Genomic DNA, 144,179 nt, shown 5'->3' with positions numbered 1-144,179 from the left:
AAAGCAGGAAACCCACCTGTCCCAGATCCTTCACCAACAGCAGGCTGTTAGGGAAAAAATATAGGCAAGAAACCCACACATCCAAAACCCTGCACTGATACAAGGCAGGACTCCTCTGCCCCTGTGGAGACTTGCCTATACTCCAGGTAAGGTAAAGAATGCTTGTTATTAGGGAGGATCAGGAATTTTGAAAAAGTCTTATCCCTGAGATTCAGGCACAGAGGGCCTCCCAAAGACTTGGGCTGGAGCAGGAAAACCAAGAAATCTTCCTCTCCCCACTATAAGTCTTACACCGAATACCAAAGAATAGTCATCTACTATTATCAGACAGCATGAGAGAGACCCAATTCATGGCACAGTCACGCAAGAGCTGCTGAAATGTGAGGATAGAACAAAGATATGGAGAGGAAGTCTGGTGCTCCAGGTCTCATCCTAGGTACAAGACAGAGGCACAACCCCACTAAAGGAAGGTAAAGACTGTTGCACTAAAGCACTAATAAAGCCCAAACCCAGCTCAGTTACAGTCTGTATTGACTCACTTTCTCCCATACATGCACACTAATGGCTTTGTGCCATTTCTGGACATAAAAATCATTTGCCTCCATCTCTACTGTTCTTTTCCACAGTATGATCAGCATTCAATAATGAAATTATACAACATCCAAAAGAACAAGAAAAAAAAATGACCCATTGTCAAGGTATAAAACAGTGACTTTGTCAAAAGATAAAAAGGTAACAGAATCAGATCCAAAAATGGCCTAAGTTGTTGGCATTGTCAGACTGAGACTTTAAAATAATTATCATTAATATTTTAAATGATCTAGTGGGAAAAGTGGACAATATGTGTAAAGAGATGATAACTTTCAGCAGGAAGATGTTAACTCTAAAATAAAAAAAAGAGTCAAGTGGTAATGCAACAAGTGAAAAACGCCATTCCTAAGATGAAGAATTCCTTCAATGAATATAGTAGAGGAAAAGGAAATGAACTTGAAGATAAGTCAGTAAAATTATTCAAATTGAAACAAAATGAAGAAAAGGGGAAAATTAAAAGGAAGAGATCATCTAAGGTTTGCTAGACGATATTATAGAACAGGTCATTAGAGTCCCAGAAGAGGAAGAGAGAAAATTGGAGCAGAAGAATTATTTGAAAATATAATGGCCAAAAATTTTCCAAGATTAATAAAAGACAATAGGCCACAGAAGAAGCTCAAAGAACTCCAAGAAAGAAAATATAAAGAAAATCTCTATTAAAAGAGATAGTAAACACTGCTCTCTTTCTCTCATAGGTTTGTTTTAAAACTTAATAACATCTGTAAATACATTGCAAAACTTTCAGTGATTTATGGAAATTGTTGGGATTACAACCAAAGCTAACTTTTCACGTGTGGTTAAAGACTGTTTCAGAATCACTCTGAACATTAGAGCAAGAAAACTAGTAATTCAAGTGAGTGAAACCGAGAATGAATGAGTTAAAATCTTCCCGAGGGCAAAAAATTTGAGATCAGCTTTGCTAACTGCAGCTGTGCATACCCCACTAAAACTAACCAGATCCTTCTGTCTGAGTTGTTTTTCCCAGGAAGTCAAGGTCCAGACAGTCAAGAAGAAAGGAGATTCAGCCTCACAAGGCCAAAAGCAGGCCAGATGCAAATTAACCAGAAAAGACCAAAGGGTCAAGGAAAAAAGAGATTTGGTCTTCAAGGCCAAACACAGGCTGAAGAGACCAGCCAGCAAAGCCACATGCTCCCCCTTCCCTACCTAAAACCCCGAGTGAAAAACCCTACGTTTCTCCATTTGAAGAGGTGGATTTGAGTTTTAACTCCCATCTCCTCATCTAGCTGCCTTTCAATAATAAACCTCTTTCCTTGCTACAAGTCTGACATTTCAGTGATTGGCCTCTGCTGCACACCATGCAAATGAATCTGTGTTTGTGTTCAATAACAAGCTCCTACTGTTTGTCAGACATTCTGTTACATTCATATACCTTACTTCTCTCAGCCATCACAAATCATTCATTCATTCTATAAATAGTTATCAAATGCATACATTTTGTTCCAGGCATGGCATCTCTGAGAAAGTAACATAAAGTCAAAAGCCAAAGGATGAGGAAAAACCATTATGCAAAGACAAAAGTGACTAGTGGGAAAGGAGAGCCTGTTTCTAGCCAGAGGAATCAACAATCCCAAATGTCCTCCACTGGGAAGGAGTCTGGCATGTTCTAGGAACTGACAGGATAGAGTGGCTTCAATGCAGCAAGCCAGGAGAAGAATGACTAAAGATGAGACCTGATCATGCAGAGGGTCATCAGTGCCTTATAGAACAAAGCAAGGTATTGAGCAGAACAGGAACTTAAGCTCAGAGCTTCCTGACTCCCTAGCCTCTTTCCACTTTTCTGAGATAACTATCAACTTTTCTAGAGCTTTCTATTCTCCAGAACACTTCCATGTTCCTTATGTGTTTGAGAGCTCCTAACCCGGATGGCTGATTAGCAGAGCTCTAGCTTCTTTCCTCGCTTGTCTAAAACCACTGCTTTGCTGCTGAAATCTAAATAGTGGCAAGAGGAATAAGCTAAGAAGACTTCTAGCACTGGGTGAATCAAATGCTTGACTTATTCAGGTCATGGGTGATGGGGATTTTACAGACCCATTCAGTTGCCTTTGCATGATGCTTCCAGTTCCTTGCCCCTACCACACCTCATTATCAGAATCTACAGAATTAGAGGACTCTGCATCAGATGCTTACCACATCTTTATCTCCCCTTTTCCTGTATTTATCAATACCATGATAAAGAAGCCTATAGGGCAAAGACATGGAGGCGGCTAATGGTTGGAGGCTGTCACACATCTATGGAGGGAAATTTACTACCATAAGCTCATACTCTGGAGGGAGGAATGCAAGCTGTCATATAACACGTACACTAAAGGGCTTCCCCTAACCTATGACCTTCTTAGGTATAGAAAGTGAAGGAAATACTACTACGTGTCATAAGCATTAATGAACGTCCCCAAGCACCTGACACCAAATTAATGAGGTGCCTTTATGAGCCTGTTTGTAATGACCCCTGAGCCTGTACTCTGGGACTTTTCTTGCCCTTCCTGATTCCTCAGATCTTGTCTTTAGCCTTCCAAGTTAACTTGACTGCTGAATTTCTAATTGTGCTTTCAGCATGCTGCCTCTGCTACAGTCCAAGTTATGAAATTTCATAAAGTCATTTCTGATGCAGCCTAGAAATTTGACTCTTTAGCTCTGACTTTACTGAATGGTTTATTTTGCACTCTGTTCTGGAAATATCTATGTGCAAACGCAAGGGTAGGCACGCGTTTAGGCCTGGACTGGACGCTGACTCTCATTTACCCTGCCGTAGCAGCTGGTCATGCAGGACCCAGGGCCCTTTACGAAAGCCCTCTGTCAAGAGATTCCTCCTTCGCTTCCTTCACTCTTGATTCTGTGTCTTCATTTTGATTCCCACTGCTACTGCCCCAGGACAAACAGCAATCACATTGTACATAACTGGCAACAAAACGCTGACAAGTGTGCCTGTTTATGATCTCTCCCTCCCTACTCCCCTTTTCTTGGCTTTTCTCACACCACCCTCTGGGCAAGAATCCTCGGTAGCTCCCCAAGTCCCACATTCTAATATTGAAGGCACAAGTAGAGGCAGGCTGACCTATGAACAGGGTTGTAAGACCTGCTAATATAACTAGGAAGATGGTAAATCACTGCTCAAGGCCCCCTCAAATTTTAAGAAGTAGGCAAGAATTGTAGGATTGAAGCCCATGGAGTCACATTTGGAAAGTATTGAGAACTCTATCAGTCAGGGTCCAGCTGGAAGGCAGAAACTACACCAAATGTTTGAACAGAGGTAATTTAATATACAGAATAGTTAACTAGATAGAGAGTTTTTAACTAGGCAACTCAAAGGATAGAAAGGGACATCTTAGAGGTAGTAACTGCAGGAAGCAGTTATCATCTCTAAGACTGACGGGACAATGGGAAGAGCTTGAAATTATTAAAACTTAGAAACTTGGAGGAGGCACCCTATGTGATGTTTACAACTTTCTTCTTCCATTTCTAATTCCATCACTTTTGGCCCTCAACAAGGACCTAGTTAGTTGGGGTCCCTACTGAGAGAGTAATGACACCTGCAGGCCTGGAGGAGTACAAATGTCTGAAGCCTCAGTTTCCTGCTTTAGTAGCCATAGTTTTCCATTAACTTTTACAAATGGATATGGAAATACTATGAGGCACCACACAAAATCCTCGAGTTCTAGAGACTGTCCCCTCTGTATAACATCAACCAATTTCCCCGGCCTTTCAGGATGTAAAATCCAAAATATCTCTCTCTTTATGTGAGTCAGTTATGTGTTTCGATGATGATGAACATTATGATTAAGATGCTGATGCTAAAATGTTACATATACTAGACCAAATATGAAATATGACACTAATTATTAATACCATACATTTTTAAAGAGTAGAAAAAGTAGAAGTAGAGTTTGTCTCAGTAAATTAACACAAATTATATTGTTTATGGAAAGACGTTACTGCTTGCTTAATTATTACACAATTTAATGATAATATATATTATAAACAAAAAGTAGTTTTATCGCAAATTCCATTTGACTAGGATGTTGAACTATGTAAGTATGTTCACACCTCATAAGCTGGGTTTATCTAATAAAACCATTGGCTTATAATGCTAGCAAAAAGTACAAGAGTGTGTTGTCAACCCTCTTGTTGATCAATGGAAAAGCACTAACGTAGGTTGCAAATTCCAGGCTACAGTTGAGATCCTGATTTGTTTCACCCATGGCCATTTGATAGCCATGCCAAATTTCCTTTACCTGAATACCTGTATGAGTAATTCCCACCTGAGAAAAGTGGAATGTATTGCCACAATTCCTTTTTCAGTTTGTAGTTTTTTAGGCAAGTCAAGACAGTGCTTCTTCAATTAAAACATTTAGAAACAAATCACATAATAAAGTTGATAATGATCTGCTAACAACGTCCAAACTCAATAAAAAGACAGTGAGAGATTCTAAAACCACTTCAATAAGGGAAAAAATACCTATGCTCACTTAAGCTGTTCTGTTCTTTAAATTTGCCTACAGCGATTTTAAAGAGATTGTTTCATTTGTTAATAAGATCACAAGAGAGCAGATACATACGAAACAAATTGATAGGATTTATTACACTGTCCCGAAGACTTTAGCTTTCTTTCTTTGAAATCTTACAGCTATGCAAAGATTTGCATGTGGTATCACAGGATCCACATGCCAAACTATCTCTGGATATCTAATTCAGTTAATGGTTAAAGCAGCAGAGATTTTTTTTTTTACAACAAATGTTAACATAACCAGAGGAAACTTGTTTCCAAAGGGAAGTCTATCTATTCTAACCAGCAGCATCAGGCCTATCTGATTGGCTCTTTGACTTGCAAACTGCTCATATCTAGCTACCAACAAGTATAAAAGGTCTTACAGTAGTCCCCCCTTATCTCCAGTTTCCCCTTCCAAAATTTCAATTACCCATTGGTCAACCGTGATCCAAAAATAGTAAATGGAAAATTCTAGAAATAAATAATTTATAAGTTTTAAATTGAGTACTGTTCTGAGTAACATGATGAAATCTTGCACCATCATGTTCCGTCCCTCCCAGGATGTGAATCATCACTTTGTGCAACACATTCACGCTGTATCTGCTATTCACCCTTTAGTCGCTTAGTAGCCGTTGGTTATCAGACCAACCGTAGGAGTATCGCAGTGCTTGTCTTCAAGTAACCTTTATTTTACTTAACAATGGCCCCAAAGCACAAGAGCAGTGATAATGGCAATTCAGAGATGCCAAAGAGAAGCCATAAAAATGCTTCCTTTAAGTGAAAAGGTGAAAGTTCTTGACTTAATAAGGAAAGAAAAAAATCATCTGCTGAGATTGCTAAGATCTACAATAACTTTTATTACCTTATATTGTTAGAATTGTTCTATTTTGTTATTAGTTTTGTTGTTAGTCTCTTACTCTGCCTAATTTATAAATTAAACTTTATGACACGTATGTACATTTAAGAAAAAACATAGTCTATACGGGGTTGGATACTATCCACGGTTTCGGGCATCCACTGGGGGTCTTGGAATGTATCCCCAGCAGATAATGTGAACCATGAGAGATATATTTTAAATGTGTATAAACTGTTATCACGTTGTCTCTATTTTAGACTGACAGTGACATTGAAATCTATCCTTTGTATTCTTCTTTCTCGCCATTGCAAGTTTCAAAACAAGATAGCACCAAGTTTCAGGTGTTTATATCAACAGTAATCCCTGTGTTAAGACTATGCATAGTTGTGTATAAAGGCAGCCAAAGTTTAGAGAATTGAACACTGGTCTTAGAATTAAATTAGGTTGGGACTGACTTTCTACTCTCTCACTTGCTAGCTGTGTAAATTTAAGCAATTAACTTTATCCCAGTGGTATCCACATGAAACATATAATGTACATATAAAAAAAGGAAAATGGAAAACATTTTTGAAATTAGACTTTAATTTTAGAATTTACAATGTGACAGCTTAATTTTAAATACCACTGTAAAACTTATGTTTTCTATAATTTGTATTTATAAGTTAAAGAATCCATCTCTCAGGAGGGGAAGGGAGAAAGGGTGGATATATTTCTCTTACGCGTCATCCATGGATCAGAGGGATATTTAAATTAATAGCTGTTTTATGAAAGCAAAGACTTGCAAACTGCTATAAGTCACTTACATCCTTCTTTGGCATGCTGTAATCTCATAATGAAGCTGCATCATACCCAGCTAAGATAGTCAGCAATAGAAGCTTTGATGGGCAAAGGCCCTACTGGAACAGAAGTTCAACCAGGGCGGGATTCGAGTCTGTCGTGTTCAGTGTTGTATCCTCAGCACCTGGGGCAGGTCCTGAGTCATGCAATAAATAATTGTATGACTGAAGTCTCTATGATTCAAGGGAAGGACATTCTTTTGTGGTTAAAGGATAGTATGAGGCACGTTAGGTACCTACTAGGTGAGAGAAAGAATCAGACAAGGTTCAGAAAGGAAACTGAAGGGTGAAATCTAACTGAAGGTCTAGGTGGCAGAATTATCTGGTGCAAAATCTAGCATGCCACTCTAGGTTGCCAGTTGTTAATACCTTGGAGATATTTCAGGTTTGGTTCCAGATCCCTGAGATAAAGCAAATATCACAATAAAGCAGCGAGTCACACAAATTTTTTGGTTTCCCAGTGCATATAAAAGTTATGTTTACACTATAGTGTAGTTTATTAAGTGTGAGATAGCATTATGTCTAAAAAAATAATGTACATACCCTAATTTAAAAAGACAGTATTGCTAAAAAATGCTAACTATCATCTGAACTTTCAGGGAGTCGTAATCTTTTTGCTGGTGGAGGGTCTTGTAAAATACGTAATATCTGAGGCACAATAAAGCGAAGGGCAATAAAATGAGGTCTGCCATCACATAACACAAACATCATAGAGTAGAAACTGTTTAGAAGTGAGACGCCGAGCATATTATAATATGTATATATTCAAGAAATAGTGCAGCACAATTCTGGGTGTAAACTTTACCACACAGGGGAAATTATAGGTGAACTAATTGGTATCTTTCATTGCAATTTATAAACTAGAATCAATCTTTCCTACAAAAAGGAAAAGGAATGTTTGAACAAATTATTTTTGGTGAATATATGTTGAATTTATTTGAATTTGACGTGATTTGATGAGATCAAGGGGAAAATGTGTGTGTGTGTGTGTGTGTGTGTCATAAATCAGAGACAGAGTTTAGAGCCTACCTCAGGATTTCGTACTTAGATTCCTGAATTAAGTGCCCTGGGATGACCTGATGGGTTAATATATTTCTGAATAATATTTCTAACAGGCAGACATTGTGGAATAATGGGAAAATCAAGACTTAGTAGCAAAAAAGGCCTGAATTTCAGTGCTATCACTGCCATTTTTTTTAATAACTTTTGGGAAGTTGCTTAATCTCCCTGAGCCCCAGTTTGTCATCTGTAAAATAGGGATATTAATACCTATTTCAGCAGGTTGTTGTGAGGAGATATAAGGTAGGAAAAGTGGCTGGTACATAGTGGGCACCCAGTGATCTATTTTCCTCTATCATTTTCTTCATCTCCATGATACATACCCAGCCACCTCGATCATTTTAAGATGCTCTTTTCCTGATAATGTAGTCAAATAACTCATTCAAATGTTTGCTTTTAATCAACCCAGGCCGTTGGATTAAATTGACTCTTCGAAATAGTCAAAACGGTTAAACTGATGGCTTTCTGAAAAAGTCTTAAAGTTAAGCAGAACATTATAGCAGATTTTATGGAGGATTATGATTTTTTCTATTGTTCTCTTTCAAGAGCAAGAATGGCATGACTGAGCACTAATCCTCTAAGTGCTCCTGGGCACTCTGCAATATGAAACTTGTTGAGGGTGATTGCTTCACTATACTGTGATACATCTAATGTTAGCTTCAAGGTGAGAACTCTGTGTTTATAATCACTGTACTCCTTTTTCCGGAATTTCGACATTTCAGGAGGAAAACAGCAACAATTTAGCATCTATAGAGAAAAGGCAGGTGTGCTGCCTTAATGTCAGAACTCATCCACCGATTTAGTGTAGGCTAGGACCAATGGAAATGGGACTTAAAATCCAAAGCTGGAGTCTCTGACTGCCACATCTGGGCCCCAGAGCTCTTGAAAGAAATGCTAGAGGGGGTTTAGCCACCTGTGCTTTGGACGGATGGAAGCACTACCTCAGTACAGTCAAGGGTTTGCCTGTAAATGTATAAAAGTGTAGACTTGTGAGGCACAGCTCTACCTCCTGCCACATGCCAACTGATCCAATTCCAATATCTCCCAATTGCTCCCTCTCAATCCTGCTGCTTCATCCCCCTGGTGGACTGACTTCTCCATATCTCCTCTCACTTTATAGAGGCTCTGATTGTTATTGTTTTCACTCTAAGATGCTTTGGCAATTTCTGCACTAGTTGGTATATTCCTGGTAGGACATACTCTAGTAAGCGAATAACAGCATTTTGGGTTACATACATAGTTATAGGCATTTGTGTTATAAGCATTTGTGTTCCTTTTCTGGCTCTGGTTCTTGTGACTTTGGACTGGTTACTTATCTGATATTAGCCAAACTGGAAAGTTCAGGGGCATAGTCCTTCAGGCTGCCAAGTCTGCTCAAGACTTCTGACACCAACAGCAAGGAGTTAGAGTTCAGGTACAAAGTTAGAGGAGAAAGTCCACACAAGACCACCCTCACTTCTGACACCAACTGCAAGTTTGGTTGGTTCCCAAAACCACCCTCAAGTGTGAGAATTCACAAGAAGGATTCACGGAACTCACTGAAAGCTGTTATATTCGTGGCTATGGTTTTTCACAGAGTAAGGATGAAAAGTAAAATCATCAAGGGAATTGATGCATAGGGCAGAGCCTGGAAGAATTGCAAACGTGAGGTTTACATTTCCTTAGGACATGCTACCCTCTCAGCATTAATGTGTGACAACATATATGGAGTATTGACAACTGGACAGACTCAGTCAAACTTCCATGTTCAGAGTTTTTATTGAGACCCCATTATGTAGACAGGATTGACTGATTGATTGATTGCCCTCATAGTTGAACTCAGCCTCCAGGTTGACTGATACTTTGTAATCCATATCCCTCACCCTAAATCACATGGTTGGTCTCTTTGGCATGGCCAGCCCTGACTGTAAGACTGTCAGGTGTGGTCAGCTCCAGCCTAAACAAAGACATTCTCCCAGAAGCTGAGGGCAAAGGTCAGACTTCTCTTTAGGGAAGGCCAAATTCTTTATTGGACATTACTTAACATCCATGAGCCTCAGTTTTCTAATCTATAAAATGAGAATAATTAGAATACATGAGGAATATAATAATATAATATTATATTATATTATGATATATTATATGTAATTTATTATAGATATTATAGTTATTATATATATTATATAATTATTAATAATATAATGATTATAATATATGACGAAGCCTTCATATATAGATAATCACCCTAAACATAAATGGATCAAATTCTCAATCAAAACACACAGAGTGGCAGAATGGATTACAAAACATTACCCAACAATATGCTGCCTCCAGGAAACACATCTCAGCTCTAAATACAGACACAAGCTCATAGTGAAGGGATGGAAGATAATCCTTTAAGCTAATGGCAAACAAAAGAAAGCAGGTGTTGCCATACTTATATCAGACAAAGCAGACTTCAAGATAAAACAGGCAATGAGAGACAAAGAGGGGCAGTACATAACAATACAAGGAACACCCCACCAAGAGGACGTAACACTTATAAATATATGCACTCAACACAGGAGCACCAAAGTACATAAAGCAACTACTAACAAACCTAAAAGAAGATATTAACAACAACACAATAATAGTAGGGGGCCTTAACACCCCACTTACATCAATGGATAGATCATCCACACAGAAAGTCAACAAGGGAATAGTCAATTTATACGAAAAACTAGACCAGATGGACTGAATAGATATATATCGAACACTTCATCTGAAAACAGCAGAATACACATTATTCTCAAGTGCACATGGAACACTCTCAAGGATAGACCATATGTTGGGAAACAAGGCAAGCCTCAATAAATTTAAGATTGAAAGCATATAAAGCCTATTTTCCAACCATAATGCTATGAAACTAGAAATCAACCAGAAGAAAACAAGCTGGGAAAGTGACAAATATGTGGAGACTAAACAACATGCTACTGACCAACTAACGGATCATTGAAGAAATTAAAGGAGAAATCAAACAACATCTGGAGACAAATGACAATGAAAATACACCATACCATCTCATATGGGATACAGCAAAATTGTCCTAAGAGGGAAATTCATAGCATTACAGGCTCACCTTGACAAAAAGAAAAATCTCAAGCAATCTTAAATTACACCTAACAGAATTAGAAAAAGAAAAAGAAGTCCAAAGTCAGCAGAAGGAGGGAAATAATAAAAATTCAAGCAGAAATAAATGAAAATGAAACCAAAAAAACAGTAGAAAGTATCAATGAAACAAAGAGCTGGTTCTTGGAAAAGATAAAAAAAATTGACAAACCCTTAGCCAGACTCACTAAGAAAAAAAGAGAGAAGAGATAAGCTCCAAATAAATAAAATTAGAAATAAAAGAGGAGAAATTACAATGGATACCACAGAACTACAAAGGATTATAAGAGAATACCATAAAAAACTATATGCCAACAAATTGGACAATCTAGGAGAAGTGTATAAATTCTTAGACTCATACAACTTCCCAAACTGAATCTACAAGAAACAGAGAATCTGAATAGACCCATCACAAGTAAAGAGATTGGAACAGTAACCAAAAACCTCGCAAAAAATTAAAGTACAGGACCATATGACTTCTCTGGAGAGTTCTACCAGACAGTGAAAGAAGATTTAGTACTTATTCTTCTCAAACTATTCCAAGAAGTTGAAGAAGATGGAATAATCCCTAACACATTTTATAAGGTCAACATCACCCTTATCCCAAAGCCAGACAAGGACAACACAAAGAAGAAAAATTACAGGCCAATATCACTGATGAACACAGATGCAAAAATCCTCAACAAAATATTGGCAAACTGAATACAGCAGTACATTAAAAAGATCATACACCATGATCAAGTGGGATTTATACCTGGGATGCAGGGATGGTCGAACATCCACAAATCAATCAATGTGATACACCACATTAACAAAATAAGGAATAAAAATGATATGATCATCTCAATAGATACAGAGAAAGCATTTGACAAGATCCAACATCCATTTATGACAAAAACTCTCAATAAAATGGGTATAGAAGGAAAGTACCTCAACATAATAAAGGTCATATATGACAAACCCACAGCCAACATCATACTCAATGGGGAAAAACTGAAAGCCAGCCCCTGAGGACAGGAGCAAGACAAGGGTGCACACTCCCACCACTCTTATTCAACACTGTATGGGAGGTTTTGGTCAGAGCAGTCAGGCAAGAAAAAGAAAGAAAAGGAATACAAATACGCAATGAAGAAGTGAAATTCTGGCTGTTTCCAGAAGACATGATTTTATATATAGAAAATCCTAAAGAATCCATCAGAAAACTATTTGAAATAATCAAAAGCTACAGCAAATTTTCAGGGTACAAAACCAACTTACAAAAAACAGTTGCATTTCTATACTCTAATAATGAACTAACAGAAAGAGAACTCAAGCATACAATCCCATTTACAATCGCAACAACAAGAAGAAAATATCTAGGAATAAATTTAACCAAGGAAGTGAAAGACCTATACACTGAAAACTATAAGACATTATTGAAAGAAATCAACGGTGACATAAATAAATGGAAAGATATTCCATGCACATGGATTGGAAGAATAAATATAATTAAAATGTCCATAATACCTAAAGCAATCTACAGATTCAATGCAATCCCAATCAGAATCCTAACGACATTCTTCACGGAAGCAGAACAAAGAATCCTAAAATTCATATGGGGCAACAAAATACCCCAAATAGCTAAAGCAATCCTAAGAAAAAAGAACAAAGCTGGAGGCATCCCAATCCCTGACTTCAAAATATGCTACAAAGATTTAGTAATCAAAACAGCATGGTACTGGCACAAAAATAGACACACAGATCAATGAAACAGAATTGAAAGCTCAGAAATAAAGCTACACATCTATGGATAGATCAGGGAAATGCAAATTAAAACTACACTAAGACACCACCTTACACCCATTAGAACAGCTATAATCACCAAGACAAAAAGTAACAAATGTTGGAGAGAATGTGGAGAAAAGGGAATCCTCATATATTGCTGGTGGGAATGCAAACTGGTGCAGCCACTATGGAAAACAGTATGGAGATTCCTCAAAAAATTAAAAATAGAGCCGTCTATTAAACACCCAGCCATCCCACCACTGGGTATTTATCCGAAGAACTTGAAATCAACAATTCAAAGCGACTTATGCAGCCCTATGTTCATTTCAGCATTATTCACAATAGCCAAGAAGTGGAAGCAACCCATGTCCCCATGAACTGATGATCGGATAAAGAAGATGTGGTATACATATATATATATATACACACACACACAACACACAATGGAATACTACTCAGCCATAAAGAAAAGACAAAATTATCCCATTTGCAACAACATGGATGGACCTTAAGGGTAGTATGTTAAGCTAAATAAGCCAGACAGAAAAAGACAAGCTGGATGGTTTCAATGTGGAAGATAAACTAACACACAGACGAAGAGAAGAGTTTAGTGGTTACCAGAGGGGAAGGGGGTTGGGGACTGGGCATAAGGGGTAAAAGGGCACATTTATATGGTGACTGACAAATAATAACGTACAGGTGAAATTTCACATTATAAACCATTATGGCCTCAATAAAATTTTAAAAATTAAAAATTAAATAAAAATAAAAATGGAGATATCATTCCTGTCTGGTCTATCTCACAGAGTTGTTGTAAAATAAAATAAATAATTTATAAGTATAGACATATATAAATGTGTTAAGGAAATTTTAATGAAGGTGATGGTGAAGTCAAGCCCTCAAGCGCTGGAACTTCTGCCCCCCTTGAGAGCGGACCTCTGTAAAGTACTAAAGAACGTGGTTGATATGCCAGTATGAAGTTCCTTTAGGTCACATTCAAATCCATGGAACGGTTTGTAAGTGGATCACTGGATTTTCTCCCCCATCCCCCCACGGCAGTTTTATGTGCTCTCCATTTCTTGACTAAGTAGCATTTAAGATATTTTACTCCTATACTCTATCCTTGGCACTTACTGAATCACAAATACCCAACTGGAAGATAAGGGCTTCAAAGATTCTTTAGACTGTACAATCCTTTGACAGATAAAGGTGAGATTCCATCCCCTCTATTCTTTTTTGTACTTTCAGGAACTCTGAGACTCCTTTGTTTATGAAACCCATTGTTAGAGGCCCTGTCTACCACCTCATAACTTCACAGAGCCAAATAGATATAAGAAGGAGGGTACACTAAAAGGCCCCCCCAGAACCCGGACACTGCCATCAAACCAAAAGTCTACAACCAAACATTCCACAAGCCAATAAAGCTTTAAAAACCCCACAATGCCACCATTTCCCCCTCCATTCTCCAAGAACTAGAATGTTTTCTTCCTTCCAAAGTTCCCCTCTCCCAGCACTATCCCAGCTCCCCTCCCCAACTTGCTTTTAAAATTAGGAAAAATGAGGAAAGAAGGAAGAAAGAAGAAAGCAAATATTTATTATGTGCTGCCTTCACCATCAACAGGGTTGGCATTGTTTCACACTCACCAGTACTTCTCCCGAAGGGCTCCAGTGAGCGGGGTTGTCTGTAGCCCATACCTAGTACCCAAGGAGCAATGTCCATCCATCCAGAGAGGGAGGGAGGGAGGCAGCTACAGAGCCCCAGCTCTGACATTACATTACCCTCCATGAAGAACTGCTTAATTGGCTCAGGCTGCTATGGGCCAACCCAGAAATCCAATTTCTTTCCATTTTGATGAATGATTTATAAGCTCTGAATGGTTTGATTCCAAGTTACAAAGAGACCAATTTTCCTCACCTGCACTCTGCTGCAGCCGAGGGCGAATGGGATTTCATAAACAAAAAAGAGGAGACAGATGCAAACATGAATTGTTCCTGAGAGGGAAGACTGTTCCCCCACAAAGGCCAGTGCTGCCTTACCACAATCAGTCCAAAAGACTAAACAGGAGGAGACTGCATATCTTCATCCGACATGGCCCAGAGCCAACCTGCCAGAAACTTCATCTGCTCGTGTAAGAGAAAGGAAAAATATGAATTTGGAACACACTTATGGTCTGTAATTTAAAGAGGCAGGCACAGACATTATTTCTAAACAAACTATTGCTGTGTTTAGTATTACAATCTGTCACACTCTGGCAGAGACCAGAGAGCACACTCCCACTGGCTCAGGAGGAGAGTGTAACAAGGGTAGATAGACTCTTGGGTAACCAATAACAACGGTGCAGCACTAGGTCCAGAAATACAGAGCCACTTGTCACCACCCTGGGCCTAGAGCGAAGGGATGGACCTGGGAGAGAAAGCTGTATGGCGAGGGTCACCTGACAGGAGCTGTAGGATTTGATGGAAGAGCACAGCCAACCCACAGTGCCAGGGTAGGGAGATAGCCTGTGGGATAAACACATTCTTCTTGACTTCCAATATTGATACCATCCACGGGCATCACCCAATCATAAGTCCAAAGACAAAGGAGCCCATGGATGTAGAAGAGAACAGAGCATGAAAAATGGGGAGTGGATCTGGAAAGATAAACAAAAAATAGTTAACACAAGAATCTTTTATATGTTCTATTTTATGTGGGAATATGTCATGTGTTGTGGATTGAATCGTGTCCTCTAAGAAGGTATGTTCAAGTCCTAACCCCTGGTACCTGTGTATGTGACCTTATTTGGAAATGGGATCCTTACAGATGTAATCAAGTTATGATGAGGTCCTACTGGATTAGGGTGTTCCCTAGCCTAATGACTGGTGTTCTTTTAAGAGGAGGAAAATTTGGACACAGACCCAGGGAGAATGCTATATGACTACAGAGGCAGAGATCTAAGTGATACGACTATAAACCAAGAAGTGCCAAGAATTGCCAACAACCACCAGAAGCTAGGAAGAGGCAAGAAGGGGTCCTTCCCCAGGGCCTTCGAAGAGACTATGGCCCTGCCTATCCCTTGACTTTGGACTTCTAGTCCTCAAAACTGTGGCACAGTAAATATCTATTGTATTAAGCCATCCAAATTTCTGGTAATTTATTATAGCAGTCCTGGAAAACTAACAGACCGTATATTCAATAGATGTTAGATCCTGTATCAGCATCAAGATGCAAGTGTTACTGTGCTTCAGAGAAATATGACAAATGAAAAACTACTTCCAGAAGCAAGGATTTCAGGCGGGATGAGTTATGTTTTCAAAATGGAAAGGGCAGTGCCACTAGTATTCACTAGTGTTCTTAAATGTTATGATGCTAAGCATTCTAGATGACCAGTACCTAGGCAATACAAGATGCTCCTACAACTACCCTGCATGTGACATTCTTGTGATTATCCTAGAAATTTTTCTAAAGACTCTAAAGCAATGGTTCTCAGCCAGGGGCCATTTTCTCCCCAGGAGCCATTTGCAATGTGTGGGGACATTTTTGGTTGTCACAGTTGGGAGGTGCTGCTTTTACCTAGTGCATAGAGGCGAGAGATGCTGCTAATCAACCCACAGTGCACAGGCCAGCCCCCCACAATAAATTATCCACTGCAAAATGTCAGTAGTGTTGGGGTTGGAAAACCCTGATCTAAAGGAATGTTCCAGGAATGTAAAGCGGGAAAATAATTTGTAACTGCAGAAACAACGAGCAAATCTGAATTAACTCTAATGAAGATTATTAGTAGAAGTCTTATAAGGGCACATCTCAGAGATGCTGATGACGACTCCTCACTAGGGACTGCAAACACAGGCTCCATGGACCACCTCTCACTTTTAATCAGCATCGTTTTTACCTGGACTGTGGTTTCCCCATCTCTGAAATGGGGATCAAAAGTAGGACGTAGATTTGCTAAGAAGAATAAACAAGAAAATGTAGGAAATATGCTTAAGATATTCCCTGTTGCACAGTAACTTCTCCAATAATGCCAACTATTATTATCATCACTATTATCACCATGACGACTACTATGATTACTACCACCTAAGTCTCTGGGACCATGCATTCCACCACTACTTCGTCCCAGAATAACTCTCACCTCATTTCTGAGTTTTCTCTGTTTTGATATTACCAGATTCCATGAGCTCTCTGGAGAAATGAATTGCTGGTTGCAAACAAAAATTCTAAAACCAACCCAAAATCCACTTCCACAAAAACATGTCAAACTGCGACTAAATGTTAAATGCTAGTCTTATTTTCCTTGAATTACCAGATATCATTACCAAGGTAGACTCAGGTTTCTGTTCTGTAAATAAAAAGAAAAAAAATCCCTACCCTATATTTGATTTTTTTCTTGGTTTGGCCAGAACAATCCTGAATTTTTCACTACTCACTTAGGTGCCTAGGAAATGTTTCTATTATTTTATGTAAATTAAGCTGGTTACATAGTTCTGAAAACAAATTTAAGTTTCACTTATCATAGGTCTTTTAAAAAAGGCAAAAGACTGCTTTTCCCAAATCATGAATTTGCCCAGAAAAAAGTCATTGGTCAATCTCTATAAGAAGAATTTTTGTGTACTTTATCTCAAGTACTTCTCATAAAAACCAGGCAAAGGAGGTTCTTTTATATTTGGTTTTGGATTATGAAGCTAAGTCTCTGAGAGATTAAATAACTTGCCAAACACCACACAGTTTCTCAGTGGCCAAGCCTGGATTTGAACCCAGAGATGTCCTTCTCGAAAGCCTGTGCCCTCTCCAGGACTCCCCATGCTGCCACCAGCAGTCTGCACTCTGCACCCTTACTGGTGAGGTAGAGAAGAGCAACTAGAGGTGACTTTTAGGGGCCTCGAAAAGGTAATGGTGGCGAATGTTCCCCACCGGGCTGCGGTGGCCCTAGGGGAGGGTTCTACCTAACATTCCTGTAACGAAAACCTAGTGAAGAGCAGTCACTTCTCTCATCAAAGTCTCTCTCTCTAACAACTTCAGAAATAATTGTGAAACGTCCCGGTCCTTGTCCTGGTACCGAATCTACCACTCTTCTGCCGCTTTACTACACAGGCGACTTGCTTCCTGCACCCGCCCTGCTGCTCAGTTACTGTTTGTCTTAGAGCTCAGAAGGCAGAAATGCCTGCTGGTTCTCCAAAAGGAGATTCCAAAAAAAACCCATGCCAAACCAAATCCACACAGGATGGGGAAAGTGTGGGAATGTTCGTCTCTTTCCCTCGTGCTCTCAGATGGCTGCAACCTGAGTTCATTCTTGCCCATCTTAATTTCTTCTAGGCCTTAGGTACACAGCCAAGGCTCATTTTCCTGACAGAATTCTGTGATACTTTCTTTCGCACATGCTGTAACTCACTGTTAAAAGGATGCCAAGATAAACCAGAGGCAGGCTTAATAGGTAGCGTTTCTTGAGCACTCATCATGACCCAGGCACTGTGCTGAGCACTTCTGTGGATCCTCAAAGATGTATCCACATAGAGGGGAAGGAAAAGAAGACTGAAAGGCACTCCCTCTGAAGTCTGACTTCCAGCAAATGCCACCTACTAGCAGCGGAGGCCTGCTGCTGGTTAGGTTTATCCTGGCATCCTGCAATACTGAGTCACCGGCTAACCAGCATCCTGACCTAGTTCTTGTCTCCTAAACGATGGTCTTTAAAGGAAAGAAAAAAAGGACTTGCAAGACCAGAACAAAGTTTGACATTCAAAAATTATCAGAAGTTCACATAAATGGCAATATTTTAACACTAAAAGGTTGCATGCTCTAAACTCTACAAAGAGCGTTTCTACTGTGAAGAATATTTGTGGCTAGGTGTTACCACGAAGCAGCTTGAGGCAGAATGTCTTTTTCTCACTTGGATGCTGTTACACACTTGTTTTCGTCTCTTAGCAAAACAACCTACTGCAAGAAAAAATTTACATCCGTTTTAAAATTCATAAATACTTTTTTCCAAGCATTTATGCACAATTTTCCCCCAAAAGCATCTTAACTGTTTTGCTGTTACTTGGCACACATACATATATGGAAATACACGTCATCATAATCTCACACATATTAATAGCACAGTAGCTTTTTCACATAACCTTATTTGTTCTTCAACACTATTCTGATAAGCAGGAAAACTATTTCCAAATGTCCTCTAAGCCATGGTGAAAAGTTTAAAGGCAGCTTATTTCAGCTCTCTCTAAGAATTGGGCATTCTCAATATGAGGTTCTTAAAAATGAAAAAGAAGCAGGTCTATTTAATTCAGACAATAGACAAGGGCAGAAACGGAACCATCTGCCTACGTGTCCTCTTGTCTCACATCTCTGGTTCCAGGACAGGATCCCCTCAGGGTTCTGGTACCCCCTCACTCCCAGTGGATGTGGTTGATACTGAATGAGTTGCTGACAGTTCCCGGGCATAGCTGACTGTAGAGATAGAGAGGATGGGGATGGGAATGGAGATGGAGATGATGGGTAAAGATGAAGATAGAAGGTAAAGATAGAGAGAGAAACAGAGATATACATCCTATATCAGAAGGATATAGTGAGACTCAGAGCACCATCCCACATTTGAGATTTGACACCAACTGCAGCATCCCTGTCCATCACCTCCCTTCCCCCCGCCACCTTGCTCCTTCTTGCCCTTGCTCCTGTCCTCCATTATCAGTACCAGCTTCACTGACTCCTCTCCTCTTAAAGCTGCTACCTCAGACTCAGGGGCCTCTTGGCATTCTTAAGGTTCACTCTGTGAGGGGTGTGGTGGGGGAGAGAATATGTCTAAGGACCTGATGCCTCATCTTGCTTGGGGAGTCAACATTACTGACATTTAGGAGTCATAACTTTTTTATAGCCAGATTTTATGGGCCAGTACAAAGGTATTTCTGAGCCATGGTACATTTTAACCAAAACATACTCAGCATCACAACCTAAAGATTTTAGTGTGTCTTCTATTTTTATCTTTTCTTACATTCTAGAGGAAATTTCCTATTTGTAGTCTTATGGGATTATCAGGAAAAGAATTTTAATAAATATCTTAATAGCAACTATCCTGTCTTCTAGTTAAATACAAGAAGACTGGGCTTCTAAAAGGTGCCAAGCTCACCCAGCCTGCTATCTGACAAGTTGCAACTGCTGCTCGGGTCTCCTGAGCCAAGTCCAGGGCTCTTTCTATGCCGCCATGCTGCCTGATCTTCTGAGTTCATCCTTCCCCATGTTTAAATAGTTTGGCCGCAATTTCTCACATTTGTCAATACTGAAGGAAGTAACCTATTTCTTTACTAAATTCCTGTTTCTCTCAGGAGATCTGATTTCAGATAAGCCAGGGAAGACTCCAGAATTGGGATCTAGGCTCTTGGGGTCACAGCCAGGGTTCTGGAAGTTATAAAGGCCATGGAGAAGGTCAAGGAGGTCCTCTAGAAAACAAGCTGCCCAGAGAAAGGCTAGGTCTGAGGAAGACCCTTTTTGAGGAAGGCGCCTGTCAGAGAAAGGGCTGTGGGAAGGAGGAAGAAGAAGAGAGTCTGTACTCCTTGCCTTCAGCTGCTTTCCTGGCTAAACACAGTGGTGACCCAGAGAGGTCCAGAGAGGCAGAGGAAGACAATACAAAGGAGTGAAGATCAAGGAGGCAGAAGAGAAGGAAAGAAGTCAGGCAAAGGGATGTTGTGGAAACTGTGCCAGATAAAATGTATCTTAAAGAAAGGTGATCAGGAAAACAGAAAAGTAGAAAGACAAGAGAAATGGGTATCATGTTTTATATTGCAAAAACTCAAAAATAAGGATACTAGGTTTGGAAGTGATTCCTAAGGGGGTTGAAAAACAACTTTCTGCTTTTCTGTTTTTTTGTTTTGGTGCAATCCCAAAGAATCCATCAATCCTGGGCATGATACCCATTCTCCTCAGTCAGCCACATACAGCTGATGTGCATGGGTGGTTCCTAGCTGCCCCAGCTAACAAGTTAGGGTTTATAGAGTCTTCCGCTGTGATTGCTGGGGGCTGTATTCTCATTCTGCGTGGGTGAAAAAACGGAAGAAGAGATAATACTACCAAGTTTGTGCGGGCAGGAGCCTGCAGGACCATTCGCTTGGCAAAGGACTCAACCAAACATCCAGCATTTAATCCTTCTTTTCACATCTGCCTGTCTGCTCTGTGTATTTGTTGGCGCCTCTCGTGGACTGACAAAGAGCACATGTGGCGGTCTGGACCTTGAGGTGTGCATACAGAGCTGGAGCTTTCTCACTTTAATTACACACATACTTGGCTTTGAAATACCTCTGTGTATTTAATGCACAAGGAAATATATTTTAGGTTTAAAGCAAAGAATGCTGCACCACCCAGTGCTTTAATCTTCCCTAACCAGACCCCAAATCCCACTGCGGTGGTTCATGTAGCCAGATAAACCATGGCAACAAATTTACGAAGCCCTGTGTAGACTCAGTGCTATTCTCTCACCATCTTGCTCTTCAAGTTTAAGGTTTAAAATAAACACAGAGGAAAGGCTGCAGTGAAGTTTCTGGAGCAAAGGGTAGCTGTAGGCAAACGACTACGCCAGCCCCTTTAGGATTGTTTCATTGCAATGGCAGGAATGGAAGCGGGCCTGGTAGTGTCAGGGCTGATTTTTCAGGAATTTCTAGAATAAATATTAGTGTAAATGTGGGTAAGAAAAAACCAGTTTTAGCCAGAGGGGTCACTGGCAAATTCTAAGTCATTTAATCAGGACAATAAGAAGAATGCATTATTATGATATTCAAACTTATGAAACTTGCCTAACTCAACCACTGATTCAGCTATTCAAAAAAGTCATTGTATTGTTTTCTGGTTTACATATTTTGTACATGTGTTATGTTTTATTTTATGTTAATTGACTAGTGATTTCTTTGTAACTCATTAAATATTCTATTCATTAGTCTGTTTTCTTAACCCCGTGAATAGGGTTTCAGCCAGATCAAGTTTAAGACGCAGAACCAGTAACAGTTTAACTCTGAAAAATCACATGCAAAAGAAATATGAGGAAAAGACTATATTTCTCCTCGTTTTGTAGCAATTGCTACAAACTTAAATTTTTTAAGTATTTATAAAGTAAAAAGGGCAGGGTCATTTATGGCTATTTCATCGGTGTTTTCTTCCCAGTAAGTTCTCTAACAGTGTCAGATTGCTTGCTATTGATGAGGCTATGAGTTTATTTATAGGTTAATGTTGGAACATCTGTGTTTGAGTGTAGGCTGCTCACCAAACGCTGTGTGCTCCCTCCTGTCTGAACACGCCTCCATTCTTTCAGCAAATGTCTGTGGATAGACATTCACATCCAATTACCCAGAACTTCTGGGCGGATTCCCCCCATCTTTATCACTGTCATCTCCACATGGACACTTAGGTGCTAACATTTCAGAAACACCAGTGTTTTCACAGTGAAAGTTGGACACTAACCTCACAAATCTTAAAATGTAAATTTCTTATGTTTTTATTTCTCTTTTTGTTTTTATCATTCTGGCTTTAATATTATATTGTTGCTGATTAAACACAATGGTAAGTGGAAAAAAATACAAATAATTATTTAAATCATTTTTAAGTTATTCAAATACCACTACAGTTAATACTAAAATTATTACTAAAGAATACCCTTTTGCATGACATCCATACCTGTCTCTCTTTGCTTTCCGCTGAATACTTCTCAGCAGACTTAAGTCAACTGCAGGGGCCTAGATAGATATTGACCTAACATAGGGATGTTTACACAGCTCCAAGAGTCTTATCTGTACTCAACATTAGACCATCGCTCTTCTGATAACTAGGTTTTCACCTCATTACCAAGCACCTATAGGTCTTTTACGTGGGTTTCTTCCGTGGTTCCAGTTTCTCAGTACCAAGTCTCCTAACTTAACTTGCAATGATAGCAGTAGTAAAATTATAACACATTTTTGAGAAATAAAAATACATCTTTGAGTAATAACACATTATTGAGTCACAATAATAGTAATTAAATTTCTTAAGCATACGCTGCATTTCAGGCAGTTTTCTAAGTGTTTGACATATATTAACTCACTTAGCAGGTGCCCCTTCCTTCGAAGATTGTATAGTGACCGGGAACCTTTGTCCAGGAGCAGAAGCCTCACTCTGCATGGACAGTTGCCTTGAGTCTAAGGGTCTGTGTCCCTTTATTTGTCCCTTTATTAAAGTATTATCTACATCAATTTTCCACCAGACTTCAGGACCCCCAGAACTTCATTTTATACCCTCCCACTCCACCCTTGCTGTAGTTTTCCCAGACTGTAACTTCAAGACAGAGCTTCTGCAACCAGAACTTGCAGTTGGTCAGTTTCCCATGGAGGAAGGGGGGCACAGGAGGCAATTTTAATGCCAGATTCTCCTCTCTCACCTGCCCTGTTCTCCCGTAAGTTACTGACCATGCCCTGGTCCATCCTGAAATGTGTCTCTCTACAACATTAATGTCAGGGCCAAGCATAACATCTTTGCCAAGCATCTCATGTCTACATAGGACTGGATCAGATTAACTGGATTCACAATAATTCCACATGGCAAGAAGCTATAAACAGCAGCTTATTGCATTTATTTGCAAAATGTTTAAAAATTATCTTTAAAAGTTCTTCTTTCAGAATAGGTAATAAATACTGCTCAGAACCTCAAAATATAGCAATCAGCATATATGAAGTAGTCAAAAGAATACATAGCAAAGATATATTTAATCAAGAAGAATACAACCCTTTCCACGTCATGCTAGGGAAGTGAGGTAAGGTGGAAATAGATGGACTTGGGGTCAGGCAGACAGGAGTTTTGATGTTGGTCTGCCACTTACCAGCTGTGTGAGGTAAGGAACTTAACAATTCTGAGTCTGTGTCTTCAACTATTAAATAGGAAAAATGCAACACCTGCTGTGTTACAGTGTTGTGGTGGGTTTCAAAATATTGCATTTCAAGTGCCTAGCCCAGACTGTGGCACAAGACATATGCTCAATAATGGTGATGATGATGGTAATGGTAATGATGATGACTGCAATGGTGACGACCATGGCCATAGACCATGGAGATGTGCTATTCAACTCTCTAATAGAGACCACAAGTGAGCATTTAGTGATTGCTGAATGAACACTTAAAAGAAAAGAATGAGAAAGGGAAAGAAAAAAAAAGAGCTAAGATAGGTTAAAAACTAGAAGAGGTAGAGCCAGTCCGGAAAGCCTAGTAGTTAAAGTTCAGCATGCTCTGCTTTGGCAGCCCAGGCCTTGTTCCTGGGCACAGAACCGCACCACGCATCTAACAGTAGCCATTCTATGGTGGCGGCTCAGGTAGAAGATCTAGGAAGGACTTACAACGAGAATATACAAGTGCATACTAGGGCTTTGGGGAGGGGAAAAAAGAGAGAGAGAGAGGAAGATGGCAATAGATGTTAGCTCAGGGTGAATCTTTCTCAGAAAAAAGAAAACCAAAAAAACTAGAAGAGGTAGAAGAAAGTACTGCAACGTACAAACCCAGCCTAGTGGCCCCCAGCACCACGAAAATTTCCAATAAGCTTCATGAAGGTGATTTTTCTTTTCTGACCCATTACAGACCATATTCAATATCATCTTGGGTTGTACTGATGATCCTTAACCCAGCTAAGCCAAGTCTTTGCTCTGTTTTTAAAAACACTGATTCTCACAGAATTTTGCAATGATTTAAATTAATCACATAAAACTAAAGTTATATACCTAGAAACCCATGTTAGAATTGATTTGACTCACAGACTGACTGTCTAGTAGAAAGAAATAAAAAAAATAAAGGGTACCTGACTGTCTAGTAGAGAGAACATTTGTAAGTACCTAGAAGGATGTTTACCTAAGAACAGCAAAACCAGAGTATAGTATATTTACAGTTGAGACCTAAAAGTCCGGTATATTCTATCTGGACATTTCTGAGGCAGAAATTTCAAATTCCATCCAGTCCTAACCACAGAAGAAAATCCTCCTGAGAATTTTGGAAAGAGAAGTTGAGTCATATGTTAGCCAAATGACGGTTTTTTGAGCCTCCCATAACACCAAATTGTGGCAAGATTTCAGAGGTTGTATAAATAAAATGTTGCTGTGATGATGAAAGCTATACTGACGCTGTTTCAAATACCAGCAGGGTCACTCACAGTGGACAGGTTTCAGCAGAACTTCCAGACTAAGACAGACTAGGAAGAAGGACCTGGCCACCCACTTCTGAAAAAATTGGCCATGAAAACCCTATGAATAGCAGCAGAGCACTGTCTGATACAGTGCCAGTAGGTGAGAGGATGGCACAAAAAGACCAGGTAGGGTTCCACTCTGCTGTACACAGCGGTCACTGGGAGTCAGAATGGACTCCATGGCACTAACAAAAAATAAATAAAATATAAAATATCAAAGTTCATAGCTCCCTTTCTGCAAGCAATGTTTATCTTTGTGTGAAGAGTTGAAAATAAAAATGAGTTGAGATTAGCTGTGGAATACTTCCATAGTAACATGTCTGATTTTTATTGTCAATGAGGAAAAAAAAAGCAAAGTTTCAAATGTGTCCATCATTTCACTAAAAGCAACTACTCATTCTCCCTTTTTTTTTTTAAAGATTGGCACCTGAGCTAACATCTGTTGCCAATCTTATTTTTGTCTCCTTCTCCTCCCCAAAGCCCCCCAGTACATAGTCATATATTCTAGCTGTAGGTCCTTCTGGTTGTGCTATATAGGACGCCACCTCAGCATGGCTTGATGAGTGGTGCCATGTCCGCACCCAGGATCCAAACCGGTGAAACCCTGGGCCACCGAAGCAGAGCTCGCAAACTTACCAGCTCGCCCACAGAGCCCCTCTACTCCCTTTCTGATTTTTGTCACCTAAAACGATTGAGCCCTATTGTTCATAATCCAGATCTGTTTAATCCTCAACTTTCATATCCTCCGTGTTCTTGCCTGCTCTATCTTTTAGTTTCAAACCAAATCAAAGACTTTAATTCAGAGTTTTCATTGATGCTAAGTTTAGAAGAGGCAACAGTGTGACATAACTTCCAAAAAAGGTCAGTATCATCTTGGACTGTATTAAGAGAAGTACAGTATTCGGAATGAGAAATGTGCTGGTCCTACCTTACTCTTGCAAAAGAACACCACAGCTACAGTATTAAATTATTCTCTCTCTTAAAGATTTTGGATTCAATACATAATACCTATTTCTTCCACTCTTGAGTTCAGAACCAGTTGAAAAACAGGAGACCAGCAGACAGAGGTTAAACTGTCAGCTTTATTGTTGATAAACTAATTGGAGAATGTGACATTAGCTCTGTGGACCAAAGAGCCTATCAATACTCCATGCCCACAAGCTCTTCTTCCATCCCAGTACACACCCCCAAAGCCTACCTCGCACATGCAAAGGAGAGTTTGGGGCTGCATCTACTTGGGGTAAAGAAGGGAGGGAAAGGGGAAGCTTATAGTCCTTTGATAGATTTATGCCACCCAGTTAGCTCACCTGTCATCACCTAACAATTAAGCGACCAACTTCTCTGAAGGAAAGAGTAAGTGAGGGGTGGGAATAGAGGCCAGGAGTCTTATTGCAGCGGAGGTCCTTCAACACAGAAACATTGACCAAACAAAAGGAGTTCACTCTCAACAGCACTCAATTCTAGACCCCTCATTAGATGAAATCAGAGAACACTCAGAACATGACCAGGATAGTAGGGACAAGACTACATGGAATCAACACCTTCCTTCCAACAGCTGAACGGGTAGTTGACTTGGGCTGTATAGCCCTGTGGCAGAGACATGCATTCTACTCGCTCCTCCATATTTCCTGCATCCTGTTCAGTTAGGCAAGGCCATGTGACTAGTCTGGGCAATGAATCATGAGCAGAACTGATGTATGTCATGCACAGGCTAAGGCAGTGAAAAGTCCGTTCTCGGTTCTTTGTTCTCTCCCTCTGCTGCAGAAACTGGGATGGGGGCGGGAGGGGTCCCACATTCCAGATGGTGCAGCTGTGCAGGATGGGGTCTTCGTCAACCTAGGTCCTGAGTGAAGGAGAGAGAAGGAGTTCAAGAGCACAATGTCAGGGCCTTAGAGAACAATGAAAGAATGAAGCACATGCCAGAGTATAGAACCAATTCTGAAACCAGGAACATTCTCCACTCCCAAAATGGGAGGCCTATGAAATAACTGCTTGACAAGATTTCAGAATTGCTGTAGACCAGTGAATGCTACGTGTCTCTATTCCTCACTGTTCCAAATGGAGAGTTTACTGACATTATCTTGACCCCATTCTACTGTTGTATATTGGGTATGAGGGATGCATATAACCTGTCCTTTTAGTTTAGTAGGTTTCTGGAGTAAGAGTGGCCACATGCAGACCTATTATAGAGACTATTATGGGATCACTCAAAAGTCCCAAACTTAAAGCTCAAAGCCTTGATTTGATGTGACTTTAAGTGGCCTCCCTTGAGGAGGTGTTAAGTGAATACTATATTTGGAAAAAGGGGAGCCAAGTTATGTTGGCGACCAGAAGGGAAGACTATGGTGGTGACAGTGTAGCTCATCAAACATTGTGATTAAACAAGGCTGTGTGACTAGCTCTGGCCAATGAGCTGTGGGTGGAAGTGACTCCAGGTATCTCTTCCTGTGACCTAGAGGAAAAACTGAGAAAACCTTGTGCTGAGATGGCAGAGCCACAACGCTGAAACATGCTACATTGCTGAGTCACTGCACACAGTACCAATGTCCTGCAGAGTTACATGGACCTATGCACTTTTCACAAAAAAAATTACTAAGTTAAACCACTGAGATTTAGGGTTGCTTCTTACTGCATCGTAGTCTAGCATTCCCTATCGTATATAAACCACAAGGAGCAAAATTTTGAAGTTCCTCAGAGCTCAGTCCTGATCTTATTTTTCTTCTAACTCTATGGGCTCCTCTTAGGGGATTTTAAATATTCCCATGACTTTAAATGCCATCTATATGTAGGTGACCCTACTGCCAAGCTTACCCCAGGCAGTTCTGGATTATATCTGCTGTCCTGGCAAAACTAGTTGTGCCCCTTTCATTCTCAAAAGTGCCCTGGTTTGGAAGACTAAATAATATGGCCGCCTTATCTACATGTTAATTATGCCTCAACCTCTATTTCCAATCCCAGGCCTCTTTTGAGAGCATCACACATAGGATATCCATCTACACACTCAACACCTCTATTTGTATATCTTACAAGCATAACATTTCCTATATTGAAATTTTTTTCTTCTCACCTTTTCCAATCTGCTTCTCCAACATCCCAAATTCCATGTACCCATTTGCTCAAGTTAGAAGCGTGATGTCATCTTTGACACCTAGCTCTCTGTCACCATCCACATCTAATCCCTCAGCAAGACCTGTAAATTCTACCTCTGAAATATATCACAAATCCACCCCACTTCTTCTCATCTCTACTGCCATGACCTGATCCAAGTCACCTCTCTCCTAGACTCCTGAAATGGCTTCCCAACTGGCCTCCACTTTTGTTTCTACTCTCTACACAGTAGCCAGAATGACCTTTAAAACAAATTAGATCATGTCCCTCCTCACTTAAGAACATTCAGCAATTCTAAAAAAAAGCATCCTAAATCTTCAAGTCTGGTCCATAAGGTCCTGCATGATTTTGTCCCTGTCCATTTTCCTGGCTTCTACTTCCCACTTCCCACACGTCTCTGCTCCAGTCATTCTGTCCTTCTTTTAATCTTCCAAGCTATATTCTTTACTATCCCGATGTCTTTGTACATGCTGTTCCTTCTGGCAGAGACTGTTAGATGCTCACCAAAGGCCATATTCTCCTCACCTACCTAGGTGTGCTGCTAGACTACATTTCCCAGACTCCTTTGCAATTATTGTGGCCAGCAAATAAAATTATAGACAATGTGATGTGAGCAGAAGTGATGTATACCACTTCCAGGCCTGGCCCATAAATACATCCCCCACATACTCCTCCATGCTTTTTCTCCTTTCCCGTTAGTGGCAATGGAGATGACTATCATGCGACTTTGGTGGCCACATGTAGAAGATAGCAAATCTTCCGTCAGAATGAGTCCCAGAATGACTGTGTGGAGAAAAGCCATCTCATCTTTGTCTTCTGCCCAGCACAGGTACCTGAGTTAGAAATACACTTCTATTGTGCTTAAGCCATTATATATTTGTGGGTCTATTATTACAACAGTTAGCTCTATTTTAACAAAAACCTGTACTTGGAGCATTGGTCAACCACACCACCGCCACAACATGCACACCCCCACACATATCCCTCTACTCAGTCACTCTGTGTTGCTCACACGGACTCATATTTCAGGTCTGGGCTTTCACGCATTGAGAGGCCATCCCTGAGTCCCCTCATTCAGTCTAATTTAAGTTGCTCTGACATTCTCTTTCTCCACACACTATTCTTTCCCGTGATTTTACTCAACACAATACATAATTACATATTCATTTGTGTGTATATTTATTTAAAGTCCATGTCCATAACTGATCCATAAGAGCCATAGAATCAGAACCTTTTGTCCACCACAATAATATACACAGAGCTTGCACTGTGCTTGGCATACAGCAGTCACTTAATGAATTTTAAAAAGTAGAGAATGAACAAATGAGAGGGCACTATCAAGGGAATATGTTTTTTTATCAGCAGACCACAACTCTAGACCGAAAACCATAAAGAATTAAAATACAGACCATGGGGATTTTTTTTTTTTACTTTTATTCATTCAGAATGCAAATCTGGGCCAATCTACAACCAAGAGAAAACCCTAAACTTTGAAGTAGTGTTAATAGGCTGAATAATACAACGACATTGTCCCTATATGTACAAGCAAATCAGTTTCTATTCCTTTCATTAAACCTCTTGCCAAACATTTACATTCTCTTTCCATTAAATGCATTAACAAGATTATGCTTATATAGCTTGTCAGCACAAGAGACAAATGACAATTTAAACTGAACTAGTTAAGTCTTGCAGTATAGTGCTCACAACTCCAAGCTGTAGCTATTGACCTTTTCAATGGCATTCACTATGTGACACTGTCACCAATTACATTAAAAGGACTTCATTAATTTTTAAAAGTTAGAATTACTCAAAAAGTTCAGTAATGTAAATAACTCATGAAATATTGCATTTAAGTCTAAGAAGGCAAGATCACTTAAATCTTTTCTACAGTCCTCTGTGTAATATATGTAGGAAAATGAATGTTATATAAGAGAAGAAATTGACCAAAATTCTTACATTTTGACCTAAGAGTCTAACTATTTATTTTAAGTAATTTCTATTAATATTTAAATGATTAAAAAATAAATCAATGTTAAATATTAACTGCACAGAATCTAAAAGAAAATGGCCACATTACATCATAATACTACATTATCTAGATAGATTAAAAGCAGCTAAGTAGAAGCCTTCTTAAAAATTTAAAGTTTCTGACATCATTTTCCACCATTCCATCAATTCTTCCTTTTCCTCTTCTTTCCTTTCAGAAAATGACTCCAGTTCAAAATCAACCTAAAGGAGAAAATCAAGAATATTTTGTCATCAAACTGAATATGTACTTTTAAAAGCTGGGGGAAAGAAAGCAGTTTTAGAGTTTATAGGATAAACTCAATCTAGCCACCTGAATTAAAGTATATTCTAAAAAATCTCTCATGATAAACAAAAGACACTTTCAGGGAAAAAAATATCAAAAGCCATATGTTTGAAATGTGCTTTGATCTAAAAGCTTTGTAGGATTATTTAAAGCAGATTATTTAAAGGCAGTCTTTTCCCCCAACAAAAGGATGTAATTTACAATTAATTTTCTGCCTTTGACTGTTTAGTGAGCCTCTCCAGTCAACCTTGAATTTTCTCCTAATACCTGGGGGAATGTGGAAGAATGCAGTTTAGTGTCTTGGTGTCCCAAACAAGATTCTGCCTTCCAGAATCTTAAATCTGTTAAAGAAACTGATGGAAGCACATACATCTCCAAACCACCACAGAGGCCAGTGGCCCAGGAACTCAACCCTCCCTGTGAACTGGGAGTCCTCAGCAGGTCTATAGAGAATTCATACACTTCAGCATAAAGCGTATGCTGAAATATGAAATATGAAAATATGCAGCCCCCAACCCCAATCCTCCTTGGACCTCTTGATTTCTACGCTTCCATTCTAGGTGGAATTAAGATTTCTTTGATTTGGCCTCTTATACCCCTGGCTATTTAGGAATGTAACTCCTCACTACCTCCTTGAACTAACCCATGCTAGAAAGGCTAAGGATCAAAATAGTTGAGCCTTTTACAACCCAGTCCTGGAGCTACATTTTTGAGGTTTTATTTGCCCAGATTTATTTCCTGATTTTAATACATATACAGCCTAATGTACATATACACCCAAACAAAACCAAAGCACCTGTTAAAAACTCAAGATATTTTGTTTGCAAAACCCAAGGATTTATACTCAAAACTTTGGGTCTCTAAATAAAAATACAATAAATTCCTTTCAAGTTAGCCTTTTGCTTGAAAATCCTGTAGGCCATTTCATGGTCCCAGTAATGGCACAAAGATAGCAGTAAAATCCTGCACAAAGAGAAGTTTTGGCCTTATCACCATCACCATCCTGGCAAAGTAAATGGTATCTACTTAAATAAGATACAGTTTTTGATAGTGCTTAGCACATAGGGCCCTGCTCATAGTATGTGCTTACTCAATGTGTGGTTAATGCCTAAAATTATCTTGAAAGCATAAATTATTTTCCCTAATACTTAATGAACAGGGTATCTATTAAGTGCCAGGGATAAAAGATAAATGGAACAGAATTTCATTTACATTGAAATCAAGGGTGGCAACTAAAAGTTTAATTTTTTAAAGTTTTATTCGATTTTCTTGTGGATCTCTTTAAAAACTGAGAACCAATAACAGAGCTTCACACTGAGTGGTGGTATTAAATCATCCAATGAGACCTTGGGCAAGTCACTTACTTTGCAAGGCCTCAGCTTTCTCACCTGTTAAATGGGGATAAAGGTACCTACCTCATAGGGTCATTATTCAGATTAAATATAAGTCACTTACATAGGCCTGACACATGGTAAGTGCTTAATAAATCTCACCTATTATTATGATTACTTACCCCAACAGCAGGGCTATAAGGAACTGCTACTTTCTTTGTTATCGCCAGATAGCCTGGAGCTGAGGCGGTAAGTTTATAGTTTCCAGGTACAAGCAATCTCCAGTAATCACCATCCTTTGCTGTAGAGAAACATAATATCAAATCGCAAGACACATACAGGAAACGCATAATGATACCATCTAAGGAATATTCACTATACTGCAGTTCAACTTCTTTGTTTCTCTATTTTTAAAGTAGATGCTTATGGAATTTGATGAAATTCCATTGAAAAGAGTGTGGAAACTCTCTAGAGGGTATCATTTCTATAGTAATTTTATAAATATTAATGTTGAATTGTCTAATAAATCTTCTAAGATAATGAATCTTCATAAGCAACTCAGGAGTGACACAAGTAAAAAGATATACAATGTCCCCAAGTGGTGGGGTCAGAGCATCTGGCATCATGTTTTGATTCTTGCCAAGGATCTTGCAAGGTGACGATCTGATGGTCTGAGAGTCAAGATCAGTGTTTTACAAAGTGTGGCCCAAAGGTAGTCTCACCAGAAACTCTGAGGCACTTGTTAGAAATTTACTTTTCTAAAGATTCAGAATATGGTGGTCTGGAGTGTCTTCTAGGAACTGAATTTTCAACAAGTTCTCCAGAGAATTCTTAAGCAGAGTTACGTTTCACACTCTTCCACTCCCTACATATCTGCAGTTCCCTCCTAACCTAGATTAGGATCCTGGCCCACCACTATACTCACTCTCATGCATATGCCTTCAACTCATTTCCTGCGTGGCAAACCACCAACCCTGGATAATTTCCAACTCTCTATGCCTACCTCCATGCGGCCGCCAGGAGCTGGAGCAAACACACAGCCACGCTGATCTGTCTCTGATTCATAAACACGAGCCTTCCACAGGTCATGGTACTGTCCTGTCTTCCTTCTAGTCACTCCCTCCCTAGTGGTTCACTCTCCCATTTTCCTAGATGACTGCATATCACTGGGAAACTTGGTAGGATGCAAATTCTACTTCACTAGCTCTGGGGTAAACCCTGACATTCCGCATTTCTAACCAGCTCCAGGGTGATGCTGAATTCAGCTGCTAGTAGGGGGCTATACTTTGAGTAGCAAGGTCCCAGGAGACAATTCAGACATTCTCCTTTTTCCTATCACCTCTAACACATCCCCTCATCCTCACTCTCAGTTGATGCTTTACATCTTATTTCACTGTGAAAATAGAAACAGTCAGAAAAAAATAAACACCCATCACCATCTCTTCCACAGATGTAAACACCACATCTTTTTCCAGCTAGTGCCTCATTTATCTTCTTTGCTTTATAGCAAAATTTCTAGAAAGATCTGTCAATATTCTCTATATCTAATGTCTCTCCTCCTAGTCTCCCTTGGACCTCCCCAACCAGGCTCCCACTTCTCCAGTGAAACAGATTTTGTAAAGATTCTCCACACTAGTTTACTCATAAGGTTCATGTGACCTGACACTTTTTAGCACTCCCTCCTTCTTGAAGCACTTCTAGGATTTCGGGACAACACAGTTTTCTCTCCAACTTAGATTCTATTGCTGGTTCCTCCTTCCTACACTGCCCTCGCACAGCTGGAGTGTCTCAAAGTCCATTCCTCAGATTTCATTCCTTTCCACCTATTTTATTCCCTACGTTAGATTTTCCTAAAATTTTCACATCATGGATGCAGAGAAAATATTTGTATGGCATGCTAGGGTGAACAGATAGATAAGGTTTCCTGTGGTAGGAGGGGATCAACATATGGGCGCCATCTTTAGGAGCCCCCTCCCTGAGGACTGAGGGGAGAGAGATCTTGGCCCAGATTCTGGTATGTTGGTTGGAAAGGTGTGCTGGCACTTAGCACGTTGTTAATAAATATTTATTGAATGAATAAAGAGAATTTTAGAGGACAAATGTTAAGGATTAAAAAATACAAATTATAAATGTAGGGGTTAAGAGAGAGGTAATGGTATAGAGTGGTTTAGGAAATAAGTTAAAGGTCAATTAAGTGTGAAGTCTAAAAATATGTAAAGAGTTTATAGCTAAAAAGATATTGTTGTTGACAAGATCCCAACAAACAACAGTTAAACTAAAACGAGCGGGATAGATGTTTATTAACAGGAGTAAGTAGGTTTGCCAGGAAAATACATCATTTTGCCCAAACTAGAAAAACAGAAATAAGGCTTTAAACCTAGATAAGTAACATCAACCTCAAGCCCGTAACATTCCGTTTTAACCTTGAATAAGTCTGGATTTATTATATGGATTAAATGAAGAAATGTATGAGAAATCCTAAATCCACAACATGCTGGCCATTATCTTCTTTCTTACTCTTTGCTCCCTCCTGAGGTCCACCAATTAACTGCTCATTAGTACATCTTCTTAAGAGATCAGAAAGACACTGATATTTTAACTCCAGCTAGTTCATCTTCCTTTGCCTCAAGAACTACAAATAGTCTCCAGTGGATGGCACCACCTCGCAGCTCTGGGGTGAGATAGCTGGAGAAAGGGCGCCACCTGCTGCTCCCCAATTTCTAAACTCACCCTGAGTAATAGCCTGACCTGCTCCCACAAATGAAATTTAACTAGATCAAAGCTGGAGAGAGAGGAGGTAAAGAGATATGAGGCATTTAATTGTTTTGCTTAGAATAGCATATGAATTACAATTAGCAGGAAAAGTAATCACGTTCTTGTGTATAACACAAGAGCCTCCGGATGACAGCAAAGAACACCCACCAGATGTAATATCATGGTCTATTCCTTCCACGGAGATGGTTGCATTGGCAATTGGGTTACCTTGAAGGTCTCGGACAAATCCTTTAACTCCTCGGTGTATCTGGGAAGGTCAAGGACAACCAAAAAATGCATATTAGAAATGACCTAAAAACACACTTCATATCAAGAATCTCCTTATTTTATAGCAAAATACCGTAGATCCTCACTGTTTAAGAATCAAAACATGTTCAAATGGCCACTGAATTTTTTGAGCACTCTCTATTCTGCTTTTTCTCAAGTGGACAAATGAGAAGTAATCCCCTGAAAATTGATACCTTGTTGTGAGTCAAAGAAAGACTGTGAAGTAACTTCCAAACCATCAAAACAAAAAAACAAAAAAGAAAGTCTGTTATATCTGTAAAGTAGTTCTGGTCTTAGCATATTTCATTACTTTCTCTCTGTTTTAAATTTGGTCACTTGTATATAGATTATATGACCACTGTCAGTTAATAAGAATATTTACATTACAGCCCTTTAATATTTGTTCATCTTGGATAAAAAGATATATACTGATATAAAAAGACTACTTTTGCAGTAAGCCCATTAACAATATTATTTTGGTTGACAATAAGTAACATGAAAGATCAGTGAACTTCACAGCTGAAAATTGGATTTAGAAATAAAATGGAAGAGTTTCTATTGAGAATAATCCCCCTGAATTAAGTTGCAGTCATCAACTAACGCCATGTAAACTACAAAAACAGCTTTTTCCTTTATTTTTAAAGATAAGTCAATATGTGTTTGAAGTGACAGAGAGTCAATTCAGGTCTTGAGAAAGTACTGCTTCTGGAATATCAAGCGGTAATTCATTAAGCTTGATTACTTAACAGAACATGTCCCAACCTCCCAATGGCCCAGGTTGCTCCTCACTCAAAAGGCCCTAGAAAATGAATTTTCTTTTGCAATGATGATATTTGAATATTTCTCTACAGAAGATAGAGTAAGGTTCGAATATCCCTTTGTCATAAAAGGATAAATTTGGCAGTGGTACAATGTTTTATCAAAGAGATGCCCCTGGTTATCAGCAAATCTTCTTGCATTTGCTATTTTTTTTTAAAAAAGTAGAACCTCTAAAACTCTGTAAAAAAAACATAAAATTCTTTTCTCTAAAGGCAATTTAGAAACGGTAAAAAACTATACATGTTGTCAGTAATTATAATTTTATTGACAATAAGTATAGTGAGAAGAGAGTAAATATATTTTAAAAACACAAAGACATTTTTAAGATCTAGTGAACCTTTGACTTTTCCCCAAGATTTATCTATGAACCAGCCAACCAAAATTGAAAGAGATTGAAATTTAGCCACTGGAAACAGGCTTTCTGAATGAAATTCACATGGTGAAAGTGGCTGAGGATCGGAAAAATCGTAGAGATGAGGAAGAGAGATACACACAGAGGTGGCATAGAGCAGAAAATCAGAGCAAAAACACAAACTTTAAATTTCTTAATATGAGGGCTGTCTAAAGAATCTTAGAAAGCTTGTAAAAGAGGAATTATTTACCCACATGTATTTTGTTCATCTTGAGGCACTATAATTCTGAAATTATCAACATTATAAACTTAAAAGAAACGAGTTTTAAATTTCCTTATCATTTAAAATAAGTCTAACATCTCAAAACATACAAAGCACTTGTATTAGGCACATCTACCCAGTTAATATTCATGACTACTTTTTTCTGCCTCTGCAATCCAAGACTTACATTACAGTATGTGGTTTAACAAATAGTTAAGTATATGTCTATTGCTGATATGCCAATTGTGGAGCAAGTTTTTCTGTTTGAAAAATTCCACAGTAGTAATAAATCTCAATAGAAATGTTACAGGCTATCACAACCCCTCACGAATGCAGACTGGAAAACATTGTCACTTTATGGCTTTTGCAAAGGAAATCACACAAGTTCACATTACACTCTTGACTGGAGAAGCTATTTACTACACTTGTCCCTCCTGTAATGCTCTTTCCTCAAATTCCAGGACATTTCAATCAACCAAGGCTAAAAAAAACATCCAGAAGATTCTCCATTGTTGCTAGGACTGTTTATATCAATAGTCCTTAATCCCTTGTGTGCTTGAATGTCACCCAGAAAGCTTGCTGCTGTGGGGATCCTCGGGTCCTGCCCTGCAAGGATGTGAGTCAATGATGGGACAGACACTCACTTTTAACAAGAACCTAGATGATTCTGATGCAGGTGCCCATGAACCATTCTTTGTGAAATTCTTTGGGAATTTTGAGAACTAGACTGTTCCAGAGCTGTTGAGTGAGGGGCTCTCTACCACAGCAAACCATTTACCCGAATTATCTTTACAATCCCAGCTCCTGCAAACTTCCCTTTAAAGTTCTGCAAGAGATTTTCTCTCAATTACAGACTTAGGACTCCTAATCACCTATTTTCCATGAGTCGTAAATTAGTCCACGCTTAGATTTTAGGCCCAGGTGTTCAATTACTAATCACCACCATACTCTGTTTCACTGTCAAGAAAACAATTTCAACACAGAATTTCTGGCAGTCTGCACTGATCTTTCATCAGCCTTTGATTCTCTCCACTGGAGTGTTCTGTGAGGCAAGCTGTATGAGCTCACTGTAAATACCGCTCTTTCTGCTTCTGCACTGCACGGCTTGCACCGTATCATCGATGCCGTAACAAGGTGGATCACACAGATCTGTGGACGGATCAAATTCTCATTCCAAGCGGCATAAAACAAGACTGTATGACCTGGTCCCTCTTCTTTTCAGCTTATTTCTTTATAAATTGACACAGCTATTCGACGAACTGAGACATGCCCACCTGCCACCATAAAAATGACAAATATCTTCCTCTTTCCTGATGGCACACATTTGTATTCTATTTTGTTTTGTATTGCATTCTTTCACAAGAGCTAAGAGAGGTAGGCAGCAGCTGAACTTGTTTTTTAACTGTTGATCAGAATAATAACCTTATTGGCATCAACCATAGTAAACCTCACAGTACGGATCCAAGCAGCCTTTCCTAAAGCCCCAGGACTGGGTAGGGACCCATCTGTGTACTAGCAGTGCTCCTTGTAGTTAACCTTTATTTTAGCTTTTAGCATTTAGCATCCTCTCCTGTGATTAGATATTCATGTTTCCAAAGTCCACTAATAAGAAGCCTTCTTCAAGGGCGGTCACTATCCCCAGTGCCTCACAGGACGCCTGCGACACAAAAGCAGCTCAATAACATTTTGTTGAAAAAATATGTAAATAAAATGAAAAGCATTATCTTGAAGAGGTATTCTTTGACATCTAAGTGGAGAACACACCAAATAGCCCCATTTTACTTCTTCTACCCCCAAAATACATTTTTCAGTTAACTTTGCTCTTGGAAGTTCTCTCCTCAGAGGAGACACTTTATAGGGGTTCCCACCAAGGGTGTTCCAGGGTCAACATGGCTAATTATCCGTAGCTTTTATTGTTGAAAACATACCTTTTTATGTTAACATGCAGCAGGAGTCCACTGACTGACAAGATCCTCTGTAATGGGTATTTTTCAATTACTGTCTGTCATCAGTGGATCAATTCTATGATAACCCCTTTTGGTAAGGTATTATATGGATATTTGACATGTGTAAAAGAACTATTATTTTTTAAATGCATTGGGCTCATATATATATACGTTTATATGTACCTATATACATGCAAATAGCTACACATTTATTTAACACCACTTGTTTATGCCAAATTAATTTAAAAATCAGCCTAGACTATCTGTTGGCGTGTGAAACTAACATCACTCTGCTTGACTTTGGGTGTAAATGACCACATACAGAATGGCATCTGAGGACTGTCAAAGCATTGCAGCAAGGAACAGAATCCTTAGAACTTTTCCACCACCACTGCCCCCCAGTGCCAAAGTCTACATAGCATAGAAGGGTGGGATTGGCAGGGGCCTGGCCTGGGTTGAGTCTGAGTAGGTATTTTATTCTAACAGATAGTGAGATTCCCCAAAATTGTGTACAGATCCCATTGGAATGGGTACAAAAGTGACTCTCTGGTCAAGATCTAGGCTTGGGGCATGAGAAACATAATAGCACGGTGATTCTGGATCTAGACACCTTGGATGCTGGCTGAGTGACTTCAGGGAAGCTGTTTAACTTCTCTGTGCCTCTGATTCCTCCTTCACAATTCAGGGAAGAAGAAGAAAGAGAAGGAGGAGAAGAAGAAATAACTTTCCTCACAGGGTTGTCAGGAGGATTAAATGCATCAATTACTACATGGAGGGCATTTAGAACAAGGCCTGGGAAATAGTAAATGCCAAATAAATGTAAGCTATCATTATTTTTATTACCTCAGACCCAGCTAAGTCTAGGGTGAGACAAGTGAGGCATGTGGAGCACAAAATTTAAGGAGGCACTCACACTCAGGTGCTGGTCCTATATCTGCATGCCCCTGAGTGCAAATGCCTCCTTAAGTTTTGTAACCTAGGTGCCTCACTTCCCTCATTCTAGTCCTGGTCCTGCCTGGGATGCCTGACAGGCCCAAGGGGATCAGGGTGGAGGAGGGTCCAAGGATTGCCCTTGCTGAGAGCACTCTAATGAAAACAGAGCTTTGCCTCGCTTCTCCACCGCTCTCCAATATCATCACTTCTCAGTGAATAGTCACCAACCACAAAACCTATGTTAAATGAAAGCCTATTTGAACCACTACTGACACGTTTTCCAAATTTACCATCCTCATTCTGGGTGGATGGATTCCCCTGGACTGGAAGGAGACTATTATACTCCAGGTTTAAATGCTTTTAAATCTCCCGTTTCATGCTGGAGACTGTTTACCTGCTCAAGGTAGCTAATGAGGGAATCTTTGTTATCCTCCCAGTAGCTCTTCAAGGTCTCTTCAGGTGGAAACTTTTCACAGCTAAGCTCCACAGTGATCTCGAAACAGTTGCTGCTGAGGTAATTGAAGTCTTGCATTCCTGCCAAAGCACCAAATGGAAAGTCAACATTTGCATGTGGTGACTAAATCTCTACACAGGCTGTTCTGCTGAATTGAGAGCCAAGTAAAAGACACACCAACCAGTGCATTTGGGGAAGCCTGTGGGAAACCTCAAGGGAAATCACCTACCATAAGGCAAAGAACAACGTACTTGGGAGATTCTTATTACCTCAATAGCACAAACTCTCTCAGGTTCTTAGGCAACCATTTAGCTTAATGTATTGCTGCTTCAGGGTGATAAAGCGGGCATCAGCCACGTTCCATATTGCTGGAATCAGCTTCAAAGAAAACAACAGGGGATTGATATCGCCAAGATGGTGAAATAGTTTTCTACTGTCTTCCCCTCAAAGAATACCAATTTTGACAGTCACCCATGAACAGAGTGCCTTTGTGGAAGTCTGGGAGTCCAGTGGAAAAGAGCCAGCACACCACTGGAGCAAAAAAAAAAATCCAAGATTGGATGCATTGTAGAGGGTAGGAGGAACAGTTTCACTTTCCATATGTCACCCCTCCCCCAAGGTGGCATAGCTCAGGGCCAAGAGAGACCTAATTAGTAGCATGAAAACATGAAAATATACAACACACTAGTAGAAGTAAGTATATAGTCAGATTCTGAATACTTAATACTGTAATGTGGTGGTGTATCAATCACTTGACTCTAGCAAAAAGGTCAAAGGACAAAAATATTAAAAATAATTATACCTATAATAAGTTGTTACACAATATGAAACAATGTAAATTGTGACTTCAAAACATAAATGGAGGAAGGGTTAAAAGGGTAGAGTTTGTGTTTGGGATAAAAGTTAGGTTGCTACCAGCTTAAAATAGACTGTTACATCTATAAAATGTTTTATGTAAGCCTATGTAACCACAAAGCAAAAACCTACAGTAGATTAAAAAATGCTAAAGAGGGGCTGGCCCAGTGGCGTAGTGGTTAAGTTCACGCACTCCACTTCAGTGGTCCAGGTTCCTGGTTTGGATCCTGACGTGAACTTATGCATTGCTTATCAAGCCATGCTGTGGCAGCCATCCCACATATAAAGTGGAGGAAGATGGGCACAGATGCTAGCTCAGGGCCAATCTTCCTCAGCAAAAAGGAAGGATTGGCAGCAGATGTTAGCTCAGGGCTAATCTTCCTCATTAAAAGAAAAAGTTAAAGAGAAAGGATTCAAAGCATACCACAACAGAACATCATCAATTCACAAAGGAAAAGAGCGAGAGAAAAAGCAAGGAACAAAAGAACTACAAAACAGTCAGAAAACAATTAATATGATGGTACTAATAACTTCTTACCTATCAATAATTACTTTAAATGTAAATGAATTCAATTCTCCAAACAAAAAGCATAGAGTGCCCGAATGGACAAGAAAATAAGACCCAACTATATGATGCCTACAAGAACCCCAAACTCACTTCAGCTTTAAGGACACACACAGCTCAAAGTAAAGGACTAGAAAAAGAGATTCCATGCAAATGAAAACCAAAAGAAAGCAAAGGTAGCTATATATCAGACAAAAATAGGCTTTAAGCAAAAAACTGTAACAAGAGACAAAGAAGGTCATTATATTATGATAAAGGGGTCAATGCACCAAGGGTATAACTATCAAAAATACATATGCACTCAATATTGGAGCAGCTAAATATATTAAGCAAATACTAACATATTCGAAGGGAGAAATAGACAATACAATAACAGTAGGGAACTTCAATACCCCACTTTCAGCAATGGATAGGTGGGTCATCTAGACAGAAAATCAATAAGGAAATATTGTACTTGAATTATACTTTACACCAAATCAACCTAACAGACACCTACAGAACATTCCATTCAATAGCAGCAAAATACACATTCTCCTCAAGCACACACAGAACATTCTCCAGGATAGTTCATAAGATAGGTCACAAAACAAGTCTTAGCAAATTTAAGAAGACTGAAATATACCAAGTATCTTTTCCAACCACAATGGGGTCAAACTAAAAATCATAACAGGAAGAAAACTGGAAAATTCACAAATATGTAGAAAACTAAACAACATACCCCCGAACAACAAATGGGTCAAAGAAAAAATCAAAAGGGAAACCAAAATATCTTGAACAAACAAAAAATGGAAACACAACATACCAGAACTTATGGGACACAGCAAAAGCATTCCTAAGAGGGAAGTTATTGCCTATCTTAAGAAAAAAGAAAGATCTCAAGTAAACAATCTAATCCTACATTTCAAAGAACTAGAAAAAGAACAAACTAAGCCCAAAGTTAGCAGGAGGAAAGAAATAACAAAGATTAGAGCAGAAATAAATGAAAGAGACCAGAAAAATAACAGAAAAGACCAATGAAACTAAAAGCTAGTTTTTTGAAAAGATACACAAAAAAGACAAATCTTTAGCTAGACTTACCAAGAAAAAAAGGAGAGAGGACTCAAAAAAATCATAAGTGAAAGAGGAGACATTACAACTTTTACCACAGAAATACAAAGTTTCATAAGAGACTACCATGAACAATTATAGGCCAACAATTGTATAACCCAGAAGAAATGAATAAATTCCCAGAAATATACAACCTACCAAGACTGAATCATGAAGAAATATAAAATCTGAAACAGACTAGTTACTAATAAGGAGACTGAATCAGTAACCAAAAACGTCCCCAAAAGAAAAGCCCAAGACCAGATGATTTCACTGGTGAATTCTACCCAATATTTAAAAAAGAAATAACACTGGGGCTGGCCCTGTGGCCAAGTGGTTAAGTTCGCGCGCTCCGCTGCAGGCGGCCCAGTGTTTTGTTGGTTCGAATCCTGGGCGCGGACATGGCACTGCTCATCAAACCATGCTGAGGCAGCGTCCCACATGCCACAACTAGAAGGACCCACAACGAAGAATATACAACTATGTACCTGGGTGATTTGGGGAGAAAAAGAAAAAAATAAATAAAAAATCTTCAAAAAAAGAATTGGGCAAAAGATTTGAATACACATTAAAAAAAAAAAAAGAAATAACACTAATCCTTATCAAATTCTTCCAAAAAATTAAAGAAAAAGGAACATTCCTAAACTCTTTTTACAAAGCCAGCATTATGCTGATACCAAAGCCAGATAAGGACACTACAGGAAAAGAAAACTACAGGCAAATATCCATGATGAATACAGATGCAAAAATTATCAACAAAATACTGGCAAACTGAATTCAACAGCACACTGAAAGGATCATACACCATGATCAAGTGGAATTTATCCCTGTGATGCAAGGATGGTTCAATATACACAAATCAATAAATGTTATATACCTCATTAATAGAATGAAAGATAAAAATCATATGACGTTCTCAAAAGATGCAGAAAAAGCATTTGACAAAATTCAACATACTTTCGTGATAAAAACCCTCAACAGATTGGGTATAGAAGGAATATACCTCAAAATAATAAAGGGCATATATGACAAGCCCACAGCTAACATCATACTAATTGCTGAATGGTTGAATGCTTTTCTTCTAAGATCAGGAACAAGAAAAGGGTGCCCACTCTTACCACTCCTATTCAACATTGTCCTAGAAGTCCTAGCCAGACCAATGAGGCAGGAAAAAGAAATAAAAGACATCCAATTTGGAAAGGAAGAAGTAAAATTGTCTCTGCCTGTAGATGATATAACCTTATACATAGAAAATCCTAAAGATTCCACCAAAAAAAAGTTAGAAGTAATAAAAAATTCATTAAAATTGCAGGATACAAAATCAACATAAAAAATCAGTTGCATTTCTAGACACTAACAACAAACTATCTGAAAAACAAATAAAGAAAGCAACCACATTTACAATAGCATCAAAAACAATAAAATACTTAGGAATAAATTTAACCAAAGAGGTAAAAGATCTGTACACTGAAAACTATAAGACACTGATGAAATAAATTGAAGAAGACACAAAGATATAGAAAGATATCCCGTGTGCATAGATGGGAAGATTGTTATAATGTCCATACAACTCAAAACCATGTACAGATTCAGTGCAATCCTATCAACATTCCAATAGCATTTTTCAAAGAGACAGAAAAAAAGAATCCTAAAATTCATATGGAACCACAAAAGACACTGAGTAGCCAAAGCAATCCTGAGAAATAAGAACAAAGCTGGAGGAATCACACTTTCAGATTTCAAACTATACTACTAGCTATAATAATCAAAACAGAATGATACCAGCATAAAAATAGACGTGTAGACAAATGGAACAGAGTAAGAGCCCAGAAATAAACCCTGGTGTACACAGTCAACTAATATCTGACAAGGGAGCCAAGAATACTCAATGGAAAAAAGATAGTCTCTTTAATAGGAGGTGTTGAAAAAGCTGAATATTTACATGCAAAAAAAACCGGAAATTGGACTTTTATCTTACACTATACACGAAAATTAACTCAAAATGGATTAAAGACTTAAATTTAAGACTGAAACTGTAAAGGCCCCAGAAGAAAACATAGGGAAAAAGCTCTTTGACGTAGGTCTTGGCAACATTTTACTGGATGACACCAAAAGCACAGGCAACAAAAGCAAAAATTACTAAGTAGGACTATATCAAACTGGATATAAATTGTACAGAGAAAAGCTTCTGTACAAAAAAAAATCAACAAAATGAAAAGGCAATCTACAGAATGGGAGAAAGTTTTTGCAAATCATAAATGTGATGAGGGGTTAATATCAAAGTATATAAGGAACTCACACAACTCAATAGCAAAAAAATAAACAATTCAATTTAAAAATGATCAGAGGACCTGAATCGACATTTTTCAAAAGAAAATATATAAATGACCAACAGGTACATGAAGAGGTGCTCAGTGTCACTAATGAGATATCACCTCACACCTGGTAGAATGACTATCATCAAAAAGACAGGAGATAAGTGTTGGCAAGGATGTGGAGAAAAGGGAACCCCTGTGCACTGTTGGTGGGAATGTAAACTGGTGCAGCCACTATGGAAAACAGTATGGAGGTTCCTCAAACAACTAAAAATAGAACTACCATACCATCCAGCAGTTCCTCTTCTGGGTATATATCTGAAAGAATGAAATCATTATCAAGAAAAAATGTCTGTACCCCTCTGTTCACTGCAGCATTATTCAAAATAACCAAGGCATGGAAACAACCTAAGTGTCCATCAACAGATGAACGGATAAAGAAAATGTGATATCTATCTACCTATTTATATCTATAGATAGATAGATATAGATATAGATATCTACACATACCACATAATGGAATATTATCCAGCCGTGAGAAATGAGGAAATCCTACCATTTGCGACAACATGGATGGACCTCGAGGGCATTGTGCTAAATAAGATGTCAGATAGAGAAACACAAATCCTATATTACCTCACTTATATGTGGAATTTTAAAAAAGCCAAACTCATAGAAACAGAGTAGAATGGTGGTTGCCAGGGGATAGGGGTGGGAAATTAGGGAGATGTTAGTCAAAGGGTACAAACCTCCAGTCACAAGATGAGTAAGTTTTGAGGATCTATAGTACAGCATGGTGACTATAGTTAATAATACTGTATTATATACTTGAAAGTTGCTAGATCTTAAATGTTCTCATCACAAAAAAATTAAAATAGTAATTATGACAGGTGATGGATGTGTTAACTAACCTTACCATGGTAGTCATTTTACAATACATACATGTATCAAATCACCACATTGTACACATTAAACTTACAATATATGTTAATATCTCAATAAAGCTGGAAAAAATAAAATTTTTAAAATAATAAATAAAGTTTTTTAAAAAAGAAGACTGCAGGGTGAAAGACGCCATCCTTCCTGGCCTACTAAAGAAACGTACATCTCTCTAAGCCTACCCCCCAACCAAGGAAGAATGAGGAGAGTCATGTACGATGATGATCCGACATACCATCCTATTCCTTAAGTCCAACCAGTATCAAGGTGTACTCCTGAGGGACTGGGAGTCTTGATAATAATTAATAATTAATTCAACAATAATTGGGTATCTACTACATGTAAGATATAATGATAATAATACTTCAAATTGCACCAAAGGGAAGATTCTGTATCCAGAACAACTTTAATTTTAACCTGATTCAAAGTAGCAATGAATGCTGTTGGTGCCCCAGATTGCCCCTGTTTTTCAGAGAATTGCTGCTAGAGCCACCTGGCTTGGGAGGTTACATCCTTCAATCTCCCACTCCCAGTCTCTCCACAGCAGCCCACAAACGGTGACTGACTAAGATGGAGCCACCAAAGGCTGGCGCCCTTGCCTCAAGGCAGAACAACCCTGCCTGTGACTTATGCTTGAGGCCCTCCTCCCAAGGGCTCAGGCCAAGGCTAGACTGCATCTGAGACCATATCCTGGCTCAGCTCTATCCCCTTCCTTACCCTGCTTCCCTCAGTTCCACACAGGGTCTTTCCTAAAGAGCGCTCCCTCGATAAATTATGAGCATCCGCACCCCTATCTCAGGCTCTGCTTTTCAAAAATCTGACCTAAGGCACTGATTTTATTCACTAGATAGAAAGCTAAAGAAAGTCAAAGCTTTCTTTTACTGTTTGATTGTCGTGGGCCATAATCATTGACTAAGATTAACATTATTATTATTATCATTATTTTACTAATAGGAATTACTTGGTATTCTGTAACAATGCACTGGTTGTCCAAAAAGGTAATTCCAAAGGAATTACTAAAGTTTTCATAAAAACTGAAGTATAAAATTACGTTCTATCTGAAGTATTTGACATAGTCTAAATCCTAAATCTGACATAGACTTTATTTCTCAAGCTATAACGTGGGGGACAGAGGGGGGAGTGCTAAATCTAAACAAACCAAAACCCTACAATTAGCTAGTGCGCTACTGCCCTAAGGAATTCTCGTCTTCATGTCCAGGTGGGCTGTAGAAAATTTTCCGTAGGCAAAGAGGAAAACAAAACATAGCAGTATCCTTACACGTCCCTCTTCACCCTTGGTAGAGGTGAGTATTATATAACTGTTGGTCCAGGTAGCCATAAACATAAGAGCTCCACAGAGTCACATGGGGCAAAGGGAGCCATGAGAGCTGCCTTGGTTGTCTAGAAGATGCTTCCTCCAGTGGCTGTGCTGCAAGCCGGCTTTTCCCTTTCCAGACTCCATAAAAGGTGAAGAGCCTCCTGATCTAATAGTGCTTATTACAGTAGTGAATATAAATTAAATATTGCACATCAAATAGTCCCCATTATCCCATCATTTAAAAACAAAAAAGTATGTGAACCAAGATATGCTAAAGGCCAAGGCCTGCCCTCTAAAATATACATTTACCTATGGTAAAACTTGGCTAACATAGAATCAGGATGCTATCTTACTCCATAATGCCAGAATTTGAAAAGTAGGCTCATTGACAATATTCAATTTATATGTTTTCCCAATGGACGTCCTCAGTTCATTTCCTATATCTCTTCAATTAGCATCCTGATTTTTAAAACTCAACAAAAAGATATATAATAGGAATCATTCATGCAGAAAACTGATTAATTTTAATGGATGAACTACAGGTTCAGTCTATTTCTTAATGACTAAAGAGGACTGAAGATTCTCTAAATCTAAATGGTAATTATAAATAAGCCACCATCACATAATCAAAGAGCAAAACAGAAACTCACCACCAGGTACACTGTACCAAGCAGCACCATTAGTTGTTCCATCTACAAAGCTGCTGTCATCATCGTTCTTACGACATGGTGGCCGATTGGGGTCAGACATGGGTGGATTAAAAGAGGAGTAGGCCCGGGCCAAGCTTTGGAAAATGGCATCATCTGGGCAGGAGCTATATTCATGAGCACTACCTAGAAAATAAACCCACAAGATTAAAGAAACTGACACAGACCAAGGAGCAGCGCATGTTTCTGAAGAGTGATTCAGTGTTGATCTCTTGCTGGTGCATTTTTTCAGCTATGTCACCATGGGAAAGGAGCAAAGGTTTCAGTACTCAACAATTACACATCGTTTTTAGGTTATATAACTTCCATTCCTAATATCACAAAGTAGAAATTGGGTAGAATGTACATTCTACTTATGAATTGAAACCTTCTCAAGAAAAGATGATAAGATCATAGTAAACTGGACCTGGGAAAACAATAAGAAGATTTCCATTGTTAAAATTTTTAATTTAAAAAATCTACCTGTACTAACCTCATAGCCACTGTGAACCTCTCTCACACATACTTTTCAGTATCTGAGTTTAGAGTTAAAAAAAAATCTCCCATGTGTATTATGGAAAAAAAGAATATATATTTTGATAGACTGTATTCTTATTCATGTATTATAAAATATGCCAGGCTTTTATTTCCCAGCTATTGACAAAGCCCAAAGTCTAAATTCTAACTCTGTTTCACCAAAGACTTTCTTAAAAGTTCAAAGTTTCCAATATCTAAAATTGTCATCCTGTGTTTACAAAGAGGTAACTCTTCAAAGGCCCCTGAGAACTGATCCAAGCAGAAAATCTTCTGGAGCAACAAAAATTAAGCGGAAAATAGCTATCTGGCTAAAGCTTGCTGTGCCTGAAGCTGGCCTACAACTAATTGGCAAACCAAGGCACTACTCCCCCTCCCTGACAACACTAGAAACAGTTCCAAATGCAAAAGTGTGAGAGCATAAGACACACGTAAGAGATCCACATGGTTCCTGACCAAGCGCCAAGAGGTTGCCTCCATTTTTAGCCATCTTGTACACAAACCTGTGTAACTTTCATTATCTCTCCATTTTACCAGGGTCTAAGAGCTACCCAACTTCACGACTTCCATTTTCTCCCTTTCTTCTGTCCAAGTATTCTGTCAAGACCACGTTTCTGTTAACCCAAACTTTTAAAAAGATTTAGTCTTTTTCTGCCAAATATATATGCCAATGGCCCATGAAATAGTTAAGGGATGTTGCTGTTAAACGTGTATTTCTACAGGGAAAATCACTTAAGAGACTATTACAGAAACCATCATACAAAGCCTTGTAAAGTAATTGTAAATCTGGAAGCAATTAGAGCAGCAGTAAGAACACCTACCACTCCGCGTCTCATCATATGGATAATTGGCCACAAGGTCTCCTCCGTGGAGATTGGCAGAGAGAACAAAAGGAATATCCATAATCCAATGAATGACAGCCTTAGTCTCAGGAGCAAGCTGTATTAAAGATTAGAGATGTAAGGGATTATAAATTTGGTAATCACTGGTGAGATCACTTGACAGAAAAGACATAGAAAAGGTTAAAACAAATCACAACCTGAAAGCTGGTCATATTTCAAGCACTTTGTGGTTGTTTTCATAGAAAAAGAAAAGTCCCTATATGAGCAGCATTCCCCATCTCTATCTTTCTAAGACTTAAAAAGTATGTCAATAGTGTTTAAATTTCCTTAAAAGTTCTACTTCTGTAGACTGCCAGCTTTTCTCTCTTTTTAACTTGAAAACCAGCATGCAAATCACTTAGAAATTTTGGGACATCTCCATCTGATCTGTGTTAATAATAGCTCAGGATAAGACATGGAGAAAAGAAAATAGTTGAACCGCAGAACAGGGGGTTTTTTTCCCTATGGTGGTCCAACTCTAGAAACGTGGTAAATTTTATTTCCAATTTTCGCTTACTATTTTTCCAATTCTCTTGAACTACTTCTAACATCGTCCCTATAAAAAAATATATTAGAGGGGCCGGCGCCCTGGCCGAGTGGTTAAGTTCGTGCGCTCCGCTGCAGGTGGCCCAGTGTTTCGTTGGTTCAAATCCTGGACCCGGACATGGTACCGCTCATCAAGCCACGCTGAGGCAGCGTCCCACATGCCACAACTAGAAGGACCCACAATTAAGAATATATAACTATGTACTGGGGGGCTTTGGGGAGAAAAAGGAAAAAAATAAAAATCTTAAAATATATATATATATATTAGATTGGGTCTCTTTCAGAGCTCACTGTAAAATATCAGTTTACTTTGGGATGATCGCCTTAAATTTTAAAACAAAAGGCAAAAGTTTCAGGAATTCATGTTGTCTTCTGAATGATTCACAGCCCCTCGAAGCAAAACAAAAGGAGAAAAAATTTATACCAAAGAATTCATCTGGAATCAAAAGCTTGATATTTTTATGTGAAGAGTTTTTAACAGCAACTAGGAAGACTGTCAAAGTCCCAAGTACCTCTTTGATTAAGAAAAAAAAAAAAAGCTTTTACTGGAGATGTAATCCGTACTCTTCTTTGGCACATAAAGTCTAACAGCATCAGTAGGGTTTGATGGTCATAATAAGATTCTGTATTTGTGTATCTCTGTTGAGTTTATGAATAGCTCTCACATGCACTATTTAATCAACCTTCACAATGTCCCCATTGGATAAGCAGAGATATTCATCCCCATTTCACAAGGAGGAACCTGAAGTTTGGGTGCATTAATAACACATCCAGATTCATAGAGCTAAGGATTCAAATCCAGTCTATGAAACCATAAAGCCCACGCTATTTTTAGTTTATCAGCTTTAATGTATCAAAACTATCCTATTTTTCATGTGAGTTACTCATTATTGTGGAAAACTGTAGAATGGGGTGTTGTTTTTATTATTATTTGTTTGGTCTATCTTATTCTCACTACAAAAAAAAAATGTTCACTGTAGAAAATGTAGAGCAGACAAACACAAAGAAGAAAATTAAAATTACCCAAAATTTTACAACCTAAAGATGCCCACTACTACCATTTTCATAACTCTTTATCAGTCTTTTTTCAATGCACTTATATAATTTTTTAAATGTGAACATTTATATACCATTTTGTATGTTGCCTTTTTTCGCTTGAAAACAGATAAACACTTTTTCATGTCATTGAATACCCTTCTAAATTATGATTTTAACAGCTGAGTAACATCCAATGTATGGATATATCATTCTTAAACATGAACAAAATAATAGCTCATACTTATTAAACATTTTCTGTGTGACGCATTGAATTCTCACATCCTCCCTGTAAGACAGGGACCACAAGACCCCCATTTTACAGATGAGTAGACTGAGACACAGAGAAGTTAGGGAACAGCATGGGGTCATTCAGTTGAGAGTGACAGAGCCTGGACTCAAGCCCAACCGGCCAGGCTCCAGAGCCATTGCACTAGCACTAGCAACATCCAATTGATGGGAGGGGCTCAGGGGAGATAGGGAGATGTGGTCAAAAGGTGCAAACATTTAGCGATAAGATGAATAAGCCCTGGGGAATCTAATGTGCAGCCTGGTGACTTAATAATACTCTATTGTGTACTTGAAATTTGCTGAGAGAGAGGCTCACAGCGCTCTCACCACAAAAGAGCAGAAAGGTAACTATGTGAGCTGACGGACATGTTAATTAGCTTGAGTGTGGTAACCCAAATCATCATATTGTACACCTCTAATCTAGACAATTTTTGTTTGTCAATTATACTTCAATAAAGCTGGGAGGAAAAATTTCCAAATGTTGTTTATTTAAAAAAAAAAGATACTGTGAACACCCTTGTAGCTATTCTTCGTGTAGATCTGTACTTCCCTTAGGAAAATTCCCCGAGAAATGGAACGACTTGACCAAAAGCTAAGCACATGTTTAAATTTTATAGAATGTATTCCTAACTGCCTCCTTGTAAGATACAGCAATATATCCAGAAACAGTATATTAAACCTACCATTTTTAATCACTCTTACCAACACGGCATATGTGTTTTTTTAAGTTTCTCACTGACACATGACAAATAGAATTTTTTTTAATGTGCATTCTTCAACTAACTAGTAAAACTAGAACAGTTTTTATATGGTTAGTGACCATTTATATTTATTCTTCAGTGACATTTATACACGGTTTAACTGATTTTTCTATTGAAATGTGTAGCTTTTCTTATTAATTTGCAAGAGTTGTTTATTTAGTAAAAACGTTAACCCTCAGGGCTGGCCCCATGGCCGAGCAGTTAGGTTCGCACGCTCCACTGCAGGCGGCCCAGTGTTTCGTTGGTTCGAATCCTGGGCGCGGACATGGCACTGCTCATCGGACCACGCTGAGGCAGCGTCCCACATGCCACAACTGAAAGGACCCACAACGAAGAATACACAACTATGTACGGGGGGCTTTGGGGAGAAAAAGGAAAAAAATAAAATCTTTAAAAAAAAAAATTAACCCTCTACCTACTACACAGCATAAATATTTTCCAAGTTTGTCATTTGCTTTTCAAATTTAATAATAGAAATTGAAATACAGACCGTTAAGATGTTTATGTTGTCAAATCTACTGATCTTTTCTCCATGGTCTCTTCCTTTGCTTTTTATATTTCATTCATTCATTCAATAACTACTAAGTGGCCACTATGTGCTGGTTTCGATTTAGAAAGTTCTACCCCCCCCCAAAAAATGATATATTTACCAAAGTTTTCTTTTACTAGGTTCATACTTTTTATATTAAATCATAATACATCAAGGTTTTATTTTGATCAATGCTGATAATTGTGAGATGGACTTGTCTCCATTCCATTTATTAAGTAATCCATTCCTTCCACAGCAATCTGAATCACTCCCTTTTACAAATGAAATTTTTATACAACCCTAAATTTGTTTCTAGAGTTCAAATTAATTTTCAATTAAGCTCAAATTTTTATTGAAAACAACATAAAAAATAACTAATATAGGATATTTAATCAAAAGAATCTATAATGCATATGTTTTTTGTATAATGAATGTATCTTATTAGGCCTAATTGCTCTAAATGACATTAATATTGTATGATATGATTTTAACACACAATATTCTATAATATTCTGTTCAAAAGTTTTTCTTTTACTGCTGAATATGTTATCAGTCCTCTTCCTTGTACATCCCTCTCATTCCTTCTAGTTACTCAAATCCAATGGCTGGTGCTGACAAATATTTCAATGAGTCCAGAAGAGACAGCAATTTCTTGTTTGGAGAATCATTGAGGACCTCAGGAAGAGGTGGAACTTCACTATGTGTCAGGGAAAAAAATAAGGTAGGATTTGGATAGGAGAAGGGAGACAGGAGTAGTAAAAATAAGAAAGGAAGAGAGTACCCTTGGAGGAAGCAAGCACAATACCCTCTGGGGCGAAGGGCTAGTTTGAATAGAAGCTCAGGAGGCAAAGCCATCCTGGGAAGACTCTACTGTTGTATTTATTTACCTGAAAGGGTTCAAAACAGTGTGCATGGCATCCTTCCATATATTTATATGTTGATACGTGCATAAAAAGTAATTTTGAAGGATACACACCAAAAAGTGATTGGTGGTCATTTAAGAATATAAGGTAATAGGTTATTTTTCTTCCTATCCATATTTGCTTTATCTTTTTGTTGTAATAAAATATTAATTTTGTAACAAAAATCTTTTTAAAGAAACTGTCTTTTGAAACAAATTTAGAGATACAGTCCTGAATACACCAAGTCGTTTGTGGCTATTAGGTTTGGCCAACACTACTGCTAATATACATGTTACCAGTATGTTAAAAAGCAAGCAAGTAAATTCCACAATTTGATAAATTAAACTCAGTTTCTCTCTGACTATTAATAGAGTCTTTCAGGCTGACTAAATGCAGAGACTCCTTAGATACTGTAATTATATATTTAAGAAATCCATAGAGAAGCCTCTGAAACACCCCTGAGATGGGACCCTTAATAGGATCTGGAGTCAATTATGACCTATCCTTAAAGCTTCCATTTAAAGATGGTAAACATAGCTCAAATGTTATGCTCCATAATCAGATGGCTTTGGCTCTTAAAATGTATTAAAGTTATATTTATTCCATTTTCTTCACAACTATAGCCATTAAAGACAAGTATAAAATTAATAAAATCATTTGACTTATTTTAATTCACTCTATTTTCAAGCAATCCAGGCCAAGGCTCATGGAATGAGCCCAGAGAACAGTGGAAGTGACCCAGCTGAAGAGCTCAAGAGCAGATGAGAAATGACTTTGCAGGAAGAACTCTAGGAGAGTGAGAGAGAACTCTGATTCAGAGAGATTCTGAAGGGCAAGGAGAGCATGGAGAGGACTCAGTAAAAATGTTGGTTCCTTTCCACCCCCACCCCCCACCCCCGTCCTCCACGGCAGTCCACACACCCCAGACCCCCTCAATCAGCATCCATGGGAATCTGCATTTTTAACCTGATTCCTGGCATACAAAACATAAACCTCAAAATTTAAAAACCACCATAAGGATACAGAGAACAGATTGGTGGTTGCCAGACTTGGGGGGTGGGGGATGAGTGAAGGGGGCCAAAGGGTACAAACTTCCAGTTATAAAATAAACATGTCCTGGGGATGTAATTTACAGCATAGTGACTATAGTTAATAAGACTGTATTGTGTATTTGAAAGTTGCTAAGAGAGTAGATCTTAAAAGTTCTCATCACCAGAAAAAAAATTCATTATTATGTATGGTGATGGATGTTAATCAGACTTTTGTGGTGATCATTTTGCAATATACACAAATATCAAATCATTATGTTGTACACCTGAAACTAACATAATGTTGTGTGTCAATTATATCTCAACATAAACAAATAAATAAATTAAATAAAAACCTCTATGAGGGATATAGATAAGTACGAAGTGGGGATGTGTAATAACATTAATGAAATGCCTCCTGTATGTCTCATACCAGGCTGGGTCTACACATTGACTCAGTCTTAACGCAAAGACGAAAAAAGGACATGAGCCAGACCTGGGTAATAACACCCCATGATTATTAAAGGGGCTCACTGAAGATTTATTGTAATGCAAAAAAATCCTGCTTCTCTTCCAGAAAAGAGACTAAACTTTAATTTTTGTGTGTCTCTTTAATTTACCTTTATCCAGAAAAAGTATTGGCATTGAGATAATTTTAATAAAAGTTCCAATTTTTTTAAAAGTACCATGAACCTGCATCTTTTAAGTATGGCTTAAGCTAGAAATGTAAAAACATCTAATATAGAGACTCTGCAAATATTATACAGGTTCAGCTGAGAAAGATGAAGATATTCCTGGCTGAAAATAATGTCACTTGCATAAAGGCTGCCAATCAAATATTCTGTCAACATGAGTTTCTTTCACGATTCTTCTATGAAGGGTTACACGAATTATTTTTCTCATTTCTCAGATTTAACGAAGACAGCCTAGGCAGGTTAATGTAAGCAATGGGGAAAGTTTGTGGGCTAATATCAACAGTGGGCTTCCAGAACGGTTTTTCATTTCTGTCATAGCTGACATTTCCTCATAGCTTATCACCCAAGATTTGACTGTCCTCTTTTCACCTCTGGTTACCCCAAGCCTCTGCCTTTCCAGCTCTCTCTTCTCCCAAGAAAGATTGTTTAGGGGTTGAGAAATTGCAAATGTCTCTGTGACTCAGAAGCAGGGATGTTTAAGTCACTCGCTTATCAGGTTCTGCCAGAATCCTCAGCCCCTGGCAGCGCTTCTCAGACCAGTCCCCACTTGTAGGCTCAGCCCAGGTTTCTGGAATGAATCCTGAATAGAGGCAGGGTAGTTTTAAGAACTTTAGACCAAAAACTTGGGACTCTCTATCTCCTGGATCCTCTTCCCAGCATCCCAACCACATGAGGAATGCTTGTCTGGAACTCCAGCTGTTGATTTTCAGATCTTGTGATTTGCCTGCCAGGCTGGATTGCATTCGTTCATAATAGGCTTTCAGCCTACTATGTGTCAGACCCAAATATGAATTATAATTCCTGTAATCAAGGGATTGAAATCTAGAATCAAAGGGAAAAACAGCTATATAAACAAAAAATTATAATATAACATATATGAAGCTCTATGTAACTATAACCACCACACTAGAAGTCTATATAAAGAAAAACCCTAAGATACATAGCAGAGAGTATTGAGAAATTACACTGACACGGTAATAATAGTTCTAGGTCCCGATCTCAAGTACTTTACGTGTGCTAACTCATTCAATCATTACAACTGCCCTATGAGGTAGATACTATTATCATCTCCATATTTGGATGAAGTGGAAGCACCTAGCGGTTAAATAACTTCCCAAAAATCACACAGCAAGTATGGACCCAGGATTTGAACCAAGGTGGCTGCCTCCAGAGTCTCCAGGCGAAACCATCACACAATTCTGCCATATTGAGTTTTACTTCATCCTCTGGGCAGGGGAGAGCTAGCAAGATTTTTTAAGCAACAGAGCAATAATTTGTGTATGAAGATCACTCTGGAGGAATTCAGGAAGATTGAATGGAATTGGGAGAGGCTGAAGCCAAAACAAGAATAGGGGGCTACTGTGCTCACCAGAGCAGGAGATGATGCGGGCATGAACTAAAGCATGGAGTGAGTCTGCGGAGGAGAGAAAAACTGAACAGGTGGTAAAGAGGCCAAATCACCAAGATTTGGTAACTGATTGCTGGTGAGTGGTGACAGAGATGGAAAAAACAAGGCTTTGATGATCAGGTAAGTGAGAGAATAGTTTCGTCTTAGGGAAAATATTTGGTTTTTATCATGCTGAGCTTGAGGTCCTGGGTGTCACTAGATAAAGGGGCTGAGTGAGCAAGTAAAATAGAGTAACAGAACTCCATGCGAGATCTAGAGTTAGAGACAGGGATCTGGGAGACTTTGTAGAACAGGGAACATTGAAGGTATGGGAAAGGATGGAAACCTAGGGAAGGAGAGAATGGTAGCAGATGGGACCCTGAAGGCCAGCATTTGAGCCAAGGTAGAAGAAGCAGGGAAAGAAACCGAGTAGAGATAGGAAAGGCAGTAAAAGAGGTAGGAGAAAACAGAGTTGTGCAAAACAAAGAGGAGAAAGTTCCAGAAAAGAAGCAAAGGATCAACTGTGAGATGCTGTAGGAGGACCTGATCACATATGCTGATAAAGGGCCTCTGAAAGGGCCATGAAGACTTTCTAAGACACCCACAACTGGGTTCCTTCCTCGTGTCCACACCCTCACCTCCCACTCCTAATGCCCCTGCTCAATTCTAGGGACAGGACTAATTTCAAGCCTCCAGCCTTTCCAGCTGTGACTTTCCCAGCTATAGTTAACTATCCCCTACAAGCTCTGACATTACTCCTATGTCCTTCATTATGATAAACATATTTCCTTAGGCTAGAGGACAGAACCCAAGAAAACCATCCATGTTCTCTACCTTTGTGTTTTGATCCACAATTTTCTTCAGATTTTTCAACAGATGGTTATTTGGCCCTCCTTCTTTCTCATTAGCATAAACTATCCTATCCAGGTCAGGAAAGTTTCGGTTCAGATCTATTCCCTGGGCATTGCTCCGACCCACAAACCAGTCCTTGAGCTCACCGGGCTAAAAAAATCAAAGAGAAAAATCATCAGTTATTTATTATTATTGTTGCTATCTATTTAAGGTCTCCATTAATGATTTTAAAAATAATTTATTAAGAATAATTATTTATTTCAATAACATCTTACCATAAAGGCACGTTCACTATTTTATAGTTACAAACACAAAGGAATTAAGTTTCAGTATTTGGTGTGGGTAATTTTCAATGAATATTATTTTAAATGTTAATCATAATAAGCTTTAAAAGATATTTATCAAATTGCAAAAGAACTCAATATGTATTAGCTAGTAATAGATGACATGTTTCAAAGCATGCCACTCCATACTTAGATTTAAATAAAATATTCATTGCCTCTGTACATCACAGCAATCTAATTTTGGAAATATTCAAAAGAATACTCAATAAGATCAGAAGCTTAACATGAGTTTAACATTAATTATTTATATATTAATAATATACCTCCCTCAAAGTCTTCATGAAGCAAAGTTCTAGAGGTCTGTAAGTTGAGGAATTTCTGTTCAATTTTAAACCTTTCATTTCAATAATGGTATAACCTGCAAATTTAATGAATTTCCAAGATATTCAATTATATGCCATAATGCAGGATTTCTTGTTTTACTATTAAGTTATATCAAATCTATGATATAGAGACAGTTCCCATATTCTTGAGGCCTTGTCGGCTCAGATACATTAGACGGTGAAGAATAAAAATATGTAAGACAGAAAATAGCAATGACAATCTTTTTGCCCATTGTGTCTCACAGTTCTAAAAATTACTTTAAAATATTAAATAATTTAATGCTATATGTTACTAGAATTTTTCCCTCATAACTGTAGAAATTATATCTATGTTACACTTATTTACAGAAATTCACTGTCTGGGTTTCTTACAACATCAAACTATCAGGTAATTGAATATTTTCTTTTTAAGGTACAAATCGACTTCTTAAGGGTAAATATATACTTTAATATATTACCATAAAATAAGAAAATTATTTCAAACTGTAGAAAACAACAAATATAACGTCCTCCACTCCTGTCCAAAGAAAAAGAGAATACATACCATATGTCTTCTCTTAAAATAACGTTACTTTCCAGCTTCTCTAACTGTTAAAATGTATTACATTAATTTTAGTTTAGAAGTAGGAGGGGTTTTTGAAAATTTTACTCATCATACAGAGACAAGCACTAAACATCAAATTGATCTGGTCAAAATTTTTTCTTCCTTGACTCAGTAGAGGGCGCTATGACATCGCCTCATTCAGATGCAGCAAGGGCATTACCCTTCAATACATGGCAGTAGATCTTTTTCATACTTGAAGATTTTTTAGAAGGAAATTTACCTAGTCACAAACATGGATAAATAAATATGATTTATATAACAACAAAAACAAAGCATTAATTAAATATTCACTTATTAACAAAATTTCTCATTTGTAATCTCTGCTGAAGGAATGTTCACTCATCATCCCTCACCTTCGGAACATTTTTCTTACAAGCAAGTTGAACAACATATCACCTATACCCTCCCCTGCACCGTGTGTAAGCTTCACGTGAGCATTGCTTGTAGATAGGCGTGTATGTACAAACATACCAAATGAAGAAAGCGTGCCCTGCTCTACACTGGCTCACACTCACCTGAGACGCTGCCTTCTCAAAGCCATCGGGGTTGAGGGAAGGCATTATGTGGATCCGGGTGTTGTGGATCAGCTTGACGATTGTCTCATTCCCCTTTTGGTACTCATTGCACAGGTACTGGGCCAGGAAAATGAGCAGTTCCCGTCCAACAGCCTCATTACCATGCATATTCCCAATGTATTTAAATTCAGGCTCACCTAAAAGCCAAAAACAGAGAGTATGGAGACGTTTTCTAGGGTGTCAAATAGAAGGCAAATGACATACAGTAGTGAATATATTGTTTATCTGATCATTTATTACCCATAGCTGACAACTTCTCTTCCTTCCAGAATTGATGTCTAAGAAATCTACCTTAAATATCAAAATATTCCAAACACCCCTTCTATCCTTCTAATTCTCTCCCCTCCAGCTACCTACTTGTTATGGACTGAACTGTGTCCCTGAAAAATTCATTTTCAAGCCCGAACCTCCAATGTGACTGTATCTGGAGATATGACCTTTAAGGAGGTAATTAAGGTTAAATGAGGTCATTAAGGTGGGGCCCTGATCCAACAGAACTGTGGTCCTTAGAATAGGAAGAGACACCAGTGATCTCTCTCTCCCTGTGCATGGAGAAAAGGCCATGTGAGGACACAGTAAGACGGCAACCACTTGCAAGTCATGAAGAGAGGCTTCATCAGAAACCAACCCTGCTGGGACGTTGATCTTGGACTTCCAGCTTCCAGAACTGTGAGAAAATAAATTTCCATTGTTTAAGCCCCCCAGTCTGTGGTGTTTTGTTATGGCAGCCCAAGCAGACAAACATACCACCCCACCCCAATAACTGATAATACTAATGCAAGGCGTGCCTCCTATTGATTAAAAGCTGAACGTTGCATATTTTCTTATTTAGTTTTCATGAAACATCCGGAAGTAGCTATTACTATCCTATCTCTATTTTAAGATGCACAAACTGAAGATTTTAAGACAGCTTAAGAGGCCTAACCACACAGTGACACAGCCCATGAAGCCAGGATTCAAAAGCTGGTCTTCCCATTTAGTTAAAAGTTTGTGCTTTTCTTTCTTTCTTTTTTTAACTCTAGTGATTAAAGCATTATCTTCTGGAGCCAGACTGCTGGGTTGAAATCCTAGCACCACCTCTCACTGGCTGGCCTTGAACAAGTTACTTCAGTCCTCTGCGGCTCTGTCTCCCCATCTATAAATGAGCTAACAGATTCCACCTCGTAAGGTTGTTATAAGAACTAAGTGAAACAGTGAGTGTAACTGCTTAGAACAGTGTCTGGCAAATAAGCGGTATGTGTTTGCTATAATTATTATAACATTATTACTATTACATCACATTATCTTGTCATTGTGAGGCGCTTTACCACATGGAATCTAATTTTCTGTTTACAACAGCCCACTAAAATGTGGAAGAAGGATATTTTTATTATCCTTATTGTACCCAGGCAGCCCAAAGAGGATACATTTTGCTGAAGGGCTCAGAATTCAAACATAAGTCACTGCTGCTCATTTCTGGTGCTCTCCGGTGCATTTTAGGAGGAGTAACAAAATTGCAGAGCACGGCAGCAAAATGATCTTAATTAATCCTGGTGTTCTGCTCCTTTCTGCTTCATTCATCCCACCGGCCCAATTTTGACAGTGGAAAGGATTCTCTCATTTACAGAATCACTAGGACTGCTCACCCCTGAGAAAAGAAAAGAAGTTGGAATTATTTTTCTGCTGGAAATATGTTGTCTAAATATTCTTTGCATGAGATTCGTGAGTGTGTGATTTAAGCGACTGCTAACCACAGAAAACCATGCCCTTGTGTGACCTCTCAGCCTGAGTTTAAGCTAATCTTAATCTAAGGAGCAGGTGGGAGCTGGATCAGTGCTATTTATATTCCCCTCATTTTTATTTTAAGGGAAAGTCTTTAATAAAACTACCCCCGAGGGACTTGCCCAGAAGGTATATGAGAAGCGATGTTTTCTTTGCTTCTGATTTCGAAAGTCATAACAACCTTCTTCCTTTCTATCAAACTCATGAGCTTTATGTCTTCCCCTTACTGGATGTATTAATGTGACTGAGACACAGAGAAACTGTAGCGGTCCATTACAACAGAAAATAAAGACCAAGTAGCCAGAGGAATATTAGAAGCCTGCTTTGCAAAGTTATTTGGGAAGAATGCACTGATGAAGGCATTCTGGTCCTGCTCCCTTACCCCGGCACAGCTTTGAAGCTTCAGTCCCTCAAAACTTGGTCCACAACCCATAAGAGGAGATGAGTACACTGCAATTTTCTATTACTTCTCCGGATTAAAAAAAAAAAAATTCTTTATTTAAAACAGAAATAGCAAACATAGTCACTTGGCCCCCTGATGTTTTGTTTGGCTGTCATGGGACATTTTGTATTTGAATTTGAATGCTTTGGGACACGGCATGCGCTCCCAGTTCTGCCACAGGCAGCACAACTCCCTTTCAATGCTTTACTTATTTATATTTGCAACTCCTGATTTTCAGAGTCTGAAAATTTCCAATATGGTTTCACTTCTTCAGCTCTGTAGGAAATTTCTCTCAGCAACAAATCTCCCTCAGCATATTTATTCTATTTGTGATGAAACAGTAATAACAAGGACAATAGCAATGCTTTAGTCTTGACATGAAGATAGGACTATAAAGGTCATTTTATAGAAGATATTAATGTATGGAAATAAAATGCAAGGCACATATGACTTAGCAAAAGAAAAGGCAAGTATATTTTTATCTTCCTTGTCTCCAGGAATAAATTAGATCACTAGATAATGCTATCACCAGAATACAGAAGGACTGTCTTAAGCCTACTGACATGTCTTCTGAGATGGAGAAGAGCCACAGTTTAAATATAGCATTTGTTGGACGTATATACGCAAATCCCAGTATCAGACACTACAGGGGACCCTAAAGCAAATAAAACAGCGTTCCTAAACTCATGGAATGTAAGGTCTGGCGGAGGACACAGGCATGCACATGAACAGCGTTCAGGGTGAGGCAAGGATGAAGGAATGTTGGATACATACACGACTGGAATATTCCCACCACCTTTCTGGCCCCTCTCCAGGCATTTTCCCTCCCAAAGCCAGTTATCTTTTCAAAACACAGTCCTCAATGGGTCTCCTCTACCTAAAAACTCTTCAGCTAACTAACTTCCCATTTGCTTTCACCATAAAGATCAAAATTCTTTAACTCCAAGGTGGTCTGGGCTGATCCATCTCTTGAGCCTCCTAAGGCACCATCCTTCCCTCCTCGTCTTTCAGCCACACTTCCTTCAGCCACAGGGCTCTTGTCTATGACGCTCTCTAGTTCTCAGACACACATTCCGCCCTCACGTCCATCCGATCCTGGATAACTATGGTTTCCTCATATTTATAAGGAATTTGAAAATATATATTAATCAGTGTGATTATTTGTTGCATCCCCCACCCCCAGATTGGATGGTCTATTAGTAATGGGATGGGATCCATGTTAGCTCACTGGTGTGTCACCCATGCCCAGCAGAGAGTCTGAAACACCGAGAGAGCGCAATAAATATCAATTAAATAAGTTCATGAGTAAATGAATAAATGAATGGCCTTGCTTTTAAATCCCCTCCTCCTAACAGCATGACTGACAGGAGAACATGCCCTTGAGATGCAGGTGCAGCCGTAGCCGCCTGAAAACCTTTCTGGAAGAGTGAAGGGAATAAATGAATAGCTGAAAGGGACTTGAGGCAGTGTTCAGGAGCCCATACCCCGTGGGGAATATTTAGGCGCCTCAACACTTGTTGCTGTATCCGACATTCCCAGGCAGGAATAGAAAGTCTTCTTTGGGAATGAAGGCAGCAGTGTTGTGAACAGCTGATTTCCCAGGAAGAAGATTAATCTCCATGGTCACGAGAAAACCACAGAATCTCTCTAGGCAAGCAAGTCTCTAAGGCTATTTTTGTTGTAAAGGCTAAACAAAGGGTTCTGAAGAGACTTTGCCTTCACTGTCTTTGATCCAGAAATAGAGATAAAATTGAAGACTTTGGACTTTGAATAAGCCTTTCTCTGTCAATTTCCTTCAATTTATGTAATGAAGGAGTGACAGCTTTTCATCATCACTTAATTTTCTTTTCAGTGGATTTAAAGATGGAGTTTACAACTGGCTGTTGAACAGATGACGTATGCATTCCTGTTTACAGTGTCTACACAGCACCAGTGCCAGGCTTAACAGGTGCGTCATTGCTTGCGGATACAGTTGGTAATGCACATGTACCCCTGCATTAGCTCATCCCTCTCCTAGCAACGGAAAGAAAAGGCAGCTAGAACTATTCTCAATACACCTGGGGATGGTTGTTTTTACATTCATCTTGTCTTCCTCACTCACTATCTAATTCGTTTTCCTTTTTACACCGTGCTTACCCAGAGTTCCCAATCTGAACTGAAGAATCATCATATTTGCACAGGTTGCATTGCATGGGCTCAGGAAGTACAGTTTCCCTGTTGCATCAATTTTTCCACAATTACGTCTATCTATCAGTTTTCCAGTTACGTCACATGGCACACAATCATCAATCAAGCCATCGTTAAAAGATAATCACCTCTCAAACCAAATCCAGCCTGGCTGGGCCGAGTTTCCATCTTTTTCATCTGTATCACAGAACAATTAATGTATCTGAATGGGTTTGTATTCTCATCAGAACGAGATAAAAATAGATAATAAGTTTTTTTAAAATAAGATCCAAAGTTTTACTGAAGTCAGAAATAATTAAATAAATTCCAAACTGGAGCAGACAAATGATTTTAAGTTTCATACTTGTAACTCTTAATTTAGCCCAAAGTTGTATTAATATGATTTGAAATAACTAAATCAGTTTAAAGAGAAAGAGATAGGAAGGAAGGGAGGAAGGGTGGAAGGAAGGAAGGAAGGAGGAAGGGAGGAAGAGGGAGGGAGGGGAGCAGAAAGAGAGAAGGAAACTCAAAGAAATTTCTATTGCTTCAAAAATAAAACATGAATATTTTGCACTCCAGAAACCCACGCCCTTTAGGCTCGGCACTCGGGTGAAGTTTGAAGCTGACAGCAGACTAGCGACACTCCCAAAGGGTAGGAATTAACGGTTTAAAGTCACCAGAGAGCCCCTAAAGCAGAAGTCCACAGGCCCAGTAGGCTGAGCCTGAAAAAAATCATCAAAAAAGAGCGCAAAAGTGAAAAATAATATTTTCTGCCTATCCCACAAAAAGCAAATTTACTTTCACTGCCTTATTTGACCCAATGGTCAGCCTAGCTGCCTCTCTAACATTTTCTCCTGTTGGAAATAGCTGACAGGATGACCACTGGATACAGTAATTGATCAGATAATTTTTAAGGCTCCTTTCAAATCTTAGAGGCAATTATTCCATGATCTCCATATGGAAAGAAAACAGCAGGGGAAAATACCTAACGCAAAATGAGATGACAAATGTGAAAGTGATTGTAAATGGTGAGATTCTACATAAGAGGTGTATCATCAATATTTAGAATGAATAAGCAGATTAAGGGTATTTTAAGGAAGAACTTGATTATAATAACAGAACTCTTCCATCTTTCATCTTACAAATAGAGACAAAAGACTCTGAGATGAATCTATTCTTCCTCCGACATCACACGATTGCCAAATTACAAGTACACTAACTCATTTGAAAGCTATATATTAAACTCATTGATTATACAATTCTTAGAGTTGGTGACAATTTCAAAATACATGTTCCAAGAACATGTAATGTACTAAACACATTGCCGAATAACTATAGTATCCACAAATAAAACCCGATTTCTCAAAGATGCCATGGTAAAATGTGTCCATAACCAATGATTTTGAGTAATAGAATAACTAGCTATGCAAGCAGCACAATCACTGAACAGCTATGCAAGCAAACTGGAAACATCTATGGAACAGATGGTCCTTTTAATCAATGATCTGCCTCCCTCAGTGGTAAACCTGGGGTTAAGACATTAGTGTTACTAATTGTTTCCACTTGTTTGACATTCTAAAATATTATAGCCTGGAAATCATTCTTGCAGAAACTGAACTCTACAAGTTTCCTAGAACTTGTCAGTAAGAACGTCATTAATTGGCTCATGTTTCAGCACATCTTAGCAGCGTAAAATGCTGAGCATATTCCTAAAAGAAATGTAAATCTCCAGGGGCCAATAAACAATGGAAGAGGGTGGGTATGGTTATAAAAATAGATTCCTCTTCTACAAAAGAGATGAGGAGAAAACAAAGAAGTAAAGGAGGAAAAGAAACCAAGGAAAGGTAAAAGAATAAAAAAGATTACAAAAGAAATTACAGAGTATAGAAGATTATATTATTGCCCCTTGCTGATTCTTTCAGTCATTTTTAAAATAACTAAATTAACATGACATCTTGAAACTGAAATCTTATTTCATCTGATTTTTTTTTTTCTGAGGAAGATTCACCCTGAGCTAACATCTGTTGTCAACTTCCTCTTTTTTTTGCTTGAGGAAGATTAGCCCCGAGCTAACATCAGTGTCAGTCTTCCTCTATTTTGTATGTGGGTTAATGCCAGAGCATGGATGACAAGTGGTGTAGGTCCATGCCCAGGATCCAAACCTGTGAACCTGGGCCACTGAAGCAGAGCATGCCCAACTTAACCACTATGCCATGGGCAAGTCCTCATCTGATTTTTAATGGGCAGTTAAAACAGAAAACATTCCAGAATTATTCTGCAGAGATGTGAAGAGGAGCAGAATATACCACCAAAAATATGCCTCTCTGGCATAAGGATTATTTTGAGCTGGTTATTTTTAAGGAAGCGCAGACATAGGAAAAGCCCTGAAAAATCGAGAATTGAAATTACACTTTTGTAAGAGATATTTACATTTGTAAGGGAAATCTCCATTTGTAAGGGTGTCTCCCCCTCTGTAGCAGCAAGAGGAGGATGACTAAATCTCTAGAAACTCTATCAATGGAGAAGGCATGGATTTAAATCTGTATAACAACCTTACCCTTGTTTACTGTGCTTTTCCTGGTAAGCTCCCATAACTGGTCCCCCCCACACCCCAGCCCCCATCACCCCCCTGACATCTTTCTTTTGTCTTTAGCTGGAGGTGGTATTTAAGGTGGTAGCTTGGCCATTTTGGGGAGTTACTCAGTTTCCTGGGTCTTTCCCATGTATATAGGAGGTATACATGTTATTAAACTTCTGTTTGTTTTTCTCCTGTTAATCTGTTTTTTATTATGAGAGGAGAAAAGTCTCAGGTAAGAACCTAGATGGGTTAAGGGAAAATTATTTATCCTCCCCTACAGATGCATTATAGAATTATTTTTGAAAATATCAATTATGTATTAGCCATTACATATAATTTTAAAGCTCTCTTACATATAACATCTAGAATGTTCCTATTAACATCCTAATTGAAGAAACAGAGGTAAAGAAAAGAACAGAAGATATTTCCAGCCTTATAAGTCTATAAAACAATGTCAGAGTTCCAATATTAACAAATACCTTCAATTTTTTTTTATTTAAATAGTTTTTTTCACACAAGTATGCTAGAAACTTTTTATAAATACCTATGTGTGCTGGTAAATGTTTAGCAATCAGCTCTGATCCATAGCAATTGCCAATTTCCATGGTGTAAATAGTCCCACTGTGGCCAATTTGAAGCTACAAATGTGAGGTCAGTTGGCTCACAAAATTCCTGAAAATTAAAAATAAGTCTTATAAGCCCCTGCAAGCCTACTCCAGCACACCACTGCCTATGGAGAGCATTTATTTGAGATATATACCTTACAGTTTCTTCACAGGTTCTCCAGAAGGGGAATCTAACATCTAAGAAATCCGAAGAATTTCAAACACATTATAAGAAATATCATCAGACTGGCCTCTACCCTACTGCCTTTCTTTATGTTTAATGTTATGCAGGAAGAATTAAAAGAGGTTTGTTTCAGTTTTTTCTTGTATTGAAATAGAGCTGTTTTCCAAAGCATTACACCATTATCCCTTCAATTTAGGGGGAAGAAAAGATAGGACTAGTGAATTTTTTTTTGACTGAGTTGATTATCCTAACAGTTACTGACTCACTGGATTATATCACCCTTTGCTCTAAAAAAATCAATTCAAAAATTTTACTTTAACCTGTTAAATAGTTTTTCTAAAATATTTACATGCAATTCCAGGTACAGTTGGCCCTCCATGTCCTCAGGTTCAGTAAGCTGGGGTTTTGCATCCTTGTGTTCCGTGTCCTGGGATTCAGCCAACCCCAGAGCAAAAGGCCCACGATGGTTGCCTCTGTACTGAACATGTACAGATTTTTTTTTTCTGTCATTATTCCATGAACAATACAGTATAACAACAATTTACATAGCACTTACATTGTATTAGGCATTATAATTAATCTAGCGATGATTTAAAGTATAAGGGAGGATGTGCATAGGTTATATGCAAATGCTACACCATTTATATAAAGGACTTGAGCATCCATGGATTTTGGTATACAGTGGGGTCCTGGAACCAATCCCCCCAAGGATACTGAGGGACGACAGTATTCAAAATTCCTTCTGTTCTTCCTATAGTCTTGACCTACAAGGCTATCTTCATGATACAAAAGATAATATAATTTCTGTGCCCACTCAGAGAAATTCATAACTTTAAAAAAATCACAGAAATCAGTTACTTAAAGCTAGTAATGTGAGACACGTAATATTAAATTACTATCCAAAGAGAGACTGCCTACAAAAGCTTTAGATTCAGAAAATCTTTTACTTGTTTAAGAACATAGTGAAGTGAATACAGAAATTTTAATATAGAAATCAGATAAGTCAGAGATTTTCATGATGTCATTTCATGACTTAAACTCTTTCTGAAGATATAATTATTTTTAAACTACTTTAATAGTTACAGACCGCAAAAAATACTTATCAGAATACCTTCGTGCATTTATTTACTGAAGATGGGGTTTTGGTCCTTAAAGCATTTTTCAAAAGTATTCATTTCTAGTTATTTTAGATAACTCTCTTAGAAGATTCTGCTGTCTTTCACCAGTATTCTTATCAATAAAATAAAACGTAAAGATAAATTTATCTAAGAGGCAAGGAATAGAACAGAGTTACAATGAACCAGCACTTGAAGAGGGGCAAAGAAAACATGAATGGACCTGGCTTCTGACAAGTGATTATGATTCAGGTCTTTGTTGAGTGCCTCATTAACATATTGGGTTGTTATTTGCACATCTATTTTGGAAAATAACACCCACGAGGAGTATATTTTGTAGCCTGAGAAGAGAAGTTTTGGGACAATATCAAGTTTCTGAAGGTTAAAAGTTGTTTAAGTTTCTGAAGGTTGAAGGTTAAGTTTTCGAAGGCTGTTATGCAGGGAAGGATTTGATAGATTCTACAAAAGTCCAGAGGACAAAACTAGAATCGTAATTAGAAGATACAGAGAGAGAGCATTTAGCACAGCTGAAGGGCAAACTTTCTTTCAGCTAGAGCTGTCAAAAGACAGAACGGCTGCTGTGCAGTCATCAATTCCCCTAGAAGGCACAAAGGTATCTTGGAGACACGTTCTACTGGCTGGACTAGATGCTCTCAAACATCCTATGATTCCATAGAACAGGGCCTAATATCTTTTCTTTGACAAACTATTGGGATTCAAGCTTCTAAACTTGTCCAATACAAATCGTAATTCTCAATAAATGTTAGGTGACAATTTGATAGTTCTCTGGAACAAAGAGAAAATGGTAGATCATCATAGAAACTAAGACATGATTACAAAAAGTAATGGAAAAACACAAGTCCATTTCCACTGATCATCTCTCTTTATGCCTATGAATGCACAGCTCATCCTATTTCCAAGGTGAATTAGATGAGAAAAATGAGTAAAAGTGATGACATCAGAACCTGTGTGGGTGAAAAATGTCAAGCATTTCTAGCAGACATGGATGACTGAAGAAGAAAAACCTCAATTTGCTATTAAGCAGATAAAATGGCAGCAACATCAACTAGGTGAAACAAAATCAGCTATTTAAAAGCTCACTTGAACAAAGTCTTCCCAGAAACCTCTTGGAACTTTCTTTTTAATTCTCTCAGGAAGAAGATAACTCAAAAGTCGAATTGATATGTCAAAACATCTTTAAGATGTTGTTTGTTCCACATCACGACTAAAGGCTTGCAGCACTAAACACACACACCAGTCTCAGAAGCAGCAGGCAATGCAAGAGAATCTTTCAAAGAGAGTAAAGGGCCAAATGGAGCTCTCTGGGTCTTTCTCCCGGCCTCAGACTGTAGAAAGCCAATAACTGGCTGGTGATGATTTCCCTTGGGACAACTGGGTCTACTCCAGGTCTCCCTCCAGAAGATTATGCTACATCAGGGCATACATGAAGTATTCTCTTTTGCTCGAAGTTTTTAAAGAAAATTGTGCTGATTTACAGTACTCTAGGTCAGAACCATTCATGGGCTTCACAGACATACAGATTTCTGAGCTGCATTCCCAAAGATCACACTTCCAAAAGGCCTTAGGAGGGGGCTGAGTATCTGTATTTTTAAAGGATCTAGAGGTGATTCTGCTGCCCTTCCAGGACTGAGAAGGAATGATCTGGGAGGTAGGTGCAGGGAAAGTCTAGTGGTGAGGGGGAGTTCAATGACGCCAGCAGACAGGTGGGAATTCCAGCGGCTGAGGGTCTCTGGGATACGGACTGAGCAGGGTGATGGTTCTTAACAATTTGTGGGTCATGGTCGTTTTTGAGAATTTGATTTAAATAAAACTATGAATTCTCTTCCTTCACATTTGCAAAAAGAACCCCCACAAAATTATGCCAAGATTTCACAAACTTAAGGAAACTTATGCTAGACATTTATAAGTCAGGAAGTGGGGACATCACAGGTGCCATAAATCTCAACATACATCTTTTACACAGGCTTGTTTTCTGATCCAGACAAACAGGAGACTATTACATGTCCTTTCTCACTGCAAGTGAAACACAGCAGCATGGCAGCAATATAGCACTGGTTTTTAAAAAAGTTTTAGGGGAACGGAGAGCATGGACTTGTTGAGACTGACTTGGGTTTGAATTTCGGCTCCAACGTGGTATATCTCAACTAACCTTGAACAAGTAATCCTTACTCTCGTCTCAGTATTCTTTTCTGTAAATTAGATTACTAACATCTCTTTTGTTGAGTTGTTGAGAGGATTAAATGAGAAAATACATAGGTAAGACATTTTGCACCACGTCCAACAACTAGTAGGTAACCTAGGGAACAAATAAATGGAAACAATATGGCCCATGACTCACACTGTTAACAATATGAACAATCTTCCCTAATGGACACATTCCAGCAGGAATATCAGGTGCCCTGGGATCTTTTACAGAGATATGGAATCCAAGTGGGTTTGGAAAATTAACCAGTCCTTCCAGGCGTATAGACAATAGTATCAGTCTAGTCTCAGCCTATCCCATAAGGCAGGCTCTTCAAACTTGGATGTGCTTGTGAATCACTTGAAGATCCTGTTAAACTGCAGATTCCAATTCAGCAGGTTTGGAGTGGGACCTGTGAGCCCGAAGAACTCCTAATCTCCCAGTGTATAGCATGCTGCTGGCCTGTGGACCAACTTTTGAGGGTAGAAGGACTATCTGGAACCTCCAAAACCAAGAGTGGGGGAGAAAAAGAGGGAGCAAGAGAGATTGGCTTTTAAAATAATAAAACTCTTTAGAAATGCATGCTTTTAGTTATTATTGGCTCACTGCAACCAATTTGAGCATCCACCCACCCAAGCACATAGCATAATTTTGGAGGCCACCACATCGCCTCAGGTCTAAGAGTCACTACAAATGCTAAACTGCATGACCCCAAAATGATCTGCTAAAGTATACGGAATCCAATGTTAGATGCAGGGAGAGGGTAGAATATTATAGGACTTACTGACACAACCCTATAATGCTCCAGAACTATTCAGATTACAAGAAAGGGTATTGCTCTCCTCAATTTTAAATTCAACATTTAAATTTTAAATATACATTAAATAATTATGCACAGTTCTATATTTTTAATGTATTTATGAATAAATCATAAGAAATTTTAGGGATTCTTATAGGATATGTACTACTATATTTTGTTTATAGCTCTCTCACTAAAGTACTTTCAAGATTTTTACTGACCACACCTATTCTAATTTTACCTCCCACTCCATCTCACCCATCTTCTGCTACTCATTTATTTATTTCTTCGGGGACTAAGATAAGGCCTTTACAGAATGTTTTTTCCACAATGAAGAGAAGAGAGTAGTAAAATGAGGGACAAAATCTCATACAAGTTCAAGCAGATAACTAAACAGATACACACTGCCCCCAACAAAGACCAGACATTTCTGATTTTATAATACATTTTATTAGTTTGTATTAGTATTTCACCTGTCCCTGCCCTTAGGAACTCTTTAATGTTAATTTAAATAAATATTCTACAAGCATTCCAAAGTAACAAAAGTGTTGAGGGCCAGCCCCATGGCCTAGTAGTTAAGTTCAGTGCCCTCCACTTCGGCAGCCTGGGTTCAGTTCCCAGACACAGACCTACACCATTCATTGGCAGCCATGCTGTGGCAGCATCCCACATACAAAACAGAGGAAGATTGGCATAGATGTTAGCTGAGGGCGGATCTTCCTCAAGCAAAAAGAGGAAGACTGGCACAGATATTAGCTTAGGGCCAATCTTCCTCAGCAAAAAAAAAAAAAAGTTGAAATGTTTTGCTAAATAAAATATAAACCACCTGGCTTCAATGAAGTAATAAACACAGTTACTAAACACTAACTAATCACCTTTAATTTCGTGTGTCCCTCAAGTAAGCAATATCTACAATCCCAAAACACCAACATAAAATTTTATATTAAACCTTCCCATTGTTTCTAACAATTTCATGATTCTTTTAAAGCTATTTACTATTCTGTATTTGGCTGGTTTGAGATATCTTGTCAAAAACATTCTTATTGAAATATTTCTTTGTGAACAAAATAAACAGCTGTTTTCAAGCTTACTGATAAAAATCATCATATGTATCAAAAGTTTCTATTTAAAAAGATTTTCTAACTGCTTAACAGCTCAGAAAAAGATAAATAACTGTATCCCAAACCAGAAAAAGAATTTCTTTTCTGAGAAGGTAATTAAATAATAAAAAACAATCAGAAAAATTCCCCATGAAATTGCATGAAACCAAAACAAACAAACAAAAACCTAGATAGCTCTCTCTATATAGATACACTCAACACATAGCTCAACTTCGGGGTAGGAAATACTGTCATTTTCTTCATATATCTATTACTCTGTTTTCATCACTCACCAACCACCTTCCTGTCTTCACACAGGCTCCTCCAATCTATACATGTCTTGTCCCCATAACACCCAGGATAGTAAAGGACATATCCAATAGAGAAATAAGGGTAGTCATGAAAATTAACAAACAGGAGTCACAAAAAGAATCAGATCTCTCCTAAAATAAACCGGTATTCTTGAAAGCAAAATGGTAACTCAACATTTCTGGTGTCACACCTGAACACACTAACCTAACACACATGGCAGTATTTAAATGTTTATCAACCTTTATCTCATCTTATCCTTCTTTAAACTCATGATATACAGATAGACATTATCATTACGACATTGGTAAACACAGGCTAATCATGTCCAAAGTACATCATCTTATTAGGATCTGAGGGTTAGTGGTAATAATAACGGCCTGCGTGTACTGAGGGCTGAACTTACACACACACACACACACAAACACACACACATCCTAGGAGGTAAGAACTATTTTCATCTACATTTTACAGATAAGGAAACCAAGGGCGTTGGGAGTCTAAATACACAGCTTACAAATAGCAGTGCTGGACTGAACACCCATGACCTAGAACCACAGCCACATTGCTTAACTGCTCCGCTACTCCACGTCATTTCATCAATTTTTAGGTGCTTACCTCTTCCATTCTGCCTTGCCCTGACTATCCAAATTCTGGTTTAAAGATAGGCAATAATTCACTGGACAGTAGATTAAAGATCAAAAATAATTTCTTTCATTTCAAAAACATGACTGGTTGGAATTTCATTAAAAGTGTATATTAATTTTGGAAGAATTGCTACATTCATAATTGTAAGTCTTTCTGTGAATTCAATTTCCATTTACTCAACTTCTATCAATAAAGTTGTACATTTTTCTTTACACAGAAGTTGCACCTTTCTCATTAAATCCATTGCCAGGTATACAATTACGAAAGGAATATTTTTCCAATACTATCTCTAACTTGTTATTGCTACTATTTTAAAAAGCTGTTGACTTTTTTGTCATTTCTTTTATATTTTCGCATCTAAAGAAAATACAAAAATCAGCCAAAAGAAAGTAGGCATAGGGAATTTTAAAACCTAGGGGCCAGCCCAGTGGCGTAGTATATAAGTTCACGCATGCCTCTTCAGCTGCCCGGGATTCACAGATTCAGATCCTCGGCATGGACCTACACACCAATCATCAAGCCATGCTGTGGCAGCATTCTACATCCAAAATAAAGGAAGATTGGCACAGCTGTTAGCTCGGGGACAATCGTCCTCAAGCAAAAAGAGGAAGACTGGCAACAGATGTTAGCTCAAGGCCAACTTTCCTCCCCCCCCCCAAAAAAAAAAAAGCTATAAGCAAAAATTAATGTTTAAAAACACAAACAACACAAAATCCAGTAGAAAGGATAAATAACATCAGTAAAATTTAAAAAATGAGTAAAATAGAGTAATTTCTGTTGTGCCTAAAAAAAGAGAGAGAAAACAAATTTACATGCTATTGGAAGAAAGTAAACAGAACCATAAATATAGAAGCTACATAACTTTTATTCTTATTAAAAACCAAAGCAACAAAAGCAAAAATAGACAAGTGGGACTACAGCTAACTAAAAAGCTTCTGCACAAGAAAGGAAACAATCAACAGAGCGAAAAGGCAACCCTCAGAATGAGAGAATTTGCAAATCATATAGCTGATAAGGGGTTAATTTCAAAAATACATAAGGAACTCCTACAACTCAATAGCAAAAGAGAGTTAATAACCCGTTTATAAATGGGCTAGAGACTTGAACAGATATTTCTCCAAAGAAGACATACAAATGGCCAACAGGTATATGAAACGATGCTCAACGTCACTAATCATGACAGAAATGCTAATCAAACCTACAGTACGATATCACCTCGCACCTATTAGGATGGTGCTATGATTTGAATGTTTGTATTCCCTCAAAATTCATATATTAAAATCCTAATGCCCGATGTAATAGTATTAGGAGGTGGGACCTCTGGGAGGTGCTTACGTCATGAGAGTGGGGTGCTCATGAATGGAACTAGTGCTCTTATAAAAGGGACCCCACAGTGCTCCCTAGCCCCTTCCACCACATGAGGATACGAGAAGTCTGTGACCCGGAAGAGGGAGCTCACCTGACCATGCTCATCTGGGACCTCCAGTCTCCAGAACTTAAGAAATAAATGTTTGTTGTTTACAAGCTACCCAGTCTGTGGTATTTTTTACAGTGGTACCATTTTGATAACGGCTATTATCAAAAAACAAAAAACAAGTGTTGGTGAGAATGTGGAAAAATTGGAACACTTGTACACTGTTAATGGGAATGCAAAATGGTACAGCCACTATGGAAAACAGTGTGGAGATTCCTTAAAAAGTTAAAAACAGAACTACCATATGATCCAGCAATCCCACTTCTGAGTATTTATCCAAAAGACCCGAAATCAGGATCTTGAAGAGATATACGCACTCCCACGTCCACTGCAGCACTATTCACAATAGCCAAGACGTGGAAACAACCTAAGTGAACATTGACAGACGAATGGATAAAGAAACTGTGGTATATGTATACATAATGGAATATTATTCCACCTTAAAAAGAAGGAAATCCTGCATTATGTGACAACATGGATGAACCTTAAGCACATTACGCTAAGTGAAATAAGCCAGTCTCAGAAGGACAAATATGGCATGATTCCACTTATATGAGGTAGCTAAAATAGTCAAACAAGCAAATAATAGAATTGTGGTTGCCAGGTTCTGGGGTAGGGGAAATAGTGAGTTGCTAATCAACGTGTATAAAATTTCAGTTACGCAAATAAGTAAATTCTAGAGATCTGCAGTATAACATTGTGCCTATAGATAACAACACTGTGCTATACAATTTAAAAATCTGTTAAGAGAGTCAATCTAGTGTTAAGTGTTCTTACCACAATTTAAAAAAGAAAAGTGACTAGAGAAAGCTATCCAACTTTCAATAACAAGAATTTTGTTCTTCAGTTGCTACAGCCACCCTGTAACTCCTGTGGCTAGTGCAACTGAACACTGCCACAGCCCGAGATGAATCCCTCTACTCACCAGAAGTTTCCCTCCCCAGAGAAAACTGGGGGAAATGCAATGAGGGCATGAAGAGAGGATATGGCTGGGGTAGCAGGAACTTTGAAGGCACTAGAGTTGACAAGTATAGCAAAGAATAACAGAAGCCAGTGGCAACAAAGACTGTCCCCTGTGTTCCCCACTTGGCCATCATTACCCCCAATGCTCCACCTCAATCAGCAGTTACTTCTTTTTGTAATTAATTTCAAACCCCAACGCAGTACCTCTTCAGAAGATGCAGTACTTAAGAAGATGGTTAAAAATGCAAGCTCTGGAGTCACACAGGCTAGATTTCTATCTGTGTTCCATCCTTTATCAGCTTTGAGACTTTGTTATTTATCCTCCGTACCCCAGGTTCCTCAACTCGGATGTAGGAATAACAATAATACCTACTTCATAACATTATTGAGGGGATTAAATTTAAAAATCTATTAAAAGCACTTGAATAGTGGCTTGCATGTAATAAATGCCCAAAAAGGTTACCTATTTGATAACAATAATGATGATGGAGGGTGAGGAAGGGAGCGAGGAGGAGAAGAAGAAAGAGAAGAAAAAGGAGGAACCACTCAGCAAGTGCTGTTTGCTCTATTCTTTGTTCTGACTTCTATATAGAAGACATTTCCAATGACACTTACTCGCTCCTTCTCATAATTCCTAGAGAACCTTCCAAATGCCCCTTTAATTGGTTTTTGCTGAACTCTTTCATTTATTCAGTCACAGAAGTGTTTACTGAGCGTCTACTATGTGCGAGGCCCTGGGGTTACATTGGAAAACAAAGTAGACTTAGACCTTACCTTCATGAAACGTAAAGTCTCCTAGATCTTGGGTTTTGAGTTCTGGGATGGCTGTGCCACTTTTAGGTTTCACTGCTCTTCCTCAAAGTAATACAAGGGATTCTCCTAGAACCCTGACTCACTAGCACAGAATCAGAACTGAAGACACATTAAAGGCTGACTCAATTGCATTTTCACCAGAGAATAAAAGGAGTGTTTATACAAGGTCTACCCATTCCTCAACACCGTCGCGGTCCAGCAGAACTTTCTGCAGAGGTGACAAGTTTCTCTATCTGTGCTGTCCAGTTTAGTGATACTAGACCACTTGAAACGTGGCTAGTGCAACTGAGAACTGGATTTTTAATTATACTTGATTTTAATTAATTTAAATGTAAACAGCTGTATGTGGCCACCATATTGAACAGCACAGTTCTAACTCCTTATGTTCTTGTTGTTATTGTTGCAATCCGGAAACTTAATTTGGCACTTTTGCATGAATTCCTTGTATGTTGAGTTTATTTACATCTCAAAAAGACAAGTTTGAGGAATAATAGAAGGAAATTCGGAAGTAGTATTGTGGACAAACTAGCAAGAGCTGCAGTTATATTTGGGAGTAAAACTCATTGTTTTGCTGTAGAAAGAAATTTTCCTTAGTGGGAAAATTTAAAAATGTCTGCCAAACCAGAAATGCTATTTAAATAATAAGAATTTACTAAAATAATGCTACATTTTATACAAAATATGGAATGCGTTCCTTATTCCTCTTTTTTAGCAGAAGAGATGATCAACCATGATGAGAACCACTTTGAATGCATTTTCATACACAACCTGGGGCAACAGCTATAGAATTGGAGCAATGGTGGTCATTTTGGTTTGGTCAAAATGCCTATAGATCCTCAACCATAACCCACACCCTCCAGCTAGGAATGAAAGTCAAACCCAAAATTTTGACTGGACTCGCAGCCAAACAAAAATAAAAAAGAGCTGTAAAGAAAGCCCAAATACGATGGGATAAATAATTGGGAGTAACTAAAAACAGGCTTTCACGGAAAATGCCTGCCCTGAAGGTTATAATTACTGATTCTAGAATGCTACTTGGAAAACAGGGTTAGTGAATCTATGGATCTGGCTTGAGAGTGTCCTGAAAACTCAGATATCACAGTGTCTGCTCCAGAGGCAGGCACTGACAGGACATTCAAATGATGGCATCGTCCTTTAGCAAAAAGGGGTTGAGTCACTCTGATGTCCTATGTCACAGGAAAGGTGAGGTCACAAGGTGCTGCTAATCAGGCCTGATTAGGGAATTCAGGACATATATGAGCTACCACTTCTCCCAGTTGCTTCAATTCTCCAGAAACACAATACTCTAAAGTTTCTTTACGCTATTTCAGTTATTAAAAACAATTTCACTATTCATCAGATTATCAACCAAATCAGGGTTCTTGAGAGTGGCTAATAACTCCAGGGAAAGTCATAAACTGGGCCAGCCTAAGCAAACTGGGACATGTGGTCACCCTAGCAATGCTGAGTGACTGGCGTCAAGCCCCCAGGTTCGTGGTCAGGAGATGTTTCAGCACCGTGCCTCCCTCACTGTTTCCCTTTGGAGTGCCTTTGTACTGATGACTTTCCCATCCAGTGACATTCTGCAGTTCCTTTAATGTAACAGCATTTCATATTCTTCTTTTATTGTTGAAGATTAGATTGTCAGGGCTGAATTTTTAAGATTTATGTCATATTGACATTTGCTGATGCTGTCTATGAGATAAGAAACACACCAACCTCTCTAAGAACCAAGAAGTCCCAATATCTGAGTGAATTTTCAAGCACTAATTAGCCAATGCTTATCAAGGATTTACATGGCACCACGGAAAACCCATCAAGGTAAATATTTCCCAATTGGAGAAGGGGCAGAGGTGGTCTTTTCTTGCTCACTCCTTGGAATTCTCCTAGTGCTGATGCTTATATTTACTAAGCGTTCTGGCACGCTAAGGGAACTCAATGGAGAGGGTGTGAGGAGGATATCCTATATAGCGGATAAGGCTTAAAGCATATAAATTGTTATAGAAATTTACTCTTGTTTATTCCCACAGTGCTCATGTGAATCATGAAACCAATGACATTCCCCAAAATCCTGTAAATCACCACTGCTCCAGAAACCATAGCTTTGGAGGGGCTATAACAGTAGTTGATGGAATTCTTAAACTTATGTTATGTTTGGTTCATTCTTGCTACAAATGAATACCTTGGCAATACTTCCACTTGCCAACATCTGTATAATGAGAGGGGCTTACTTCAAACTGATCCGACTTCTGGATAAGTAAAGAGACAGAGTTATTTTCTATGATGATGAAAATTATCTTTAAAACCACCATTCTTCCTGCCTCCCAGTGATTCAGCAGTAAAGGAAAACATCAGGAGCCTTTCTGGTTAAAGACGTCACAGCGTGAGAGGTATGCTGAAAACTTGGAGAAGATAACAGAGAGCAAAAACAGAAAAACGCACACACACAGTGTTTTTAGCAAGAATAACTAAAGAAAGCAAGAAAGGCTGATGTGGAAGTCTTATGCAAAGCTGTACAAGACATAAGTGTATTACGCAAATGATAGCATTTGAGCTAAGGTATTAAAATCTAAAAATTTCTAGAAAGCAGAGAAGTAAACTCAAAATAAAAGCGAAGTGAATTTTCATTCATTCACCATCATTCATGAGGCTAATGAGCTGACCTGGGGAATGGTTTAGCTCTCTCATAATTCCATCAGTTCCCTATCACCTCAACATTTTTTTATCTAGAACACTGACATTTTCTCAATTTAAGAAAGCTGCTCCCTCTTGCTACTCAGATGGCTGCCCCAATCTCTTGGTATAGAGACAGTTCTAGCAGCAATCGTAAATAAATATTCTCCTCATTAGTAACAGTATCATTTAATTGTTGGTCTGTGAATTTTTTATAAGAGCAAGAAATGCAGGCTCACCCGCCTGTCGTATTGAGATATAAGATATAAGTCTGAAACTAAAGGAAATCTGCAAAGTGATGAGTCACATAAAGAAATCACTTCAGCAGACTTCTGCCACAACATACTGTTCCTTCTATGTGGATAAATTAGCAATAGAGAACACAGATGGCTCTTCCATGAATAATTTATTTCTAACAATTTAACTAGGAAATAAATTCCTCTTGACTTATAAACCAGAACAATAAACAACAAAGACATGGTCTACCATCCTTCCCCCAGTTAATTCTCTGTTTTCCTCCCCTTCTTTTACCTTATCCATTTCCCTTTTCACATGATCTTTTTGTTGCCTTCCCAAATTTTAAAGTTAACCCAAGGCCACCTTTTGGCAATTACCAATCAACTGGTTTTTATGCTGTTGTTATTTTGGGGGTTTTTTGGTGGTTGTTGTTAATGTTGTGTTGGTTGGTTGTTTGGTTGGTTGGTTGGTTGGTTGGTTTTTTCAAAAGTAAAGCTAGACTATCTATCCAAAAGCATCTTTAATGAACCAGGCAAATGAAGTGTTTCTCATCATTCCCTTTTTTCTAAGTCAGAATTATAAGAGCCAGATTCTCTGAAGGTTTAAGCCTCTTCCTGACTGCAAATCAGATACCTTTGAAAATTACGCTTACTCTTTTAAAACACCAGGACACGTATTAGTTAGGAGTGCCTTGCACCAAATCTGTGCAATGTTAAAGGGACCAGTCTTTGCACTAGAGGCCAGTCTAAGGATCTTCACCTCTGCTTTTGGCTGTTGATGTTCAAACTCAGAGAGCGCATTCCTCAAAACTCTACTACAAATTCTACCATCCGTGAGTTCCAAGAAGCCCAAAATCAGTTCCATACATTGCCCCAGTCACAGCTACTGACATAAATCTATATAGTCTTTAATACACATCAGCCTGGAAGCCAAAATGGACACTTCCACTGTGTTAGAACTATTTTATCTTTTTAAAACCATTTTTATTTTAGTGACTTTGTGACACTATTCATGTTTGAAATGACCCATTCAAATTACCCATTTGTCTTCTCCACTAGACTGTAGGGTGCATGGCAGCACGGATTATGATTGTTTTGTTCATTATTAGGATTCCAACACAGTGACCATTCTATAGAAGAAGCTCAATAGATATATATTGATGAAATAATCAATAGAGGGAAAATGTGAGCAGACCATAACTGCACCTCAAATAAAGAAGGATGGATGCCTGATTATTTCCGCTACTCCTTCCTCAGAGGCTTTTCTGTTACTTCCAAATACACCTGTTGCTTTGTCTAGACCAAAATGGCCTTCCTAACCTGAGGAATCACATGTGAAGGAGCCCTGTACCACAAAACAACCTCCACACCCAGATCCAATTACCAAACTTTGCCAATATTTCTCAAATCCATTCCCTTTTGAACACTCTTCCTTTCACTACCCTCATCATCTCTCACTGGGTCTATTAAAACAGCCTCCTAGGTGGCCGCCTGTCTCCAGAACTGGTGCTCCCCTCATCCATCCTCCACGCAGTTGCCAGAGTGATTCTTCTGAAATATGCATGGGACTATCCTTCTTCTAAGTAAGGTCCCTCTAACTCTCCTTAGTTCTCACAGGATAAAGTCTAAATTCTTTCGTATTTGAACTTGATCTAAATTCTAGGTAGCTTATGTTGGTTTCCAACATCTGGTCCTCACGCACCCCTCTAGCCTCTCTCTGACTCATATTTCACCCTCAAGCAATGTTAAATCATTTGCAGCTCACCACACACACCATGCTCTATCACATCTCCAGAGGTGGGCACATCATGTTCCTTCGGCCTGGATACCTCACTCCCTACTTCTTCATCCAAAAACTCTTACTCATACTTCAAGCTTCAGCTCAGATATTTTCTCCTCTAGAAAACCTTGCCTGAATTCTTTCCATACCCCATTCCCTACTCCCACATTGCCTATATGCCTTTCTTCCCATAATACCCAATGCATGATGACATCAGAGTAAATATTATATTGTCTTGAATTTATATGTTTACACATCTCCTCTTAGACATAATGACCCCAAGGGCCAAAATAGTGCCTTCTCTATTTATATCTCCAGGATCTAGCAAATCACCTGAATTATTATTCAAAAGTGTTAACCAAAAGGGTTTCAGTTTAATCTTCCCTCATCCCCAGTCATTTAGAAAACAATAAACTCAGGTGCAGAGAGCCTGGCAGAATAGAACTGATTTATTCAGGATCCATGACCTTACTAAAGATGCCTGAAAATATTACTGAAACGGTGTCTAAAGCGGACAGCTGATGCTTTTGCTGCTCCAGAATTAACATTCCTTTTGTTGAGTAATAGTACCATGGTTTCATCCACTCTCAGTCCATATGACCCAGGCCTAGCCAATCAGCAAACTCCACCTCTCTGACCACAGCAACTGTTTCAGATATGAGCATGTGACCCAAGCCAGACCAATAAGAATCAACGAAGGACTTTTGTGGGAACTTACCCTTCTAAGAGAAGTGTCTGTCTGAAAAAGGAAACAACACAGAGAACAGCAATCCCCATGACCGTGTCCTTGAGATCTCACTTTCACTCTCATTCAGCCATGCCTGAAGCTAGGTCTATCCCAGGACTTGTCATTTTCATAAACCAATATGTTCTCTTTCTCCCTAGAGTTGGGCTGTCTGTCACTTGCCACTAGAATTTCAATACAGGGTCCAACTGAAATAGTCACTTGAGATATCAAAGCTCCAAAACCAGACCAATTTTGAATACAAAAAGTAGTAAAGAATAGTAACTCATGAAGTTTACAGTTCCTTTATACATAAAAATTAAGTTGTTGGGTTTTTTTAATCCCTGAATTTCCCTATACTACTACTTTAGTTGAGATACAAAAAAAAAAAAATTACATAAATTATTAAAATCCATTTTACATTGTCTCTAAAATAGACTAAGTAGGAAATTGGCTGGGCTTTGGAAAACTCTGGCCCACTCATACGTAATGTTATTCTCTAGCTGTGTTTTGATAGGAAACAGATGAAATGTCCAAGGGCACTTTAAGCAGAGTAAAAGCATCATACACTAACCTGAGAAAAACTGCTTGATGGCACAGCTTTAAAGGTGAAGTTATATCATGATACAAAACTCCCAAATACAAGGTAGAGTGTTTCATGTGTGGAATTAGAGGCACCTTTGCTGGCAGGGCCTGTTGAGGCCTCCAGTTTAAGGTCCTTCATCTCTGACCTCCATCCACAGCTGGGCCGGGATCCGGACAGAGAGCAGAAGGGGCCTCTCACCCTCAGCTCAGGAAACCGAACTGTCCTAAGGTTCTCATATGCAGCCAAGTGAGCAAACCCAGACTGGAGAACAGATAAGAAGGGGAGCAAGTCAGGTACCAAGGGAGCAGGAATGAGACAGGCCCCCAGGGGAGGGTGAGCCCTCCGGACATGTGGAAGTTCAGGTACAGAAGTTGGCTTTTTGTGGTGACCACGTCATCCAGCTTGGCACACAGGACTGACCACAGACAACAACAGAGGGCACACCCCTCCCAAAACGTGGTTCACGCTGAACAAAGTAGCTGAATCGTTTTTAGTCAGAACGTAAGTTCGTAATTCTTAGGATAATGGCAAACTGTAGCGACATAGAAATGGTGAGTAATTTTTGTACACCAAGCCTCCAGCACACATAGACTAAGAGAAGCAAGTAGAAAAAACGTCACTGGGGCTGGCCCTGTGGCTGAGTGGGTAGGTGCGTGCACTCCGCTAAGGCTGCCCAGGGTTTCAACAGTTCGGATCCTGGGCGCAGACATGGCACTGCTCATCAGGCCACGCTGAGGCAGAGTCCCACGTGCCACAACCAGAGGCACTCACGGCTAGAATATACAACTACATACAGGGGGGCTTTGGGGAGAAGGATAAAAAAAAAAAAGATTGGCAACAGTTGTTAGCTCAGGTGCCAATCTTTAAAAAAAAAGTCACTTATTATATTCATATAGTGCTCTTCAATTTGCAGTGTTTTAATATATTATTATTATATTTGATCATCACTTTACCTTACCACAAGCCTCTGAGATTGTGCAGACCTGGTATTAATAATCTCACTTGATAGGAGAGAAAAATTAAATCAAGTAAAGTGATTTGTTCAAGATCACTGTGCCAGCAAGCTGCCATTCCAGAAGCCAGATTTGGATCTTCCCATCCCAAAAGCAGATACCCTCACTATACTAGGCTGTTGCTCTGAAAAATGCCAAGTGTCCACACCACTAAAAAGCATTTATTCTGGCTCTATACAAAAGCAACCCTTTCATCCATATATGCAGATACCAATTATTACCACTTAGAGTGATACACAACCAAGGTTACAAAGCCAAAAAACACTGTAGGAACTTAGATTCAGCAAAAGTCACAAAGCTTATTTTAGTTTGGAAAAAAGAATCCTATAATAAAAGAACACAATTTTTTTCCTTCAGGATAAAAGCCAGGAGTCTGACTTCATAATACTCATTACAATGTGAGCAAATATTAAACAAAGGTTAAGAACTAGATCTTTTCTAGGTTCACTGAAAGGGGGTAAAAGGAAGTGGGCCCCCGCTGTATCTGTAGGAGATGTGTTAGAAATGTGGATAATCAAAGGGCTAGTAAAATTAGGGGAGATAGTTTGGATAGGATTATGAAAGCTCTTTCCTTAGTTCAAAGATTTATTTAAAAACAGATTTTCTATGTCTAAGATGATTCAAGAGTGATTCTGCCAAAAAGTCATTGGAATAGTCTAGATCAGGGTTCAAGAAACTACAGCCCATGATCAGGCCATCTGTTTTTTATAAATAAAGTTTTATTGGAACACAGCCACGCCTATTCATTTATGTATTATCTGCAGCTGCTTTTGTACTACTAGAAAGCCAAAAATAATTACTATCTGGTCCCTTAGAAGAAAAGGTACAAGGTACTCCCTTAGAGGAGTGAGAATAACCAAAGATGATTATCAGGCACTTCTTTTTAGGTCTGGCTAGTCAATCTCTGTTTCTCAGAGGTTCCATTTTGGACATATTGAGTTCACCTACCTATAAGAAATTCAAGTTAAGATATATTATGCTGGAGTTCAGAGAGAAGTCCCAGCTAGAGTTATAAAGGCAGTCTTTGCTTTGCCTGGACCAATATGAATGAATATCAGCTACCACGGTTTAGTTAAATCACACCAGTCCCCCAACAACATAGTTCAAATTTCAGTCACCATGGTAGATCAGGTGTGAGTATTTGCATAAAGTGCAAACGTCACTGCCAGCTCTTCAGTCCACAGATCCCTACCTAAAAGAACAGATGTGCATCACGATGAGTGACCAATCATGTCACTTCTTCTAAAGTCTGTTGGTGACTAGTCACTGCACATCTGTCATTCAGTTCATGCCCAGACAACAAAGCGTGTAGTTGTGTTGCCTTCTTATCTCACAGTGATAAACACACGACTTTTTACAAAATGGGTAATTCAAGGAGGGAATGGGCCAAGAAAGACGAAATTGCAGCAAAGAAATGGAAAGTGATAATGCAGAAGGTGAGATTGAAATTGAACTCAAATGGAGTAATGGGAGAAACAGCTAATTGCGGGAATATTGAAACTGCTACCACCCGAGAGCCTCTGGCTGAGACTTAGTGAAGGGAAACCCGTCAACATACATGAGGAAAGTGGTTCTGAGGAAAAGGCTAAAGACGTCCTAGCGGAAGTGATGCCGGCAAAAAACTTAACATTAAAGGAACTTTTGGAGATATTTTATGACATTAAAAGCGTAAAGGATAAAATGTTGGAAGCTAATCCAAACTTAGAAAGGAGTACGACGATTTGCCGGGCCATTGAAAAGATGCTCATGCTGTATCATAATTACACAAGGAGAACAAGGAAGTAAGCACTGTCCAAACTACTCTTGATATGCCTTTTACAAAGAAATAAAACTCTAATTCTCAATGTTTCTAAAGTTTTAAGTTACAGCGTACTAAGTAATATGAGGCTTACTATTATTTCACTCCCCTACATATTTATAACAAGGAATAAGAGTTAATGCTTTAACAAAAAGTTTTAAAGATCATAACTTTCCCACTGATTATGAAGACTGCTATGCATGGGTACAGTTTGCACAGTCATTTCTACGATCCCACACTACCAGAAACTCCCACATATTTAGGTATTATCTGCATAAAAGTGGCATCGAAAACCATGAGATGGTAGAAGACCTACTTAGAAAAATATTTTTTTCAACTGCAGGCTGTGACTCATTGGGTGGGTAGTGAAATCGACTCAGTGGGTGTGAAGAGGATTTTTTAAGGAAATAGAAAAGAGAAAAGAAAAAGTATATCAAAGTGCACTGCTTCGTGAGGACTTTGATTCAATATGTGTGGGCGTGCACGTGTGTGTGTGTGTGTGTGTGTACCGAAGAATGTTGTGAAATGTATTTTTTTTACTGCATAGGGATCCAAATAGGTTTGAAAGTCACTGACCTAGGCAACGTGTGCAGACAGAGAAGTCCAAGGACAACATCTTAAAGTACCCTAAATATTTGAGTTTGGGAAGTTGAGGGGAAACTATAAAGAGAGGAGAAAAGAATCAGCCAAAGAAATAAAAGGAGAACTAAGAAACCAAGTCCTGGAAACCAAGAAAAAATGTGTTTGTTTTAAAAAGGAAGGAATGATCAACAAGGTCAATTGTCAATCCAAGTGCTATTATATTTAACGACATGGGCACTGATGATCTTGACAATGATGGGAGATGGTAACCTTCAAAAGAGTTGTAGGAGCAAAAGCTTAACTGGAATTTATTCAAAACAGGGAGGAAAGTGAAGACTCAAAGACAAAGGTTTTGCAGTAAAATGGTACAGATTGATATTTAAAATGTGTAGGAACATGACATCAAAGTAAATAAATGTCAATACACATAGCATCACATATGCTATATAAAATAGTTTCAAATTTATGTGCTACATTATTTTTTGCTCCCTTTCTATACCTTTTACGAATCATAAAGCTAAAAGGGCAAACGAGAGGTCATGGTTCTCACATTTCCAAAACTTTCAGAGATTGTTAATATTTTACATCATATTTATAACTATTTCCTATGCTTAAACAACCCATAACATGTCCCACTAATGAATAAATTATATATCTGCTCTTTACAAGCACATACTCAGGCTCTCATCTTTTCTTCTTTTGCTTTTCTGAATTATTTTCCAAAGTATGTTTTCTCCTGTAGCCTGAAAAGCATTAGCATCTCAATTCTTCCAGAAAGCCATTATGTGAAAACCATGGTCCCTTTACATATCATTAAGGCTGTATAAGTTATTTGAGACTATAGCTTTTCCGTCTTTTTCCTATCGTTTTGGCCAACTAGTGCTAAAGATCTTTCGTTATCATCCATTCAATGACCAGGTGTTGCTCTTCTTCTTGGTTACACCCTATTGGCAGTTCCCTCATTCTTACTTCTGGGATTTCATATCCATCAAGAGCTTACTTAATATGATATTCAACATAAGCCAAGTGGGCACTGTGACCCCCATCTTGGTATTGGTCAGTTCCATTGAGCTCTTTAGGTGCTGGAAGTAAGAAGCTATAACAAAGAGGGTACACGATATTTAGTACCCGGTTGAGGCACATGAAATTGCCTCTTTTTTGTAGGTCAAGAATAATCAAATGTAGGCAGTTTCATATGGTTCAGCCTAAAAATTTTTCTCACAAAATCTGTGCATCCTCCCCGGCTGCTAGTCAAACACCACATCTCCACTTCACCTTGATTCTCCAACTAGCACAATTTCTCTAGGATCAATTTTCACATTACAGACAGAAATCATAGATTTAAATTTGTTTATTTAGCAAATATTTGTTAATTGCCTACCATACAAGGCACAAGATTTGATGTTGAGAATTCATAGTTGAAACTTGAGACATGTTCCCAGGCCCTTAAACTTTACAGTCTAGCACGCAGCTAAATGTTAGATAAACAATAACACAAGTATTTATTTAATCAAAATTGAGAAAAAAGTTATGAAAAAAGTATGGATATAGCAGAAAGAATCTAAATTAGTCTGGAAGCATAGGGAAGGTTTCCTTGAGAAAGTGACATTTAAGCTGAGAACAGAAGGTTGAGTGGGAGTTAGGAAAGTGAAGATTTTCAGGGAAAGGAAAACAGCTTGTGTAAAGGCCCCAAGTCAAGAAAGAACTTGAAGCTTTCAAGGATCTGAATGAAATAAGGCCAACAGGACTGACTCAAAATGATCAAGAAGGAAGGGGCTCAAGATAAGCAGAATAAAGAAGGAAGACACTGCCAACTTATTGCTATGAGTGGGAGAAGTAATTAGATAGCTTTAACCAGGGGTCTGACATGATTCAATTTGCATTTAAGAAGGACCACTGGCCACAGTGTAGACCAAAGATCCTCAGCAAACCATGGCTAGAACACCAACCCTGCTGCTGCCTGTTTTGTAAAGTTTTACTGGAATATCACTGCCATTGTGTACAGACTGGCTCTGGCTGCTTTCCACCTCAAGGGTAGATCGAGTAGTTGAGACAGAGACCGTACAGCTGACAAAGCTGGAAATATTTATTTTCTGGCCCTTTACAGAAAAAGTTTGCTGACCTCTGGTGTGAAGAATGAATTGGAGGGACCAAGAAGGTAATAAGGAAAGAAGTCAGCAGATATTGTGGTGGTCCAAGCAGGAGATGCTATTGGCTTGGACTGGGATGGTGGTGGGGGTCATGGAGAGCAGTGGACAGATTGGAGAAAGCTTAAGAAGCAGAATTAAGGGCTTGGTGATGGCTGGACTGAGGCAGGAGGAGGCAACCAGAGTAACTCCAAGGTTTCTGTAGGAGTAGCTGGGAGAATGGTGGTATCACTTATGCAGTTAGGAAACAAAGAATAAATGGATTTAAGGGGGAAGATCAGGAACTGGCCCTGAACTTTAGAAATAAATAATAATTATCCATCTGGAACATGTAAATCATGGGTGTCTCGATCATCTGTGCCCAGCACGATGACTAGAATAGAGCTGTGCTCACAGAACACCATATGAAGGAAGACAGGTGTAAATAAATCTTCCTACACCATTCAGCTTCCCATTTTTTTGAGAACTTAAAATGTTTTGGAAGTGCCTTTGTCTTCTCTGACCTTCTTTTTCTCTGCCATCATCCTGATAGTCTCACATTGACTATTTCATTTTGGGTTTTTTGGGTTTTTTTGGCGGGGGTTGGTATGTGACAGAGAAAATGAGCGTTTTTTGTTTTCTCTATCTACTACTTTCATCTCTCTTGCCCATGTTCTCTATTAACCACTACAATGGATAGCAATGTCTACTGTACTCTGTAAAGGCTTCAATATGGTTTCTTCCCTGCAGATCTCTTTCTCATATATTTACCCAAGCTTATTATTCTCTGGGATCTTTATCACCGTTTATTATCTTTTAATGTCTTCAAGTTCAACCAAAACTCTAATCAGCTTTCACATAACTCTGCCCAGAATTCCAAGTTATTTGGTACTAAATTTCAGTTATGGCTACTATATGTTATACAGAAGAAGCAGAATCTTTCCATATCAGATGTTTCAAATTTGTGAGGAAGCAGCATGTTGTGGTAGAAAAAGCATGTTCTTTGTCAGAAAAACTCCTTCTATTATTAACTATGTGTCCATACTTAATGGGGATATTAACATCTGCTTCATAGAGAGCTATTGTAATTAAATATAGAAATTATAGATGGAAACTACCTGGTCCAGTGTCCTCAACATATTTTCTTTCTTCTCTTCCTTTCTCCTTCTCTCTCTTAGACAGTAAGATAGTTCTGTTAGTCCTTTCCCCTTTTTTGCAAGGGTGATTTTGTAGTATTAACACACTACATAATACAAAACCATAGCCAGACTGGTATGGAGCAGATACAAAAACAAATGCTGAAGCTAAGCCAGGTGGCATAAGGTAAGTGTGGACAGTGGGAAACAGAGGTACCACATTAGGACAGGGAAGTCCTACCAGAGTCGGAACTGATACATATGGAGATAACTCCACACTACAGCTCCTGAAGTTTAGCAGAAATAATGCTCATACATCAATAGAAGCAGATCTAAGGCAAGAAAGCCAGGAGGCTGGGAAAAGGCAGGCGACACGTTGGAAACTCTCTAGGAATGGGGCTCAGGCTCCTTTCCAGAATGAGCAGGCTCAGCAGCGAGCTGAGGCCAGGTGCTGAAGAACTGTCTTTGCAGTGATCACAAAGTCTCCAGTGAGGTGAGGCAAGTTTATTGGAAAAGCCAGAGCATCAGGCTGGTCATGAGCAACCATCAAGGCCCAAGTTTCTTCCGGTCAGGCAAGGCGTTGAATAAGTAATAACGAGATGGTGGCTCAGGCCTTGCCCACAGTCCCAGCCGGTCCTCACTTTCCTCTGGACTGCGCCAACATTCTTCAACCTTGGTGTCTTCAGACAAAATCCAAATATTTAACCTAATTCGTTTTCTGATTGTTCTTTTTGCTTTTTCTGAAATACAACTTCCTCACCCTAAATTTCACTCTCTCTCAGTAAACCTTTAAAGTACATAGCCTTAAATAACTTTCTTTTTACATTCCTTTTGTGAGGCATATATTAGCTATAAATAAAAATCACTTTCATATAGATCTATATCTTTTTTCAAACTCCAACGTGGAGTGAAAACCCTATATTTTACTACCGCACGGTTTCAACCACCAATCGTATTGTGAATTCCAGAAAGTCCTTACCATTTTCCTTTTGGGATTTGTGCTAGAAATGATGAAGCTTAAATACTAACTGACAACACTTTTAGTCTATTACCTTCAAAATATTACTGAAATGGGATCCTGCAGAATATATCTGTAAACATCATTCTGAAATCCCAAACAAGCACTTAGGTTTGGAATCAGGCCCCCAAAAATATTTTTTATGTTATTTTGTCACATGTTGTTTTGCACTGCTTTTAAAACTTTTTGTGCAAACTTCCCAAAGTGACATTTTCCTCAGAGAACAAGAAGGTCTTGTAGTAAGTATGACTAAGATTACTTCTTCCAAAAATTGAGTCAACACATGCAATCAATTTGGCCACACATGGTTACTTACAAGCAGTAATTTTTTTTTTAATGAAAACTACCTCTAGGCTATGTGATTTTTGTAGCTATTAAAAACTGGTAGAAAAATAAAAAGGCTAGAATCAATCCACTTTCAAAAACACAGTATCAATAATAATAACACTATTTCTATTTTTCTTTTATATTTCCACACAGCTTTCAAATAATCAGAAATTCTCCACGCACACAAAAATTACCTGCAGAATGACTCCCAAAACGATCATGGCTGGCCTCATGCCAGCTGAGGGTATGACTTCCCCAGTGATTAGATGTTAAGCATAAAATTCTTCCTATCTAACTGTTAGTCATATATGCAACATGGAAAAATAACTCAAAAACACAAGCAAGCATAAACAAGGACTTACAATTCCTTATGGTTTGTCTTGGTGGCTTATTATTGTTTTTAAATTATAGAAATGTATATTTAATCTTATAAATTTGAAGAGTTGGTGACATAACAGAAGCTTAATTATTTTTAAATGTGTGTAAAAGAACAAAGAAACTTCCTAATATACTTATTCTGGGAATGCTTTTGTCCAAACTTGGATTTCCAAAAGTATTAAAAATGAGAGATGGAGGGAATTGTTAGAAATTTTTAAATTAGTAGCCCTCAAGAATGACAACTCCCCGAGTCCACACCCCTGTGTGGTCCCCTCTGGTAATCCACAGCCCACACAGTCAGATACAAATGAAGCCATTTGAACCAGGTAGCTTCTAAGTGAACTCGGGTAAATGCGCAGAACTCCTCAACTGAGCGCAGCCCAAATGGCTAACGCACAGATTTATGAAAAAATCAAATGATTATTTTTAAGCCACTGAGTTTTGGGGGTGGCTTGTCACATAGCAATAGATAACTAATACAGGAGAGAAGAGTGACAGGATTGGTTAAAAGAAAGAGTAAAGATCGGTGTTGTTAAAAGATAAACTGAGGCATGCTAACAATGTTAAGAGTTTGAGCAAACATCGATTCAAATCAGGCCACATCCAATCTAGCAGATAGAAAGCAGCTCCGAGGAGCTGTACAAAATGAAAGACAGTTATAGGCAGAAGAGAACAGGAACAAGGAAGTTATGCCAGGCAAAAAACCAGGTTGGCTATTGCAAGGGTACTTTCCTTTAGGGGATGGCAGTTTCTACCAGGCAGATCACCGAACCAGTGCTGATCAGGCGATTCCTGATTGACTGGTTTAAGATTCCATTTCTGGGAGAGCCAAGCTATAGTTAAGTCTTTGCTTGGTGAACATAAACTTAGCATAAGCAACTCCATTTTGGGCCTGTTGTCTTGTTTTTAACAGTGTGGTAGGCTGAAAAATAGCCCCTTAACAGAAATCCATGTCCTAATGCCTGGCACCTATGAATGTTACCTTACACAGCAAAAACAAAAGTGTCTTTGCAGATGTTAAGAATCTTGAGATGGGGAGATCATCCTGGATTATCTGCGTAGGTCCTAAATGCAATCACATATATCTTAATAAGATGGAGATTTCACATACAGAAGAGGAAAAGACACCTCGATTACAAAGGCAGAGACTGGAGTGATGCAGCCACAAGCCAAGGAATGCTGCCAGTCATGGGAAGCTGAAAGAGAGAAGGAAGGGATTCGCCCCTAGAGCCTCTGAAGGGAGCAGAGGCCCCACCAACACCTTGATTTCAGCCCAGTGATACTAATTTCAAAATTCTGGCCTCCAAAACTATAGAGAATAAATGTCTGTTGTCTTAAACCACCAAGTTTGTGGTAATTTCTTACAGAACCCACAGAAAACTAATACAATGGGAAATACGTGTATATGGGAGATCAGGCTACCTTTATGTTGCACTGTCAGGGGAGAAATTATCTCCCATTACTGATATGTCTTTTTTCTTTGAGCAGCAGGTCATTCTTTGAGTGCTTTCACATTGCAATATTTAAATCTTGCCAAAGAGTTTAAGAAAGTACAGCATAAAGTGCATGATCTTAAGGAAAACTTAAGAAAAGTGTCCGTTTCACTAGTAAATCACAAAGAACAGGATTTTTATATTATAGAATGAAACACAAATTCATACGACTTTTCTTTTTAAGAAGAAAGTTGCATCTAAAATAAATATCAAAGTACAAAGTATGGATGCTTTGGACTACACCCTGAGCTGTTGGAGGTCCTAAATCACTATCCCCTATTGCTCGAGGAAATTCCATGGAAAATATAGAGAAGTATTATATCCACTTTTATTTCATGTGAGAGGTACAATATGATACTTCTGACAGTGTTAAAAGAGGGAATAAAGCATTACAGACAGGGAGTTCTATACATACTACAGAACACTGGGTCTCCTTTATAGGAGCTAATATTCAGAAAGAAATAATTGAAAAGTTTTGTAGGCTCTTACCCAATGCCCATATTAAATTTTTTTAATTTAGGAATCACTCTCCACAAAATGATTAAGTAAATTATGCTACATCCATAAAATAGAATATTATACGACCATTAATTTGTCATACAAATAACTATAGAAAATGATTGAGAAAATGTTTATGATACAATGTTTTAAAAAGGCAGGACAAAACTATAATATACACAAACACATACACATAGAAAAAGGACAATAAGAGAATAATGCCAAAGGACTGCTGTGGTTAAATTATTTATACTTTTTTGAATTTTCCCAAATACGTGTATTTCTTTTATAAATCAAAAATAGTCCAAGTCAGATAGACACAAAAGATTTTTACTTCTTCCTACTTCTAAAAGAATTTGAGGCGGCTTATATTATTTAACATTACATAAACTAGACCACTAAAAAGGAAAATAAAACCAAGGCCAACAAAAGAGATGCATCTCAAACTTTCCTGTGCAGATACATCACCTGGGGACCTTGTTAACACACAGGTCTGGATTCAGTGAGTCTGATCTGGGGCCCACGAGCCTCCATTTCCAACAAGATCTAGGTGTTGCTGGTATGGTGGCGGGGCTGGGCACCACACTTTAAGTAGCAAGGAAAGAAAGAGGGAGCACCTGAGATGGTTTAATCACCATAACTGGACTTAGGATTTTTTCGAACTGTTTAAGCAGAATAAATTACTAAATGTAATGAAAGCTAACTTTAAACTGTAAATCAGTAGAAAGAATTGCTCCAATAAACTAACCCTCAATTTTACTTTTTAAAAATATTTTAAGGATTCCTTCGCATCCTTCTTAAAGGAATAGTATTTATAGATTTACATAAGGTTTCAGTTGAGCCACTAAGGATAGAGATTTAAAATTCCAGGGTTGAAAGACATTCCCCTAGAGAATTTTTTCAGTAGGGGAAAACTATCAGTTATTTTGATTTGGCTGAAGACTCTAGATCATAGCTAGATAATCTATAATAATAGATTATCTATTATAGATAATATAGATAATACAATAATAGATATCTATAATAATAGATAAGTATAGCTAGATAATATAGTGAGAGCCCTGAAATCCAAAATACAGAGAACAATAAAGACAAGTTCATTGCTGAAGTCTTCAAGCAACTCACTCAGGCGCTGGAAGGCATTTGGATTTCTGCCTCTGTCTTAGAAAAGTTACACAATACACATCAACATTATAAAAATCTGCATTTACTATTGTACATAACCACTTGATCTCAGGTATCACCTAAGCTAAAGCAGGCATAACTGTGGCGCCACTGACCTTTGGCACCAGATCATGGGTTGTTGTGAGATGCTGTCCTGTGCACTGTAGGATGTTTAGCAGCATCTACAGCCTCTCCCCAACAGATGCCAGGAGCACCTCCCCATGAGTTGTGACAACCAAAACCGTCTCCAGACATTGCCAGATGTTCCCTGGGAAGCTAAATCTCCTCCCATTGAGAACCACTAATCTAAAACATCCATTTGGTCTCTATTGGTATTAAGTGGTTTTTAGAGGAGGTATTTTGCTTTTAAACAGAACTGACCTTAAGCAACTTTGTAGGATTTGACTGTATTGTGAATATCTTAGTAAATCTGGTAGACTACGGCCACCGATGAGTGGTGTAGGGTCATGCCTGGGAATGGAACCCAGGCTGTGGAAGCTGAGTGCACTGAACTTAACCACCAGGCAACAGAGCCAGCCTCTGACAGACTATTTTTTACTTCTTGCTCATCTTTATCCAGCTAAGAAATACGCACGTTGAATTTTCTGTTTTCCTATACAGGAATCAGGCAAGGCTTTCACCCTATCTTTTATCTGTAGGCACATAAAGGGAATATTGATCCAAAATATTGCTTAAGCAGAGTTATATAAATTCCTTAGACTCAAGAGATTAATTCAAGAACTAGAAGACGCAGTAAAGAAGGATCTGTAGTGGTTTCTTAACAAGATAAAAACATAGAGCCTTAAAAATCAGAGTGAGGGGCTGGCCCCGTGGCCGAGTGGTTAAGTTCGCGCGCTCCGCTGCAGGCGGCCCAGTGTTTCGTTGGTTCGAATCCTGGGCGCGGACATGGCACTGCTCATCAGACCACGCTGAGGCAGCGTCCCACATACCACAACTAGAAGGACCCACAACGAAGAATACACAACTATGTACCGGGGGGCTTTGGGGAGAAAAAGGAAAAAATAAAATCTTAAAAAAAAAATAAAAAAAATAAAAAAAATAAAAAAAAAAATCAGAGTGAAAACTCCTAAGTTAAGTACAAAGAACCAACAAATGTTGAAAGAGGATTTATATTCTCATAATAATAAAGAGATTATAAATCTATATTATCTGTACAGTAAGCAACAGTAGAACTGAAAAAAGGTTTCTACTTTTTAAACCATTACAGAAACTAAATGTAAAGAAGATGGCCTTCATTGCAGAATGCAGAATAGAAAGCAAATAGTAATAAAAAATAAAAGCATAAAAATAATGATAAGATCAAACATACTAATGTCGATCAATAGAAATCTTTTATATTTTACTGTCAAAAGGAAACAAGTCTAAGACGTGATGAGAAAATAATTCTACAACTCCTGATAAATAGACCTAAAACAACACAACATGCAAAGACCAAAAAAAAGAACAAAACAGTTTTCACATGCATATCAAGCAAACTCAAAGACAAAAAACAGGAAAAGAAAACTAATTATGCAAAGTTGACTTTGTTTTCAAAAAGAAGTAACCAGTATTTTGAAAAGCTACAATATCTACTGAGTACATAATTCTGACTAATACATCAAGAAAAGTATATACAGCAAAAACCTTTGGAAGTATGAGTAGAAAATAATCAAAACACAATTACATAAGAGACCAACCCTCCTTCACCAGTTTACAGTAGGTCAAGTAGACAAAAAGAATAGCAGAGATTTTAAAAAGAAAAATAAAATTAATTAAAACGTATCCCAACTCAATAATCTAGAAATGGGGAATTCACTTTCTAATGTACACATGAAACATAATGGCTAATTACATAATTGGTCATAGAAAAATTTTTGATAAATTTTAAAAAGTAAAATGTTACAAACAAGAAAGACTATTGGTCACATTCTCCAACAAACATACAATGAAACTGGAAACTAATAAAATTTTGAAAAGAGGCATACAGTTGGAAATTTTAAAACTTTTTCTTAAAAAATGAGATCAAGGGGCTGGCCCAGTGATGCAGCAGTTAAGTGCACACATTCCACTTCGGTGGCCCGGGGTTCGCCGGTTCAGATCCCAGGTCAGAACTTCGCACTGCTTGGCAAGCCATGCTGTGGCAGGCATCCCATATATAGAGTGGAGGAAGATGAGCATAGATGTTAGCTCAGGGCCAGTTTTCCCCAGCAAAAAGTGGAGGATTGGTGGCAGATGTTAGCTCAGGGCTAATCTTCCTCAAAAAAAAACTTTTCTGAAAAATGAGATCAAGGAAAAAAATAAAAATAAAATAGCTTATTTATAAAATAGCAATGATGAGGCTGCTAAATATCAAACCTTTAGGAGGGTCAATGGTGTACTCAGAGACATTGTCATAACTTTAATCTTTTTCATATTTAAATATTAAATGAACAAAACTATGTTTAAGTTGTAAAAAAATGAAAAGATTGCTTTAAAAAGTATAAAAATAATTAAAATATAAGTAATAAATAAGAAAAAAACAATGAATTGAATAAGAAATTCAAAGCTCCTTATTTGAAGCAATAATAATGATGAAACACACTAGCACTGCTCAAATTGGCGTTAAGAGAAAAATCAATTACTGTGCCAAGAAAAAGTCTTCCTCTCCACAATAAGTTCTTTATTTTTAAGTTCTTTAAAACATTAAATAGACTTCACAAGTTTTCCCTTTTACTTTAAAACTTCTCAGATCTTTTCTTATGTTAATATGTACTTTGAATCCTCAAGAGGGGTATTTAGTACAATTCCCGGAGCTTGTTGCCATTTTTTAGTATTCTGAGAACAACTTTCAAAATGCTGAACTAAATAAACCTCTAGCAAAACTATTAATGAGAAAAGAAGAAATAGATTAGAAACAACATAATGCAAATAATGTGTTAAAATGGAATGCTATGCACAATTGCAGCTTAATTAACATGGGACAACATGATTTGGGGAAGCACTTGCTGTCCAGAAATGCCTTCTTGTTCAGATAACCTGTGTTTTAAATCAAGATGTGATATTAACAAGAATTATAAGACGAAAATGTGAACACAAAATATTTAGCCTAAATCAAACTTTAAGTGAGCATTCTGTAACTACAACTCAGTGTCCTTTCCTGGGTAAAAAGTTACACTATATGAAAAAAGACAAACTTCAAGTGTCCCTATTGTAAAAGCAAGGAAGGAAAGGGGGTTTGTTAGCAAATGTTAAGATTCTTTGAGCAAACTTGGAGAAGAACAGGAAATTCACCAATCTGGAAATGAGCCCTATCTCCTCCAGTAAGACAGAGAGGACAGGAGCTATAAACTGCCCAGTCCAGGAGATGGAACAGAGGCAGAGGTTATTTGCTGACCAACCATACAAGGGACATCAAAATTTAGATTCAGTACCTTCTCCGCCCTCCAAAGGACAAGGAGCTATAGCCAGGCACGTAGGTCCTAAAAGTACAGCTTTCAGTACATCTGTTCTACTCTGCCCTGAGGAAATCATCAGCCCACAGAGCACAGCAATGAAAAGTCTCCAAATCCTAGCACAGGGGGATTCCAAAAAAGCAGAGAGGGATTATAAAATATTTTCTACTTTACTACTGCACACCCCTTAAGTTTCTACCTTAAGATCATGCTTAATCTGACCAGTTTTAGGCAGTTAAGGAGAAGAAACTGATAGAGTGTTCAGAACTGTAATTTTCCTGTATAACAGAGACCTAAATAGAGCCATTTCCCATTACGTCAATAAGTATGTAGACCTCAAAGAAATGATCTTCTGAAAATAAACTACAACTCTAACTCCAAATCTGAGAAAAATTACAAAAAATAGAAAAGTACAGGCCAATCTCCTTTAGGAACACAGATATGAACATCTAAATAAAATAGCAGAAAACAGAAATATTTAAAAAGTAATCTGTCCCAATCAAATCAAGTTTATCCTTCGTATCCTTTAAATAAAAATTAATTTCAGATCAAAATGACATTTGATAAAACTAATCAATTATTGCAAAGGCTTAGTGTACCTAATCTGGAAGTACTGAAGCACAGACATTTACACACTCAAGGATGCACATGGACCATCATACAGTGACAAGAAGAGCCATTCCCATGAGAGTCAGGGGCAAAGATATTTATTGGTATTATTATGTAGGAACATACCAGAAATTCTGAACTTTTAATATATGCATGTGAATAAATTAAGATACATAAACCTTGACAAATAAAATGTAGACATTGTCTACAAATTATAGAGTATACTCAGAAAAACTGAAAAGAATCAACTAAGCAACCATTAGAATTGAGAGCTCTGCAAAATGGCCCAAAAACAGGATACATATATGAAAAATCAATAGTTCTCTTACTCCAGCAATAACAAGTTAAAAATAAAAGAAAGAGAATTCATCCACAGTAGCAATAAAAATATTGTTTGTATAGGAATGACTATAAGGAGAAGTATATTACCAAAATAAATAAAACTGCTGGAATTTTCTGAGAGACAAAAGATATAAAATATTTTCATTTTTCTCAGATTCATACTTTGATGTATTTTCAGTCAAAATAAAAGAGGACATTTTTGTTCCACGATAAAAAGATTCTTAAGACCTCCTAGAAGACAGAAATGGTGGGAATAACAAAACAAAGAAAATTATTGAAGAAATGAGACCTGAGAATGAGGGTAGGATAGCACTAATTCTTTGAGATATTAAGAGATACCCACACATACAAAGGAATAAAAGTGGAAAAAATATATATATAAGTACACAAAAAGAGAAAACAATTATATGTATATATGTATATTATCTCTCAGAAATAACCTGCTATGTTTCTTAATACCTGATAAAAAGACATTCTAAATCTAGGATTAAAAAATATTATTCTGTGAAAAAGGTTAGATCAATTAGCTAGCAAGTTGCAGAAAATAATGCTTACGTCTTCACGTACCACCATACAATAAAGACTGGACGGGTGGGTGGCTGGGTGGGTTGGTTGGCTGATTGGCTGGATTTTGAAACTAAGGATACAGCACTTTCCAACTAAAGGTTGGAATCAGAACCTCCTCTGAAACTTTTTCAATACACATATGCCTAAGCACCACCCCCAGACAAGTGCAAAGGACAAACAGTCTAACGGACAATGGGATTAAGTAATCTAACGTGCTAAATCCCCACCCTTATTAAGAAGCACTGTCATACTGGAAAGAGTTGGGAGACATACAGAACTGAGTTCAAATCTTGACTCCGTTACTCATTAGTTGTGTGACTTTAGGACATTGACTTAGTTTATATGACCCTGTTTCTCCAATTACGAAATGAGGATGATACTGTAATAACAACTACATTAAAACATCGTTTCGAGGATTAAATAAAATAACATGTAAAATGTCTAGATTTCATGATGCTAGTTCATTTAACAATATACCCAATACACAAGCTTGTTTCCCTGTGTGGAAAACCATAGGGTTTTGGGGGTTTTTTTGTTTTGTTTTGTTTGGCTAAGGAAGATTTGCCCCAAGTTAACATCCATGCCAATCTTCCTCTATTTTTTAGTATGTGGGCCACCAGCAAAGCATGGCCGCTAACAGAGCAGTATAGGTTCACGCCCAGGAACCAAACCGCGGCCTCTGAAGCGGAGCGCATTGAACTTAACCACTAGGCCACCGGGGCTGACCCCTGGAAAACTGTTTTTTAAAGTAAAACAAATTTTCATAATATATTTAATTTTTTGCCTTCAGTTCTCAAGGAAATTGGTAGAAGCATCGCCACATAATCCACCTCCCGGTCTTTTACTTTATTTGCTTAAACTTACAATATAATACTTACTCTTAAGTAAGTATGGCTAAAAATCCAAGAGAAAAGCAATGAAAATAGATAAGAATCCAATATATTAAATTATTAACTACTTCTAAAGAAGGAGAGTGGAGCATCTAACATTTCCGATGCATGAAATCAAAGATATATTCAAGCCCATAGCAGAAATGCTTCAGTGGTCTACAAGAGGGTTGTAAAAACCCAGGCTTATTTGATTACTTAAGTTGGACACTGCCATAAGAAAACAGAAGAGTGGTGCAGCCACTATGAAAAACAATATGGAGATTTCTCAAAATTTAAAAGTAGAAATACCATATGGTCCAGGTATTCCACTTCTGGGTATTTATCCAAAGAACGCAAAAACATGAATTCAAAAAGATATATGCACCTCTATGTTCAGAGCAGCATTATTTACAATAGCCAAGACTTAGAAGCAACCTAGGCATCCACCAATGGATGAACAGATAAAGAAGATGTGGTATATTATATATACATATACATATATATACAATGGAATACTACTCGGCCATTAAAAAGAAGACAAAATCGGCCCATTTGCAACAACGTGGATGGACCCTGAGGGTACTACTATGCTAAGCGAAATAAGTAGAGACAGAGAAAGACAATTACTGCATGACTTCACTCATACGTGGAAGATAAACAAACACATAGATACAGAGATCAGATTAGTGGTTACTAGAGAGGTACAGGGTGAGGGGAGGGAGAAAGGGGTAAAGGGTCACATGCGTACAGTGATGGATAGAGTCTAGACTTTTGGTGGTGAACACAATGCAGTCTATCCAGAGGTTGAAATATGATGTATATCTGAAATTTACATAACGTTATAAACCAATGTGACCTCATTAAAAATATATATATGAATTTTTAACAGATTTTTTAAAAAGGAAAATGGAGGGGGTGGCCCGGTGGCCGAGTGGTTAAGTTTGCGTGCTCCGCTGCAGGCGGCCCAGTGTTTCGTTGGTTCGAATCCTGGGCACGGACATGGCACTGCTCATCAAACCACGCGGAAGCAGCGTCCCACACGCCACAACTAGAAGGACCCACAACAAAGAATATACAACTATGTACTGGGGGGCTTTGGGGAGAAAAAGGAAAAAAATTTTTTTTAAAAATCTTTAAAAAAAAAGGAAAATGGAATAGACAGTTCTGAATTCAAATATAAGCACAGAAAATTAGGTCCTTTATTTAAAAACTATTCCGAATTCTAAACGTTTGACTGCATCTATCTTAAAACAGTGACACGAAGTTTTTTCAAATTCTCCCAATACCATTCCAAATGATGGGTTTTCTCTGCTACAGTTTTTTCACAACTTTCAAATTAAAACTATTTACCTTAATCCTCAACATTGTTATTTCTTGTTTTCTATATCCCATTCCAAAGACCTTTCTAAGGGGAAAGAAAGAGAAAGAAAGAATGTCTTGTCAGAAAATTATTATTGCTACCTTAGCAACCTATTAATAGTCTTAGGAGAATTCTTTCTTACATCAAAAATGTGAAAGGAACAGATTTAATACAAATTCAACTCTTTTATGCAAAACAAAATACTTTTTATAATTTTGGTCACAATCTCTAAACAAAACTTCTATTCTAATGGAATAATGCATCTCACACTACTATTATCCTGACACAAATACACACTTACTTAATATTCTGTTTCTGTACCATCACCCTTTCTTGCAATACTAGCAGAGTTTTAATTTTTCCCCAAAACCTCAAACTACAGATGGATAATTTTATAATCTTTGTGATTTTTAGCACAATCACCCCTTGCTGAATACTTCCTGTCACCATCTGCCTCTTTTAAGGCCAAATAGGATATTTCTTGGCTTGTTTATTTTTCTCCACAGCCTGTTGTCTGGCATTTTTCTCACCACCTTCTGGCCTTCTGTATTTTTGGAGAGCTGCTCCAATCTGATTGACTCTAGGCTCTTCCCACTCTTGTGTTTCCTGGTTTTCCCAATGGGTCTTGAATGTCAATCAGTGGGCTAAGTTCTCATTCACACAAAATGTGTTTGCCTCCCTGCTGGCTGATGATATTTGTATTTTAAACCAACATATTTATTAAATTCTCAAGTCTATTATTCTCCATGACTACCTGCATTGGCGTCATCTGTCTTAAAGTAAAGGCTTAGAGGTCAAGAAACTCAATTCCCCGTGGAATTCAATTCCAACAGTGAGTATAACAGTGGTACATGAATTTGATCCTTGAAGTCCTTCATAATTTACACTGAGTGAAATGCTCCTTACACATAACCAAGAAAAAAGGTCCTCTTTTAATACTAAACAAAAAATGATTTATGGTTCTACTTCTCCCCACCACTATAAATTATTTACTAAGTCCCGCAGCATGTTCCAGGCACTATTCCAGGAGCTGGAGATTCAATGATTTAAAAAATAAGAGAGAGAGAGAGACAAGATATTAAAGTTATAGCGAAAGGATCTGAACTTAAAGCCCTAGACACTTTTGGATGAATAAAATGGTGGAGTTTCACATTTATACTGACGTGATCTACTTAACTCAGCGCCCTTTTCTACATAGCTTTCCTGGATTAAAATCATGAGTCTAAATGAAATGCAATTGTTACCATGGAAAAAGGCAAAACCAAGGATGAAAAACATTTCGTGCCAATAAATATGTGTTTAATGAATGAATGAACAAATAGCTCCCAGCTCTACTTTATGTTAGTTTTGCAACCCTATAGTTAATAACCCCTCTGAGTTTGTTTCCTTATCTGTAAAATGGAAGCACAATTCCTATTTCATCAGATTGTTATATTCAAGGAGATAATCCATATGAAGGACTGGCCCATAGATATGGCTCAATAATAGATAGCTCTGTCTCTAAATCACGTCATCCAATAATATCAAGGGAATTGTATTTTCTTAGTTCAAATATTTTTATATGGCTACATCTGACTTTCAGAAAATTCACTCATAAAAAAGAAGTTGAAACTAAGGAAATTGAACAGTTTCCCAATTTCCAAAACCATCAACACCACACCTGCCACTGATCCTCCACCCTCTACTCTGTTCCATATCATCTTATGGCCCTTTCTCTCAGTTTCTTAAGTTCAGTGGTTGATTTGCACCTTTTGTAAGGAAAGCTGCCAGCTTTCTAAACAACACACAACCCCAGTTCTGCGAGGTTACAGTGAAGGGAGCATCCCACGTGGTGAAGGGAAGCTAGATGTCAGGGTTCTGACTCTTTTCCTCTGGGAACCCATTCACTCATTGACTCATTCATTCATTCAAAAATATTTTGTGCCCAGTGTACCTGGCAGTGTTCTAGGTGCTGAGGACAGAGTGCTGAAAAAGACAAAGTTCCTACCTCAGTGAGTTTATGGCCTAACATGACAAACGACTGCAAAACACGGTGAAGAGCTTGCATACGCAGGATTACTGGAGCATATGGAGCAGACAAACCTAAGCCAGGGAATCAGAGGGATGTCACACTACACTGAAATCCAGTGAATGAGAAGCTAGCCGGACAATGACGGAGAAGAGAAGCTGAGCAGAGGAAATGCGTGTTTGGGGCCTGGAATGGAACAGCGCTTCGGGGCTCTGGAGGTCAAGCAAGTTACATGGAGGGGCTCCAATTGTCTATGGCATTTTCTCCCCTCACTGGTTTCCATTCTGTTACCCCAAAACTCTAGCTATCCTTTTGGAAGTGCTTCATCCTGCCGTGGGCTATGCTACTGGAAATTAAAAGCAGTATTTTGTGTCCCCGCTTGGGGCAGAGCATCAGAGAGAGCAGCACCCCCAAGCGAGACCAGTAATGGCAGTGTAACTGATGAGAGCGCCCAGGGGGGCCAGGTGAATGGACGGAGGGTGGGCGGAGTCAGCACCAGACTTGGTTAAACCCTCCCCATGCACCTTCTCCCTCCTTCGCCAAGCGTGGAAGATAAGACTTAGTTTTATTCAGGAGGTCAGAAAGTTTACTTTCATCTGACCTTCAGGCACTGATTCAGTCTCACTTAAAGTTGTGGTTGAGCTGGCACAGGAGCGTGGACGGTGGGTGAGCTGGCAACAGAGTATAGATGGGAACACCCCTCGCCCAGGCAAGGACCCAAGTTTCCAAAAAAATATTAATGGCATGCCCAGAACTGGAGAACCAGAGCCAAGTTCAAATTCTCTCTTTTACATTTAGTGTTTACCTCTGGAGGGTCTAGATCCTAAACTAAATGAAGCTAAAGAAACAACCAAAAAGATCTGTCTCCTCCCAGGACTGTATGTAATGCACAAGTATGCTTACTTCAGTTCTCCCACGTTACTTACGAAGCAGACGAAGGACTGTACGTGACGAAGAGAACAGCCGACATGTCACTATCTAAATGTACTTGTATTAATTTTCATCTGTATATTTCTGCATAATTGAAATTACACACTTTCATTAGGAAATCATTATGCAATGACAGGGGACACGAGAAAGACGTCGAATATAAACGTTCACCAACAAGCTTGCATTCGTGGTGAAAATTTAAGTATTAGTCATCGTTAATTGTCCCAAAACATACTTTCAGGGAAAATAATACTGAGAAAATATTAAAGATTGTGGTGACAGTTACCCTGAATAATGCCGCTTTCATTTTGCTGTATTCAATCCAAATGATAAAAGAATTTATTAAAATTACCCTCTAGGTAGCAGTAACTTTAAAAGATAATTCAAGTCAGATCTCTTACACAATAGCTCCCTAGAGAACAACAACGGATCCTACAATGTCACATAGGAAGAAACACACCGCTGTCTGCTGCCCCCATATCGGGAGAAGTAGAGTAGCTCACTCCCATGGAAACCTACAAAAACCTTTCTACAAAGGTTTTCCACCAATCAGAAGGTCAATGATCCAAAGATAGTTTCAGGTTTGGCATTATTAACATTTTCACTAATTTTACCTGTTTACAAGTTGTGAGCAGCAAGGCTAAGGATGAAATGAAGAATCTAGACCAATGTCTCATTCAAACATATTCATTTGGAAGTAATTTATAATAATGAGATAATTACAGGAAAATTCTTTCCTCTAGTGTTAATTATATTTTTCTTAAAAAAAATTGGGGTCTAGACACGTGGCATAGTGATTAAGTCAGGCGCACTCTGCTTCAGCGGCCCGGGTTCACAGGTTCAGATCCTGGGCACAGATCTACAGCATTCATCAAGCCATGCTGTGGTGGCAACCCACATACAAAATAGAGGAAGACTGGCACAGACGTTGGCTCAGGGCTAATCTTCCTCAAGCAGAAATAAAAAAAAAACAGATGTTAGCTCAGAGTGAATCTTCCTCACCAAAAAAAAATAATAATTTTTAAAAAATGGGCTTTCTGCTCTCCCAATCTGGCATTTTGCAAAGTCACTCTAGTTCACTTCAAAATGTAAATATTATCCTAAGCAAATAATTAGCTATCCCTGCAGTCATGGGACGTGGCACTTTTCAAGCTCAATTTTATTTCTAGATGCATTCTTCTGAGTTACTTTACTTAATATGTATATATATATATATATATATACACACACATCATCTAGGTTATTTTTGTTCAACATTTCTTGGACAAATTGTGTAACTCAGTGGATTTTCATGAAACCACCATAACGATGGAGCCAGGTAGCCTACAAAGGAGTACTGTTTGGGCTGTTGACACACACACACAATTTATGCAAGAAAATGTTCTTAGCTTCCTGGTTGCACACTGTTTTTATTTTTCTTACATAAAAACTATTTTTAGAAGCATAACAAATTTTTTTGCGCAAATAAAAACATCTGGCTTTAAGTTGTGTACAAATACACTCATTATTTCAACACACCCTTGTTTAGAGCAGGTCATCCTATTCAATAGAAGATTCTTAAAAATTTATACCTTTGTTTTTATTTGTTATAAAAAGCTTTCTTTGGAATGAAATAGATTTTATGCAAAGAGGCAGAACTATTTTCAAGATACATTCATCTGATTGATTTGATCGATGAAGACCTTCTTCAAGTAGTAATCCCTCAAGTAATTTTAGGAAAACTAAAGAAACGGCAAAAGCTTAAAATATGAATTATACAGCTTTAAAAATTCTAAATCCTTCATGGATTTTATTTTACTATTCTATTGCAGGAAACATATACAAATCTTTTGAGAAAATAACAAAGTTAAGATGTTTTTTTGCCAGCATGCTATAAGCAAGCTCAGGAAATGTTTCAAACTAAACATTCTTCTCGTCCATATTAAAAATAGAACATTTCTCCAAATGCTATTAATAATTCAACTTAGAATAGAATATAAATATGCATGAATGGAAGATCACTTGCTTTATCCCCATGCTCAGAAAGACCTTGGGCCAGACTTTCCCAGAAAGATGAACAGCTGGTCAACTTCCAGGTATCTCCGGGCATGTCTATGCCAGAAGCTCTGAGAGGCTGAAGACAAGGCTTCAGTGGCATTTTCCCTGATCCCCTGGGCTGCTCTAGTTGCCCTTCTTCTGTGTTCCCATGGCCCTCTGCCCATGCATACCCCATAACACACAGTGGGTCATAATTATCTCCTTACAAGTCAGTTTCCCACACAAAAGTTTCCAAGCCATTTTAGTGATCCTTGCTTTTTCTATGAGAAAACAAGTTCAGAACGGTTAAGCAACCAGCTCAAAGTCTCAAAAGTAGTAAATGATAAAGCTAGGTGATTCAATGAAGAGCTATCTGATCCCAAAGTCCCTCAAACCTTTATATTACACATCTGCCCAACGCCTAGCATCACACATGCCAAAGCAGGTGTTCAAAAGATGTTCACTAACTGATTACATGTATTAATGGATCTCCTTCTGTGAGACCACGCTGAGTGCTAGAAGGAACTGTGTGACCAAGACCCCCAGCCCCCATGCCCCCACCCTCTCCTTCAGCCCCATCATCATGGGGTTTCCAGTCCAGGGAAGGAAGTGGCGAACATGTAATTACCACACACTGGAGAGGTGGCATCTGGGTGGAGATTGAAAAAGGAATAGGATCTAGCCACTTTCAAAAGAAGGGCAGAGTGTGAGGGAAGAAGGGAAGAAAGGTTTAAGGTAAAGGAAACAGCACATGTAACATGGAAGAGGCAAGAAAGAGACTGTCTCGTTAAAAAGAGCAAAATTCAGTAGGGCTAGAGCTCTGAGGGAGGAAGGGAGGAGGAAGTGATGAAGCTGCAGGGTACACAGGGACCCACGGAGAAGAGTCTGAGAGCATGCGGAGAAGTTTGGGCTTGATCCTAAGGGTGCAGGTGAATTACCGGAGGGCTTTAAGCAGAGGAGCAATAAATATTCTGTGTTTGAGAAAAACTACTCTGCTATCATGAGGAGAAAGGAGATGGAGGGATGTGGCTGATGAGACGCTGGGAAGCCAATGAGAAGACTGAGGCGTTAATCAAGGCGAGAGATGAAGGAGAAGATTCTAGAACTTCTCCCTAACAGATGACTTTAAATAAGTTGTTTTTGAATTTTTAAATATTTTCCTCTGTTTTAAATGTAAAGAAAGATGCCTGTCCTGCCTCCCTCACAGGGTTGTTTTCAAAATGAAGACAAAGTACACGGTGCCAGTGCTGACGGCCTGAGACAGGACAGTGTGCTGGTTAGGAGCACAGGCTCTAAGATAAGAAGGTCTGGGTTTCGATCCCAACTCCTCTACTTCTTAACTGTGAAACTTTGGGCAAGTCATGTAACCTCTCTGTGCCTCAGCTTCCTAATCCATAAAATAGAAATAATAACGGTACTTGGTTTGTTGGGTTTATTGAGAGGACTTAATGGAATAATATCTGTTGTATTTATTGCCCTATCTCCAGCATCCAGAATTGTGCCTGGCATGTAGTAAGTGCCAACTAATGTTAGTATTTATTTGAAAATTATAAAGGACCATGTAATTGTAAGGCGTCACTAGAACTGTAAAATATTTAATGTCTACAATTTTCCCCACCATCAGACTATATTTTAAAACTCCACAATCTCTGCATTAACCACACATCTGTTCTTTTAAACATAAAGCAAGTTTACATCCTTCTCTTCTGTTTCTTCCTTAACTTTTCCATAATGGGCTTTATTTACCCTTTCAAACAAAATCTCTTCTGTTGAACGCATTTGTAAACTCCCACTTTCAGGCTGGCTGGGGCCCAAATGCCCTCCAAAATCACCTGAACCTGCTCTGCATGGAGACAGACGCTGTTCCACTAGAAAACTGATTCTCCTGGGTATAGGTTCAACTTTTAAAAGACATATTAGCTCAGCCAGCTGTAGCTGCTAAGCAGCCATTCGCTGTACCAAAACGGTTACGAATGATTACAAAAAAGATGGTTCCCCTGTGGACAGAAAGTGCTTTCATATTTAAAGAGATTGTTTCCTTCTCATGGGGTAATTTAGAGATACTCGGCCCCCACTCTCTTCCCCATACTGCTCTTCTCCCGACTCCTTCCAGTAAAGAAAGATTTTCTCCTCAAATCATCAGCAGCAGATGTAAGGTTCGATCCAGCCGAACCAAAATCCACTCAACAATTTACCATATACTGTAATAAAAGCACACTCTTCACTTTGAATAAAATTATTGCATCAATCATTGGAGCAGATAAACAGAATGTGTTTGCATGTACCCTACATCAATATGGGGATCTAGATGTTGTGAGAAAACTGATTCAAGTACATCACAAGGCTTCTATTGTGTAACATAAAGAACTGGAATTCAAGTGGCTATACCCAAAAACGAGGAAAAAGCTCATTTTTATATTCACTTGATGGAGAATGAGGAGGGGAAGGTGCATTCATTGATCAAGGCTGTTGTTGGCTAGTCATTTAGCAATTTATATGGCATTGACTGATCAACTGTCTAGAATGTCAAGGGTACTCTACCAGAGGGTCGACTGTGAGCTCCACGGAAAGAGATAAACTAAATAAAACAAGGGATTGAGAAGGGCAGTTGGAGGTAAGAGCAGGGAAGAGAGGGGAAGGAGGAGAGAAGAGAAAGGAAAAAAGGAAGAGAAGGGAAGGATGAAGGGAGAAAGTCCATTTTTAAATAAATAAGTACTGATAACACCTCTCTTAGGCTACTAAAAAAAACTCCCTTTCCAATAATGCCTTTTTGTTTTAATGAGTTCTTTCCACAGAGGAGAAAAATAGGGGGAAATATTCCCTCTAGAGAGGAGAAAGAGGCCAACTCTCAGAAACAATGAGCTAGATTTTTTTTATCTTAACTAATACCGTAGTCAAGATTCCCTAAGGTAACATTGAAATAATCACTTCCCTATTGCCTTCATGATTGGAGAGACTGTGTAATGTCCCCCATGAACTCTGGTCTCTGGTCCTCAATTTATCTCCCAGTGCAGCCAGGAAATGGCCTTTGACATCCCCTGAAAAAAGGCTATCTGCTGGACTGCTGTTCTTTAGCTTCAGATCCTGCAGCATCCACAGAAAGGGAACCCCAACACACACACACATACACACACACACACACACACACACACACACCATCTGCCTAAGAGGCATGGTAGCACCATAAATGAAAAGAAAATTAATTTTGAGCAAGATTTTATCCTTCTCTAAACTAATCCCAAGTTTTCAGTTAGGTCTCTAAAATATCTTCTAATAAATTCTGGCACCTTCCATTTCGGGGAAGGAACAGATGCAAAGACAAATATTGTTCTTTCCCCTTTGTTATCTTTTCTTTTCATTTTTTTTAATAGCTATACATTTATAAAACCTCTGCCTCTTAAATCAAGTATTCCAGAGATTCTATTTCAGCACCTTCTGGAATGACAAGATTCTAAATTTGTAATAAAAATAAATCTCCAATAATAGCTAGGTCTTTGGCAGCTGAGAGGTTTACTGGTCTCTTTCGTTTACTCACCCAGAGCAGGTGCGAGTTCTACTTTGGGCACAGCTGTGAATAGGACCACGAACAATGAGGCTGCATCAAAAAGGGATCAGTTCATAGCCCTGGGCTTCAATGATTTTTTTTTTTGAACCTTTAGAAACTGAAGTTGTTCTGAGCAAATTGTTCATACAGTTCAAGACTGACCCATTAAGATCTCTGACTTTAAAAATTAATTCATTAAAAAGCCTGTATGATCGACAGACAAAACTACTTCAGAAAGAGAGGCCATCTCTGTACACAATCCTGAGAATCTGTAAATCCCATTAACACTGATTCTGCAATGACATTTTACAGAACCCACCAATAGGAAGGTTACTGGGTGAGCATAAAGTCCAAATAAACTATAGCATAAAACAATTCAATAAAGAATGGCCTATCCACACTCGCTGCGGAATGAGATCACCACAGTATTTCATAGCTTCTTAGAAAAGCATGATATACTGTTTTTTGATATTTTCATTATCGAGATCTCATTTGTACACTGAAAGACTCAGAGCCAAAAAGAACCACCAAACTAAGTCCATTATTTACTTTTAAATTCTCATACAAATGGCATCAATTCACTGAACCTGACTGTGGGACAGAAGAGTGCTGGGAGCTTCTAGCCAGCCTTACTCACGTTACTCTCCTGTATTCGGTTTCACAATCTGGCTGCTCTCTCTGCTCTTCTCACACCAACCACTCCAGAACCACTACTCTGTCCAAGATGAGCTTGCTCAAGAGCTTAGTGCTCTAGGCATATTTGTGACAAAGCAAATGTAGGAAGGGACCGTTGCTGTTCTGTGATTTCACCAGACAGAGGTAAAGCCTTGAGATTACCCATAAACAAATCCATTCCCATAAGATCTTCTACAGAAACTTTGTCCAACACTCTAACCAAAATTATCATTTTCCTTCTGCATGTACTCTTAGCCCTTTGTTTCTATTATTGACTTTATATTATTTTCTGAGTCTCCCTTCACCTCAACTCTTTGAATATCAGCATCTATACACAGGGGAATCCTCACAGTGTATTACAATAGCTCTCAAAGTGTAGTCCCTGGACCAGAAGCACCAGCATCCCTGGGAACTTGGTAGAAATGCAAAATTTCAGGCTGCACATCAGACCTATTGATCAGAAGTTCTTGGGGTGGGGCCCAGTAACCTATGTTTTAACAAATCCTCCAGGTGATTCTGATGCAGGCTGAAGTTTGAGAACCTCTGGTATAGCATTGAAACAAGAATGGGTTTTAGAAGCAGATAATCTAAGGGTTTTTAATTCCTATTGTAGCACTGATGACATTAAGTGAGTCATTTGACATCTCTGAGTTGCCTCTCCTCTCTATGAAATGGAGAGAATACTAAACAATTCCTGACATATAATAAGTCCTCAGTAAATACTATTGTCTTTATAGTTTGTATCTTCAACCCCTGGCATCTAGTCAGCGCCGTGAAAATACTTTGCCCTCCATACTTACTTACTTAATTGAACCAAATTGAACCAAATGGCATAGGAAGAATAAATACAACCATTGGGAACCAAGCCATAATGTGTCTGGAAGCAACACCACTAATAGATACAGGTAATGGGTGAGGAGGACAGTCACATAAAACACTAGTGGAGAAATATTCTAGGTCAGTAATTCTGACTGCTTTGTTTCAAAGTGACCCTCCTCTTATCTCAAATTCCTGCCATATCTTTGCCCCGATAGGAATTCCATTCTAGGGATAAATGTCCCACCAATCTCCCAAATTCTGCCACACTCACTGGGAATAAGTCATAGTGCCCATATAAACTTATACTATAGCAGTTGTTTGCTAAATAACTCCTTTAAGTTGGAAATAGATAACTTTCCTCCCATATTATAATCTAGAATTTAGAAAAGTTTGGCCTCGGAGAGTTATAGCAACCCCTACATCACAGAAAACCAATAAAACTAATTCATAAAATGTGAAAATATTGAAAGAAAAGTTTTTTCAAAAAATAGGGGCAACTGGATATCCACATGCAAAAGAAGGAAGTTGGACCCCTATCTCACACCATATACAAAAATTAACTCAAAATGGATTAAAGACCTAAATGTAGGAGTTAAAACTATTAAACTCTCAGAAGAAAATATACGTGTAAATCTTCATGACTTTGGATTAAGCAATGGCATCTTAGATATGACACCAAGAGTACAAGAAACAAAAGAAAAAATAGATAAACTGAATTACATCAAAATTAAAAATGTTTGTGATTCAAAGGATACCATCGAGAAAGTAAAAAGACAATCCACAGAATAGGAAAAAGTTTTTGCAAATAATATGTCTGATATAAGGGACTTGACTCCAAAATATATAAAGAACTCTTACAACTTAACAATAAAAAGACAAAGAGCCCAATCGAAAATGGGCAAAAGATTTGAAAAGACATTTCTCCAAAGATATGCAGATAGCCAATAAGCACATGGAAAGATACACAATATCATTAACTGTTAGAGAAAAGCAAATCAAAATAACAAGGAGATACCAGTGGTCCCCAGGATGACTATAATCAAAATGACAGAAAATAAGTTTGGGAGGATGTAGAGAAATTGGAACATTCATATACGATGGTGGGAATGTAAAATGGTGCAGTCATTTTGGGAAACAGTCTGGCAGTTCCTCAAAATGTTAAACAAAGAGTTACCATATGACCCAGCAATTTCACTGCTAGATACATACCCCAAAAAATGAAAACATACGTGCACACTAAAACTTGTACATGAATGTTCATAACAGCTTTATTCATAATAGTCAAAAAGTGAAACAATCTACATGCCTATCAACTGGTGAATGGATAAATAAAATGTGGAATATCCATATAACGGAATATTATTTGGCAATAAAAATGAAATACTGATGCATGCTAAAACATGGATGAACCTTGAAAACATTATGCTAAATGAAAGAAGCCAGTCACAAAAAAAACACATACTATCAGATTCCATTTATATGAAATATCTAAAATAGGTAAATCTACAGACATAAAAAGCAGATTAGTGGTTGCCTAGGGCTGGTGGAGGAAGGTCGGGAGAGATTGGGGAAATAGAGAGTGACTACTAATGGGTACGGGTTTTCTTTTGGAGGGGATAAAAAAGTTCTAAAATTGATTGTGATGATAGCCACACAACTCTATGAATATACCAAAAACTACATAATTTTATCCTTTCAATGTGTGAATTGTTTGGTCTATGAATTTTATCTCAATTAAGCTACAATAAAAATAATAACAGCAAGAATTTTCAACCGTTAAAATAAAAGAGGCAAATTTTAGGATGAAGCTTGAGAACAGTAGAACTGAAATCTCAGGAAAAGACTGTGAAGTCAGTTCAATTATATGCTCCTTGATTATAATGCATGAAGAGAAATTTTTCTTAAAACATGAAAATAAGATTAAAAATATGAATTATGAGAGGTCTTTGACTTCTTTTTATGTTCTTCACATGCCAGGAAACACACTCCCGATGGCATATGCTACAATTTAAATTTTTTCCGACAATTAAATCACTGTCACATTAATAGCAGTGGCCGGATTTTAGAGCTGCGGCTCTAGTGATTGTCTATCCCAAATCTCAGATTTTACAAAAATAGACTTCTCTAACATTTTTCACACCATCCCACACTGCTTTCCCACCAGGAAGAAAACATTAGTTTTTATTTAACGGAATTTTAATCAATTGTCTTCTGGAACATGTGTTTCATGGCCTCAAGAAGGTAGATTTTTTTATCTTAAATTTCTTACATTTTCTTCTTTTCATACTGTGTTGACTTGAACCTTTGTTGTAATGGTAGGTGGTGACGGTTTCCTTTGTGATATATACACATCATAAACCACTCGCTCTTCAGCTTTTCCCTTTAATACCTTGTCTAGATAGCAATACAGAGCTATGAAAGAATATTCTTCATAATCATCGTTAATTTTTAGTTGTTTCCCAAGCTGACTTTTTAAATCTGAGCTCAAATTTGGTGTGTCTGCACTTGAGTTCAAGAGAAAATATTTCCCAGTGTTTGGTTATTTCAAATCCAGAAAAGGGAAGAAAGAGTTTGGCATTTTACATTCCAGATTTCAAAACAATTACTCCAAAACAAAAGGGAAAAAATTTGCAAGTTTTTTTTTTTTTTTGAGGAAGATTAGCCCTGAGTTAACATCTGCCACCAATCCTCCTCTTTTTACTGAGGAAGATTGGCCCTGAGCTAACATCCGTGCCCATCTTCCTCTACTTTATACGTGGGAGGCCTGCCACAGCATGGCTTGACAAGCAGTGTGTAGGTCTACACCTGGGATCTGAACCAGCGAACCCCGGGTCACCAAAGCAGAACATGTGAAACTTAACCGCTGTGCCACCAGGCGGGTATCTGCAAGTATTTTTAAACACATAAGCAGTTTTCTCCTTTCGTTTTTTCAACTTGCCAAATTTCTTAGATTTTCATATTGACTCTTTCCTCTTCAGTGAAGAGTAAATCTTTCTGTGATATATTTGAAAGTTTATCTTTTAATTCACATGGTATTCTGCAACAAGCCGGAATCACTGGAGGTACAAACATCCTCTGAGAGTGAATTAGATATCAGGAGAAATCTTTGTAACTATGAGAATACAAAACCACAAACGGGACCAGCCATTTACAAAATTCATTCAAAGATCTGAAGAAGTAAATTAACATCTAACTAAATATTAAGCGCATCAGGCTGTAAATGTTTGCCATCATTATGAGTACATTCTCCTTCTCTATCACAAATAGATTGGCTTGAAAAAATAGTGACTTCTTGATCTGTAAAAAAGTTTTACTAAATCTTTATTAAACATATATTGTGAATGAAAATGAAGTTATAGTCTTCTGAAGAAGAACTGACATGAAAAATAAATTAATCTGTAGATTTATCACCTTTTTCCACCTATCTTTTCCTGTTCATCCCACTGTCACCACCCTCCTCCAAGTCCTTATCAAATTATGCCACTATTACTTCAACAGCCTGCCCCCACTTTTAATATATCTGGCTTAATTTTGAAATAATTAATTTTACTAAAACACCACTTTTCATAGAGTCACCCTTGTGCATAAAAGCCTACAGAAGTCTCTGTTACTCACAATCATGTCTAAACTCTTCTGTCCAGCTTTTAGGTTCTCATATATTGTGGTACTGCCCAGTCTTTTCAAAAATATTTCATGTTCCTCCAAACATGGACTCTCCTCCACTCAGTCAGGGAGGTGTTCCACACCCCATCAAGACAGAGAGTATGGGAGGAGAACAAGGTTTATGGAATAACAATCCCCATTATTTATTAAATGTATATGGTGTGCCATGAGTTATGTAAAGCACTTTACATGTGTTCTCTCATTTTATCCCCACATAAACCTTATATAACAGGCTTCCTGATTTTACAGAAAGTGGAGACACATAGAGATTAAATATCTTCTTCAAGGTCTCTAAGCTATTAAACAGCAGAGCTGGTAACCTATGTCTGTCTTACTCTAACGCTCAAATTCTTGCTCACATGTTGAGTTTCACTTACAGTAAATGTGTCCACTAGGCAGATGAATATGCAACTCTGAAGTTCAAGGGGAGAAAACAGAGCTATATTTTGCAGTCATTGGCTTCTAGTTAGCTATACTTATTTCTATGAATGAGCCTGTCCAAGGAGAAGGTGTGTAATGAGAAAAGAAACCAAGAAAAGAAATCTGAGCAATGTCATCACTTAAAGGATGGACAGAAGAAGAGGAGACCTCCAAAAAGACTGAGAAAGTATGAGGAGAACCAGGAGAGTTATCCAGCACAAGTCAAAGAAGAGACATTTAAAGTGTTAGTAAAGAAGCATGATCAATTGAACAAAGCAAAAAAAATTAAATAAGGCCAAGTAAGATACAGACTGAAAAAGTACTCATTGGGATTGGTAGCTAAGAGCTACAGTGATGCAGTACTTATTCAAACCAGCACAGTTTTGAAGGTGAAAGAGGGGTTTCTTTGGGAGTTTTGGGGTTTTTTGAGACTGGCAGCAGTTTATCAGTCATATGCACTCAACAGCCCAGGGTAGAAGGACAACATATGCCACACAGTTCCACAAGGGGGTTGCCCTCAGGAACAGAGTGAACAAGCAAAGGCTGTAGGGACAGGCTCTGTAGTAACAAGAGGGTACAGTAGCCCCTGGTTCCAGTGGAAGGATGTGACTAGCTTCTTTGAATAATTTCACAGGCTGGAAGAGAAGTGAAATCTGTTAGACTGAGGACCAAGTGGACTATGGCTGGTCCAACTGATGCAGGAATTAGCTGGATGGAGAGACTTTGCTGCTGAGTGGGGAGCAAATCTGGCGGCAGCAGGGGCCTTTGGGGTCCTGTGAAGCTCAAAGATGTCAAGACAGCAATTGTATCTTAATTTTAGGTCTTATCCCACAGCTCTATCCCCAAAATCCATTCCAACTATCATCCACTTCTCCTCTCCTGCATCTCTACCACCTGAGTAACAGCCATCATCATTCCTCACCTGTTTTACTCCAACTGCTTTCTATGCAGTCTCCCTGTTTTCACTCTTCTAAAAGAGGGGTTTAACATCAAATGCCTCAGGATCACAGAATATGCTTCCAATGCAATAAGGTCACCTATTAAGGTCACTAGTGCCCTTTGTGAGAACAGTTTCAACAGAGTGATGCAGTGGAAGCCACATTGCTATGAGTTTGGAATGAATGCGTGATGAAGCAGTAGAGAGAGAGACACTAATCTTTCAAGAAGCTTAGTTTGATTAGTGGGTACTATATTGGAAGCTCCTTAAAATAGGGTATTTCTCTTAATAGATGCACAGCAGATATTTATTATTTAGAATGGATAGTTATCATTTATATAATAGATGCATTTGACACAACTTATTTGAAAATCCATTACGTTTATTGTCCTCAAATGTAAAAGAAAAACCGACAACTATTCATGTTCGAATATATTACGTATCCTCAGCAATCATGATTTTAAAAATATATCTCTAACTATACTGTTTATGAACATATAACCTGAGAGAATAGTTTAGCAAGTGGGTTCATTTTTAGGCACACCAACATTAACGTGATCATGTAAAGGTGCATATTTAGACAATTAAATTTTTATAACATAAGCAAGCTCAAAAGAAAAGCCCTTTAATTCCTAGTGTCAAAGCCCAGAATCATGAACTAATTGATTATAATAGAGTGTCATTTGAAAGGGAACTTCTCAGTCACTGATTAGTTAAAACAACCAATGCCTGCAAAACCTATTTTTAACACTGCAGTGTGTGTCCTCGCGCATTCTTTATCTAACAACACTGTACCTTTAAATACGGCTAATGCCAGATGGTCTCAACAAAAAAGACCAGGAAGCAACATATTAATGCTACTCAACAAGCAAGTCTGCCGACACTCAACCAATGAAATTAGTCTTCAGTTGCTAAGCCATTTTGTCACCATGGCAACACTTACTTCATAAAAAATATTGGATTTTCAAGTCAAATAAGCCACCCATCTTAAGACCCTGGATCCTTCAAGCTATGATGATCAGATACTTTAGCTAAAGCAACTGCCAAGATCTTTCCCCTCACTTCAGATCAAGTCTACCTACGAAAAGCCATTTGCCCTTCCATTTTTAAATATTCATATACACTCAGTTTCTCACTTTCTTGATTTTCTAGATAAACATGCTCCATTTAAAGGTGTATGTATATGTGTATATGCATGCAATTGTAGGCTAATAGTCCTAAATATAATGACAAATGTTAATGTCATAGAAAATTTTCACTGTACATGCTCTTATCAGTCTTTTATTAACATTATCTCTGACTAAAGAGATTAATCAGGGAAATAAATAATGCAGAAAAGATCAGAATGATACTCTAACTGTTACCAGCCTATAAGTTATCTAACATGAACACTCAAAATAACCAGTAAATCTTAGTTTATCATAGCTCCATTTTTAAGTCGAAATGATCGTTTGACCTATAAAAGGGAGATAATCCTGTTTGCCTGATGCAAATATAGAGTATCTGAGAGGATGTTTGGAAATATATTGTAGAATCAAGATATGATGATGGGGTAGAAAGGAGACTTACTTTGGAAGATGGAAGAGGGTATCTAAGAACGTGGCGGCAGCTCCTACTCAAATCTCATGGCTAGAAGAATTTCTCCAAAAAGGAAAGGGAGAAAGGCAAGTAAATAGGAGCTGGTCCCAGCAGAAGGGAAGAGGATGAAGCAAATGGGTTCTAATATACTGATCTTGTGTATTTATTCAACAATATAGCTATATGTAAATACACATGCATACTCATCTTGGTTTTGCCACTTACAAGCCTGTGATGTTAAACAACTGCCTTAACCTCTCTGAGCCTCAGTTTCCCAACTTGTAGAATGGAGATAATAATAGCACAACCTCAAAGGGGTCAAGGATTAGATCAGCTAAACCTTCAAACAGTGCTTAGCAGATACTAAGCGTTATAGAGGTGTGAGCAAAGAAAGAAAAAAGGGAAATTCATATTCTTTTCATAACATTTAAAGATTTTTGCTTAGCTTTTTTATTTCATCTTTAAAATTTATTCTCTTTATTTTCTCCCTTATTTCTACTGTTTTTAATGCTTTTTTGTTTTCAAGTTTGCTTCATTTTCTTCTTTTATTTTAAATTTATGTTCGTCTGCCTTAATTTTTTTAAGCATCTTTATTATCTTAACTTCTTATCTGATATTTCCAACATTTGATGGCTCACTTTCTAAGAGCTACTTCAAAGTCAGGTTGCAGGAGTCACAACAAAGAGACCCCAGCCTAGAAACCATGGTCTGACACTAGCAGTTCCCACATCACCTGCTCGATTCCTCAGCCCAGTTAAAGATGACTCCAAGAACTAATTCAGGGATGGGATGTAACATACCACCCAGGACCCAACAACCTCACTGCGCAAAGAACACGTGACAATTTGAAAAGTATTTTTTCACGAAAACTCTGCTATATTTGAAATTTCAAGATAAACACTCACACACACTTGTTTTTCCCTTGGAGGAAGGAGAAAAAAGAGGGCAAAGTAAATGGCACATCCTTGGGGCACCTCTGTGCAGAGAAAAAAGTTGCAGTGGTCTTAGAATAAGTGACTAGATAAAAGTCAATCTAGTTTTTTATTTACTTACGACAAGGGAGGACGCTTCTTCATATTCGAATTAGCCCTGTCGTCTGGCTCATACACACAAGATGGGGTTGTCTTAAACCTTTCGCTGTAAGGTTTTTTTTAGTCATTCTACTTCTGAAGTACTTCGGGTAGCTCCAGGCCTTGCATGTGCCCATTTAGCATCCTCTGAGGGTTAAAAAACATTTCCCAAGAGTCCTTACAATTCTCTATGTGTGAAATAACATGTAGTACCTTTGAACTACATAGATACACAGAATTTATGATTTCAAGTTTTACCCTGTGCTGTTTATTTCGTTTCTAAGCTGAATATATACTTAACAAAAAGCAAGAAACAAGATGAAATTTGGTCCACACTCTTTTCTTTTCATTCTAATCCATTTGCATAAGAGAACTTGGAAAACGACTCTAAAAAGTCACTTTTTATTAGTCTGGCAAAGAAATGGCTGCTAATAAAACTGCTCACTCAAATCATTTCCAGTATTATTCACTGACCCTTGACACACAGAGAACTCTCCCATCCCTTCTTCCTCATCTGGCACTTGATTAGGCTCTGGACTCCCGCTCTCATTAACACCCAAAGGTTATGACCACGCACAGACCAAACAGAGAATTAAAGCACTTGTCTGAATAATTCAGACCAAGTACTTTCACCTGAAATAATATGATAATCAAAAGGAAAGTTATTTTACACCAAATTAACTGTAAAATTATCTCAAGTCTTTTCACCACATTATTAGCCTATTTCCTGCTCACAGGAGAACACACTCCCTCACACAAACATCAGCCTGAAGACTTTGGCATTTTCTTTGCTTGCTCATATCCTGACTATAAATTAACAACAGAATTTACCATCTAATCACTTTGGTAGAGTTTCTCAAAGGGCAAAAAATCAAAACAGAATTCCACCCATACATATTTCATACATATTCTTAAAATCTTACAATAATACATGCCACTATTTTCTATAATTTAAGGAGGCCCTTTATCCAGGTATAGTTCCTACATATATTTATTCTTTTTAATAAGGGATATTTATTAAATATGCAATATAATATCAATAATTCTTATACCGTAATAATGTTTTATAAAACATTTACAAACGTGGAAATAAAGTTCTTTAAGAAATCCTGTGCTGATTGTTGGTTTGGAAAAATTCACAACAAATGTGCAATCTTCTTTGGCACAAATAACTTATTTCACATTAAAATGTAATGTAGACAGCTGAACAGGTCAACACAAGTACTATTTTTAAAAGTAAACCTCACCCAGTTTCAGTTATTTATATTATGCACCCCTAACCTCCAACAAGACAACATATGTTTCATTCTACATGGTGCACACAAAATTTGAGTTGGCCATACAAACCACAATACCCACCGAAAGGCCCTCTCCCAGTGTTTACATTCTCCTGGGATTAGGATTCCAATTTTGAATACACAACTCAGGAAGCTAAGACTTTACTATAAATGGTCAGTGAGATGGGAGACGCCTGGCTTACATTCCCCAAAATATGGCTTTTATGTATTCCAGGAAGCACTGTGGTATAGTGTATATCTGATCTTTGTTAATGAGTTCTTGTGTCGTAACTTCATGTAACTGTCCTTCCTTGAACAACATCTGGTTTTGCCAGTGCTTATCCTGAAGCAAGATTAAGTACTTCATCCCATCTCCCAAAGTTATCTACTACACAAAGTATCTCAGATTAGAATGGATTCTGCTGACGTCCCCATCCAACATTTCTATCCCCAAAGTTTCTCTTAAGTCACCAGCCAACAAGTCTTTCTCTTCCTCTCTGACTCTCCACACAGCCTCTGAAAATATGCCTCTCCTTTTTATTCAGTTTAGCCTATTCTTCAGCCCTGAAGGCCCAGCCTTCAAAAGAGTTCATCAGCAGTCTTCCAACAAAAGCTTGTTTCTTCCTAGAGAGTGGATTCCACTGCCAAGAAAAATAATATATTCTGTATATACTTATAGAGTGCTAAAGTGATTTATTTCAATCCTTTCCTGATTTTTCGCAACTCAACACACTCTCATGCCAACCTAGGCCTTGTTCATCCACCTTGGGCACACCCATACCCCTTTGTAGCACACAGGTCAGGAAGCTCTTTTCTAAGGAATTGAAAACACACTGATAAGTTACATTCCTGTAAATTCCCTCCCAGACTGCAGTCCATGCTCATAACTCTGAATAGCCACATAAGAAATAGTTACGTTTAGTCCCCCACCTGTATACATTGTTATGGGAAATATTCTAAAAAGAACGCCCAACTGTATATCAGGAAGTGGTTTCTAGCTTGGGCAAGTTGTTTAATCTCGCTCTGAAGCTCAATTTACACATCTATAAAATGAGAGTGTTCCTTCCAGCTAGGAAAAAAAATCTATAATTCCACTGTTTCACAATTCTATGTAACACTAATGAAGATTGGGTTTAACATGAGGAGTAATTCAAAATAAATTTGCCCTAATCAAAAACCTATAATTGGAAAAATTAGTTAAACACGAAATATTTCTGCATAGTGAATTTCTCTCCCAAAGCATCCAGCATAACTACGTGATCATTATTCAAGTGTCAGACAAATGCAGCTGGATGAATGTTCTGAAATGGCTGCCAATGCATGGAGAAAAGTTATAGGCTGAATTCTCCTTCAATAACTCAAACTACATCACTTTTTTGTTGTTGTTGTTATTTTGTTGCCTCATATAGTTTTTGAAATGCATATTCAAAATAGAACACTAATTGAGCTGTATTTAACTGCTAGAAATTGGCCTAGCAAAATCAAAATCACTCAACATCTTTTTGCTCCATGACTTACTAGAGAGTGTTCAATAATAGCTACCTGGGAGAGGAAAGTATTGGTAAACAATTGTTGCTTATTACAATACAATATATATGTTTAATATAATTATACTTATAATTATACAATATATAACATGGCCATATTATATTATATGCCTAATTTACATATAAAGAAAATGGTAGCATAGTCTCCATCCCAAATAGTTCTACCCTCCTGATGAGGGAAATCAACCCCAAAGGATAACACCCTAAAGACTATATTCTTTCCAACAAGGTGCAAATTTCACATGTTAATGGAATGTAATTATCTGTCACAGTACTTATTGAATACTTCTGTGCCACCACTATTGGGGACAGGGAAGAAACAGGCACAAGAAGCACAAATGACCCTCAACTGACATAGAATGAAGTCCTCTCCCCTACTTTCCAGATTTGCTTCAGCCTTTAAGACCTGCCCAAATCCCACCTCCTTCTGAAAGCCCCCTTCGATGATTTCCCTCTCAACTTCCTGTAGAATTTGGGTCAATACCTTCATATTAAGTACTTGGTAAAATACTGTTGTTTGTTGTCCCTTTTTGCAAGTATCTCTTCAATTTGTAGAAGGTCACTCAGACAGCAGGCACTTGGTTAGTACTGTTAAATAAGACATTAGAGCTACAAATATAATAACATATACAGCAAGGAGAGATGTGCCTCCTCTACTGCCCTCTAGTACCCAGAGTTTGACTTCCAAATGTGAACTGTTTAAAAGCATTTCTGCCCAATATTTCCAAAGGCCTAGTGAATGAACGCTTTAATTGTCTTGATAATTTGTCCAGCTAGAGTGATTTATACTTGAAAGTTGTTAGGAGGCCCTTTTTGATAATAAAACATTCTTATTACCTTGGTCTGGGAACTGAGAACATCATGGAAAATGTGGTATGGTCTACAAATGAGAGCTTTCTTGGCCTCTTGGAAATGTTGGCAGAAGTATGAATGTTTTGCTTATACTACTGTCTTTATAGAGTCCTTAAATACATTACACTTATTCTATGGATTTGGGGAAAAATACCAGCCAGTCTCACCCTTCTGTACATTCATTTAAGAAACACATTCTCATTCATTCCTCCTCCCTGTACACACAGGTCATAGAATCATAGCAATCAAGGGTTCAGCTTCAATGTTAAAACAACAAGAGCAACAGTAAGAGTTTTTAAACTATTCAGGAAAAATACTTGATGTTCCTAGAAGTCACATGTAATTTTTTAAAATACAGTTTGTGCAAACTGAAATAGAGTCAAAGAGAAGGGAAAATGTTTATTAGCACAGTATAAGGTGTCTCCAACTCCCATCTATCCAGCAATCTGAATCAGCTATAACAAGTATACCCAGGACAGCCGGCCCTGATGGCCTAGTGGTTAAAGTTCGGCATGCTTCACTTCAGCAACCCAGACCCAGTTCCCCAGGTGTGGAACCACACCACTTGTCTGTCAGTAGTCATGCCATGGCAGCAGCTCACACAGAAGAACTAGGAGAATTTACAACTATACACAACCATGTACTAGGGCTTTGGTGGAGGAGGAAGAAAAAGGAGGAAGATTGGCAACAGACGTTAGCTTAGGATGAATCTTCCCCTGGAAAAAAAAAGTATACCCAGAAGTCTAGAAATAATGGAAAAAAGATCTCAAAAATATTAAAAATAATTACAACATAGTTTATAGCTTTTACTGCTAGTGCAAGGCCTAGAGTTGTCCTTAACATATAGCCCACCAATCTTGACAGATGAATAAAATTAATATATTCTTTCAATCAAGTTTCTCCAATTCAGCCCCAGTTACCATTGGAGAGCAAATTAGAGCTGAAATGGATTTAAGAGGTACAATAAAATTGTGTATAACTCATACATATGAAAACATGAAACTCTATTAATCCCAGATGCTACACTGGACAGTGGAACACAAGGACCAACCAAAGAGCAGGTAAGTATTTTGGGGAGACTCTTCTAAGCAACACTCAGCCCAGAGGTGGTTCTGATTTGCAGAAAGTTAATTTGAGAAAAGCTTGTAGAATCCTTCCCATGAATTAACACATTGAAGGAAGCATTTTTATCGGTATTTTGCACATGCTCAACACTTCCAAAATCTCCTGCAGTCCATGCATTTGGAAGCAAAACTTCTTTCAGAGGAAGAAGCTCCCTACTTCAAGAACTGAGCTCTGAGCTACTGCATGCAGAAACTAATGTTAAATGCAAGCTTTCTGATGCCCTAGAGAGTGACTTATGTGAATAAAAAGATTTGGAAATTAATTTGGTTTTTAAAAATCAATATTCAATTTATTAGAGTTACAAATTATAAATTCAAAATCCTAGTCCTTCCATAAGCGTTTAAGCTCAGTTTACAAATCATATTAATCAATTTACAAATCTAACAGATTCTATAATCACTTTAAAGGGAGAGTTGGTCACAATTAAATTATCTTTAAAATTTCAAACTGTCAATATAAATTTAATACATTCAATTCCCTTTTTAAGTACCTTGTTTGACTGACTGACAAACATTTCCAACTTCTTAAATAATATGGTAAATCTAACACATTAAATGTACATGGTGATTGTTAAGGTCTCTTAAATACTCTAATACCATCTACAAACTTGTTAAAATTTCAACTTAAAAATCATAGCTGACACATTTTTCTTTTGGGATTACAAGATTAATCTTTAGACAGTGGAATCTTTATAGTAAACTAAACATTTTAAGTTTTAAAGGTGCTTAAAATCCCAACAACATACAAGATTATTTCTAAATCTCCTTGGGGTTGAAGATTCTTACTGAAAAAGGAAACAGCTGCATCAACCCACACAGTTTTGGGGTTACCTTCCCAAAGGAATCTGATAAATTGGAGACAGTAATGCCCTCCCAGGTGACTATATCACGAATTTGACTTTGCACTTCCTTGGCTCTTAAAATAATTATTTCCCATCCTGTTCCAAAGATTTTTTTCCCCTTTTCATTATCACCCTGTTTGGGAGAACTACACAACTCTTAAAAATATTGAAATGGTATTCAGTTGAATGCTAAATATCACCCGCGGCTTTGTTGATCCTTTGGTCACAACTTCCAGGGTCATCCTCCTGACGACTAAGGGCTCTTTGCAACCAGTACTTTGGTTCTGATACAACAAACCAGCCAGAGTGATGTGGCTCAACACAGAACTAGGACTGAATCTTACTAAGAAGTAGATCAGGAGGCAGCACAAAGCCAGGGCTCTACGTAAAAAGGACCAGAACCAAAAAAAGGATCAGAACCAAAAACAGGACCAGACCAGGGTGGAGCATTAACATCAGATCCAATCTGTGATCAAATTCACATGCCAGGTACTGTGGATAAGCAATGAACCTGGGAGAGAGAGCACCCTCTCCCCAAGCTCACTGGGAAGGCAGAATTGCACATGGATATAACTCTTTGCCCTGCAGTGGACGGCAGGGTGTGCTTGCATGCCCACTGTTACTGGTTTGTCAAAGTGTGCATAACTATATCTAATATGCATGTTATTCATTCCGAAGTGTTCATTCATTCATCACTTGCAGCAATGCATTGAGAACCTACTACAGACCCAACATACACCAAAGAGCCCACACTGAAATATGCAGTCATTATCCTGGTTCCAGGAGAGGGCAGACAAGTTAGGAAATCTCTCTTTAAAAATGAAAGGACATATCACTTTATAATTTGGCCACTGTAGAAATTAAGCACTGACATGGCAAAAATCTGTCCTAAATTTAATGAAATTATGATTTTCATTAGATGTTTGGATTTGTTCGTTTCTTATTTTAGTCTCATTTTAATAATGTTTACATGCCAAATAACTTTATAAAATTTAATTTATAAATGGTTATAAATCACCATGAGCTTCTAACAGTTTTAGTATATTTGGCAAATAAATTAAGAAACTCACAAGAAGGGTGGTCCCATACAGAGAAGGAAAACTCCAGTGCAGGCAACGCTTTCAACTAGTAACTTGTAAGTAAATGTACAACTGTATTTTTGAAGCCTCATTTTACAACTCTGATTGCCAGAAATGAAATGGAGAGTGTTGAGGACATGAACGCCCAGCTCTTTTAAAACTTAGGTTCTTTTATGTACCTGATATAGGCTGTCCCTGTTTGATAGACAAAAGCAGTACAGACCTAAGGAAAATGTGCCTATGTTAAGACTCAGACTGGGGGGCTGGCCCCGTGGCCGAGTGGTTAAGTTCGCGCGCTCCGCTGCAGGCGGCCCAGTGTTTCGTTGGTTCGAATCCTGGGCGCGGACATGGCACTGCTCATCAAACCACGCTGAGGCGGCATCCCACATGCCACAACTAGAGGGACCCACAACGAAGAATATACAACTATGTACCGGGGGGCTTTGGGGAGAAAAAGGAAAAAATTAAAATCTTTAAAAAAAAAAAAAAAAAATTATAAAAAAAAAAAAAAAAAAGACTCAGACTGTTCCTTCTTCAGCTCCATAAAACTTCTTAAAAATAACCCCTTTAAAAAATAAACTCCTTAAGTTACCTTTTTTATAGTGTAACTATTCTTAATATGTTCACTAAGATTTTCCTAATGCATAAACGACAGCAATTTATGTGCATTTTTGTAGGAAATTAATTAAGATCATTGTGAGAAAATTTTAAAAGAAAACAAGGAAATTTACATTTTGAATTTTTCATTTAAACACTTCTTTTCTACAACAGGCAGACTCTTCCTGCATCTTTCAGTCCCTGTAAAGATAAATATTATCCAGTTCCTCACCTATGATGAGTATGGAAAAGTTGCTCATTTAGGACCTAACTGGAGGTTGTTTACAAAGAGATGGAGAGCTATGGAATAAACGGTTGGCAGCAAATGAGCTTCTACACGTCCCTGTGTGTTTACGACCCAAAGTTATCAGACAAAAGCCTCCCGAATTGCTATTCTTTCATACAGAAGAGAGGAAAAGCCACAAGAGGAAGAGGCAAAGAAAACGTGGGACTACATTAATCCATTAGGTTCTCCTAACTGACCTCAGAGGGTATTTAGATAGAATCTTCATGAGTAAGGCAAATTTGGCCAAATATTTAAAGCCCTGGGTGGAATATCTGACCAGATTTAGAGAAGGCGATAAGAGCCCAAGAAAATTTCCTGAAAGTAAAAGCCATTGAGAAATGATTTTCTTTTTAAAACTAAGCCACTTAGAGAGGCCAGCCCAGTAGCACAACAGTTAAGTTTGTGTGCTCCGCTTCAGTGGCCCAGGGTTTGCCAGTTCGGATCCCAGGCATGGACCTACCCACTGCTTATCAAGCCATGCTGTGGCAGGTGTCCCACATATAAAGTAGAGGAAGATGTGCACAGATGTTAGCTCAGGGCCAATCTTCCTCAAAAGAATTTGAGAATAATAAGGCACTTAGATAAAAGAGAAAACTCTTTAACATCTGATAACAGGTATGGATAGGAGTGAAAATAAGAAAAATGAAGGCTATTTTATAGACACAAGCGAAAGCTATAAATATAAATAGACTTAAACCAATTTGAAATTTAAAATAATTTAAAATGACGGCTCCGCTCACGATTATCTTGCAATCATCAAGACCTAGACAAAGCCTATATATCTATATAGCATTTTAGTCTACTTCTCGATAGAGTATTATTCACTACACATCTATATAATATTCAGAGGAGAATTATCTATCTGTTTTTGTATGGCTTTAGCATTTTCCAAAAACGAATGTGCCTCTTGAGAGAAAATACATTTAACAAGCAGATTTGTCTTCGTGTGAACACTACAAAGGTCCCGTTGATTTTGTAGAGTTAATGCAGTTTCCAAAAGTGTGCTAACTTAATTCCCAGGATGCTGATCATGCGGAGAATCAGCCTTAACATCTACTGAGTTCCCACAATGAATGAGACTTGTTCCCTCTAGTGAACTTTCAAAAAAAGATCTGTGCTGAACCATGTCACGATGTGAGATGAATTAAACTATTTCAATAGGACTGCTGTATTTCAGAATCAGCTGTCCAACTCTGCACCTAAAACACAAAAAGGACAGAAAACATTTTATTTTGTAAATGTCTAACATTTCCAGTAGTTTCCCCTACAGATATTGACTTTACATTGCTACATCAAGAAAATTATAAGGAAGACTTCGACCCTTGCATCTGGATACGGTACACATTTTGTAGAATCAAGTGATGTGCCCACTAGCTATACAGTGTGTAAATTAAGCTCAACGTGTGTGAAAGAGTGAATCCGAGGCAAGAAACTAAATAACTCATTTCAAGATACACAAAGACACTGCCTAAAAGGGCAACTGGCAGATAAAATAAAATAGTATATACATAGTGAGTAGTCATGAAATATTCCCTAAATTAAATTGAAAGTATTAGCTATATTGACAAAAGCCTACATCTTCTTTTCCTCTTGGAAAGTTGATCTTAGCTTGGAATGCTACACAGCAATTTTTTATAATGGTTATGAGAAAAGGCTATTTAAAAACTACTCCTTGACTAGAAAAAGAAAAAGAAAAAGTATATTCAGGACTTTGATCAGGGAGGTGACAGCAGAAGTTTTCCTACCCTGAACTCATGGTCATGGTTACGATTGTGCAAGTTGTTGAACTGAGCTCTAGAAACAAACTATTTCTTGGGGGGAAAAAGTTATAAAATGCTAGTGAATAGCAGCCGCATGATAAAAAGAAGATTTTCTGGTTTTGAATAATTCAGGCTATGCAGGACGAGACATTGGGTACGTCCAATCAGACAGCATCACTTTGGGATCTGAACATCTGAGTAGCCACCTGCATACACAAATACATGAAATAATTGCTGTTTTTCCCAATTACTTTGACACACACAACAAGAGTCAGGGATTTTTTTAGCAACCTTATTTAAGTTAAACGTTATATTTAGTCTCATTTTAAAAAGAAGTGATCTGTATCCATTTTTAAATAATCAGTCTTTGAAATCAGCAATGATTTTATAGTAAACAGACTTCTATAAAAACAAAATATTTACTGGCAGTAGAAAGTTGTTCCAGAGTTTATAATCATAACTAATGCATTTTTGGTTGTTGTTTAAGAATCAACTCTACTCCTCTATGTGAGTCACCTTATCCTTCAAAGGTTACTAACTGGGGACAGTCAGAGAGGTAGGCAAATCATCTGAAAATAGTAAAAGGTACTAGTAACACAAACAGGCTCTTCTCTGAGGCCACATTTTATTAGAAAGAGCTGGCTGCTGGGTCACTCACAAAACGCCATATCCTGAATTTTAAAAGAAAGAAACATTCACAGAGCAATGGGCTGGCAGCCATTCCAGTAATCAACGAGAAGGGAAGGGAAGAACAAATTTAAACATGTTTCAAATCTGAGCTCACTTGACCCACCAGCCAGCTTTCAGATAAACCTCCTCCCCTATGGCATTTTCAAGTGCCTATTTGAATGACATTTCATGAGGGAAGGCAAAATTAAAACCCGGAGATGTATGACTTCTATATTCAAAACAATGCACAGCTCTTCATAAGCAACACTAAGGGCTCATGCAGATTTTTAAAAGGTCAAAAATTTTACTAGGTACATTTTTACAGATTATCTTTAGAACTTTTATTTAACACTTAAAAACAGCTTAACTTTCTAAAATGTCTCAAGAGAAAAAGAGCTTCATATCAGTCAAAATTATAACAGACAGAAACAAACACAGCAAGCCATCACTGAAACTTGAAGAGACACACAGTTGGTGGGTTTCTCCATATGCGAAACTGGATGCATCACAACAAAACATAAGTATATAATTAAGAAAAATACCATTTCTATCCTTTCTTCTTATCATACTTCTGACATGCTAACATGCATAAAGTCAACAGTGACCTTTAATATAGCTTTGTTTTGTGATGCACATTTTTGCCTGTTTGAGAAATTTCATTTATTTCACAAACATTCACTGAGTGGCCACTATGTCTGAAGCACATAACTAGATATTTGGGGTAAAGAAATGGACAAAATACAATCCTGACCACGAGAAGCTCACAGTCTACTGTGGGAACCCTTACACCACCCATGGAAAATGCCATAATGGAGGCAATAATAACTGTTGACTCATATTAAATTAAGAACTTTACATTTACAAATTTAATCATCATATCACTGTCATTTCATAGGTAATGAATTTGGGGTTTAGAGAGAAGCGAATTGACTTGCCCGAGAGCAATTAGTTAAAAATAAGAAGAGGCAGGATTTGAACTCAGGTCCGTTGACAAGAAAGCATATACTGTGAACCTTTATGCTATAGTTCTTCAAAGAACTATGGAAACACAAAGAAAGGACCCCAGTGGGGGTAAAAAAAAAAAAAAAAAAGTTAGAGAGGGATAAGAAAGGAGGTTTCAAAGATGTTTCACTTACATGGAGTCTGGAAAAGAATAGTCAGGACCTGAGCAGTTTCATTATGAATTCTTTAGGAAAATAAGTTAGTTGGCCAAAGTAAATGTTGGAATTGCCCTAGATTTATTTAGCTACCTGAAGAAACAACCATAAAGACATTCTCAAATAATGATGAACACTTTCACTGTTCCTACGGAAGGAAGCAAAATAAGATGTCAAATTGAAGAAAAGAAGGAATGCCCCACATTTTAAAAATTGATAGAGGGCAAACATTTGTGAACAAGAAAACAGTGACAAGAGGGGAAAAGTCCTTCAGGGCTGTCAACCGGGCTTGTGCGATGCCAGGTAACAGGTACGCACTCAGCAGCTTTCATGCGGTCACATGGCCAAGGAGGCCTAATCCAAAGGAGCATAAGCCAATGGAGCACATTCTTCAGACCGACTGAATGTGATAAAATTTTTTAACCAATTAGCCCATCTCCTTAATAACTAGATGCAAGCAACTTCGCTCAATTCTTTTCTCTGTTCTATACTACTTTGGCGTCACAGCAACCCTGTGAGGTATGAGTTTTTAAAGCATTCCTATTTTACAGACAAGAAAAAGAGGTAAAGAGAAGTTAAAGCATGAAGCTACTTAATAAAACAATTGGAACACAGTTGCTACTTTCGTCTTTCCAATCAAAATGATCTGTCCTATGCCTTGTCGCCTCAGAATCATGCTCTCAATTCAATAAGCATATCTTAAGAGCTTACTCTATATAAATCACTAGTCTAGTTGTTTATGGGCAAAAAAATGGAAAACATATGCTCCCCACCCCTGAGGATCTCCCTGTGTGAGTCTCCTTGGTAGAGAATCATCAAATTAATCCTTAATAATATGATAATGAATGACAATGGGCCAATGCTGTGTTTCTCAAACTAATGTAACACTAGTTCCAAGATAAGCTCCTTGGAAAACAGGGTTTTATGGTGAAAGAAGATGGGAAAATACTGTATAGTATAGGTCTAACTTGGAGATCTGAAACATACGTGAGCATATTAAGAGCTCTGATAAGTCTTGCAATACACAAACCTGTTTATCTTTGTTTACCTAATATGTATCAAACCGAGCTGAACTAATGTTCCATTGAATACACTTTGGGAAAAGCTGGGTTATGTGTCACCCCTTACAGAGGCTATTTTTGCATTTGTGAAAAATATCTCTCCCAATGGAAGTGACTATAAATATGGGGATTTCACCCAGGCTATGCTAATCGTAGAGACACTGACAGGTGATTCTTTTGCCACCTCTCAAATCAGTTTCCGTAGAAAGCTGCCTATTTTCTCCGAGCACAGGATGTAATGTTAGGGGGCCAGCCCAATTTCTTCTCTTCCGTTAGCCAATCACAAGTCAATCAAGTACATTTTTTCTGGCAAGAGCTTCATTGACTCACTTGGGTCTAAAAATAACTCTTGACCACAATGTGGTACATCTAGATCCTTCTCCAGAATCTAACATCTATATTCACCATTGCAAGGTGTTACTCAGCTGTAATCATTTTCCACTAATACATACTAATCTGGTATGAAAAGACACCATACAAAGTAATCAAAATCCTCATTCTTTTTTTTCAAGTTGTATAGAAATTTTTCCAGCATTAAATGTTCCATCACAATATTTGGCAAATGCATACTGGCATTCACACACTTTAAATTTTAACAGATTTGGGGAGGAACAGGTCCAAAATAATCATTCCAGCCTTTGAGAAAGAAAAATCTACGCTCTAAAGAATGTTTCTAAGATAGCATTTTAGCTATAAATCAGATTCACTCCCCAACAGCGATCTTGAACTACATGTAAAAGAATCAGTGTTTTAAACAAACTAATCTTAACCCATGTTTAACTCTCAGAGGAGTGGTCTGGGAATACAGATTCCACTGCTTAGCCATAAATTAATAAAGGTTTCTTTTATGAGTATTGCAATGACGGATATGCATGCCTAGGACTGCATGTGTTTGGGTTTGAGCACAAGTCCCTATGTGTAGAAATATTTTTAAAGTATAAAATATAAGCAAACAGAAAGAAAAATGGTGAACATGATCAGGCCTTGAAGGTATCCTATCAAAGGGGAACACATCTGAGGACCTACAATCAGCCAAGAGCCCAATCTGAGCACAGAGACTCAACCTCCACCCAGTCTTCATCGCAGGCCAGCATCTGCCGTCCAGAAGCACAATGTGTGAGGAGATGAGGCTGGTGCCAAGACCACTTGCAGTTCTTCTAACAGAAGATGGCTGATACCCACAACCCTCCTCCAATAGATTTTTGCGGATCTCTAAAGTGATACAAAATGATAACTCAGACCAACATTCAGCTGGTCAAGAATCAAGATGATTCCCATGACGTCATGACAGAATAGATATAGATATTCCTCGCTGATCAATGAAAAATGGAATTTTCTGTCCCTTTTAATGAATCCTAATGTAGAATATCTGAGAGAACGAATCACTTTCAGGAGTTAAGTTCAAGTTCAGTCCCCAGCCTGGTACCAAACAAGTATGATGATCGCTTCTTTCTGCCCAGGAAGAGAGCTGGTGGTATCAAGGAACACCTATCCATACTCTGCTAATCTAACCAAGTAAACCTCCTACTCGCTGGTTCTACCACAGGGAAAGGTTTTATCTGTATATGTTGTTTTGTTTGGGGAGAGTTTTTCTACTACGACAACTAAATCCTTAGACATTAGCTACACTTTTCTTAAAGTTCAGAAAAAGAATTTAGATTAAGAAAACTGACAAACTTGACATCTCTCTCTTGCTGGAAGATAAAATGAATATGGGCAACTTCATCATAGTTTTAGTTAAGTAAATGAATTTTTTGAGCTAAATATTATTTCCTACTAGCTTAATCAGAAATATTATTTCAAACAAATAAAAGGTACTTATAAGGTGAAAATTGTTAAGACAGTCACTCTTTTCCAAAGGCAGAGGGCTCTGTTAAAACCTACATCTATAGGAGCTACACTGGAATTGGTAAATTTCAATATTCTGTACATTTCCTGCCTTCTTGTCATCCATTCTTCAAAAACCAAATCCCCCTGACTGAATGTCCCTAGTCTCCTTTCTCCAGTCCTCCCACACCATTCCTGCAGCACTACACACTTTATACTATCCTTCACGCTCCCTATGTGCAACTCCCCGAGGGCAAGGCCCATCTTGTGTGTCCCTGCACAGCCCATTGACCCTGGCCCACCTAGAGTGTACATGTGCTCAAAAACACTGAATGCATCCATTTCTTCCTCAGAGTAAGTATGGATATTCCTTTATCATTTCTTAAAACATTTTAATCTAAAAGAAATTTGAAGGCCGTGTAAAAATGGTGAACATTTTCTTTTATCTAAAACTTCCTAAAAAGTTAATTCATACAAGTACCATCAAATTTATATGCTGAGCAGACCTCTCTGTTTACTAGAATTAAAAACCATACAATAAGCCCAAAATGGAGTTGCTTGTGCTAAGCCTCACGCCACCAAACCAAGACTTAATTACAGTTTCCGCTCTCCCAGAAATGGACTCTTAAACCAGTCAATCAGGAATCACCTGATCAGCACTAGCTAGGGGATCTGCTGGTAGACCCCTGCCATCCCCTAAAGGAAAGTGACCTTGCAATAGCCAAGCCTCTTTTTTGCCTGGTGTAACTTCCTTGTTCCTGCTCCCTTCTGCCTATAGAAGTCTTTCATTTTTGCACAGCAAGTCGGAGCTCCTTTCTCTCTGTTAGATTGGATGCCCGATTTATGAATCGGTGAACACAACCAATAAGATATTTAAAATTTACTCCATTGAACTTTGTTTTTTAATACTAGTTCCCTGAAGATTCCTAACCTACTTATCTCCTCTTAAAAGGTGATAGAGGGGCCAGCCAGGTGGCATAGTGGTTAAGTTTACACGCTCCACTTGGGTGGCCCAGGGTTTGCAGGTTCGGATCCTGGGCGTGGACCTAGCACTGCTCATCAAGCCATGCTGTGGTGGCATCCCACATAAAATAGAGGTAGACTGGCACAGATTTTAGCTCAGCGACAATCTTCCTCGAGCAAAAAGAGGAAGATTGGCAGCAGATGTTAGTTTAGGGCCAATCTATCTTCCTCATGGGGAAAAAAAAAAAAAGGTGATGGAGAGGGAAATCACCTTTGTGGTTTTTTAGTGTTGGTTCGTAGTTTAATTCTACCTTTAAAAACACAATGAACAGACATTTTCTATTCTATTATTGAGTAATACCATGAACTTAAAGTTCCCTTCATTTAACAAGGAATTATAAAGTACATAATGTAAAACATTTCTGAGTTCACATTCGTAAAACGAACTAAATCTAAATCTGCATATTTTGTGTTTATGAGGAATGAAACATTTTACTTTAAAACATTGTGTTATTCAGCAGATGACTGATTCATTTTTTCCACAACGTGTACTGAGTGCCTGCAGTGTGCCAGATCCAGGATAGGGGCTAGAGACACAGCCCCACCTCACAGAGCTTGCAGTCAAGAGGGATCTGGAAATCTTGATGGACTATACATTCCAGATAGTCAAGCAAAAGAATTATTGTTTTCATTTTCAAAAGTATGCCGCATTATAACGGTAATATCACTTTGGAATTTCATTTCTAAACTTGAAATAAGGCAACGATAAATTAACATTAGCTTGCACATAATCCCCTTGAAGAAACAACGTAACAAATTCTGAGGTGCAATCTACAAAAAGTGGAATAACAGAAGGTTTTAATTAAGTAGGAAGTAGGTGAATCACAAATATTTAGATTAGCTTTATCTATGCCTGGGGTGTCTTGACTTTGGTTATTTGAAATAATTGAAAATGAGTCGTCACATTTTAAATTTTTCTTTATCTTCAGATAACAGTATGAAACTATTTTTTCAAAATTTCCAATTCACATACTGAATCCTGCTAGACTGCACTATATAAACTGTTTTCTAGGATCTGATTTTAGGGTTTTGATAGCAAACTTATACAAACCTTCTTACTTATATTATCGGAAGGTAAGAAATGTTTCCTGTTTGAAGATTTATTATTGATCAACCCATACGCTCTCCATTTGAAGATCAAAGTGTCTCTGCTGATCACCTCTTTTAATCCCTTCTCAGTTTGATTCCTAAATATTATTAGAAAACTATTCTAGCCCTACGTTAAGAATTTTTAGCTTATATTCTTGCTTTCTTGGTCGTTAAAAAAAAATTAAGCATCCCATGCTGATATTAGTCCAGATTACTTTAACATACCTTTACTATCAGAAAACCAGGCCTTAAGAGTGCTATCATTTTTAAAGAGCAGAAACATAAGGAAAAAAGCCTCAAGGACATTTTAAAGAATACCTCTTTATTAATACTAAATGAATCATATTTAACATAAATTAAAACGTGTCTTATACTCAGGAGGAAGATGGGTAAGATGGCTATATGGGAACATCAGTTGAAATAAAAACCTGGTCACAAACTACTTATCTCAAGTGGTGAAAGCAGAGAAAATGGAATATTCCTTTTTCCTTAGAAAGACCGTGTGCAGTTTCAAAATCGAAATGTCTTTCAGAGGCCACTTTGCCACCCTCGGAGGACGACCTACGTGTCTGCACACACCACCACCCAATGAGGCTAATATCCTCAACATCCCCTGAGCATCCACAGCAGAGCGTTCACCTAATACGCACGTCCAGGTAGACATGGGTATGCAGAGCCCGCAAGACCCAGTAAGCTGGGCTTCTGGAAATTAGGAAACAAATGATAAATGACTCCCTCTCTCCTCTAAATCCCTGCCTTCTGCACCTCATCTTTCTACTCCCGTCTGCAAAGGAAGGTCAACTTCCTTCTTGATGGTTCACTGTTATTCCCTCTGGGTTTTGAGACAGCACAGTGAGAGTGACCACCGGGTTTGCGGGCGCGCAGACTTGCTCGCTCCGTGCTCCCACCTCCCCCTCTCCAGCCTCTCTGGCCTTTCCTGACCAAACAGTGGCCTAAGGACTGGGGGAAGGCTTAGAGCTGCGACGAGGAGTGGGGGAGGCCAGCAGAGATTGGGACCTGGCAATCCGCAGAGTTCTAGGTCAGGTTCATCCCTATCTCCATCCCTCCCTCCACCTCCCAACTTCCACCCCAGACGCCCTTTGCCAGAAGGCACCCCTTTGCCCACCTTTCCCTCCTAACCCCACGCCACCAGTCCAACCCCCTGTGGCCCTCCAAGACGCCCCTCAGGGATGGCAGGGTGCAGCGCCCTTACCAGGCTCGTGGACCCCGGGGTTGTCGGACAGCTCGATGACCAGGAGCTCCCGGCCCTCGAAGCTGCGCCCCACCGTGTAGATCCTGCTGATGGCGGTGCACTGGAGCCACACGGACACCAGCGCCTCGCGCAGCTCGGGGTAGCGGTGGTACTCGAAGGAGATGCCGTCCTCCTGCTGCAGCCGCCGGCGCCGCCTCATGCCCGCCGCGGGGGCCCCGGGCTCCTGGGCTCCGGCGCCCAGCAGCCACCCGCAGGCAGCCAGCGCCCCGCACAGCGCCAGCAGCGCCCGGCCTCCGCGCCCAGCCATCGCCCCGCCGCCGCCCGTGCCCGCCTGCGCCGGCGGCTCTTTTGTCTGCCCGGCTCCGGGACTGAGCTGGCTGGAGCTGCGGGGAGGCCACCAGCTCCGCACCAGCCTCCGCGCGCCTCGCCTTCCCCGCCGAGTGAGCGTCAGCCCGCGCGCGGGGGCCACCCAGAGGAGAGGGGCGAAGCGGCGGCCGGCGGGCTGCACTACTGGCCGCCGAGCCCAGGGGAGCTGCAGGAGAAACCACTGCGAGCAGGGGCCGGCGCCCGGCAGCCGAGCGAGCGGCGGGGATGCGCAGGGCTGCGGGCGTTATTCGTTGGCTCAGAACCACGTGAAAAGCCGAATGGCGCAGGGGAGGAGGCAGGTGAAATGACAGCTACGGTCTGGGTTTGGGAAGGTTGTTGACATTGACAGACCCATGACATTGCGTGTGGAAAAGATATTCTTGGATTGTTAGTGGAGCCTTTTAAAGCGGCATCTATTCTAAGCCGACCAGGGTTTTCTTCTCCATGCATCAAGAATTGGAGAAGATTCCAGGAAAAAAAAACAACAAAGTATAGGCAGTCGCTTGCCTTCTCCCCATGATGTATCTTTAATAACTGTATGGATAGTCCGAACACAAACCCAAGGGTGGGTTTTCATTTATTTCAAGGTCTGACTGGAAAACAGACCATCATGCATTTTGGGTTAGAGGTTTAGGGGAATAAAAATGCATTCTGTCAATTTGTAGATACTGTCTTTAATTGTATTTATGCACATTCCTGGATTCTTCCGGGAAAAAAATTTAAAAGCTAAGTCAATGTCACGTGGCAGTGCCTCCACCAATCCCTTCTGTAGCACCCCTGGGGAAAATTAAGTTCAACTCTGGGGCTGCCTAGACAAAGGATGTAGGTTGGTATTAAGATTAGATCTTTCAGGTGCAGCTTATCTGGGTGGTTCTGGCTCAGGGGAGCTTATCAGGTTGTAACCAAGATGTTGGCCAGGACTGTAGTCATCTGAAGGCTCGATTGAGGCTGTAGAATCTTCTTCCAAGAAAAAATCAAAAGATTAAATCCTGTTATAGGAAAAAAAAAAAAAAAAACTCTGATCTTGAGAGAGAGCTCCATGCAGATACAATAACTGCAAAGTTATTGTAAAAATATAAAATCATTTACAGCTTTAAATACCCAGCCTTTAGATGGGATTTATATTCCTGGAGCAACTCCAGAGCAGATGTTATTCTAAAGAGGTTGCCATTTGGATTCAAGAACAGCTCAAATCTAAATAAGTAATCAATCCATTGGGTATTCCAACCAAGCGGAAAAACTGGACACCGTGCGGGTAATTTTTCACGTTGGACGTTTTCCTTCTAAACTTTCTCTTTCTCCGCCTGTCTAACAATGCATTGCACTAAATGAGAACTTTCTCCTGGCAAAGGATTCACATATTTAAATGATTTTACTGGATAAAAAAAAAAAGGTTGCTGGGGTCTGGCCAGATGGCATACGGGTTAAGTTCGGACCTTCCACTTCAGCGGCCCAGTTCCCGGGTTCGGATCCTGGGCAGGGACATACACACCTCCCATCAAGCCATGCTGTGGCAGGCGTCCCACACATAAAACAAAGGAAGAGGGGCATGGGTGTTAGCTCAGGGCCAATCTTCCTCAGTAAAAAGCGGGGGATTCGTGGCGGATGTTAGCTCAGGGCTAATCTTCCTCAAAAAAATTAAAATTTAAAAATTGAAAAAAAAAAACAGGTTGCTGGAGAAGCTGGTTCCAAACCCCTCTGACTATCTCCACTTCCCTCAGCAGCATGGGTCTTCCTGTTTCGGAATTGGGGGGAAAGCTGCCACTATAAAGACATGCCACTCACTTCAATTCGGATCCAGCCATGTTCCTTGTCAATGTAGACAGAGCTAAGAGCTGTATATTTTCCACTATGACCAGTCTGTGTTTGATTACATCGCCCAGAAGTTTGAAACCAGAGTTATAATTACATTTCTAAAATCATACCCAAAAGAGCAATGTTGGAAACCTAGAAAAAGAAAACAGAGTAGCTAAAACCAGTAACTTCAGAAGTGGGAGCTTAAGATTTTCACGTTTGCAATTTAAGGTCCCCATGCTAATTTGTGGCTAGGTGGGGCATATGGACTAGTAACTACACACATAACATATTATTCATTGAAGTCCTGTGTTGCCCTTCAGCTATCTCTTTAAATAAAGGGTGTGTTTTCTATTTTCTCCCAAATCTCATTTTTATGGGTTGTTTTTTACTTTTTTTAAATGGGTGGAATCCTACCGGCTACGTGGCCTCGCCTGAGCGGGAACTCTGCGTCTTAGAAGTGGTTTCCCTTATCTATAAAATGAAAGTTTGGATTGCATTATTCGTTCACGTGCGGCAGAATCATCTAGAGAGTTTGTAAAATGTGCAGTCTCCCAAGCCCCCAGCAATGCAGTATGTCTGCGATGGGTTCCAGGAAGTAACAAGAATACCAGGTATTTCTTTTTCTTTCAGTTATTTTATTGAGGTCATCATTGTTTATAACGTTGCATAATTTCAGGTGTACATTATTATTTATCACTTTCTGTATAGACTGCATCATGCTCACCACCAATAGTCTAATTTTTGTCCATCACCATACAATGTGTCCCTCTACCCCTTTCACTCACCCCCAGCCCCCTTCCCCTCTGGTAACCACTGATCTGTTCTCTTTATTCGTGAAGAATACCAGGTATTTCTGATTTTGATGTTTGATTGACAAACATACTTTGAGAAATACTGTACTATATGCTTTCTAAAGTCTCTTTCAGATCTAAAATGCTATGATTCTGAAAGTTTTCTTTCTGAAAAAAATTCCTACTTATCCCATAGATGATGGAGTTCCTCACTCATGATGGGGCATACCACGGACACCAAGGAACCAGTTCAAAGGAGTTAAAAGTTGGTCTTTGGGGCCGGCTGGGTGGCATAGTGGTTAAGTTCCTGTAATCCGCTTTGGCAGCCTGGGGTTCACAGGTTCGGATCCCAGGCATGGAGCTAGCACTGCTTGTGAAGCCATGCTGTGGCAGCAACCCACATAGAATAGAGGAAGATTGGCATGGGTGTTAGCTCAGCAACAATCTTCCTCAAGCAAAAAGAGGAAGATTGGCAACAGATGTTAGCTCAGGGCCAATCTTCCTCACACACACACACAAAAACTTGGTCTTTGAATTTCTGGGCTATTTTAGGTATAGGTCAGCTTCACTGGAGCGTATATTACTTGTTTGTGGCTTCATAGGCAATTGGTAAAATGTTATGCACCCATGCTGGTTGCTAGATAGAAAATCTGGCGTGCCAAGTCTCTAATGTGTTTGGCTTTGTGTACTCATAGTTAAACCTAGTATGTAACCCACATTTTAAGTTGTGCACGCACAAGAAAGAGAGAGAAAGAGAGAGAGATCTTTTTCTTCATCTTACTTCTGGACATCTATCTGGGCATATTTAAGCTCCCCAAACCTCCACTTCCTGCATCACCTCTACTGTTTTCAAATCCAGAAACTATCTCTTTCTATTTCCCAAATCTTTTATGCTCTCCTCCCAAGGCCCTGTCTAAAACTCGTCTACTCCACAAAAGTTCTGTAAACACCAAGTTCTATATTCATCCAGTGGTGTGCTGGTAAATGTTTAACACTCACCTCTCCAGGAGTGAAACATCTGATTTAGAGTGGTTGCTGATTGCCGTGGAGTCCCACCATGGCTGATTTCAAATTACCAATGTGACGTCACTGAACATGACGTTGAGAAGAGATACTCGGCAGCACACCTTTATATGGTGAGGTGGTGTGGACAAATTCTTTCTACTCCTCCCTTTCAAGAGGTGGGGCTTAATTTCCTTCCACCTGCAGGTACGCAGGACTTAGTGACTCGCTTCCAATGAACATAATGAAGGGATGGGATCTTACCTACCAAAATTATGTTGTAAAAAGATTGCAGCTTCTCTCTCTCTCACTCTCTCTCTCTCTCTCTGTTTCTCTTCCTCTCTCTCTTTCTTTTATCACTTGTCCTGGAGAAGTTGGCTGCTATGCCTGGAGAAGCTCATGTAGCAAGCACCTGAGGGAGGCCTCTAGTGAACAGCCTAAGAGGGGCTGCCATCCTTAGTCCAACAGCCCGTGAATTACTGACACCTGTCAACAACCACATGAGTGGTCTTGGAAGCAGATCTTTCAGCCCCAGCTGAGCCTTCAGATGGCTGCATCTCTGACAGCTTGGCTACAACCTCATTAGAGACCCTGAGCCAGAACCACCCAGCGAAGCAGCAACCAGATTCCCAACCCACAGAAGCTGCTAGAGAATAAATTGTCATTTTAAGCAACTGAGGTTGGGCTAATTTGTTATGCAGCACTAGCTAACTGATACATAGAGCATCTCCCCCAGACAGATACAATGGACACAAATAACCTCAACAACGTAAAGGATAATAAAATGTGGTGAGATAATTAAGAAGTGATGAATTTTGAGTATTTATTGCCTTCATTCTTCAAATAATGTATTTAACTGCAAGTTTTTGTAATCCATTTTTTGTAAATAATGGCTGTGGTTAACAAGTGACTCATAAAATTCCTTCAGTTTAAACAATTGGCTCTTGCAAGTTGGTATGAGCTGGCTCCAGCACCCCTGTACATATATCTAGCTCTGGTCTCAGTTCCTCGCTCAGCAGTACTCCCTCACTCTCTGGCTGGCCTCTGTAGTTCCCTGTAGAGGCAATATTGTACTGTCATTCAGTTTTCATGAACCTTCTGCATCAGAATCGCGTAGTGAGCATGGCCGCATTCCAGACCAATTGAATCCAGTTTTCTGAGAATGGGGCTTGGAAATCTAAATTTAAGTGATCTTTCCCTACCCCTACTCTGGTATGGTGATTCTGATACACAATAAGGTGGGAGGAACACTGCTTCAAGAGACTCGTTTTGAAGTTTGACAGATCAGTGTTCTAATCCCTAATCGACTTGTTTTGGGATATTGCTCAATGATTTCATCTGAAAATGAGGGACACTTTGAGCATTCCATGAGATAATGCCTGCAAGCGGGCGGGCACAAGAGAAGTGCTCAACAAATGGAAGCCTTCCATGCCCCTGTACTCCTTGCTCAGACAAACTCTCCAGTCGTGGTACCTCTTACTGCATTCCCCCTCCAGGCATTCCTGCTTCAGAATCCTTCCTCCTACCTTCTCAACTCCAAACGCCAATGCCTGTTGTTCCTTATTATCACTGAAGAAATTCTCTTAGCCGACTCCCGCTTAGCATCATTCACACCCTGAAGCGCACCGACAGACGCCCATGTACCTGACCTGGGCTATGACTGGTCTCACATTTCTCACATTCCTCTCACTTCTCACGTCACTGGGTTATGTGCATACCAAGAGTCAGTCAGGAGTCACCAAAACGTTCATGCTGCTTTTAATTGTAGTTGTGTAATTAATTAAAAATTAGGTAAACTGATAAATACAAGAGTAGAAAAACACTGAATGCTTTGGAAACACCTGAATTTTAAAAATGGCATTACATGTGGATGAGAAAACAGTGAAGGACTGAGGAAAACATAAAAATCTCTAAAGATTCTGCTCTTAGATTTGTTCAAAAACCTGCCACTTGGAAGAAACTAAGATAGGTGATAGTAGAAAATGCATTATGGTGAAAAGGCCTTGTTCCTGCAACTAATGGCCAACCAATGGATGAGCATACGCTGATATTTTAAGTGTAAATAAATTATTTGAATTGTGCTTGTGTGCTTCATTTTTTTATGATTCTCTTCGTTAATTGGTTTTTTCCATTAAATAACCCACTGGAACTGTGTTCCAGTTGTATCAGTTAAGAGGGTAGATATGGACTACGGCAGAAAGGTAACAAGAAATTCATTCTGAATGTGGTGTAGAATCAGCTGGACAGAATTCCATCTACAAGTATCACCACCTGAATATCTAATTACCAACTCAAATTAAACATGATCCAAAGGGTTTACATTGTTTTTCTTCATGTCTACTTTATACCAAAATCTCTGTATCCTAGCGGCCACCCCAGTATTACTGACACTGCCCAAAAGAAATAAAATATGAGCCCTATATGTAATTTCAAATTTTCTAGTAGCCATGTTAAAAAAAAGTAAAATTAAACAGCTGAAATTAATCTGAATACTAAATTTTGTTTAACCCAATATATCCTATCATGTCAACTTGTAATCAATATAAAATGTATTAATTAAAGATTTTTCATACTAAATCTTCAAAATCTGTTTTGTAATTTACCTCGCAGCACACCGGCACAATTCAGACTAGCCATAATTCAAGCGCTTAGTAGGCACACATGGCTAGCAACAACTGTGTTGGACCATTGACAAATCTTGCTGTTCTCATATATCTGTCTTCTGAAATTATTCCTTGTGCTTTATCTTCACAGTTAATGTCTTGGTCCACGCACTGCTTATTTCTTGCCTGGATCAAGGCAACGTCTTTCCCTGATTATTCCTCTCCATCATTGGTTAATCCCAGTTTTTAGTCTTGAGACCCAAACCACCTTCTGCATCATTCACCTTGATTGCGCTCTCCACAATCCTGTCACATCTTTCACTCAGTGGATCAAAACCAAAGCCGTGATCCCCTTCCTCAGAGAACTTCATTGGAGATCCCTAGGAAATCTTCCTTCTTGTATCTCTTCCTGCTTCTCTCACTACCTCATTTTATTTCCAAAGCTATTACTTCAGATTCCTGCGCTGCAGTCCCCAAACCACGTGTTCACTTACACCATCCTTACCTCCTAAGCTGACTTTCCTCCTCCCAAAGCCAACCTTATTCCCCAGAACCTATTCCTATCCTCCTCTTCTCCACCAGACAGTCCTCCTCTCTCCTGTACTTTTGAGGTCCTCTTTCTCTCCTTGCATTTCCCCCTTTGCACAATTCTCTTGTATCCTCTTGGAGAAAACGGAAATTCTCACTTAAGTTCACTTTTCCTTTTACTTATCGTCCAAACACCTCAACTTTCTCACATCTCATTCACTCTTCCACTCACCTTCTACTCTACAGGTTCTACCCATCTCATAAGACTGAGTGTTCATTGACCTTTCCTGGGCCTGCTCCGGGCCCCACACTCGGCCGACTGTTCTGCTCCCTCTTCACATGTTCTAGGTGACCCCATCTATGCTCATGGTTTCAATTTTCACCTCTCTGCTCCCATGTTTATAGCTCCCAAGATTCAGAGTCCTACATCCATTCCCTCCCACTTAGAGACAGAGACCAGCCTTACTTGCATGTTTGCCTCACAGCCTAGCGCGGTGAGAGCCACAGTCATAGGTGTCAATATGTTTGCAGACGAATGAATGAATTAGCAAATCTGCTACCAGCTTCCTTCCAACTATGGCACTCAGACTTCTCCCCATGTTTTTAATGCTCTGCTTACTCAACAAGCTCCTGGGCTCCCACATTCTCCTACAGGATCCCTTCCTCGAGGAGACACAACGACCACAGTTTCCTCTTTACTCATCAACCACATTTACCAAGTTGCTTGCATGTAACGTAAGTTATTTACCAGTTTTCTCATTTTATCTGTGTAATTATTCAATGTTAACTCCTATTTCTGCCTACATTATGATTTTCTGTATTATAATTTTAAGTCTCTACTACACCACAAATACAATATTCAGAAGAGAAAAGTGGATTTTCTCTTATGTTCTTGCCTTTGGAACCCAAATTACTGAAATAAAAATCAAATTGCCAATTTCCATCAGATAAATACCTCAAAGAATGATTGGTTTTCCCTTCAGCTGCTGGAAACAGGCCAACACAAACAATGCATAACAACTTTATGACGTAGGATGCTAATAACTTTATGGTGCTCAGGAATACTAAGTGTTACGTGGATAGACAAAAAAGTCCTGGAATCTTTCATTATAAACAATAACCATGTCTTATTTATTATGTAACTTTTCAACCCAGAATATTTCTTGTACCTGTTTTAATCTCAAGTGTCCAAGAAAGTAAGCTTTTCTCCTCTTTGTTTGATACAACAGACAAGATGTCAAGATGAAATATCTCTTATTTGTGAAAGCTGCTCGCTTCCCTGCAAGGCTACAAAGTTATGAATGTATGTAAACGTGAGTCATGTCCACACATAGGTGTTAAAGTGTCTCCTGACTTGACCAACACTTTGGAAGCCTCTCTGCTTCTAGACGGACTGACCAAGACGCTAATGATGTCAAAATTGAGGTTAATCTGGGATTCCCATAGAGAGAGAAAAACAAACAAACAAGCAAATCTCTTACTGATTACCAGGACTGCACCTTTAATTTCAAAGAAGCTTTGTGGATGACCACAAATCCAACCGCACTGAAGGAATGACAGCTTAAATCATCCTGCAGGTAGGTGGGTGATCAGTCACATCATTATTTGCAAAAAGAAAAAGAAAAAAATACAGCATATTCATCAAATGGACGCTCAAACTCTA

At 38.6% G+C, this 144,179-nt stretch overlaps 1 protein-coding gene across 1 annotated transcript; it reads right to left on the bottom strand.

Annotated features, from left to right (window-relative positions):
* Positions 1 to 29,157: 29,157 nt before the first annotated feature.
* CPE (carboxypeptidase E) lies at positions 29,158 to 135,872 on the bottom strand. The gene is made up of 9 exons (XM_046657325.1): positions 135,430 to 135,872; positions 58,437 to 58,633; positions 56,633 to 56,800; positions 48,565 to 48,682; positions 47,174 to 47,356; positions 39,386 to 39,525; positions 34,560 to 34,659; positions 31,820 to 31,938; positions 29,158 to 30,224 (listed from the first exon to the last, which is right to left on the bottom strand). The coding sequence occupies exons 1-9, from the start codon at positions 135,734 to 135,736 to the stop codon at positions 30,126 to 30,128; spliced, it is 1,431 nt and encodes a 476-aa protein (XP_046513281.1). The 5' UTR covers positions 135,737 to 135,872; the 3' UTR covers positions 29,158 to 30,125.
* Between the last annotated feature and the right edge of the window lie 8,307 nt (positions 135,873 to 144,179).

The sequence above is a fragment of the Equus quagga genome, chromosome 3 (genome assembly GCF_021613505.1).
Source record: "Equus quagga isolate Etosha38 chromosome 3, UCLA_HA_Equagga_1.0, whole genome shotgun sequence".
Classification (NCBI taxonomy): domain Eukaryota; kingdom Metazoa; phylum Chordata; class Mammalia; order Perissodactyla; family Equidae; genus Equus; species Equus quagga.
This window is presented reverse-complemented; position numbering and strand designations above follow the sequence as displayed.

Bases quoted from the DNA above. Each gene is read 5' to 3' on its own strand.
- CPE (XM_046657325.1), bottom strand. From the start codon at position 135,736: ATGGCTGGGCGCGGAGGCCGGGCGCTGCTGGCGCTGTGCGGGGCGCTG. The intron at 58,634-135,429 runs GTAAGGGCGCTG...TTTGGCTTTTAG, and splicing joins CCCCGGGGTCCACGAGCCTG to GTGAGCCTGAATTTAAATAC. The intron at 39,526-47,173 runs GTGAGTTTCTGT...GTGCTTTGGCAG, and splicing joins TTGGTACAGTGTACCTGGTG to GAATGCAAGACTTCAATTAC.